This window comes from Caloenas nicobarica, chromosome 14, assembly GCF_036013445.1.
Source record: "Caloenas nicobarica isolate bCalNic1 chromosome 14, bCalNic1.hap1, whole genome shotgun sequence".
NCBI classification, from domain to species: domain Eukaryota; kingdom Metazoa; phylum Chordata; class Aves; order Columbiformes; family Columbidae; genus Caloenas; species Caloenas nicobarica.
Window position 1 is genome coordinate 8,260,825 of NC_088258.1, and position 142,252 is coordinate 8,403,076.

General features: G+C 41.8%; 7 protein-coding genes across 17 annotated transcripts; 3 read left to right on the top strand and 4 right to left on the bottom strand.

The window, feature by feature from the left end:
• Positions 1 to 407: 407 nt before the first annotated feature.
• Positions 408 to 15,844, bottom strand: REXO5 (RNA exonuclease 5). Of its 2 annotated transcripts, XM_065645147.1 has the most exons (19): positions 15,511 to 15,844; positions 13,763 to 13,884; positions 12,740 to 12,866; positions 11,781 to 11,865; positions 10,294 to 10,443; positions 10,054 to 10,142; positions 9,141 to 9,256; positions 8,185 to 8,323; positions 7,564 to 7,658; positions 6,629 to 6,731; positions 5,883 to 6,019; positions 5,453 to 5,561; positions 5,007 to 5,117; positions 4,745 to 4,882; positions 4,105 to 4,197; positions 3,379 to 3,598; positions 2,677 to 2,870; positions 1,986 to 2,095; positions 408 to 605 (listed from the first exon to the last, which is right to left on the bottom strand). In XM_065645147.1, exons 1-19 carry the CDS (start codon positions 15,622 to 15,624, stop codon positions 536 to 538), a joined length of 2,322 nt encoding a protein of 773 aa, XP_065501219.1. In that variant the 5' UTR covers positions 15,625 to 15,844; the 3' UTR covers positions 408 to 535. The 2 variants fall into 2 exon arrangements, with proteins under 2 accessions (XP_065501219.1, XP_065501220.1); XM_065645148.1 differs by lacking the exons at positions 11,781 to 11,865; positions 12,740 to 12,866; positions 13,763 to 13,884; positions 15,511 to 15,844 and adding an exon at positions 11,139 to 11,297.
• Positions 15,845 to 16,031: 187 nt separating this feature from the next.
• Positions 16,032 to 21,253, top strand: ERI2 (ERI1 exoribonuclease family member 2). The gene is made up of 8 exons (XM_065645043.1): positions 16,032 to 16,054; positions 16,202 to 16,341; positions 16,608 to 16,735; positions 17,232 to 17,388; positions 17,922 to 18,022; positions 18,886 to 18,967; positions 19,611 to 19,699; positions 19,910 to 21,253. Exons 1-8 carry the CDS (start codon positions 16,032 to 16,034, stop codon positions 21,251 to 21,253), a joined length of 2,064 nt encoding a protein of 687 aa, XP_065501115.1.
• Positions 21,254 to 21,798: 545 nt separating this feature from the next.
• LOC135994181 (acyl-coenzyme A synthetase ACSM3, mitochondrial-like) lies at positions 21,799 to 33,183 on the bottom strand. 8 transcript variants are annotated; one of them, XM_065644537.1, is made up of 15 exons: positions 33,093 to 33,183; positions 31,225 to 31,432; positions 29,894 to 30,073; positions 29,414 to 29,624; positions 28,492 to 28,699; positions 28,110 to 28,253; positions 27,104 to 27,260; positions 26,085 to 26,164; positions 25,626 to 25,749; positions 25,028 to 25,108; positions 24,244 to 24,345; positions 23,061 to 23,188; positions 22,843 to 22,942; positions 22,263 to 22,382; positions 21,799 to 22,119 (listed from the first exon to the last, which is right to left on the bottom strand). In XM_065644537.1, the coding sequence occupies exons 3-15, from the start codon at positions 30,059 to 30,061 to the stop codon at positions 22,033 to 22,035; spliced, it is 1,710 nt and encodes a 569-aa protein (XP_065500609.1). In that variant the 5' UTR covers positions 30,062 to 30,073; positions 31,225 to 31,432; positions 33,093 to 33,183; the 3' UTR covers positions 21,799 to 22,032. The 8 variants fall into 8 exon arrangements, with proteins under 8 accessions (XP_065500609.1, XP_065500608.1, XP_065500604.1 ...); XM_065644536.1 differs by having other exon boundaries at positions 31,225 to 31,381; positions 32,760 to 33,178; XM_065644532.1 differs by having other exon boundaries at positions 32,760 to 33,178.
• A 117-nt stretch (positions 33,184 to 33,300) lies between these two features.
• On the top strand, positions 33,301 to 36,948 carry THUMPD1 (THUMP domain containing 1). Its single transcript, XM_065644858.1, has 4 exons — positions 33,301 to 33,514; positions 33,880 to 34,060; positions 34,423 to 34,671; positions 35,228 to 36,948. Exons 1-4 carry the CDS (start codon positions 33,302 to 33,304, stop codon positions 35,551 to 35,553), a joined length of 969 nt encoding a protein of 322 aa, XP_065500930.1. The 5' UTR covers position 33,301; the 3' UTR covers positions 35,554 to 36,948.
• A 12,917-nt stretch (positions 36,949 to 49,865) lies between these two features.
• LOC135994204 (acyl-coenzyme A synthetase ACSM4, mitochondrial-like) lies at positions 49,866 to 59,472 on the bottom strand. Its single transcript, XM_065644588.1, has 13 exons — positions 59,239 to 59,472; positions 58,172 to 58,382; positions 57,546 to 57,753; positions 57,022 to 57,165; positions 56,073 to 56,229; positions 55,363 to 55,442; positions 54,490 to 54,613; positions 53,889 to 53,969; positions 53,680 to 53,781; positions 53,192 to 53,319; positions 52,388 to 52,487; positions 51,544 to 51,663; positions 49,866 to 50,708 (listed from the first exon to the last, which is right to left on the bottom strand). Exons 1-13 carry the CDS (start codon positions 59,434 to 59,436, stop codon positions 50,622 to 50,624), a joined length of 1,740 nt encoding a protein of 579 aa, XP_065500660.1. The 5' UTR covers positions 59,437 to 59,472; the 3' UTR covers positions 49,866 to 50,621.
• Positions 59,473 to 61,685: 2,213 nt separating this feature from the next.
• Positions 61,686 to 75,287, bottom strand: LOC135994191 (acyl-coenzyme A synthetase ACSM4, mitochondrial-like). 3 transcript variants are annotated; one of them, XM_065644555.1, is made up of 14 exons: positions 75,222 to 75,287; positions 71,590 to 71,855; positions 71,127 to 71,337; positions 69,612 to 69,819; positions 69,265 to 69,408; positions 68,232 to 68,388; positions 67,266 to 67,345; positions 66,159 to 66,282; positions 65,811 to 65,891; positions 65,571 to 65,672; positions 64,300 to 64,427; positions 64,071 to 64,170; positions 63,314 to 63,433; positions 61,686 to 62,671 (listed from the first exon to the last, which is right to left on the bottom strand). In XM_065644555.1, exons 2-14 carry the CDS (start codon positions 71,800 to 71,802, stop codon positions 62,585 to 62,587), a joined length of 1,755 nt encoding a protein of 584 aa, XP_065500627.1. In that variant the 5' UTR covers positions 71,803 to 71,855; positions 75,222 to 75,287; the 3' UTR covers positions 61,686 to 62,584. The 3 variants fall into 3 exon arrangements, with proteins under 3 accessions (XP_065500627.1, XP_065500628.1, XP_065500629.1); XM_065644556.1 differs by lacking the exon at positions 75,222 to 75,287 and adding an exon at positions 73,332 to 73,417; XM_065644557.1 differs by lacking the exons at positions 61,686 to 62,671; positions 63,314 to 63,433; positions 64,071 to 64,170; positions 64,300 to 64,427 and having other exon boundaries at positions 65,588 to 65,672; positions 66,179 to 66,282.
• A 5,566-nt stretch (positions 75,288 to 80,853) lies between these two features.
• Positions 80,854 to 96,785, top strand: PDILT (protein disulfide isomerase like, testis expressed; the record flags this gene model as incomplete). Its single annotated transcript, XM_065645016.1, is given in 15 exon segments — positions 80,854 to 81,052; positions 83,986 to 84,119; positions 86,304 to 86,441; positions 87,161 to 87,193; positions 87,196 to 87,273; positions 88,116 to 88,236; positions 89,026 to 89,108; positions 89,213 to 89,391; positions 89,393 to 89,414; positions 90,723 to 90,818; positions 90,820 to 90,844; positions 92,229 to 92,402; positions 94,860 to 94,900; positions 94,902 to 94,958; positions 96,714 to 96,785. Coding segments are annotated over 15 exon segments (1,452 nt in total), but the record flags the coding sequence as incomplete, so codon positions are not given.
• Between the last annotated feature and the right edge of the window lie 45,467 nt (positions 96,786 to 142,252).

Sequence of the window (142,252 nt, forward strand, 5' to 3'; positions counted from 1 at the left end):
GTGTGGGGTGTTCAGGGAGGGAAGAGAAGGTGGAGATCGTCCAAGACGTATGAATCACCAATTCCTCTGTTCCATGGACCAAGCACGCTGCTTTCCTGGAAAGGAGGCAGCGACTCTGCTTCAGGAGCTGGCACAGCACATTTCCAGAAATCCACACAATTCCCGAGAAGAGCTGTTAACTGCTGAGCAGCTGCCACAGGTCCTGCATTCACTGGCTGGTTTGTGGTCTGCAGGGTTTCAGTGGGGACACCCCAGCTGGCGTGTCGGTCTCTGGCAAGGAACAACTTGTGGAGCGACACCTGACAGGCCAACACGGGGCCTCCTCACCCACTGCCAGCGAAAACTGCCACAGCACGAAGGGTTAATGGAAAAGGTTTTGTGCTTTAAGATGTTTTGAATAGCTTTTATTTTTAGGCTTTGTAAAAGACACAGAGTGAAAGCCTATTGTTATTATGGTAGGAGATCTTTACAAAGACATCAATATTTAAAGTAATTAAAACTATCTTAACAAAACTTTGCTTAAAAACTTGGCAGTTTAACAAGCACGCCTCCCTCCATCTTCTTTTATTGCCATCAGACCAAGGCCAGGTTCTGCTCCATGCATGCTGCAATATAAACGAGAGGTCTGTTATTTCTGCTCATGGTAGCCTCAATGCTTGTTGGGCTATAAGTGAGAAGCCTGCAACCCTCAGGGTCAGCAGATTAAAAAAAAAAAAACAAAACCAACAAATATTTTTTCCAACCCAATAATTTTTTGGCATTCTTTTTAATCAAGAAGCCTCCTCTGGAGTGCCAGTACTCTGCCAAATGGTAACACAGGAACCCCACTTGGCAAGAACCTCTTCCAAGGCTGGGATGGAGCTCCCAGCCCCCTCAGCAGCCTGCGGGACTCCAGCCCAGGCTCTGTGGGCTCCGTCTGGGTGTGAAGTCCTGAATCTGCAAATGACACGTGGTATGGGCAGTAACTCCACAGCCATGCTCTCCCCAGACCTTCCAGGGGGGCTGACAGGTCAGTGCGCAAAGTAACTGAGGTGATACAGTGGTGTAGAGAAGAGGCAAATGATTTCTCAGAAATACAAAAAAAATGGACTCAGTTATAGCCCAGAAGAAAGCAGCAGATTATAAAAGGATGACATGTACTGCTGAACTGCCTGCAAAGGCAAACGGGGCAGAATTTGACACCAAGCTTGTGGAATAAACCATTTACACATGGCTACATGCAATCAGTACTTCTATGATAAGGTAGGAATTGCTGCTGTCTCATTTTATTTGCTATTATTCTTTGGTGGGGGGGAAAGACAGTTTAATGATCTTTATTTAAGAAGACAAATTATTTTAAAAACCCACAAACTAAAAAAAATTGAACAATTAGAGCAAATCACTCCAAGTACAGCCCTTAGCATGCAACCTTGCTGAAATGGTTTGTCACTGGCATTAAGCCTAAATATACTCTTGGCTTAGGACACATCTCCCTTCTAGGCACACTGGTGCAGAAGATAATACATCATTGCGATTCTTCTCAGGAAGCTCTGGAAGTGAGAGGGGAACCTGGCCGGGCTGCCCAGCCAGGCAGAAGAGCTGCTGCTGAGCTCCCTGCTTCTATTTCAGGGCAGGACTCCTGTCTCCCCAGGAGGGCAGCTGTGCCCTTTATCTGACTGTCTGAACAGCAACAGAGGGAGAGAACAGAAAAAGACCACCTGTATAATCAACACCGTACTTCAGCCTTGCTAATCTGGACCATCAGCTACAGAAATGGTTTCAGCACTTGTGCTTGTTCTGGATCAGGAATGGCTTATGAGCAGAACTTACTGTTCAGGCTTTATTGGCCCAACATGAAAGTCAGACAGAGAAAGTACAACAGCTTCTTCAGAGCTTCTCTTAGGCTTTCACTTCCTTGTGTAGGGTTTTAATTTTTAATAGCTTAAGATAAAAAATATTTGGCTATGCATTTTACTTGGCTCTTTGCAAAATAGGTGGCAAGTTACCTGTTCACTCCAGGAAAGAGAACAATGCACAGGGTGTTATTCTGCAGATTTCTATAAAGCTTTTTGATATGGTGGTCCAACTGCTTCACCTTTTTCCTTAGATCCTGCTCCTGCATAACAGAATGTAAGTATTAAAATCCCCAATTCACTGGCAGATCTGTAACAATCACACTTAAAAGGGTGTGTGGTGAGACTGACCCTTGGGCAGCCTCAGGGACGGAACGGGTGAGGACAGCGGTGATTCTGCTAGAGATGGCGGGCTGTGCGGTGGCTCAGCAGCGGAGAGAACCACACGCTCATCTCAAATGGCTCTGCAGCTTCCACCCATGACAGTGAGAGCTGGAACTAGACCTGTTCTTTCCTGTAGGGCTCCACAACTACTCACTTCTCCCTCTGACCATTTGCTATAGCTCTACACTGCTCTGTCTGCTCCCATGCAGTGGGCTTCAGTTCCTGTCCAGCACCACTCACTGCCCCAAGCAGCTATGCTGTGAGGGTTTTTTTTGAGGTTATACAGTATCTGCAAACATCATGTTATCTCACATGATATTACCTCTCCAAACAGCCGCTCTGCTCCAGCACAAGGAGACCCTTCTGTTACACACAGCTCTGACCTAAGTCTGCTCATAGTTACCACTCCTGGTTCCCAGGGCAGAACCTGCAACAACCATCAGCATAGCCTTAAACTCACAGAGGCAGAGAGTTGCTGCATTTTCTCATATAAGATGTTTCCTCCTTCCTTCCTCTTGCTGTGATTCATTTGCCAAATCCATCTCCAGAGGTGACCTGAAGCAAGAGCGTTCCTACTTCTTAGTTTGCTGCCCTTCACAGTCCATCCATTTATAACTTCAAGGGCATCCGCAGCACTTTGTGATTTCTGGAATTCTGAAACACAAAGAGAAGGGGAATGTGCTTTGGCAGTGATGCTGCTGCCCTGTTCCTTGTCAAATGTAGGGCAGGGCTAAAGATGAGATGAGAAACTGAAATCACTGCAGCAAGCAGATCATTTTGCTACTGGTAACCATCAGACTATAGAAAAGCCAGTTAACTGCAGGAGCACTCATCCAGTTCTCACCTTTTCAGAGGTGATTACTTGTCTGTGTGAAGCTGCACAGTAGCCAAGCCTAACACGGGGTTACTGGAGCCAATGAACTACCCTGGAACTTTTCAAAGTAAAGATTTTTTTTTTTTTAAGCAGTCTTTTTTTCATTTTAAATATTTAGCTGTAAACTGCTCCTCCAAACAATACATGCCTTCACTGTAGTATTTTAAATACCACCACTTCGAGCATGCATGAGTTTCAGTAGCTCTTGGTGTGTCTGTGCAAAGTCCCAAGGGCTGCTGAATGAGCTTATTTGAAGGAAATAAGCAGGCTGTATGTGAAGCTACTTACTGAGGAAACAGCAGTTCCTGTGCTTTCCACTCTGGAGATCCTTTGGCAGGAACAGTGTTTCCAGGTCTTTCAACTGGCTGAATTCTTCTTGCAAATCTGTCTCTGTTAATGACTTCTTTAGACCCGCCACATAAATCACACCTTCATTTTCTACATCCAGTTCTAGTTCCTTTATCAAAACATCACAGTCCAGCATGGCTGCAGTGACAGGTCTCTGGACCTGGGGTGGATTCAGCAGAGCAAACACAGCATGTCAGCCCAAGCAGCTCTGTGTTCTGAGTTTACATTTTAAATTATTTTCTGCCATTACCAAAAGTTGACAAGTTATTTTCCCTCACTTGAAAAAAAAAATATGACTAGTGAAGGCTAACTTAATTAGCCATGAAAATGGAAGAGAGATTGTAATGCAGGAACACTATAAAATAAAGAATCCCCTACTTTACATATGGCATTTTAGCACCCGGTTACTTGGCTCTTCCTTTTAAAGCTGAAGGTGGAGGTCAGAATGCTGTCTAAACCCTTCTGCTGCCAGGCAGAAAGGAAAAAAAGAGGGGTCTGTTTCCTTTCCACCAGTGCCTCTGAATTGTCCAGAGACAGGGAGATGGCAACAGCACAACCGGCCAGCATTTGCCAGACACTGCGCTGTGAGTAGATGTTAAAAGAGACATATCGGATGCTGCTCCTGAGCTCAACATAACTGGGGCTTCTGCTATTTGCGTCGTTTACCTTAATGCAGGATCCTGCTACCTCAGTTCCATTTAGGCTTTCCACAGCAAGCTGGGCACCTTCCAGCACTTCGTACTGGATACAGACATAGGGCTTGAAAGAGAATGATAAGATACTTCAGCCTTATCAATAAGACACATTAGCCATCCTTTTTTAAAAGTAAGGTCTCTCTAAAGCTGTGTTTACTTTAAAAAATATAATATTGCTTTAAAAATATAATATAAAAACATTTGAGGGTAATATATGTAACACTGTATGCTATAGCTGTTAAAAACAACCTTCAGTTAGCTCATCGATTAATAAGAACTTTTTTCTTTTTTTGGCCATTAAAGGCCTCAGCATATCAGTTCTCTCAAGAGGAACAAAAAGCACCTCAGCTTCTCCAATGCTTAATAGTCCTCTAGCTGGAACAGCCCAGTTAAGCCACATGAGCTGTGTTTATTCTTGTAATTGTGTGGAGCAGCTTTTAGATACCTTGAATAGTTGTAGCTGACAACTAAACCATCAGAAAAAAACAAAACAAACAACAACCAAAAACCAGAATAACTAGTATTTCAGTGGTTCTATTTCATATCTTTCCAAGAGATTGCTCGAGCCTTCCATGCCTGTCAGCAAGCTTAATGCTTTGAGTGCTCCTCACCTGGAATGTTTCCGTCACTACTGTGAGAGATTGGATTGGTCCACACCTCCCAAATTCTTTTTTCACAGACTTCAGGCAAAAGCTTTCTTCAAAAGGACCTGCGTAAATTGTCAGCATGTCAGTGAGCTTGCTTCTCACCTGTAGGAACACAGATTAGAGAAGGAACTTCACAAAGCAAAAGAACTAAGCTACTTGTTGCCTCCAGATAAATAACATCTTTTTCCAAGCTTGGCAATGAAGATTATTCTCAAAAAACCAGTACCTTTTCACAAAGCCCAGCAAGAAGGTGAGATGCAATGTACTCTGGACCCAAACTAAACTGGATGATACTGAATGTGGACAGGGGAACATCTTCTAAGGCTCTCTGAAGAATCTGTAGGGAAGAGAGTGTACAAGGCTCAAAGAGGTACAAGACAATTGTACTGCAAAGGATCAGAAACAAAGCTATTGAACTAAATTCCCAACTTTAATTTTCATTATTGTCCAAGGAAGCCCTCAGGCAGAAATTCTTCTTTAGTGAGTCACGAGAGGATGTAGAGGATCAAAGCTTAATTCTGCAATGTTAAAATGGATTTAGCTAACTTGGTATTAACACTAACAGCACTGTCAGTCAGCTTTTTAAAATAGGACTCATCTACCCACCCCCAGAACAAGAACTTTGAACTACTTTGATGCTTGCTTAGACCAACCCACTCTAAGTCCATTCACCTGTTTGTTTGAAGTGCTCAGGTTACTCTGACACAGGCCAGAAGAGTCCAGTTCGTGTCTGCCCAAAAGGAGGGGTTTTTGGCCAGTCACTTGCAAGCAGTCTAAAAAACTACCAGAGAGAAGAAAGCTGTGAATCACAGTACTTATCAATATGGTGAATTAAAAACCTTTCAAGAAATGCTTGTCGGAGAAAAATGACAAAGTTCGTTAAAGAAATTTGAAGCAATATTCTTGTCCTCAACATCAAAAGAAGCCTAGAAAATGCTTTGTGAAATCTAAGACACAACTTCTGCAAGTTTTTCAGTGCTATCCTACAATTATTTGTGTCTCTCTGAAGATCCTGATAGCTTCTGAAAAACACAACATACTTCTTTGCTTTTACTGAGGATTCAACAGAAGAAAACACATGCATATTTGAGAATCTTATTACCATGGTTTGGATAAATGTGGAGCCGCATTCAGCTGTTTCTGGACCCTACATCCTTGTGGCTGTAACGCAGCTTTGTTCCGTGAGACCTCAGCCAGTTTTTCAGCTGTCAGAAGCATTTCCAAGTTTAGTTCTGCTACCTTGGGGAAGGAAGAAGATTAGTAGTTGGCTTTCATCTCAGCTAATTGTAGCTAACTGAAAAGCATGTGCTTTCTCTATGAGTCACCCCGGCACACTCCACAGTAGTGAAGAAACACAGGCATTAATTTCTTGCCTTATTATTTTTTGTTGTCATTTTCAAGCATGCAGAACTCACAGCATCAACCAGCAATCATCTCCAAAAAAGTTCTCTCAGAAATCAACGACAGAAGCAAGAGACTCATAAAACCAGCTGAATCACTACCATAACATACAAGGCGTCTCACTTCTTTTGCCTGGAAAAATGACAGGCATTCTTGTAGGCTGAAGTGTCTCAATCCTTCTTTACCCAATGCCCCTCTTCAAGATCATCAGCAATGCTGATTCATGTCGGTGTCTGAGTGCTGAAGCACTGGTAATGCTCAGGTTATTAAGATACCTGGATATATGCTGAAAGTAACAAGCTGTCAAAATTGAGGCCTCTATCACAGCTCCATTTTCTCTTTTAAATCAACAAGAGGATGGGCAGGAATGTTTTTTTTTTCCTTCATAAGCACAACAACTTGTACATTCTGCAATTAAGGACAGAAATCTTCATTAGATATAGCTACCTTTGCTGGTCCTCGCTCAATAAAGAATTGAGCCAATTCCAATGCAGCTCTAGCATCTTCTGCAGGATCATGCCCAAGCTTCTGTTCACACTGAATCTCCTTCCTAGGGCATCAAAATTAGGTGTACAGGCAGGTTATCTGTTTTTCCACACTGACCAACATCCTGTCTTTTCTAAACTGGGTCCCTTTCGGGCAAAATAGCTTTCCCCTTTCCAAAAGGGATTTCAGTTCTGTGCAGCAGCATTCTTGTGAAATATTCCCAAAAGTTACTGCAAGAAATGTTTTTGCAAAGTTGAGCAAAACACTGTTTACTGGGTTTGACAGAAGCAGTGCTAACACTTGGTACTCTGATGCATGACTATTTTTAATTTTACTTCTTCCTTGACCAATGACCCAACTCACTGTTAGCACAGACAGAGAAGCCATCTCCAACTCAGTGAAGTTTGGTGCTGCAGAGTATTAATATTTGCTGTGTGAATGGTGAGAACTGTATCGCTAAGACATACTATCCAGTGGTAGCTAGTAAACTGAGGAATGCGACTGAGGTCAGTAAATCACACTTTCATACCTTAGCCTTTCTTTCTTGCTAAGTGCAACAAATCTCACTTGTGTGAGCCAGAGTGTCTTTGTTGCTCTACAATTCAATACACCGGTACTGGTGCAGCCCTGCAGAAAAGCTAGTCTTGCAAGGACTCAAATCTGGCTGGGTCACAGCATCCCTGCTTACTCAAAGACAAGCCGGGTTATTATGCTACGTGATGTTCCAAGCAGGCACTAAATTCTTCTTTACTATGTCTCTTTGCACAGCCTGCTCCTTTCCTTTGAATTTTAGTGAAAAAATTAATAACTACAATGCTACTAGTGGAAGAGCAAGACCCTGTGACCCACCATGACAGTTTCTAATATTTCCAATGACAACACAGTAATAATCTTACCCTAAAACAGCTTTGGCTAGAAATTTTAACTTAAATCTTCGACCTTCATTTCTGGCAAAAAGCAATGAAGTATCAATAACACTGGGGTGGATCATCTGGAGAAGACAAAACATCAGCAGTTTAATTCAAGAACAGCAGTCATATAGAATTGGGCAGTAACTCCATTGTTACCTGTGCCTCTGCGTTTTCATTTCAGTTGCCAGTTTCCTACTGGTCCTCGACAAGAAGAGCAAATGGGAATAATGAAACAAGCCCAACTCTCTAAAACTCTATTGGGAGTATCTAGATTGGGTTAGAAAGATTAACTATGATTTGAGCATTTTACATTGGTTAAATTAAATAAAGGAAGGATTTCAGTTCTTCCCACAACAGAGCTATCTGGCTGAAGCAAAGAGGTACATCTATGTCTGGGCAGACTCCTCCCTTTCTTTGGGGTTCTGAAGAGCCCCTTGCAAGTTTTAGAGACATAACGAAAGTCTCTTTTAAATCCTTACAGACATAAGGCTATTGATAATAAAAAGCAAAGCGTTCACTAATCAAAAGAGGAAATGTTTAGATGTTCCAGGTCTGAAATTAGTATCACAGCGTTGAGAAAAATAATACTCTTAAAAGCATACTCACTTCCAAAGCCTGAAGATCAGAATTTAGAGAATGACCCACCAGTACCGCATCATGGGGAAGCATTTGTTTCAGTCTGGTTTGGATGTCTGACAGTTTTGTTTTCACTGGAAGAAGCATTTTCTTTGTGATTCCTGAGAATCTTCAAAAGTTGAATGAGGAAAAAGCAACACATTAGCAACAGCACCTACTGGAGAATATTACAAGCAGGGCATGTAAAATATGAACTCAGTGTAACTGACAGAATGCCATTTACTGCTTTCTGTTCCGACATAAAGAGGATATACTGCAGATATATTCGACTGCTATGAGTGCTACCACATCTGTTTCCAAAGTTTATCTCTCTCAAGTATAACTTAAGTGATGCAGTTCTTAGCATCAGATAGCACAGGTAAGGAAATACTGCAAGGCTGATGGTGGAAGCATCCAAGTGACCCAAGGAGACTGGCATGTCACCTCCTGGATATAGCCAGGCAAAGTTTTGGGAGAAGATAAGGCTTGAGTTTTGCCTGGTTTTGTTACAATACTGAGCCCAGCCCTGGAGATGTGTACAAGCTGACAAGCTGCTTTATTCATTTTTTACAGATGAACAGACTCAGCTATGGAGCAGCGACGCAGACTGCAATCCTGTACTCTTATCCTCCATGTTATTTTATAGCCAGCAGTGTAAAGAGTAACTTGTCCTGTGTATCATCAATTTGTCACAGAACTTTTCCTAGAACACTGCAGAATGGTAATGCTTCCGCATCGTAGCCACACAGGCACTATGTAGCAGAGAGTGTATACGTAATGTTGGTTATTCTAATCACAGAGCAAGAACTGGATCCTTAACACTTGAGTGAAGTGCAGAAGGTACCTGTGCACACCAAAGCCTTCTGAAAGATCTCACGTCACAGGCTTAATTTGAAAGGGTTGCAGCTCTTAAAGATGAAGAGATAAGAAACTTATGTGCAAGTCACCTGGTGCGGTAGTTCACTACTGTGCTTTCAGGTTTGACTAGTTCATTCAAGAGGCATCGACCCTGTGCATCCACCAAAGAGACACGGGTGACTTCATTCCCTTTTGCAGTCAGGCACTGTCCGGAAGAAGCAGAGGCAGTTGTCGAATCAGCACGATGCTGCCACTCAAAAACCTGAGCTAACCTCTGATGTGGCTGAAGCCAGTGTCACTACTAAGGAGCTACTCAACTTAAAGATCTACCACTCATAGCTAGTTGTTTTATACTGCAGCATGCTTCATTTTAATTGTTAAATGGCCACCATAAGCACAGCAAACACACAGACAAGCATAACACAAAGAAAACCATGATAAAGTGCCGATTTCACAGAATCAGTGTGTGCTCCGCACTGCAGAGCTGTCACTGAAAGCATCTTCACCAGAGACAATGTACAATTTAAAAGCAGAGTCCAGGTTGTATCATTAGTTACTCAATGCTGATGCCAAATAGGGATCTCTGCAAAGTAACAAAACTGCACTAAAGGAGGAATTTTCACCACACCACGCTGTCGAAAGATCTGCCATGGCTAAAGATGTGTGACAGGGAAGTATTGTTCCTCTCCCAAACCTTGGGGAGGGCTGGGAGGAGGAATTCCCCAGCATTCTCAGGGCTTACTGCAGCATTGCCGATGGGCCTGGCAGATCCAGCTGCTGCTCCAACAGCCAACGCAGAACTGGGCTCTCTGCTGCTCAAGAGAATATTTCTGTCTTGTCACCAGAACCATTTCCTGAGTCCTTCCCGTGGCTGCATTTAGCCTTGGAACCATCAATGAAGGGACCGGCAGCAGATGTTAATATACCAGAAGTGGTTTAGCAAGTAGGGTGCTTGGCTCGCTTGACTATATTTTGTAAGGCCACACACATTTATTTTTTTACCATTTCACAATCCAGACCAAAGAGGGGGCTGCTGTCCGTCCTCTGCTGATCACACTCTGTATGTACATAGCCCTTACATCTAGGGGAGCCTAGAACGAAAAGATACCTGTGAATAAGGAACCAACCTCTCTCTTCTAAAACTCATCATCTGTCTTATATGACCAGATATATCACTAAGTGTCACAATTAAAAAAACACCCAAGCAACACAACAAAGCAACCAAAGCCCTCAAAAACTGACCTTTTATGGGATAGTCATTTTTTTCCTGCTCTTCTAAAGTTAGAGTATAGCTAGTAAGGCCTTGTTTTTTTTCTCCATACTTCCGAATGATGGGATCACGCTGCAAATCTGAGCTTTTAGGAATACAGTCACTGCTAGGGGAAGGCAAACCTGTAAAACACAGAAGCACGTGTCAAGCTCAGACAGCGCTCCCTGCCTGCAGCCAGTTTTCTGCATCAGTACGCACGCTAAGAGGCTACAGCATGTCAAAGGAAAACATTACCTGGAACAATAAACTGGACAGACAGAAGGATGGATCGACAGCTGTCTGTATATCTATCTGTCCATCTACCTCCAGTTTATTTTTATATATACTCATCTCTCTCTTCAGTTTATTAATCTCTCTGCAGTTCATAGCTCATTTACCATGTGTACATATATCTATACTTTATATATATAATATATACATAATTGTATATACACTAATGTATATACTGTATATATTAAAAATATACTTGAAATTCAAGATACTTGAATCTTACTCCCAGTTCAGCTACTGACAATTCTGGCTGATTCAGAGCAAGTCACATCACAAGCCTGTCTCACGTTCCTTTCAGAAAGAGAACAATCTTGCCTTGCAAGCACGACAGCATAATCACCTGTCACTTTGTGTAAGCTGTAAAATAAGTTATCTTTTCTATCTTCTCTGTGGAGTTCTTTCCTGTAAGTACTATCAGGAGAAAATGTGTTTTAAGTGTGGCTCACAAAGAAGCAAGCACTGAACTGACACCAGAATCCACAGCTGTATAAAGTTAAATTATCCTGTATGTGATTCTCTGCAGATTGCACTTAAAAGAAAAATATACCTGACATCTCAGACCTGTGACTGTGCAGCAGGTTCACAGTCAGGATGGCAGAGGACTTGTCAATACACTGAAAGTAACAGCTGCTCATTCTCCCATTTAGGACTTGGATTCAAGATTCTTTGTTACACTTCTAACAATTTCAGTGAAGTTTGCATTGTAGTCTCTGGCAGGTTTTGTACAAGCCTGTTGGATTACAGTCACCTCTACAAAGAGTATAAAAATAGGACATCTGTTGTCAATACACCTGTTCTTTACCTTGATTTGCTGCTCAGTATAACAAAGAAAAACAAGAAGAAATTAGTAACTACTTAGCTTGAATCTAATTTATATCTCTGTATCTTTTCTTAGATACATCTTAGAATAAAATACCCACAAAACGTGTAACGAAGCATCAGAATTTTGGATTAAACATGTTAAAAACTTTCGCTCTGCTTTTTGCATTTACTTGTGACAATAAGCCCAATAGAGGGTTACTGAACTGGTTAGGGTAACTAGTCTTGTGGTTTAAGCCATTGTATGTTTTCCTTTGTAAACATTTTACCACAGCAACATGCTGGGATTGCACAGGATGCAAAGTCATAAATCACTGTTGAAAGTGAACCACTGTGGTTGACAGAGATGATGCAAAACCAAGCAAGATACCTCGTGCAGTGTTTTGAGGCTCCAGGTTTGCTCCTTCTCCATATAGGCTGGCTAGGAAGTTGGCGGAAGGTGTTAATGTGAATCTCTGAAAAAAAGAGATGTGTTAGAGACTTTGAAACAGGAGCAGAAAAATCAAGCAAGAGAGATGTTTCTTGATCCCCAAACCAGCCCAATTTAGACAGGATGGATAAAGCAGCAGTGGAAATACGCCTGGTGTCTTCCCAAGGAAGAGAAAAAAAACCAAACCAACACAAACCAAACCTGTTTTAACAACACACGATATAGAATTCTTTGTACTAAGGGAGAGATTTGCCTTCCCTGATCTGATCAAGAAGGGAAATCTCGAGACTTTCTTTGACAGAAACTAAAGCAAGTTCCTGACTAGCCAGTTAAGTTGTGATTTGCATTCGCTGCAGTTCAGAGAGAATTCTCTAGAAGTCTGAACTGAGGTGCTTCTTTCTTTCATCCTTCAAAAATGTTGCTTGTAACTCAGAAAATTAAAATAATTATTTTAATAATCTTTTGGGGAATGGGAGAGATTTGACATAAAGTGCAAACAGTAACAGTGAGATTTTTCAATCGGTGGGAATAGTACACCTCTATTAAGAGTCTCCTCACTCAGAGTAAATTCTAAATTAACCAAGATATTTTTAATCTCATTGGCATCCTGATGATGCAGGAAGCATAACAGTCAGAGGACTGGAACATCAATACAAGTTTCACCTGGTAAGGCTTCAAAGACACACATCTTGACAACCTGTTTCTAATATCAAAGCCTTGGCATTTGTTCTGAGCTGACAAAGGCTACAAATAGATCCTCCCATCAGCTTGCATTAAGAGTCAAAGACAGCCACTTCCTACTGTAAAAGGCAATAATATCACTGCAGAGGTTAATCCCTGGGACATGGTTTCAGGACTGGAAGAAGTTTAGAAGACAGCAACGCAGTTTGGGGACTTACATGCTGGAACACTTTTCTGAGGTGTTTGAACTGCAAATAGAATTTGTAGAAATGGAGTTGGCTCATTTCATGTAGAACAATAACCACGACCCCAGCCAGGTGGCTTTGGTGATAAATGCGGCACCAGCTGCAGTTAAAAAAAATATAAAATTAAAAAAAAAAAAATCAAAGCAAACCAATTATCAAGCACTCTTAAAAACAAACTTGGAACCAGCCCAGCTTTTAAGTCAGTGTATGGCAAAGTGCCAAATTACTTCGATGAGGAGAGGCTTTATAGCTTATCTCAAACTGCCACATACTCCTGGAAGCAACATAGTGTAGGAGATAGACAAAGAATGAGTTACAGCAGAATTCTGCTGTGGTGCCATTTCAAGACATTTATTCCTCATTTATATGCATCAGAATGTGAATACATACGAGTAACTTCAGCTGTAGTGATGCAGTGCGGTGAATTAATGCATCAAAAAAAGTTTCACAAAATTTTCTATTTGCTACTAAAAATCTGAAGTGGGATCACTTTTGCCTTGAGTTTCATTTCAAGTTTCATTACATTTCACCATATTTTTGCCATCTGAGGTTATACACCCTCCTCAGCCTTTCCCTTCCATTGCTTAGAGTTGCCCTGAAAAAGGGCAAAGTGATTAATTTTTTTTTTCCCAAAACACTTTAGCACACTGTTTCAATGATATCTGATATAAAACCTGTCTATATTTTTTGTGTTGTGTTGATGTTTTTAACACGGCATTTCGTTTCTCAGTGCATGAAACTTCTTCTGTTCCACAAAATTGTTTCGTTTTTGATAACTGCATGAAACAAAACTACAAAACGGAAGAATTTTTGTCCAAAGAAGAATTCTGGTCTCCGGCCAAGTCTAACAAATGTATCTCCAAAACACCATAATTCCATTATGGTGGCTGCATTGCAAGGATTCCAAAACCAGCACGGCCAATGTGCGTTTAGGAACTTTTTCACAGCAGGTGAGGACACAAGACAGGGTTGATTCTGACCATGGGTGTGTTATACCTGGGCTGCGCTGCATTGTGGCACTTTCCCAAGGCTGCATACTTCAACAGCTCATACAGCTGGTCATGGCTGATTTCGCAGTCCTCACCAAATAAAGCTGCTGACAAGCGAGATGACTTTTCCTGTGAAAAGGGGAATGGCTAGTCAAGAAAGGTTTTATGTAATCACATAAGTTCATGGAAAACGAAGTGAATTATATGGTAAAGTGAAACTATTTACTATTTGGGTACAATCAGCTACATTTAAAATAACTCTTCCGCTCATTATGGGCAACAGTTTCCTTTCAGATCACTCTTCAATATTAAATTTGCTATCAATATTTCAGTAATCCAGATACTCGAACTTCAAATATTTAATAAAGATTAATGTAAGCAGATGTATGTAGTAAGGAGACTTAAAGTTATTTGATTTGCAAACACACGATTCTGATCTCCTCTCTCAACCCACTCACTCCCTTGTTGCTGTAGAGCTGCGGGCATTTATACAAGTGTTATAATATGTATTCACTTTGTATAAGGTCTTACTGAAATCCATTTAACTCATTTACTTTATGTGATCTGTTTTGGCAGACGGGTTTGCTGACCCCTGCAGGAAAAAAAAAAGTTTCAGTAAAATCCAAGGAAACTGCAGGAAGCATCAAATAGATGAGATGGAGCAAAGACTGTACCACAGAGTTCGACACAACAGTTCTCTACGCCTAAATCCACAAATTCTCCTAAAAGCTAATCAGCAAGTAAATGCCTGATTTTGGAGACCTTCACTGACCATATGGCCTCTTCCAACAGAGCTCCTTTGAGCTGTAAACATTTTAAAGATACTCTTTTTCTATGTGACGAAAAGACATCACAGCATACGGGGTCAAGAAAAAAAGCCCACAGAACGCTACAGAATATCAAATCCCACAACTACCAGATAATAATAAACAACTACCAGAAGTTGTGTTTTCCTCACCACACTAACAAGCCTCATGCTCATTAATTCTGACAGAGCCTGCGCACGTGGGACTGAGCTGGTGCGCTTTTAACGCCACCTGTGATTGGTAAGAAAGCTGAACAGAGGTGACAACCTCTGAGGTTCAAGTGGTTAAGAAACATCTGGTAGTAATAACACAGGGCAGTGTAATTGCTAGTCCTTCATCCTTCATGCTAAGTTAGACAAATAAGTAATGACACTGTCATTTTCAATACAGCCTAATTAGAGCTCTGCAAAAAAGCCCCAACCAGCCAGCAGAAGTTTCATTTCACCAAGTGACCTGGCAGCCACAGGAACGTCAGTGTCTAACCAGGTACAAACACCACCAACCTCGCGGGTCGGACACGCCGGCTCCTGTCGGGTGCTGGGTGCTAAACGGCACCCTGGCTGAGGGAGGTGTCACCATGGGCTGAAACTGCGGGTGGACTTGCATCCTTCAGGTGTGAATGTGCTGAGCAGACACAGTGCTGATCTCAAGATGTACTTGGTTTAGGGAAAAATTATATTGGAGAGGGCATTTATTTTGTAACAAAATTCCTTCAGTGCAAACGCCTAACGCTGGGCTCACTGCCGTGTTTCCTGCAGCAGAAACCAGTCCACTATCTGTGGGTGTTATCTTCAGCCAGCCCTCGGGCTGGACTGCCAGTAAAACCCGGGTTTGCTGACTTTCCAGCATCCCAACGCGTGATGAAACAAACCCGCCCACAGCAAAGCGGCTGTGGAACACCCGCAGCCCCGGGCGATCCCCCACAGCCCCGGGGGACCCCTCTGCTCACCTGGGGGCCGCCGCCGTCCGCCTTCCTCCTCTTCCGAGCCGCCCGTCGTGTCCCCGCGTCCTCCCCGTCCCCGGCCGGCCGCTTGAGGCCGTTGAGGCGAACCGGCTCCGCCATGGCCTGGCCGGCAGCACCGCGGGCGATGCGGTCAGTCCGCCCCTGTCCGCCGGGCCAGGCCCGAGCGCCCGCCCAACGCCAGGGCTCCCCCGGGCAGCACCGGCGGGGGGGACCCCCCGCAGCCCTGACGCCGTGGGGCCGGCCCCCGGCCGCTCCCTCCTCCCCGGTTCCCCCCGGTGAGGATCCCACCTCAGCCGCGCCGGGCCCTGCAGCCACCGGCGAGCACGCCGCCTCGGCACGCGGCTACCCGCGCCTGCCTGCGGGCAAGGCCAGAGCAGCCGATCCGCCGAGCGCGCGGATGGGGGCGGCGCCGCTGCCGCCGGCGGGAGGTTTGAAATGGCCGCCGCGGCGCCCAGGCCGCTGCGGGGTGGTGGTCGCTGCCCGCCCGCCCGGGGCTGAGGGCGGAAATGGCCACCAAGCGCTTGGCCAGGTGCGGGGGGATCCCTCCCACTCAGGCCTCTGAAGGGACCGGGGGGGGGCGGTGCCGGTGCCCGGGAGGTGGAGGCCTCGGGGGGGCCGGGGCAGGGGGCCCCTGAGCACGGGGGCCGGTGCTGAGGCGGCGCCGCTGGGTCCGCAGGGAGCTGGGGCTGGCGCGGAGCAGCGCGGGGGCGCGGAGCAGCGCGGGGGCGGCCGCGGGGCAGCGCTTCGGGCACCTGATCGTCCTGGACTTCGAGGCCACGTGCTGGCGGCGCGCGGAGCGGCGCGCGCCCGAGATCAGTGAGTGCGCGGGCGCGGCCCCGAGATCAGTGAGCGCGCGGAGCGGCGCGGCCCCGAGAGCGGCGCGGGGAACAGGGGAGGGGCGGCCCCGCCCGGCGGTGCGGAGGGCGGGGGGGTCTGAGCTTGGGCTGTTGTGTCTGCGCTCCCTTGTGTTCCAACTCGGGACATTTCAACCCCGGTTTAAAGCAAATGGAACCGTTTCCGTGGGGAGCTCTGACCTTGGTGGCACTGCGGGGTTTGTTTTTCTCGTTCTGCTTTTGTCGCAGTTGAATTCCCAGCAGTTCTGCTAAACACTGCAACAGGGGAGATCGAATCTGAATTCCACACCTACGTCCAGCCCCAGGAGCATCCTGTTCTTTCTGATTTTTGTAAAGAATTAACCGGCATAACACAGGTATATTGTTATTTAGTATTATTTTCATAGAACCATTTTGGTTGGAAAAGACCCTTAAGATCATCGAGTCCAACCATAACCGAACTCTGGCACTAAACCATGTCCCCAAGAGCCTCATCTACATGTCTGTTCAACCCCTCCAGGGATGGTGACTCCACCACTGCCCTGGGCAGCCTGTTCCGATGCCTGACAACCCCTTCTGCGAATAAACGTTTACTAATATCCAATCTGAACATCCCTGGTGCAACTTGAGGCTGTTTCCTCTTGTTCTATCAACTTGTTACTTGGGAGAAGAGACCAACACCCACCTCGCTACAACCTCCTTTCAGATAGTTGTAGATAGCGAGAAGGTGTACCAGTACAGGTGTACCGGCACACCAGTAGAATTGCTGTTTACTATTATTTTAAACATGCTTTTAAAGGGCTGAAGAAAAACAATTCTCAAATGAATTTCAGTGCCTATTAACACATACAAACTTCTTGTTCTTTCCTAAAGAACCAGGTTGATGAAGCTGTCCCTCTAAACATTTGTTTGTCACAGTTTTGGAAATGGATTCAAAAGATACAGAGGGAGAAGAAAATTATATTCAGTTCAGATATTCCAAGTCATTCTATTTCAGAAGCAAAACTATGTACCTTTGTTACTTGGACAGGTAAATAAAATTCTAATTTCCTTTTTCTGTGGAATAATACACACAACATGAACACTTGGTGGTGCTAGTGAGATTGCACCATCACTTCTAGGGAGTAAAAATCCCGTTAGTGTGTATCGAGGATGTGCAATGTTGGGATAAGACTGAAAATATTAAATCCATTGAATCCTGATGTGTTCGCTACATCTTTGCCTCCAGGGACCAACATTATATTTTTCTGCTTTACATATAGTGAACAGCGTCACCATTCTTAATGTGTCTAAAAGATTTAATGACGTCTTTGAGCTCTTTACCCATCATGAAGTCGTTGTTTACTAATAGGAGGCATTCACTTATCCTGATGTCCCATTTCTGCAACCCTCGGGCTTTTCATGTACGAAGACTTCGTTAGCTGGTGCTAATGAAGCCCGTTAGCCTGTGCTTCCTGCCCAGCAGCACAGGACTACTCCTATGTTGATACTATGTCCTTTTATGTAGATTTTAGGCCAGTTCTTTAGTGATGGATTATTTGTGTTGGTTTTTTTTCTGTGCAGACTGGGACTTGGGTGTGTGTTTGCAGTACGAGTGTAAAAGGAAGCAGCTGCGAAAACCTGACATTTTAAATTCCTGGATTGATCTTAAAGCAACATATAGGGTGAGAAGATCGATAAACTGTGAAACATTTATACCCATATTATCACCTCAAAAGCTAACTGTATCTGAGGTTACAAGCCAATGTTATGTGTTCCAGTGACTAGAGAAACCCATTTGTCTTCTTTTCATGTTGTTATCACTGAACTGTGTGAATTTTATTAGAAATCTTAAGGCTAAGAAAACAACCTCATGTTATTGTTAGATAAGTTAATGATGAACTATGTATTTTATTACATAGCCCACACTGCAAGGCAGTTCTAAGTTGGGGGCTAACAGCACCTCCGTGTGCCTTTCCCTGTGTAGTGAAGGAAACTTTCCAGGAGTCTGCCTGTCCTGACATGCTGAGCTTAGGCTCTTAACCCAGGTAGCACAATTATGTCTGTAAAGATAAACAGTGTGAATATTGCCCCTTTCTAGAGGTCAAAGGAGATTCCTGGAGTAAGCAGCAATACTCACTTTTTCTCCTTTAAAAAGGATTTACACCTATGCCACATATATTAATGCCCATGCCTTTGCAACAGTTTAAACATCTCGTGATATTATTTGTTCTTCAATGCTGCCCTGTTAAGGCCTTAATCAATGTAAGCCATAAAGTGTTACTGAATGACTTCAGAGCTAAGACAGAAAGGATTAGTTTAAGACTAAGAGAAGGGATTCATGGTTCTTGCCATTCTAATTTGTTACAGGCCAAGTCCCTTACGGTCTTATGCTTATTTATCCCAACTGTAAACTGAAGATACTGGACTTGCACAATTGCTTTGTGAGATGTATTATTCATAAGGTCATAGTTCTGAAATGGTTTTTACTTCACTATGAAGAGGTTTTGAAATGCTTTATGCTAAACAGCTGTATTCTATTCCTTAGACCTTCTATAACAGGAAGCCTAAAGGCCTAAGTGGCGCTTTGCAGGATTTAGGGATAGCTTTTGCAGGACGGGAACATTCTGGTAAGTATGATATGATGGTCCTCATTTTAATATATTTATAAAGCTAAATAGCTACTATTTACCTTTAGCTAGCTAAACCAAAGCAGCTAGAAATAGCTAGTCATTACTCTAAATAGTAACTGTTGTTTCCAGGTTATGCAATATTCTGTCCAACAAAAACATCTAAACAAGAAAGTCTAGATGCTTCAAAGATCAGAGTCTGTCATTTCTAACCTCATGCTTTATTTCTGAAATCTCTCCTAGTGCTGTTGAGTGCATGTTCAACAGGATCAATCTCTGAATTGCTAGGGTGCAAAAGTACAGGAACAATAAAGAAAAGTGATTTTACCTTATAGCTCTGGACAGCATATTAGTGTAAAAGAATATCAGCACAATATGATTTTCTAACATGATTAATAAAACAGAGCAAGGGTTTTAAAAAATGTGGAAATATATTCAGCTCTATGGATTGGTCCTTCAGATATTTCAGCACAGGGAATTTATTACTTCCACTTCCCTATTTTGAACTAGGTAACTATGTGTCCAAGTTCTGTCAATCCCTGTCACTTATGTAAGGCTTGCTCAGATGACACTTTTCCTCTAGTAAGAACTATCCCCAGTAGTAGTTTAAAAAGAAGGCATTAATATAACCATACTTTTGAAGGGCTGGATGATTCTCGGAATACTGCCCGTCTTGCTTGGAGGCTGATTTGTGATGGATGTGTGCTGAAGGTTACTAAATCTTTGGATAAGGTTAGTAGCTATTTTGTATTTTCCCTTCTAGCTGCTTTGTAGCCTGCAATACAGATGAAAGGTGAGCTGTTCAAATAATAAAATTAGCATCTTGACTGTGAATTGAACAGAATGGTCCTAGGCTGGTACACTTATTAATTTTGTGCATTGATTCCTAAAACTTCTGGGTATTCACTTTCTCAAATCTCCTTTTGTTTATTGGCTCCCTAGGCACATCCGAAAAATAATTTATTTTCCAGAACACTGACTATAAACTTCGCTGACAAGACTCCACTGGGAAGTAACAGCAGACTGGAAACATCTAGAGATGGAGCTTGTGAAACAAACTCTCTGGCTGAGAAAAACAACAATGGTATTGCTGGAACTGAGATAAATTCTAATGTACAAACTGAAGAACCACAGAGCGCTCACACCGATCCCTCTGCCCACATCCACGCTGTGCCCAGCAGCGGCTCAAGGACTGAGTTACACGCGCAAGCCCGAAGCTCTTCAAGAGCATCTCCTGCCAGATTTTGTGCTCCCCTGGCGCAGGTAGGGCGGGCTGGCAGTGCTGTGCCCACAGGCACTCAGCAAGGGCTGAGCAGCGGGCAGGCTCTGAGCACGGCCAGGCGCAGCCCCCCAGCGCAGGGACCAGGCCTGGTGCTCGTCTCCACAACCATCTCCTCCGTTAACATCTCCCATGAGGACATCAGCACCAGTTCTGATTGCTTGGCTCTGCTGACTGACTGGGAAGATGTTGCTTTGATACCGGAATCTCAATATGAGCAACATTCAGATTGTGTTCAATTCAACAGTGACTCGAGTACAGATATTTTACCTGTGCTTGAAGAGAAAACTATTTTGGAACAATCAGCTGTGATGAGTTCAGATCATCAAAGTCTGGAAAAAACTGTAGTACCTGTGGAACCTCCAAAAACTATCATTTACAAAAGTCCTGATACTACTATCTATAATGCAGGAACAGCACAAAGACAGACTTCAGATTTTTCCACTTTTAAGTTACCATCTGCAAAGGTAAATGCTATTTCAGCACAATCATCATTAACTAGAAATTATTCTATGCATTCAGAGGGTCCTAAAAGAAAGCCAACTAGTCCAAAAATGTTCCCACCAGCAAAAAAACAGTCTTTTGCTATATATCAAGAGAAAACTGCATCTTTTGATCATTCCTTACCTTTAAGAAGTTCAAATTTGCCCAAAGCGTCTCCGGCCATTCTGAACTCCACAGTCAATTTGAATCAGTCTGTAAGAGCTGTGAAAAATGGAAAACCGACTCCCCCTCTGTGTGATTGTGGTCGAAGAGCTAAAAAACTGTATGTGTCAAACAATGGTCCAAATCACGGGAAAGGATTTTTTTGTTGTCCTGTTGGCAAGCATGAAGGCAGTAAGAAAGGTTGTGGATACTTCAAGTGGGAATATGCAGTTCTAAAAGAGAAATCTAGTGGTCTCACCCTGAATGCAGACCCTTTGACCTCTCTTGGAACTTACACAAGCAATTCAGGGAATTCTCCCAACAAAAAATATTTGTGTCTTAGACCCTCTATGAGAACTTGAAAATTGATATTGGGGTTTTTTGGTCCAAATCTTAAACTCAGTAGGTTGATCACGCTTAATATAATCAGGACGGTCAGATTATGTCAGATATATGTTTGAGAATGGGACAAAACCAACACTGGTGAACACAGATAGAAATGGAAATTGTTCAAGCATAGAAAAATATCAATATATCAGAAAGTATCTTGTTAACGAAGTGTGAGAGAACAGGTAAAACTATAAAGTGCCAACATTGAAGTATGAGCAACTGTTGCTACAAATCTTAAATTTCTGCTTTATCATGTATTTTAAATTCTTTACTAGTCCAGTTCTTAAAGAACATTTTAATGATAGAGATTTTTACTTATACCTTTTTTTCTAAATATATGTGTGATGATTATAACTAGCTTTTAAAAATGTATTTAGAAGTTGTGACATTTCTCAGAAGTGATTCTTGAAGCAATAGTGTTCTCTTAAACTTACTGGGGTTTTTTTATCCTTTAAGTTAAATAACAATAAAGATAAAATGCTGGTTGCACTTCGTCAAATACTTTATTTAACACACATCAGCTATTGTACTCTTGACTACATGAGTTTCCCATTTAATTTCTATCAGTCTGCCTGCTGTACTATTAGCTATTAGTGTAGCACCTGGGACAGCCGAATGCTGGGAATCAGGTAGGAACTTATGCAAACCTAAACTAAGAAGGATACAGTATGATGTCTTTTATTCTACATTACTGTGTAAATCTGCAATATCTTAATTTCTAAAAAATCCTATTAAAAAGCAACAAGTACTTCTAATCTTTTCTCCACTCCTTCTGGCGCAGTTCATTTCTTCTGATCTTCCCACTAATAGTTTTTGGCAGTTGTTGAACGAACTCAATCTATTGGGAAATGGAGAAATTGTAGAACAAAATAAGATACACTTTACCTAAATTTTTATTTAACTTCAGCGGCATAGGTTTATAAGCCACAGAACAGCACCTGTTGGTTTATGGTAGTGAAAACTGAGTATTTGAGCACTCACCTTCCTAGGATACTTGTATGGAGCAGTAACTTTCTTAACGTGGTCTTGTAGCTCTTTCATCATTTTTTCTGGATCATGTGAAGCATAGTCAGATCTTAAAACAACAAAGGCTTTCACTACCTAAAGAAGTTATGGCAACAATGGTTTAAATGCCAATGAAACAGTATTACACAACAGTAAGATCTGAAACTAACTAAACATTTGCTGACAAACTGCAGAGTAATGTATAATGGCAGGTACAGAAAGCTTTGCCAATGTCTGTGGGTGCTCACTGTTGGTCTGGACTGTGCAGGCACTTTATATTCATTTAATAGAGATTAGAAACAGTAAGTATGACAGGGAAAGCTTCAAATGTTTCTTTTGTTATATTTGATTCAGGGCAATTGCCTTGGTCAGTTTACTCCTGTGTGGATTCTCCTGTGTCTGACAGAGTAGAAATACTGATTTGAATTTATTTCATTTCACGTTGAAAAAGAAAAAAAAAATTCCTTGGATAGACCAATCCTTTGGAAGTTGGGCTTGATTAGCACTGGTATACACAAAGCTACTTTAAATATTTAAGTATATTTAAGTTGTTTACCTCTCCTCTGATGGGGTCTGGACTGCTGACAACTGCGGATTCCACCACTGCAGGATGCTCCACCAGGGCACTTTCTACTTCAAATGGTCCAATACGGTATCTATAATATGGAAGAAAGGGCTTTTAATTGTATTTGATAACACACAAACGTAACTTCACACCTTAATCATCTGCATTATTCAAGTTTAATGATTTATTGTTAATCAGGCTTAAATTACCCAGCAGAATTAATGACATCATCAGCTCTTCCAACAAACCAGAAGTATCCATCCTCATCCATAATCCCCCTGTCCCCGGTGACATAAAAGTCTCCACGTATTGTTGCCTCTGTTTTCTCAGGATCATCCTAGGAAATATTAAATTGCATTTTATATGGAAACTACCTGAAAAATACACGAAATTGCATTCTAAATTATTTGGCATATAAGTTATTAAAAATTTAAGCTTTACAGACATGTCCATACTGTGGTCATGTGCATTGGATTCAAGTAGGACATGAATAATAGAGAATTATTAATTCACCATTACTAAGTGACAAAACTAGATATTAATAAATTCATAAAATGCAGTAAATGTGACTGACTTAAAATTTTAATCATATTATATTATGCCCCACGGCTTTAGGAACCACTGAAGGTTACAAAAATATGTAGGCTTATGGAACTGAGAATTTGCTTTTAGGTCATTATCTTTTAATGATTTTTTTTTTCTTTTCTATTTCTAGCATCTCCTATCCTGAGATTTTTTTGTTTTCCACACCCATAACAGTTTTAGCTCAGCATAACACAATTGTTTTTTCTACGGCAAAGGCAACTGATATCTGCAAGAATTTTTCCAGGCAGTATGCATGGTGTTCCTTTCCCGCATGTTCTGTACTGCTCAGAAGACCTGAATGTAGGCTGAGAGTATCCATAAAGTTTAATAAGGTTTCCTGGTGTCAGAACTGAAAACATTATGTGTTTGTTTGACTGGCTGTTGCACTGAAAATTCTAACCAACTCAGAAGAAAACTGAAAAAATTTCCTCTGAGTGAAACACTCCATCAAGCTCAAATCTGGAGGGAAGGGATTTGAACAGTGTCCTGCTTCTCAGATGGGGGCTTTAGTCCTTAGGCCACAGAGTATTTTGGGATTAGGGGGTCTGTCAAACATTTCCCTCTATATTACAGAAATATCAAGCAAAAGAAAGTGGATTTTTAACTCATTAAGCAGGACAATCTAATAGAACACATAACTTTGTATAAGTAGACCAAGCATCTGCAAGAAAAAAAAAGGAAATCCCTCTTTCTTCCCCATAGGTTTTCAGGCCAGGGAGCGGAGCATAAGTAAATGAAATGCGGCATCAGATTCCTTGTGAGAGAGATTTAACAGGATATCTACTTTAACTGTAGAAATATTCTTACAGCATAGCAAGTAAAAAGAAAAAGCGATCTCGTAGGTTTTACTCTGATGGCAATATCTCCTTCATTTCCAGGAGGCAGAATATTACTGTTTTCATCTATAATCTAAAAATAATCAAAACACAGTGTTATTATCTTGGAGCCAAATCAAAAAGCATTACATTAAGACTGTAGAATCTTGGTGCACATTTACAATATATAATCAAAGTCAGTTATTTATTAGGAAATTATTTGGAGCAGTAGAGGGGTCTTACTCTGACAACTGAAGTGTAAGATGATTACTAATTCACTGTACTTTGTGCTGTGTCTTTTACCTGAGGAATGCCAAGTACTATGCAAACATGTAATGAAGTCACTAAGACCCGAAGGAGGATCCTAAGTAACAGGGTGGGAAAATTTAAGAACCGAAAGGAAGCCACTAAAAATCTTAACCCATATCGCAAACGGATCTTGTGCTAGAATCTGCTTCAGCAGTTTTGTTATCACCAGAAACAACATCCACTCCCACTCTTCCTTAACTCAGCAATTTAATTTCTGTCAGTGCCTTGATGTTTGATATCTCACTGCCAGCAGTGGGGTGTCATCTGTGTTGGTGAGGATGGTGCAACAGAGAAGTCCAATTGCTTATTTTCCATGTGCTGGTTAGGGCAGTAACATGTATTTCTTCACTCTTCCATTCACTGCTGAATGATGATACATGGTACAACTCTGTGTTAGAGCTTTCAGTTCTCCTTAACGGAATGTGATTATGCAAGGGAGAGAGACGAAGTCACCAGAGGTGTGATACCTTGACATCGTACCATGGAGACGGTCTTCCCATAGAGCCAGGTTTGATTTTCATTCCCTTAAAATTTCCACAGATCAGCACCTGTAACAAGTGTTGTTGGGTTTGGGTTTTTTTCAATTTAAACTGTGGCTTGTATATTCAATCTTTAGCTTAGGTTTAAAATACTCAGATAATATGGTGTATATCTATAAGAAATACTAATTGTCCTCACTATAATCATATATCCAACGTTTAAACTTCTAGAAATAAACTATGCCCTCAGAATCACGCCAACAGCTCCAAATAATGTGAGTGCTCTAAATGTTGGTTTTAAACCAGAATTTGGAATGCAGTAATGAGGAACATACCCCTTTTGTATTAGTTCCCAATCCAAAGCCCACAGGAATGAAAAACAGGCCTTGGATTTCGGGTGAAGCTGTTATGATTGTTCTATGACTTACAAAATCTACATTTTCCAGTGTTGCTTATTGCAATTGACCTTTCCCCTAAAAGTCATAACTGCATATAATCATTTTAATCACTTTTCTTGGCAACCTGAATAGAATTTATTGCTGCATCTGTAAAGCACACATTTTCACATGTGTAAAGCAGAACATACAGTTTCTGTCTGTCCATAGCCTTCATAAATATCCAGCCCAGTCTGTGCTTTCCATTTTTCCATCACCTCAGAGTTGATTGGCTCCCCAGCACTCACACAGTGCCGCAGGCTTTTGAATGTATAGCTTGGTGGGAAAGAGAAAACAAAGAATTGGCAGTCAGCTCCCTGCTGTTCCCCATTCACTACTCTATTCCTGTTCTTTCTACATAAGAACAAAATGTTTACTGAGCCCTATTCGTTCCATTTGAACTGTATAGTGTTAAATGAAAACAAATCTGAAAAAAAAAGGTTAAGTTACCCCATAATCTTTATTCTGACTTTGTTCCTAAGACTGAAGATTCAAAATGTTGAGAAATACATGATGTGAGTTACTGTTATGCCATTGTAAATTTGGAATAAAATCAAGGTATGATGAGCAATTGATCAAATAGCCAACAAGGATATTCTGTGTTTGCCTACCTGGACAGTTTATGTTGCACAAACATTCGATAGGCAGTTGGAGGAGAACAGAAGACAGTTATGGGAAATCTTGACAGACTCTAGAGAATTTAGAAAAAAAAAAGTAGATTTTGGCAATGTACTGAAACCTGTGAGGTCCCATCTTTATTGTAAGAGATAATGTAACGATCTCTGCATACAGCTTATGAAACACACAAAATATTAAGTGTTTTAAAAGTAGTTACCTCTGTAATTGCCAACACCAACACACAGCAGTTACATTTAATTAGTTTCTTCTTCAAAATAGAATCTACATAATTTAACAATTAGTTCAACACAACAAAGTTTTTTGCTCTTGAAAGCTGCGGAGTTTCTCTTGCAGAATTTATTCAAAATTGCAGTTTAAGTAGAAAACAAGTGAAACCACAAGGCTACTTTTCTAGATAGTCTGTAGGTGTAAAACTGATAGTGTTCTTCAACATATCCTAACATTACCTAGCAATTTCCAGCCATCTAATTAACATGGATATGATGATAATGTCATTCCATGTAAAATGAAACAGAGTAGTCTTTTTCAAATGATGAAGAGTTGTGTGCAGAGGGTATAAGAGAATGTAATGTTGGTGCCTTTCGTTAAAGAAATTCAACCCTGCTGCCTCTTCACTCCTTAACTTTGAATTACATGGTGCAGGCAACTAAAATTCTCATTCATTTGTTACTGTCACTTATTTTAATAACACCACCAAGGTGCTCCACAAATCCCAGAACAACTTCTTGTGTACTTCACTTTTAGGCCTAGCAATGGATGTTTGCAGGTTTGCGCAGTCAAATCCAGAGCAGAGTACACAGTGAGACTCTTTGGATGTCAAACATGCTCTTGTTTTGGGGTACATTTGTGCAGCACTCCCTACTTAACCCATCGGCTGGTTATCGCCTGGTGCAAGTTATAGCTGTGCTGTGTGCTGCAGCCTGTGCAGCGCCAGGGGAATGGTTCAGCTGGAGAGAACAGTGCTGTTTGTTGCTGCGCTCTCCTTGCTTACCTCAAAGACAATGCCTGGGTTGAAGTGTGGCATCTTATGTATAAACACACACGCCCCTTGAATCCAGGGGGAAAAGACGCTGCTCCAAGCTGACTTTGCCCAGCCTGTGTCTGATGTGTTCCAAAATACATCTGAGGAAGTCAAGTCCAGCCAGTACCTGCTAACACAAGGAAATGGTCCACAGTCTCTGTTTGGCAGGAATAAGACAAATATAAAAATATCGACAAGGGATGTCCCATTGAAGCAAATCCACCACTGGCTATCTTGCATAAACAGCAATTAGGAATGCCGGAATTTCTGAGCAGGAGTTAAGTCACAGCACAGTGAGGATGTCATCAGTATACACTGATGTTGCATTTTTCTAAGGGAAAAATTACACTGATGGACAAGCTAACACCACCTCAGAACATGATGTCCTATGAATATGTATGAGATTGCTGGCATTTTGCTGAACTCATTTTTAGGGATGAGTTTTTGTTTACTTACTTCTAGTTTGATATTTTCTGATTTGTTATTCTTTGCCTATTAAGAGTGAAGTACACTGCCACAACAATTTTATAAACAACATTGCTTCCTAAATTTAAAGGTTCTGAACTATAAACATTTTGTTCTTGCAGGAGCTGTGTCTTATCCAGACACACATCAATTCAGAAGCCTAACAGACCCACTTTTTTTCCCTTTTGTGGCACAGGCTTCATAAACTTGTGCTGATGTTCAGTTCAAGGGCATTCTATTAACTATACACAATGAAGAATTTGCCAAAATTTAAAGAAAATGTTAGAAAGAAGTTAGTGACTATATGACTGCTACATTCTCTATATACTAAGGCAGCTGGACTCAAACTGTTTTGTTTTATGGAAAAAAATAACCCACTTTTTGGGATGTAAAACAACTGCTGTTTTTTAAACTATTGAAATAAAAGCTTCTGGTAATAATCTTGTGTTTCTCTTCCTTCTGCTATGTAAATACCTACAGAAATATGTCTGATTCAAAGTGATACCTGTACCTTGCATTTGCTGTCAAGCCAATACCATAGCTGCTGTGGGAATGTTCAGTCATTTTTGGAGATCCTGTAGTTCCACTGGTAAAATAGATGGCCATTGGATCTCGACATTTTGTGTTCACACAGTGGTGATCTGAAGGAGCATTTCTTAAAATAAGCAAAATGATTAATAAAGTGATTTCATAGTGCGACTTTACACATTTTTGAAAATATTTAACCAAAATAACTGTAGCAATCAAAAGCGTCATAAACATTGATATTTTTCCACTGTGCAGTCCTAAAAGGGTGCAAATATATTGGAGTGTGCCAACATTTCCTATTCAAAACAAACAACTGTGATTTTCTTTCATCATTGCTGTAACATTTCACAGTGGTGGTTACTCACTTCAGGAGATCTTTAAAGTTCAGCCATCCCTCTCTGTGGCCCTCTGACACAAGCAACTTGAATTTCAGAGACTGGCATTCAGCCCCAACTGAGTCTACAGCTGGCGCCACAAAATCATCAGTGATGATACACTTTGCCTGGGATTTCTGTAGTCGATGAAGAATGTCCTTGGCTGTCAATTGCTGTGTGCCAGGAATCAGGACAGTTCCTAAAGGGAAGGAAAGCGAATGGATACACGGTCTCAACATTTAAGAAAAACACTTGTACCTACAAGCAGACTTCGGCTCACTTTGTTCTTTCGAGTGGAACAGAGCTGTATTAAAAGTGGGACTTGGACTTATTTTTGTAAATATGCCAATTATTTGATGGATTAAATGCTATGGGAAGACTAGCACAAGTTAGTAAATATTAGGTTGACCGTGGGACACCAAAATAAATCAACAGAATAACTTTCCTTCTTTTGAAAACACTGCCCCTGGAACAAGTCTCTCTGGACTTGCCCTCTTTACTGGTAAACACAGCCGCTGCTTCACAAGGTAGACTGCTTGTGTTTGTGAGGCACCAAGACATTCAGAGTTGTAAATACTGGGAAGCTGAGTATTTAACAGGTCCCACAGGGGAACATGTGAAACACTTCGTTAAGTGTGTGCTAATTGCACTGCGAGTTAGCAAGAGCGTGCATTTGTGATGTGTCACAAGGAGAATGACAGAGGCACAAGGACTCACAGGGTTTCCTTAACAGCTAGAGCATGTGCAAAAGTCCTAAAAGCACCACCAAGGAAAAACTTGGCATGAAGCATGTTTTTGACCAGCCTGAGTTCATCCTCATTAGCATGCTGATAGTTCTGAGCGCACTAAATAGCAAAGACTGCTTTGACTCACAATTTCTGTACCTATGTACCATTTCTGTGCTTCTACCAACCTGTTCGCATGCAGGCCAGATTCACTAGCCACCACTCTGGGATCCGGGGCAGAATCACAATAACTCTGTCTCCCTGTTGCAGACCGCAGGCATCAGAGAGAACATTTGCCGCTTTCCTGGACAGCACACCCAGCTCCTCAAAGCTCCACCTCACCTCTTCTCCGGCACCATCTACCCACCATAATGCGGGGTTTTTAGACTTTTTTCCCTGCTATAGAACAACAAGGTACATTTCAAATGAGGTACCTATTTATCTACACTCAATCTCACTGGAGTTACCAATTAAAGGAAAGAACTATTTGGACGTGTGGACAGGACAGGGTGTAGCTTAAGGGATCTACATGCTCAACCTGCAAGAGATGATCACCAGATTCTAATCAGAACATAACCCCAGGATCTTGGTTATTTGATTTGTCAGATATTCAGCATTAATGACCAGCATTAAATACTTCAGCATCAGAGAAGCCAAGTAACTGTTACCTTTTCCACTTCAGTCCACCTGTCCAGCACATCTCTGGCAAAGTTGAAGTACTCTGGCACCTCTGGTCTGCGCTGTTGTTTTATGGCTTCATAACTCAAAGAGGCATGAACGGGGTAGCACCGGCTACAAAGCTGGAGAGATCTTCTCAGGTGAGCCCGCAGCGACATAGTGCTTGGGATCTGCAGTAACAAAATGCACAGCAGCAAGAGCCACAGTAGTCTCTTCAAGGTTATTCCTTACTGATTACCTTTCCAAGAAATGCTACAGTGATAAAGATACAAACCTGGTATTAGCCATGCAGTTTCAGAACAGTTTTACTAGTATGCAGTGTGTTACACTGGAACACCAATCCCCGCTGCCAACTGGAGTAACTGCTGAGGACAGTTCCAGTTCAGCCATGGCCTGGCCCCTGCTCTCCAGTGACCACCATGCAGCTGAGATCCTGACCCTGCATTCAACCAGCAGCACTCAGCCCTGTCACTGTGGCAGCTTTCCTATAATTCACGTTCCTTCCCTTCCCACAAGTCCCGCTAATCTTGTAGATCACGTTTCAGTTGCCTTATACAGCAGAGAGGCACCGAACGCGACCCAAACACTTCAGCTCTGACTTCTGTACATTAAATGTCTGCTACTGACTGACAATATACAAGTAACAGCATGGACCAAGATGTTGCACAGATAATTCAACAATCGTGCATTAATTACTGTCTGACCACAGTGTCATTTGGTTCAAAGACATTTACAGTTTTTATAGTTTATCAGCACTGGGGATATACTGGTTGACAGGAATAAAATTAATGTAGCAAAGCCCTGAAAAGATTCTATGTACTGATGTTTTAAGTATTATTTTGATGTGTGATCAGCAAAAAGTGTCACTTTATAAGACAGGGAAATTTTAAAAGACTGTCTGAAAAAGGATCCAAAATGAAAAGCCTTATTTCTCAAAAAGAGTCAACTTAGCAGGAGGTCTGAAAACTCTGAAGTCATTATTTTCATGCATTGTCAACTGTCTTTTTAGATATAAAATAATATAAACACTGCCAGTTCCTTACGGAATTAATAGCTATCCAGCTCTATTATAAAATCATGGGATTTTAATCATTCAGTGAAGCAAAGGGACATTTTTTGGAACTGTAACAGTAAGTCTGCGTATGACAAACACAGGAAAGAAACCCAGCCAAAGGAAAGACAGAGCAGGACAGGGAGAAGAGGGAATGTGGACAGACATGGCAAATCAGTACTGCTCCAGTGCCAGAAAACATCCTGCCCAGCAGCTTGCAGGCCCGGGTGGGGGTCAGTTACCTTCAAAAAGGCCTCAATCCCAACTTACTGCCTCTCTGGCTTGCACCGAAGTGGAACCTTCTCAGTGCTGGGATGTGTCACAGCTTTGACTCCGTCCACAGAGCTCAGACTCCTGACCACATGCCTGCTTTTGCACAGTTCCTCTGCCGGTGACCGACTCCTGTGCTCCTCACGTGCACTTTGGACTCAGACAAGGGGCAACAAAGACAGTTGCAGTGAGAAGAGCTGATAGGTTTCTGCAGAGCTCAGAGTGCAAGTAAAAAGTGTGAGTCCCAAATTCCTCCTGTTTCCCTCTCCTCCCCTCTTCCCACCCACCAGCCCGTGGAGGAACACAGTCATAAAACATCGCTACAGCCAAACCACATCTGTTATGCTCTGGCTGGGGCAACACAGGAGTAACAGCCTTACAATTGGCTTCATGACTACACCGCTCAGCAGGTAGCATGGGGGTCCTCAGGTAACCACAGCAGTTCAGCCCTGACAACAATGAGTATCAACTCCTGGGATGCTGCAGCTGCTGCCTGGAGCAGCTTTGTTAAGGTGACTTGTGAGGTGTTGCAGGGGCTCTGCCTCGTGCTCAGAGAGCACACAGTGACGTGGTGCTCTGGCATTGCTGCCTCCTCTGCTCCACTCCTACGGGAGAGGCAGGAGGGAACATGTGCCATCCCCTCTGCCATCCTGGCCACAGCCCAGCACTACGGTGGGCACAGCTGTGTCACTGGTACATGCCTCTACCTTCAGTCTCTCCTGCAAGGATGTCACTCACTAGGGAGCTAGTGACAGCTATAGCTTAAATCGGGGCATCAAGATTTGTAAGAATTTGGCTAAATTTCTCCTGCTGTGTCTCCATGCTCAGTCAGTAGAGAGATTGCTAACACACATTTATGTCTTCGGAGCTGATCAGTGAGGATGACACTGCAGTCTTTCCAGGCACTTAGGTTCTGTACTTTTGCCAGGACTCCCTCCCAGGATTCTATCCATGTCTGTTTGTAAACAGCACTCAGAGATGTTAACCAGCTCCCTGAAATGTTCACTGCAGCAGAAACAAACTGGTTCAAAACAGATTTCCCCAAACAACAAAGCTGGTCTCTGCCTAGGGGTAAAGGGAGACCTACAGCCAGTCTGCAGCAGTGACATTTCAAACAGCTCTTTGAAAGTCATGCAACAAAATCTTCCCAGAGGAAAAGCAAAGGAACAGCCTTAAAGGGATTCCCTACCCAGAAAATCACATCACCCCGGAGGAGGCACGAACGTTTAGAGAAAATTACAACAATGGCTTGCGATAAGAATCAGTGAATGTGCCAAGAATATGTAGGCAAGGTTTCCAGTTTAGGAAGAAAGCCGTAACTTTCACAGTGATCTAACCTGGAATCTATTATTTTGGTACAGCATAAAACTGCACCCATGGGCATTTCTTAGTACTCCAGCACTTTTCTCTAGAAAAGTATCCTAGTTAGGTTTTGAGAGGTTAATTGCATTTCCTCTGCGTCACTCACAGCTGCCTGTAGAAATTCTTCCTCATATTTCAAACATGTCCTGACATGCCCAACTCCAGGGACTTACCACTATAATCCACCAGAACTTCGAGTCCTTCACACAACCCCAGTGCTGCAAAGTGGTGAATAATCCCACCGATGTTTAACGACGATGTCTAACACAAACCCAAACTTTAATCCCAAACCTGAAGTTCAGGGGCAGAAAAAACATCAAGGGCTACGCGTGACAGAGTTTGACCATTTCTGAGTCCAGAGCGCTGTCCCTGGGCCAAGCGCTCACCCCGCCCTGGTGTGTGCCAAGTCTGAGGTGAATTGCGATTTTCAGCGAGGTTTTTGAGCTTCCCGGGCGCTGCACCGCACTGCCTGCAGCAGAGAGGCCTGGAGGCGGCTCGGGGCCTACCTGCGGAGCTGGGGCCCGGCTCCCCGGCGCAGCACGGCACCGCAGGGACCTGAGCCGCTGCCCGGTACCCGCTGCCCGGTACCCGCTGCCCCTCAGCGCTGCCCGGCCGCGACACGAGGACCCGAGCACCGCCGGGCCGCAAGGCGGCGCTGTTCTGCGGCGGTGACGCCATCGCGGCGCGCGGCGGCGGCGGGAGCGGGCGGCGGTCAATGGCCGCGGCGGAGCCGGCGGCGCGGAAGCGGCGGCCCAAGGGGCACTTCGCGGCGGCGGGACGGGCCAAGCGGCCCCGCGGCGGCGGGCGGCAGCTGGAGGCCGGCATGCGCGGCATCCTCATCACCTGCAACATGAACGAGCGCAAGTGCGTGGGGGAGGCCTACAGCCTGCTCGGCGAGTACGGGGACCTGCTCTACGGGCCCGAGCAGGTGCGTACGGGCCGCCCCGCCGGTGGCTCGGGGCTGGCCGGGGGGCGGCCCCGAGGCCGGGGAGAGCGGCCCCCTCAGCTCCTGCCTCCCGCAGCCTGGCAGCGCTAAGGCCGGCGGGGCGGGGAGCGCAGCTCCGCGAGGCCTCCTCTCCCTTTTTGTACATAAAAAAAAAATCGGTGGTCCCCCTGCCACGGAAATACCCGTTTCTGTGAGCAAACCCCAGCGCAACCCTGCGGGTTGGTTCAGAAAAGGCCCCTGCCCGTCCTCTCCAGGCCCCTGCGTGTGGCAGGGCCTCGCTGGTGGATTTTAAGTTGTGGGCCTTGTTGCTTGAGACTCACCAAACAAGAGATGTTCCTTGTGTGAAGTTTTCAGATCACGAGGAGCGGCTGTCCGGAAGCGAGAGGGAGGAGGATGAGGACGATGTTGAAGCTGCCCTGAAGAAGGAGGTCGGCCAGATCCGCACCTCGACGGAGCAGAAGCTGCGGCGGTTCCAGTCGGTGGAGAGCGGCGCCAACAACGTGGTCTTCATCAGGACCCGGGGCATAGGTGGGACATCAGCCAACGCTGCGTAATGCTGCGGGGATAGACTGCTCTGAACAGTGTTAGTAACAGGCTACGGAGTGTGACACCCAAGAAAGTCATGTATACCAAACAAATACAGGGCTCCCCTTCCCTTTGGCATTGCCACTGAATTTTGTCATTAGTGGAGTCGCTAAAGATAGAGGAATCCACTTTGACAATATTTGATTATCCAGTTTTGGTATAGTGAAACAACTCTTTACAGAAAAGGATTTGAGGCTGACAGCAGTGCAGCCAAGCGTGCGTTTCCCCAGCTTATTATTTAGAGTGGGTAAGAAGGGAGAAAATGCCTTCAATTTGTTTCTCATGCCTAGCTGTTTTTCTTGTAGAACCGGAGAACCTGGTGCACCATATACTAAAGGACATGCACGCCACTAAAAAGAAGAAGACAAGAGTCATTCTGCGCATGCTGCCCATTTCTGGAACTTGCAAGGCTTTTATGGAGGATATGAAAAAATATGCGGAGACATTTTTTGAGCCTTGGTTTAAAGCCCCTAATAAGGGTACTTTTCAGATTGTTTACAAAGCTCGTAATAACAGTCACATGAGTAGGGAAGAAGTAATTAAGGAATTGGCAGGTATGTATGGATCTCACACAGAACTAAAACCAAGTATATAAGTAGCCCGTGACTGCACGCATAACATAGGTCAGATCACTACAAGTGGTCTTAATGGGCATATGTATTTGTTGCTTCTCTAAGACTTAAAAAAGCTTGACATCAATATTCCTTGTTGGTGTTGATGTCTTAAGAGGCAACAAGCAGAAGAGAGTACAGTGTTGAATATAATTTGGAATGTTCTAAAATGTGTTTTGAAATGACAGCTATCAGATTTTCTCTCCAGATGTTACATTGAAATAATGCAGTACTATTTCCACTGAATATATGACGCGGAAAATAGCTCCACCTTACTTATTTTGTTTCTTGGTGGGATAATTTTCAATTACTTCAGTACTACTGGTGGTATATGCCAAGAGTCCTGCTGTGCTCTGCTATTTTAAGCAATTACAAAAACGAGTAATTGGTTACAACTAAGGGGGATGCTGCCTCCTCTCTCTTTTCTCCTTTCAGTAGGGGATGCTTCTGCTCTGAAACAGCTTTTCCAGCACGTTTTAAACTACATTTTGTTTTACAGGAATTGTGGGCAGCCTCAATCCAGAAAACAAAGTTGATCTTAACAACCCACAATATACAATTGTGGTGGAAATAATAAAAAACGTCTGTTGCTTGAGTGTGGTGAGGGACTATATTCTGTTCAGAAAATACAATCTCCAGGAGGTGGTGAAGAGCAACAAAGACACACAACAAAACCCATCAGCTCTGACAGAAGACCAGAGCTCGAAGGCAGTAAAACCAGAAACTGAGGAGGATGAGAAGAGCTCAAAAGAAGTAAAACAAGAGAACGAGAATCACAGTGAAACAGAAGCCGAGTCCAAGGGGAATGATGTGCTGACAGTGTAGAAAATGTGGTAGGAGGGAAAGAAAACACAATTGAAACCCATTAAAGTTGCCCTAGAGTTCTGAAAGGGAATTTTAAAGAGGAGAGTGGGTTTTGTTTTGAAATCTCGTTTTTAAAATCCACGTGTAAGAATTTTAATGCTTGTTGCAGGTGGAGCTGACATTACAGCAGATATGAGTGCTCAGGGGTGCGTCACCTTTGTGGTGAAACTTGCTGTTGTTCTTCTAGGGCTCTGTTCTGCATTGCCTTTACCCAGCACAGAAAGCTGTGTGCATGCATGTGTGGCCATCCCGAGGTATATGGACTCTCCTGTGTTAGCTCCGGTGGCTACAGAAATCAGAAGGCAGTGCAGAATCAGCTCTATCAGGAAGTATTGACAGAAGTGAGAGATCTGAAAAAGAGGGTTGCTTGCAAAGAGTTTTTAACGATGCGAACTGACAACTGGTGTGACTGCAGAACTCATACATTCTTCCGTGTCAACAACAGAACGAGCTAAAACTGATCATTTCCTGTATGATGGAGGGTTATTTATATATATATATATACACACACATACACATAGCTCTACAAGGATATGCCAAGTCTTGAAGGGGAAGAACTGCTGTATCAAAATACTTGAATATTATGAGACGATTCAGAGTAATAGATTTGACCATTGTAGAACCATAGAAGTACAATGCAGGCATTGCAGATGGTCTCAGCAAAAACTACATGTGTGTTTACATTAGCTGTGCATACAGCAGTTGTTGGTTTCTAGGAAATGCAGTAGTCACTGAACAGAATCCGTTTCAATAATTTCCTGCAAATAAATAGCCTTTTGCTGCTCTTTTCAAAGGCTTAATCCTTGGAGTGGGGGGTTATAAAGTCTTTTTTTTTTAGGTCTCACAATTTGAATTTAAATACTGTTTGGAAACTTCTTATGAGAAGCTCTCCATTATATGATACTGGATAAGGGGAATTAAGTTTAATTTTTGGTACAACTTTAGCTTTACAGTAATAATTTTGTTTCAGATTGATAGTAATGATAGTGAGTCTTCCTGTTGTCTGTTACAGCAGCTTTTTTAATATCCCAGTGACTTTTAAAAAACAACCAGAACCGGTACAGCTATAACCTGCTTTCCAGTAGTGTTTTGAATATGCTTCCTGTACCACTGATTAGCTTTAGTTACTTCACTTGTAGCATAAAAGCCTGTCGGTTGCTAAAGGGAAAAGACTCATCTTGAAGAACACCACTTGTTACTTGTCTTGGTTTAGTGAAAAGCATGTGTTCAAGTCTCTCAACAGTGTTTGATTTATACTTTCCTCTTCTCTCAAAATTGTTTTAGAATTTGGAAAATTAAGATGACTTTTCCCCCAAGTCCTGTCTCCCTTACCACCCATTTATTAAAACTCTGCTTTCTTACCTCCATCCGTGTTTTCTTTAAATTTTAAAGCTTTTTGTGTGGATTAAAACCAGCAACGTCTACATCACACAGGAAAAACCATTTGAGACCAGACACAAAGGCCAACAGTGAATGTTTACTGGTGGCTGATGTTGGTGATGACAACTCAAGACAGCCTACTTATATTACTAAGGACAGACTCATGGGTAGTTTGTGGGGGTTTTGTGATTTTTTTTTTTCTCTCTCTCACTCATCTGTGTGTCTACAGTACCTACAGGTCTTCAGAAGAAACTGTTGAACAGCTACCATTCGTTTTTCAAGCCTATGTCTGACATTCAGATGCTGCCTATGCTGCAGTCTTCAAGATGTTCACATTTTTACTTCTGATTTTTCATAACTGGCACTTATTGAACATTTGTTGTTAACACATTAATTCCTAAATCTTGAGGCTTTCAAGATTCATACAAGCAGGGCGTTTAATTTGGATGCATGCAAGATCTATGGCCATTTCTGGGAACTTCATTACATACTACCAGGATTTCTTCATTAATAAGCCTCTTGTGAGTTTAGCTTGAACAGACATGGCAGTCACTTATAGCAGACACACGGTACCTGGTGAGGTCATGCTGCACCTACATGCAGTAGGGGTGCTGCATAGAGTGGTTACTGGATATCTGCACAAGTTCTGACAAATTAAAAAAAAAAAAAAGGAGATTAAACAATATTGCTTTTGGAAAATTGCTGCTAACCACTCCTTTCTATTCCATACTAGCACACAAATTACAAGACCTGATTGCAACCTCACTTACATGGTAAGGAAAGTAATTGCCATCACTGTCAGTGTTCAGGAAAGATGTTACCGTGCTGCAGACATCAGCTGAAGAGGTGATACAGTGACTGTGGTACATCAGTGGTGTACCTAATTTGTCCTGATGCTCACTTGAAGCACAAGGACCATCCCTTGGGATGAAACCCCGGCCCACATCTCACCTTAGGACAAAGTCAGGCACTTCAAGATGAAGGCACCTAAAATTAGAGCTTTCTTTTGAACATTTTGCTTGTGTCAGTCTTATTTGGCCCCACACTTTCTGAAATGGACTGTCATAAAGCTTTAGACATGCTGCAATTGCCTCAGCTGTCCTGACAAAGGGCCTGACGTGGTACAGGGCCAAGTCTCCATGAGCTCCAGCTGAGTTGAGGGTAATGCTGTGTTAAAAGGTTGGTCTGGACTGGCAAATTTCTATATCCTCCTTTAGCTGGGACAGAACACACAACATGAATGCCTTGGTTGAAAAACAAAGATCTCAGCTGAACCTGTTTTCTGATACATCTTTATTTCTCACCTATTAATAGCAGCAGATGATTCACAGTCACTCAGAGCTAAGACTTACTGAAAATTTGCTCAGCGAGGGGGACATGTAGCGATAAAGAAAAGCGAGGGGAAGACCTCTCATTCACCAGCCTTGTCTTCAGCCACATCATGCGTAAAGCAGCCTCTACTACCAAACTTTATTTTGTGCAGAGATGTGAAACCTCATGCACGTTGCAAATGGGTATTTCCAAAGCCAAGATATTTACACAAGATAGAAAACCAAACTAGCAACTACCATTTTAGAAAGGAAATGAAATGGGATTAAAATCCTCAAATAACTCCCACGTTAGGAATGTTCACGTTTCCACATAGGTGCTTTGAGCCATTTGGGAACAGTACTCTTCCCTCTGTGTTAGACTAAAACTCAGAATGGCTTGAAAAGCTTGAAAATAATTTCCTTTAAGAACGAGCTAATCTCACAGCTTTAGTGTTTTCCAGTATGGACTTGCCTTTCTTAAGGGTCACACCAGTATAATTAAAATATTAATTTACATGTTATTTAGCTCATTTATCATTTCAATAGTGAAATACAGTAGGGGAGAGGTTTAAGTAATACCAGTAACTCCTACTGATTGTAAGCAGGTGGCAATATCCTGTGCCCAAGAGTCACACAAGAAAAATCCTTCCTGTATTATATTCCTATTCAAAGAACAATCACCTTGTGGTTATGCCGCCTTAAAACAGCTAATCTCATAAACCTGAGAGGCTTAGTTTTGTGGCCTACCTGGAAAACAACATGAAATACGAGTAACTGGTCATTGTGAGCATGGTGTTCTTACATTTAGGATTTCTCTTGGATCAAACTGTGGCATGGCATGTACAAATACACATGTGCCCTGGAACCATGGAACAAAAATGCTCCCAATAGCTGCCTTTACCCAAGCAGGGTCCGACATGTTCCACGTGATGTCTGAGGGAGTCAAATTCACCCAGAACAAAAGTGGCAGATATAAGGGAGTCTGCGAGCAGAGATTAAAAAAATATGTGGGTTTTTCGTGTGTTTGTTTGTTTTCTTAGAAAGGCATGGTAAATTTCTTCCAAAACTCAAGAGTTCAACTAAATGCCTTTTGCCTAGCCTTTATACTGATGGCAAAGGTAAAGAAAATCAAATGGTTTCCTAACTCATTTATTTAAATATGTTATTTAGCCCAGATTAACAGTCAAGTAGTTTCTAAAATGGAGCTGTATACCATATCGAACAAGATCCTTGATTCCTGGGTACAATTCAGCAGAGGGGACAACATAAATGACACGTACAGTATTAGGGGACCCTCATCATCTATCATAATTTTATCACATAGAAAAGCCCTTCTGTTTGCTTCACAATTCAGAGCTGTAAAGGCATAACCATCTGAATACTTTACCTTCCAATCCAAACCAAAGCTTCCATAGGAACATTCAACCATTTTGAGGGAGCCTGTGGTGCCACTGGTGAAACAGATTACCACTGGATCTTAGCTTTTCGTCTTCACACAGTTATGGACAGCCCTTAATAAAAATGAAAGGCTATATGAAACAGTGGCTGGTGTTATTCAGCACACTTTGCTTGGATCTTTTGTGCCCAGCACATGCAGGATTGTTTGTATAGCGAGATGTGAGGGCTAAGAAACTACTGAGATCCCTTCCCTCTTGCACTGCTAGTTCTGTAATAAAGTGTTGCTGATGTGCTCTTCAATTATTCTCCATGTGCACCTTCTCCAGAGTAAAACCACCAACTGGCTGTCTTTTATTTGCCTCCCTTAACAACCACCAAAAGGCCCAGCCTCCTGTGTTTGGCTCCAGAAAGCACATCTTCCAGCCTTAGTGTCATTAGCTGATGGAGGACCCACCACTTCTTTCTGAGGTGGTCCCTCAGACTGATTATCCTTGCCACATTTGGGAAGTGTGGGGAGGCTCAAACTCTTGGTCGTCTGGCGCATGGGAGGAAAATATTTCCCAACTCATACTAGGATAAGAAAGCGAACCTGCTTCTTTTTCTCTGCCAGGACTGATGTTCAAAAACGTTTTGCTTGACACGCAAACATTGCCCATGCTTGCAAGGCTGGGAATGGGAAGTCTGTCCCTTGGCCAGGCCCTCCCTGTGCTGGCTGCCTGGGAGCGCTTGCTCCGCAGCCCTGCAGCCCGTGGCCACTTCGACAGCCAGCTAAGGCAGGCGAGGACGCGAGGCAGCACCCGGGGAAACCAGCCAGCCCACCTGCCCGACTGCCAGCAGCAGCCTCTGCAGGACTGACACAGTTCCAAGACAATATTTAGGTTTTATCAAATCAGTTTTACCCTCTGCCATGGAACTGAGCCACGGAATATTAGCCCAGCATGAAAGAGGATTCATCAAATTGACTTGACAATGTTTTAGTAGCTCTAAGAGGTTTGAGAATGTGGTGTTACTGCTTCCTCCGTCTGCCAGTGTAGTGACACCAAAGTGGGCAATTGTTCAAAGGAGCAGATGGAAATACAGTGCAACTGTACAGCGAGCCGCACAGGTCATGCTAGTTCAGACATCTGTGTTTGTGAGAACACATGGTACATCTTATAAAGCTCTTAAAGTGACTGGAGAGCTTGGATCCCACCTTGAAAGAATGGTTTTAGCTACATAGATGCTTTTAACAAAATACCAGCTGGTAAAATCACACCTAGGGCCTTGAGCAGATTGCAGCAGGGTATTCGCTTCTGTTCCCTACTCTGCTTCTCCTCCCTTTCCACAGTCCCGAGCACTGCAGTGAAGAGTGTTGGCTGCCATTTTAGTAGCTGCTTCTCAGCAGTGAGGCCGGTGGATTCCTAAACACACTAGGTTCATCTGGCAGTGTGCTTTTTCAGCCTTTCAAAGTGAAAAGCTGTTCACATTAGCTTTATCATCAACTTTTAGGAACATGGATTGGAATAATTTGCATAAAATATTTTTCTTTGAGCTTTAGAGGGTAAATAGGCCACAGCTGTCAATAAAAGAGGCTTTCCTATCAATTTTTCCATATTATTTCACAGTCACATGTAACAAACCTAGACATTGTAAGACTACTTATTTTTTAATTAAAAATTTGGCTGTTCCCAAATATTCTCTTTCTTCATAGAAAAGAGACTAAATTGCCTTCTCTCCCACCCCCTCAAAGGTATCTAGTTCATTAATGAGACACGAGTGCCTTTAAACAACATGAGCAATTTTCCACTAGAGAGAACTATGATGGAGCTAAGGTAGAAGGCACTTACTTGAGCAAATCACTGAAGTTCAGTCACTCAGCCCTGCTGCTTTCAGATACAATTAGCTTCATTTTCAGAAGCTGGCATTTGGATGCAACTGAGTCCACTGCAGGAACAAGCACATCAGCTGCAATAACACACTTAGCCTTGGAAGCCAGCAATCCATAGCAAATGTCCTGCGCTGTCAGTTGTATTGTCCCTGGGATGATGATAACACCTGAAAGTACAATAAAATGGGAAATTTTTAAGGTATTTTTCACTTTCAGTCCTGATCACTTCATAGCTTCTCCTGATTTTTCGAATACCGGCATCATTCAATGCAGAAATGAGAAGAACGTAAAACAAGTCCCACACCCGAGCTTGAATACAGATCTGTGGATCTGAAGTACCAAATAGCTTCTGTTGCTACAAGATCCTTTGCTCCAGTCACAATTTAAGTAGAAAGCAGAATCTGGGGGCAGTAAACGCTATCAGCCTGATCTTAAGTCTGTTGAAGGTAAATCAAATTGACTGAGGACAACCATGTTGTTTTAACACGACACAAATCACAGAAAGTGAAAGAAAAATTATGAAGGTAATTCTGTCAGTCATAAGAGACTGGCTCTGTCAGCACCTTTGATTGTCAAATGTTCAAGCTACAAAGTCAAATAAGAAATTTTATTGTTTAATGAATTGTTAACCAACTTTCAGCACAGAAATTAACAGTCTACAGACCATTAGGAATGATACAATTCACCTATTCGCATACCAGCCATGTTCAGCAGCCACCACTCTGAGATTTGGGGGAGCATCACTAAAACTCAGTCTTCTCTTTGCAGACCACACGGGCCAGAGAGCACGTTGGCCACTTTTTGGGACAGGAAGCCCAGCTCTTCGAAGCTCCGTTTTGTTTCATCTCCTTTCCTAATTATCCACCAAAGAGCTGGGTTTGATGGCCCCTTTCATTCCTGTACAGTGAGAGTGTTGTGTATAGGAATGAAAGGGGTCTTTTCCAACCTAAATGATTCTATGATTCTATATAGATGCAATAAGGGTATAATTAAGGATCAGAGCCAGGAACCAGTCAGAGATGCTGCTAGAAACAACAAACAGAGATAGCAGCCATGGCAGTAATGGACTATGGAGAGGCAGAACCAGGCTGTTCGAGCCCATTTGTGGAACCTCTGCAGGCATCAATGGCCAGTCTTCCAGGAAAACCACTGGATTGCTGTGTGTTAGGGGTATCTGAAAGCTTTCAAGTCAATTTTGCAAACTGAAAGTAAGCTCTGAAATTACTCAGAAGTAAACTGTCCAATGTGGAGTCAGTGTCTTTGCACAAGTCGTGTACAACCTCTCCCTGTCTTCTGTGTCTCACTGTGGACTTGGAGCCAGCTCCCCCAACCTACTGCTGTAGAGTTCACTGTGAGGAGATGATCCTCCCCAGCTTGGTAAATCACATATGATATTCTGAAAAAGCAGACACTCAAAGCTGTAGTAATTATAGGCTACCTGTCTCTCATTTTAACACTTTTTAAAAAGGGCACACAGCAACTGTCTGAAGTGACACTGTTTACTGATGTTAAGATGATTTGAAAAGAGAATGACCCCATTTTTCTCATCTGTCTGCCATTGAATTGGTTCTGCTTCTCCTCTTACCATTTTTCAACCAAGATTGGGAGCAAGGACAACTGTCTTAAGGTGCCAGGAAGCCCATGTACTCAGTCAGGGAAATTAAAATAGACAGGGCAGTGATATCCACATGAAATTCCCAGTGAAACCTGGAGAAAAGCACAGTGCAGTGCTCAGTTCTTTGAATTTATACTTCAGGAGCACAGTGAGATTCAGAGCAAGAATGTTTGGGTCGGGGTTTGAGGAACTTCACACCTCTGTAACAGGGCACAATATCTTCCACCTGCTCTCCCCACGTTGCAATAACTTCTCCCATTCTTCACTTCACTGTGGCTGCTAAGGGGCTTTTGAACTGTGTAACATACACACACAGTGACACTGAACACTAGGTATTTCTAACATAGGTACATGAGAGGGCATTAAGCCTGTCTTCAACCCAATGTGGAGAGACTGAAATCAATGAGTGAGTTTGCTCACAAGTTTGCAAGGCAGCCAGTTTGGCCCTTTTTCCCGGGTAAAACAAGGTAAATTCCTCAGAGCACTCGGGTTTACAGCAACAGCTCTAGCGACATCCCGCTGGCTGCCTGTGCCGCGTAAATACATTTTGAGGCAGACAACACAGCTGCTACTGTTTGGAAATATCATTAACCATTATTCAGTGCAATAATGATGGACGATACACACACAGATGGGTCAGACTAATTTGTCCTCTAAGTCCAAGAGCAAACAAATAAGAAGTATGAAAACCCTCAAAAAGTGAGCGTACTGTAGCAGCCTTCCACCAGCACACTTGGAGAAAAACAGCTGACCAGTGATTTTCATGGCAAGAGCAACGAAATCCAGAGAAGTTTCCCATTTGCTCCCCAAATGTTACTACCTGGTCCCAGAAAGCAGAATTCAGAGCAGCTTTTGATGGCAGTGTAACAGAGAACCACCCAAGGCAGATGATGCAGTTCCTCTCTGACAGGTCTGTTGCTCACTTCAAGCACACCACTTTGGACAGGAGGCAGCCTAGAGACTCTCTGTGGAAAGAATCTCCAAAGAATTGATTAATAAAAAAACCAAACCCACCTCCTTTCGGTTGCTTTTGTAATCTCCTTAAAAAGTGTAACACTCTCAGGATGCAAATACTCCAGAGAGTGGGGTTTATTTTTCATTTGAGGTCTAATTCTGCTCCTAAATAAATAAATTTTCACCTCTCCCCTGGTTTCAGTAGTGCAAGCTCAGATTCATTTAAATTGAGGTAATTCTACACAGACGCAGCATTTTGTGTATTTGTTTTCTCGTTGTTTTTGACCTCAGGCAATTACGTGCTTTCTAGCTGGAAAGCAAAGCAATATCCATTTCAGAGCTTTAGGGTATGAAAGAGGCGAGATCTACCTGCAGAACCCTCCTGGCACAGCCTCTCCTGGGACTTGCATTTGTGTGCCAGTTAATAACTCAATTAGTTGTCCTGAAAGGTCACCAACAGCTTCACTACGCAGCACGTTTGCTATTTTCCCAGGCTCTTAATAGAACAGCGGGTGTGCTCATGGGTACGGCATAGTGGGTTTACAGCAGAACCAGGAAATTTTGAGATAAGTAACCCTGGGGTTATTTTGGTTCACTGGTGTTTTTGTGCTCCCAGTAAATACGGCATCAGTCGCAGAGTTCAACTACTACTTATATCTTCTGAAGCAAGAATAAAGAGTACATAGGCTGTGCTGTAGCAGTACTGTGTGAGGTGCAAGCGCTACAGAGGGGTAACAAGAAATGTGAGATGTGACCTAACAGGGATGATCTAAACCTCTGCTGCACCCGTACCCACGTAACTGTGCTTGACTGTTATGGAAATATCTCACAGTCTGAACTGACTACCCAGTCCAGGAAATACTTGATTATGTTTAATCCTGAAACTACATGTAACCCAGCACTGGCAAAAGCCGGAAGTCTGATCATCAACAATTATTAAAAAAAACCCATTGTCACAAAATAACATTTGACACATAGTTGCATACTTTGTGGCTTTCAGTGATAACAACACACATAGAAAAATAAAGGCAAGAGCTAAAGGCAAGTCTGATTTCCCTGCTTTTATCATTATTTTCAAAACAGTTTCTCCCACCTACATTTAAAATTATAGGGAATGTATTGCTTTAGAAACACCCCAAAAGCACCAGAACAATAATTGGTATCTTCTACTCTTCTTCAGAAGGTTGTCCAGCACCTCATAAGACTGACAGGGAACAGGACGAGCGTATTCTGCTCGGGAGCTCAGCAGCAAAGCTGAGCTCTTCCCTACCCTTTGTTCCTTAGCTTATTCCTTTGGATCTTCCCAGAGATCATCTTTGGTAGTTGTCGAACAAACTCCGACTCCTCTGTAAAGAGAAATAACAACAATCCATAGCACTGCAACACAGCTCGATTCCAAGCTGTGCTCCTCTTCTGTGGCAAACCCGTGATTTTAAAAGCTACGGGTTCTTTTGAGGATGCAGCAGGCAGGCAGCACCGCAGTCCCAGTGCCCAACAAAAAGAACATGGTACATTTCAGAGAAACAGAGCTCATCAGTTGCGAGACTCAGTAACTCCTTGAATCAGTAGTGCAGGACAATCACACACCACTGAATCTGAGCACAACTTGGACTTCAAAGGGAGCAGCTAAAGGGCTTTACTTGGTTGCACGAAGCCCGGCCTGATGAGGCAGAGCTGGGACTCCTGCCCACACACCGAACAGAAATGTTTCAGATCACCTGTTTGTTTCTTCATTTGTTTTCTGCTTGAGTTCAGGTTTTGTATTGTTACAAAACTGCACGAGCATGCTGGGGAGTCTGACTGACCCAATGTATAGATCGAGAAGTCTGTGACAGCAGCAGAGAGGAATCTTGAGCGAGACCTTCCCTGCTGTAACGAGCAATTCCCAGCACTAGTACCAGGCTCGGGGAAAATCGAGCCAGGTCTGTTTATAGCCCAACATAGAGCAGTACCCGACCACGATAATCTGTTTCAGGATTCTATTTTTAAGAATTCTTGAAAAACAACTACTTCCCAAGGTCATAATTAGATTATGTTAAAAAATGTATTACTTACACAGAATAAATGGATTACATGAACAATCTGATTACTTCACTTCAGACAACATGGATTACTTTGCTAAAAAGTACTTACATGTGAAATTTGAATGTGCTTTAAAAGAAACAGGATCTGAAATTGTGGCCAGACTACATTTTTCAACATGTTTTTATGGTTGCACTTAAAAATCTAATGTTATTTCTAGTTATTCTACTCCAAAAATGGGATTACATTTCAAATGTCCAACATGTTTTCCCTCTGATCTGAACTGAATCTAGGAGAGAAAAAATTAATCTCCCAGAACAAAGCTGTTGCTCAGGAAAAGGGAAGGGGAATTCAAATCCTGCATCACTGTTGTTGGAACCCTGTGCAGAGACTAAGGAGAGCCAAAGACGGTGATGTCTGTTTTGAAGACTTCTGGTGGGAGCTGGCAGATCATTGCTCAGCCAGGTGGGGCTTATCCTGCTACTCCTGACAAACGTTTCATGTCTAACTCTGAACATGGGTGCCCTGTGGATCTTTTCAATCATTCTAGATACCCTGCAGGGGAGTCTGACTCCTGCCTCACCTGGAAAGGCCGTTCCACATCCCACTGTCACCAGGAACCAGCTGTGAAAATCGCGCTGAGACTCCCCCAAACCTGCCGTACCCTTTGAGCCTGATAATCCGCGACCAGAGCAAACTGCGGTAACTCTGCCGAGGAACTTGACAAGCTATTGATTGCCGCCAGCCGAGGCTTTTGCCCACGCTATAGTATCAAACCCCCTGTTATTGCAACATCCAAACATTATATTTTTCTGTTCAGTTAGTCATTCAGAATGTCTAGAAATAAGTTTAATATTTTATTACTGTATTTAATTTGTAAAATCTGATTCTTTTGTTGAAAATAATTAAGAAAAAATTATGCTAATAGACACAATTTGATTAGGCGAAGGAACATTTCATTTCCCTGTACATAATCACAGTGAAATCTAATATAGGTTCATCTGTAGTTTCAACATAAGACAACAACATCAAATCCTATCAGGATAGGCCTATGCCATTCAGCCAGGCAGTGTTTGCTTATGTAGCTAGGATGGGGTCAGATTTTCAATGTTATGTTTCAAAACCTGATTAAAAGAGGTTCCAGGAGAAAAAAAAAGCAAAATTCTACTATTCCAAAATATAAACCAATTGCATTTTTAATCTGATTATTAGATTTGATTATAAGAGCTTTAATTTTAGGGTGCATTACAAGAAGCTATTTGTATATTCAGAATGCAGTGATACTTGCCTTTCTGGGGTATTTGTAAGGTGCAGTAACTTTTTTTCACATGCTTTTGCAGCTGAAGGACTAATTTTTTAGGATAATGAGATGTAAATTCAGGAGACAGAACAATAAAAGCTTTTAACACCTAAAGGAGAGAGCTAGAATAAGGCAGCACTCAGCAATCACTAACTTGGTGAATAATGTTCAATAGAAAAACTAAGATGAATAATGCAATTTTCTACAATCAAATTTCTTTCAAGCCAGTGGAAATACAAGTTTCTGAGCCAGATGCTGGACAATTTTTTTTTGTAATCGTTTAGTGAGCTCCACGAATGTGCCTTTAAATTACTTATAGTGAGCACAGTGGAGCTCCCAGCAGACAGGAATTCTTCACTGGTGTCTGGACACCCACATCATGTCCTCACAGTGGTCAAGAAGAGAGGTGACTTAGGCCACATTTGCTTAATGGTTGACTTAAGAAGAATAGTTAGGGGACATTGCTTCAAGGTATAGGATCTCATTGGGATTCAGGGAAGCCATTTCCAGATTTTCAAATCTGCCTAGGCACCCTTAATTTTTCTGAAATCAAAAGGAAGTTAGATGCCTCTTTGTCTCCTCAGATGTATTTGAAAACGCTGATCTACATCTTTACAATGTTAACACAAGCAAAGATTCCCCTCACAGGCATAGCTATTTCTCAATATACACATACATTAGATGTTTTAGGCAGCTAAGCACACGTGCTTGGAGGGAGGCACTTCAAAAGTCACCAGTGAACTGAAAATATTCCCCAAAATGTGTTTGATTCCTTACCAAATATCTAGGAAAAAGACTAAAAGGCTTTGCTGGTTTGATTTGGATGGCAAGGTTGCCACCTTCTCCCGGAAGCAGAATGTTACCATTGTCATTTATTACCTAAAATAAAAGAAAGCTCGCTTATGTGGATTTAGATGACATGCTGCTGAACAGAGAACAGTCCTGCCATGACCTCCGAGAATAACATCAAACTGAAGCTGGGCTGTAAGAGGGATGGAGAGGACGTCTCAAAGAGAATGGCTACTCTATTGAAAATTGTATTTTTAAGACAGAATGATACAGTCCAGTCAAGTCTCAAACTTTGTGGCTCCAAAAGAAAGCCATGTGCTTGTAGCTGCAAGTCTGTGTCTCTGAAATCATTCTGCATGGATCAGAGGAAATTTATTGGTGATTCTCTGATCCTGAACAGAGGAAGAGAATTAAACAAACCACCTGTCTTGAACATGAGACACAGAAGTGTAGTGGGTTCTAGAGCACAACAGAAAACCAGTTTCTAAGGTCAGCCGAGCAAGGGATCACTGTAGGTGACAGTTCTAGCACTGAAGCCTGAAGCAAGTTATTCAAATGAGCTACACTAGAATTTAGAAAGTCATGACCTCAATGAAATCAGTGGTAAAACTCCTGTCTTCAGTGTGGTAGCATCATTCAGATTTTTTTTTTTAATGCTCTGAACTTTCCCAACTCTGAATTTGGTTGCTTGATTTTAGGTCCTTAAATTTGGTGAGGGGAAAACCCCCCCAAAATAAACCTCCCAATCCTCATACATTCCTGGAGCTTAAGAATAGTATCCAGGGGCTCTGAATTCCAGTTTGTACACTTATCATTCCACTTTTTGCAGATTTTTTGTTGTTTTTAAACACTTGCTTGTTTGAAACCAGGAAGAAAGATCTAGAAGATCCAGAGTCTCTGGAAGGCCCAGGAGTACAAGGCTTTACAGGAAACTAAACTGGGTACAGGAAAGAGCTTGAGGCAGTGACAAGTGACATGCCCAAACAAGTGCATCCAAGAAACTAATGATTAGTCTTATTATCATGTAATCTAATGCTCCTAGAAACCTTAGGAGTAAAATAGTGAAAAGTGTTCTGAAATCTCTGTGAAATCCTAAGGAGCATTACAAAAATGAAGCTATTGTCAAAATAGAATGAAGCAAACGTGGTATTTATTGACAATTGCTTTCATTTCAGCAGTTGCTAGTACAGAAATTGTTTCACTGACATAAACAAAGTGTTTACTCTCAAGAAACAAAATATTTTACTTTTTCAAAATTAGAATTCTTCAAATCTTACTTTACAGCTGCAGTAGACACAGAACTCCAGGCACTGAGACACAGTTGTAAAAGACCTTCTTTCCTGCCTCAAGATGCTATAGTTCTCCAGCAATTTCTTCTTATTTAATGAACAGAAGAGGTTTTGTCAGCTAATTAAAATTGATGCCAGAAAACAAGATGTTCTTTGAGTACACAAAATTTTAAAAACTGAGGATGAACAGCTAAGAACTGATATAGCCTAAAGTATGGCCCACTATTGCATGTGCAACTCTAAGTAAGGCTGTGTACACTACAGTACCTGCTTCTTCATAAAGCAGAGAGATAAATGTTAAGCAGAGATGTGATCATCCAAAGCAGATGAAGGGAGTTTTTTCACTGGTTTCATCTCTAAGTTGCTGCAGAAATAGACTGGTCCTGTAGCAAGCGTGTACTATGGCAAAGAAGCATAGTCTGTTTTACAAATTGGGTTACCTGCCCAACAGCAAACTTCATTTTAAAGACCACCAGAAGTGGTACAGGAGTTTTGTCTATTGTGTGTGGAGATCAGAACAGAGAGCAAGCAATGAAGCTACTTCTGTATAAGAGTTTTTGTGGATAAAGCATGGGAGAAGCTTGCACTGCTTGTCATCAACACATGTATTAAACAAGAAAGGTTTATGAAGGTCACATGGTGGGATCAATAAAGAGAAGTCTTTCCATCTCCAGTAAAAGACAGGAGGGCTGCATTCAGTTTAAACAAGCTGTATTTAAGGATAGAGCATATGAACCACTCAAATCTACACCCGCTTTTTCTGCAGCTTGGAACTAGACAATTGATATCAGCAATATCTCTTCACTGATTTTGGATGCTGTCCAAAAGAGATGGGTTGCCAGCCAAATCCTGGTGAACTTCTAGACATTCAGGACTAGAATGGAGTTGTATGGTTTGTTCCCCTTCCCAGCAGTGCTTCAGGAACTGAAACCATGATACTGACATTAGAAGCTTTGCACGCAGGCACAAACATCACAACTTGGTGTTCTCTATAGTTTTTGATGCTCAGGCATTTAACAAAAATAGATCAGAAGGAGGGCAGATGTCAGAGAAATTTATATACTGCTAATGGAATGAAAGAAGTTCTGTTAAATTCCAAACAATGCTACATCTGCCCCCACTCTTTTTTTCTTAATTCGTTCCTCTTAATCTTCCCAGTGACTGTCTTTGGCAGCTCTTGGACAAATTCCACCTAAATAAAAAAAGACAGAAAACAATGTAGCATGTTCTACAGAGTTGGTTTTCCAAGACTGGCTCTCAGCATATGTGAAAAACTAAGTGGCCTCTCATCAGTAAAAGCTGCTTGCCTAAAGGATATATTAATAGTCCAAGTCAAATAAAGGCAGCACTTCGTGCTACTAGTGAAAACAATTTCTTTTGCTGCCTAGATGGTCAAACATCTGTGTAGCTGCCTCCCAGCTAACCAAACTGAGTAATGTAACATAAATACTGTTACAGAAGGATTAATACTGAAATGCTATCAGATGTCAGAGATGAATGACAAAAATAAAAGAAAAAAGATGTTATCGGTACAGTGTCTTTAATGGTCCTTAGTTTCTACAAATTCTGCACAAGTGAACTAGAGCACCGCTAGTAGCTTTTTTCCTGCAGCGCTGGGATGACTGAGCTATACCAAAGGTATCCCCCCAGGCTTTCATCTTATTTATTAACTGTGAGGACCAGTAGATAAAAGCTTACCCAGAGTCAGTCCCGCACTACCCTAAAGTCACTGGAGAGTGCTTGGTTGAATATTAAACACAAAATGGAGAACTATGATTGTGAGCCTGACTTACAACATGCAGACTTAACTAGGGTATCATACGAAGTCTAGAAAGATTTAAACAAGCACTTTACTCCAATACATGAAAAACAATGTAAACTAATGTTATTTAGGAAAGATTTTCTGGAGCCAGTGCTCTAGCTGAAACTTTACCACTGTCGGGTGAATCACGAAAATCCAAATAGTAAATCTCCTGAGATTTATGGAAGGGTGTTCTGGTTTAAAGTTTCTCCTCAGAAGCATTTACCTTTCTAGGGTATTTATATGGAGCAGTAGTTTTCTTGACATGCTCCTGCAGGTCACAGGTTAAACTCTCCAGGTCACTGGATGAAAAGGTGGGGGACAGGACCACAAAGGCTTTCACAACCTGCAATAAAATAATAAAAGTGATCTGACACCATCCATTTTTAAGAGCTGATACACAGGTTACCAGTGAGCAGCGCTGCTCAGAGTCATGACACACAAAAGGGGGGAACAGAGAAACCAGTGCAATGTAAGAAATGGTTGTGCCCAGCTTCTGCACATGTATCTGCAAAAGGAAAAGTTGAAAGCACAGTTTTCCTGCCCTCATTACAGAGCAAGAGCATTTGCTCTATCCTCTCAGCAGGGGTCAAGTAAGAAGTGTCTCTGCAGAGCTCTCCCTGAAGCTGAGGGACATTTTGTTTCTCTCCAAAGTTCACAGTGAGGACAGTAGGCCCATATCATCCCAGCACAGGACTGTGCTTTCGCCATATGGGTAGCTCAAGACTAATGCTGGGGCAGCTCCAGTACAACTTTGGCTACACCAAGACAGCCAGAAAAGACAATTTCAACGTATAGACAAGTGCTTAACAACAAGAAGGTCTGATCAGGAGAAGGTAAACATCACTGTACCATTCTCCACAGAGAAAGCCCCCTTGGGATGAAAAGAACTTAAGAAGAGCAAATGCATGTAAATGGGAAGGGATTTTGCCTGTCACCCCCCGTAGGATTATCTATGACGACACGACTACCTAAGAGCTGCAGGTTATTCAGTAAAGTAGGAACTGCTTTATATAGTTATATATTTAGACAAACATATTGCTTCCCCCATCACTGTTCAGCATCATTACCTCTCCTCTGAGAGGATCTGGGCTGCTGATAACTGCTGTTTCTGCTACTGCTGGGTGTTCTATCAAGGCACTCTCTACTTCAAATGGCCCAATGCGGTATCTAGGTACAGAAAGAAAAAGGTAGGATTTGGTTTTATGAGCTGGAAAACGAAAATGAACAAAATGTTTTTTAAAACCACCAAAACCACATGCAAACCAACCAAACACAACACAAAACAAAAACCAAAGAACACAACAACAACAAAAAACAACTACAGAAACTTTAGGCAGAATGGGAAAGTTGGTTGTGTTTGAAGGCAGGAGCATTTCACAGTGGTCCCGTGGCAGAGGGCTGCTGAGGCTGCGGACACCTCTCCATTTCTCCCCTTTCCTGTGGCTCCGTCTCACCCTGACAGCTGGGGTCTGCAGCACCAGCTGATGCCACATCATGGTACCATGTCATACAATATCAAATTGTTTCATTTCAACACGTTAAAAATGAAATGTTTCAATGCTTTTTTTTACTCCAATAGAGACGTCCTTCAATTTTAGTCAAAAACCAAACTAGACCAAAATCCCTCCTCTGCCAATGGAAGTCCTCACTCTTTGTTGAAGCAGATGAGGTGTTGTAGGGGAAATGGATACAGAGGTGCCACTGATATCACCAAGGTGATAATGCAGGTCTGTGAAAAGCTAATAACAGCAGCAAGTATTTCTAAGTCAAGAGGTCAATACATTCATCACAGGACTATCATGTCAGAAGCTCCGAACACAACATGTGAGATTACACAATGGCAGATTTAGAGAGGAAGCATGCAAACTGACCCTGAAGAAATGATGATGTCATCATCTCTTCCAATAAACTGAAAATATCCATCTTCATCCATAATCGCTCTGTCTCCAGTGACATAAAAATCCCCACGTTCAGTTTCTGCAGTTTTCTTGGGGTTATTCTTAAAGTGGTTTACGAACAGTAGGTTAGATTTTGAACATGCATTAGCTGTACATTATGCTATAATGCACATAAAGTGAATGCACCAGAACTTCATTTTTCAGTCAGGGACATTCAGGATTGTACTGACATTGCTATAAAATAAAACAGGTTTAAAAACCAAAAACATTTTGATTCCTTAAAAAATTTAACTCAAGCAAATTCCTCTCTTCCCTTTTCTAACATCCACCAATCCAAACAAACAAATTACTCTGGCAATAAATAAAAAACAGGTGAAAAATATTCAGTCATTTGAACCACTATGCAACTGGAGAGATTTTGGGGAGATTGGTGGTGATGAGGAACAAAATAAAGTCCTTACTACATATTCAGTGAATAAACCAAGTGGTCTTAAAGGTTTGCTTCTGATAGCAATTTCACCCTGTTGTCCTGGAGGCAGAATATTAGCATTTTTGTCTATGATCTAGAATGAAAAACAAGACATATTTTAGTCCAATGGAGAAAAACAAAAACACTAAAACAATCAACCAAAAGTGCCCTATGAAAGAATCTAAAAAGCAGCCAACAAACCTGAACATCATAAAGGGGAACTGCTTTCCCCATTGATCCAGGTTTAATCTTCATTCCTTTAAAAACACAGCAGATTACTCCCTGTAAAAATAAAAATCAAAACAAAGTTTTGCAATAGAATATTGCTACATTCACATTCAATTCATTAAACGTATTTCCTAGAATAATTCCAAAGTCAGGAATTAAGATTCACAGGCTCCTATGTGTCAGTGCTGTATGGTACAGATAAGCAAAATCAAGCAACTGTCTGAAAGAATCCTGTTCCATTTTCTGCAAAGAATTCATGCCCTCTGCTAACCAGTCTTCTTCCTTAGATTCAAACTCCACCCTCTTGCCTGTCACTCTCACTTGGAATTTGCTTAGAGACATCTATAGAAATATTAGAGCACATCTCCTCCCAGCAATCCGTGTTTTGGGCAGGTTCTGTGAGGAGAGCCTTGAAAGGGTGTTCCTTCAGAGGTTATCGGGGAGGAGATTACTGAAACACTCACAGAAACGTGAAGGAAGAAACTGGCTGTGTTCTTTGAAAACAAACATTAAAACATTGTAAAGCAAAAAGGAATTACAAAGTTTTAATGGGATATCGATCCTGCAGATGTACCGTTTCAGTCTGCCCATACACTTCACGGATGTCCAGCCCAGTCTTGCTTTTCCACTGCTCCATGACTTCTGGGTTGAGTGGCTCCCCTCCACTCATGCAGTGCTTCAGGTTCTTGAATTTGTAGCTTCACAGGGAGTTAAAACACAAAAGAAGCAGCACTTAAATGCATGCAGCCATAAATATTACTGGAGAGTTGTTTACTGGGAGACTCAGCCCCATGAAGTGGGGAAATCAGAGGATTCCTGATCTTTCGGCTCCTGATACAGCAAGGATATCAGTCTGTGCTCAACACTAGACATATGAGCAGCAGCAGTCAAACACACATGAAAAATAAAGTAAAAATGTTGCTGAAGTCAGCTGGGATTTAAGGACATGCCTGTAACTAACCACAAAGTGATGTGCTGAGCCAGGGCCCTGATCGCTGTCCCTCTGCAGCAGCCCAAGTGACAAGTGCAAGAGGGGAGGGAGGGGTGGCAGTGAGACTGGAGCCCGGGATGACATACAACTGCCACAGGTCACTCCCTCACACTTATGTTGCACTGAGCTTCCAGGATGACAGTCCTTCCCAAAACATGGACAATTAATGTGGCAACTGAAAATTACGATAGAGAAACTAACATAATTTCATACCCTCAGGGATTTGCTCACAAGTTCAGTAGTGAAGGTCTCAAATTTCTGAGGGAAAACAGCAAATTTCTCTGTGTTTGATCACAAAACTCAGCAAAAGTCACAAATTTTGTATGACAGTCTTTTCATGAAGGATGTTTTAAAATAAATTACTACCTTATTTTGGGTCAAGCAGCTAGATCTGGGAGATCATTAAAGTTTAGTTAGGGTAAATTAAACAGTAGTAAAAATAATTTCTTGACATACCTGGAGAGATCATTTTGCACCAGCATGCGGAACAACGTTGGAGCACCAACCAGCATGTCAATGGGGAATTCACAGAGCGTCTAGTTAAACAAGATGGACATATGACGCTCAGACAAAAAACTGCTTTGTGGATGTACAGTAAACAGGTGATACAGGGAGCAAATGTACCTCTCCTTCCCATGTAAAAGTACCACGTGTTCTCTACTGAGTAAGAAACCCTCCTACATTTGGTGTAATATACAGAGATTCACACTACATTTGATCGGACAAAATCCCATCCTAATGTGTCTACATGACACGCAGACCACACAGCTTGGAGCACGGGCAGGATGAGCCCATCCCTGTCAGCATTATAGGGAGGTTTTCACTCTCATCTTGGCCGGTGTGGGCAGGGGAACACTTCAGTTTCAGTCTGCAGTAATACCAGCTGATATCACTTTCACAGTCACTAGAATAAAAGGCAAGCAATTGGTGGTGCTTCTGGATTATTTTCATTCACATGCTTACCAGCCACGAGCAAAATGTACGAATGAACCACAGGCTTGGTCCCTTCTGTGTACATTAAAAATGCAAACAGGGGCTTTATGCAACAGATACACCATCTTGAACATAACCATGGACACAACTCTCATGAAATCTATGGATGCTGTTAAGAATTATTTTTTGTGCTCTTTCTGCAGATTAACATATCTCCATGAGTTTTTCCTTACATTTAGGATGGCTGCTGATTCAATCTTTGGGAGCATATGTATAAAGATGCATGATCCAAAAACCCAGGGATCAACAAGAGATCCCAGTGAAGCCAGTATCCATCCTGTGTCTGCTGTGCACCATATCATGTCTGAGGGCGTCGAATCCAACCAATACCTGACAGAGGAGGAAAAAAATGAAAGAAAAGATAATGAAATTGTTTTGCTTAAAAAACCCACAACCCACACACAGAAAAACAAACAAAAAACCAACACTACACACAACCCAAACCAACCAAACAAACCAACCCCAAACCACAAAGAAAACAAAAACCCCACAACTAGCCCAAGATTTCTAACAAGATACATGGGCACTGGGCGGTCTGAATAAATTTATTTTATGAATTAGCTCTAGGATAAAAGGGCACCTAACTATACATTTGTTTAAATATATATATACACACATGTATATCAGAGATATATGACATCAGTCATAACATAAGATAAAGTAAGGGAAAGAGAGGAGTCTGAATTTCATAAAGAGACTTTCCACTAGGTGGGAATATAGGGCGTACTGCGTCGGACACCAGTTATTTCAGTTCTGAGGCTGCTGAGGAACCAGGGTGATCTGTGCAACCAACATAAACTTCTGCCTCTGCTCATCTACACACGCCACAAAGCATTTTGCAGCCCAAACAGCACGGTATCTCTCAGTTCTTTGTGCTGAAGTACTCCCAGCTGATGGCTGTCCTTTGAACCATTCTAAAGACAGGGCAAGAGACATTCATTGAAAAATGGAAATACTGGGCATCATCCTATTCCTCTAGAAATCTGGTGGAGTTTCTAGTCTGATTTCAGAGGGAGAAAAACTGGGGCTGTACATTGGTATTTCTTATTCAGTAATTTTTTTATCAGTTCTACTACACAGCTTCGATTATCTCATGTTGACCCAGGCTCAAAGCTTTCATACCTTTCACTTAAAAGGGGTCTGAAACCAAGACTACCCTGGGAATGTTCAGTCATCTTTGGAGAACCTGTGGTTCCACTGGTAAAGAAGATACTCATTGGGTCTTGCATCCTTGTTTTGACACAGGAATGGTCAGCAGATTGGTTTCTTTAAAACAGAGAATGCAATCAAGACTTCAATGGTTACTTTACAGAGGCTTCAGAATGTAAAGAAGTATTGCATATTGCAGAACTCCTACCCCAAATAAGCTTCGCAGAAGCTTTTAACCAAGTTAGACTATTATAATGTGGAGTTACACCTTCCTCAAAGACAGACTTCCCCTAAAGAACACGATAGAAACTCCCCACAACCAGACCACTGTTAGGTAAACAACTCTGATGTGGACCAGCAATGAAACAGTCATGATTAACACCTTAATGTTGGCACTGGATGAGTATTTGTAGACAATGAATAGTTGTAAATGAGCACTTGTGAGCAACAGGTCTGCTTTCTGCATCATGACTGCAGTGTTACTAACTCATACTCACTTGTACAGGTCAGTGAGGTTCAGCCATCCCTCCCTTCTGCCTTTGGACACAATTAACTTGGTTTTCAGAAAGTGACACTCAGACACCACTGAGTCCACGGCAGGAGCCAGCGTGTCACTGGTAATGATGCACGTGGCCTTTGACGCCTGGAGTCGATATAACATGTCTTTGGCTGACAACTGGGATGTTCCCGGAATTAAGACAATTCCTGGAAGAGCAATACAGTTAGTTTGGGATGGCATTTTTTACATCTAAGTATTTTCTAATAACCTAAACTATTAACTATTCCCAAACTGACCTCTGAGATGAATTTGCCCTGGCACTCCCAAGCCGAACAGTTATAAGGGGGTATGGTGGCTGCTAATGGTCTTCTGTAAGGAATGAAACGTGCACCTGCCTGGTGACTTCCATGGTTCTTCCCTATCTTCTGTCATCTCCACGCCTGCTGCACAGGCCACCTCTCCCACCGCACCTTGTGTAAATCCTTCAGGACTGCCTGCATAATTGATAGCCAGGCCACTCGCTAGATTATTACATTACTTTTCTGTTTTAAATAACATAAATTCTTGATCCTCCCCACCAGTTTGCATTAACCAGCTTTTTGAGTCTCAGACATACTCACTGACCTGTGCGCATGCAAGCCACATACACCAGCCACCATTCGGGGATTCGTGGCAGGATCACAATAATTCTGTCTCCCTTTTGCAGTCCACATACTTTAGTCAGCACATTGGCCACTTTCCGAGACAGGAATCCCAGCTCCTCAAAGCTCCACTTCACTTCATCTCCTTTTCCATTTATCCACCAAAACGCAGGGTTTGGAGGTCTTTTTCCAGCCTACAAAACATAGGGATTCAAACCCCACATTTTTTCTTCTGAAGGACCACGAAATCACAATGCAGAAGTATCTGCAAATTATGGAAGATCCAAGTATTTCACAACAGGCACATAAGCTACTATTTTTCCATTGCCCTTAATAGATCAAGATTTGCCATAGATCAAGCTCAGATATTCCCCAATAAATTCTCTTTTTCTGAACCTGAAGTCTTTACCAGCCCAGTTGTATCCAGACTCAAGTCCTACTCTGGATCCTATTTCAGTTTAAGCCTTATGCTGAGCATTAATGCCTCTACAAAACAACAGATAATGTGAAATACTTCACATAATACTGATATTCTGGATTGAGTTGTGGAATACTGTTAAACAGAGGCAGCACAGGTAGAGGACAAAATAAAACAGTAGGACAACACGGTGTCCCAGGACTCTTCCCAGTCTGATTGCTCAGGAAGAGGGGAGTTAAGTGGTCTCTAACTACAGGGCACCTGGACAAATGCAGAATCCTCTTTGGAGCAAGGCGATTAAACATTTGTGGGAGAATTTTCCCTTGCATGCAATGTTATTGTTATCTGTATTTTTATGATGTGAATATCTAATATTATAGTATTCAGAAGGAATAATCACAGCCATTCTGACATTAAATCAAAGTCAAAAGGGACTTACCATTGGTTTTTCTACCTACACAGGGAGCACCAAGGGTCAGAAACACTTTTGAACTAAAGCAAGAAAGAATGAGATTTTGTTCAATTTCCTAATACAAATTGGTTTTGGCAACTGATTTTTTTGATAAAGAGAAAAACCTAACTTCCTTCAAATGAAATTTCAAAGTGTCTCATTTGCACAAAAGATCATCTACCTTTTCAATCTCAGACCATTTGTCCAGTACATCACTTGCGAAGTTAAAGTACTTTGGTATTTCCTGTTTGCCCCGCCTGATGGACTCATACTGTGAATATACATCAGAGACAAGCAGCCTGGCGTGCCCATGGAAAGCCCTCTCAGGAGGCTTCAGAGTCCACAAGGATTTCAGAGTCTGTAATTTAAACAACTTCATGGCAGAAGATGTACGTAGATGCTGTAGAAAATTAGCAGAATTGTTGTTATTAATCCTGCAACAAACAAAACAAATACAAATTAAAATACACAAAATGATCTTGAGATCATCCGAAGAAAGTTCAGTTATGAATTGATGAGCTATTAATTGAAGTCACTTAGGCTAGTCACAGTCAAACTGAATTTTTAACAGTTCAATTAAATGTGAAGTTCCCCACCCTCCTTTCTTACATTTTTTACCACCAGCTTTTGAAGGACATAATATACTGTACTGATCTGGCATCTTGACCATAGCTCAGCTGATGGTTACAGATTCTTGATGTGCTCTTTGGGGCTGCTAACTGCCCCCAACTCTCTTCAGGCAAACAAAACATCAGATGTTATTGTTTGCATTAGAAGGAGGTTACTGGTTCTTGCACTAAAGCATTCAGTAGCTGATTCACGATTCATTTTCCTTCACATGGAGCTGAAGGATGTTTCCAGACTGCTTCTGCATCCTAAAAGCCCTCTAGTCCAATTACTTTCTTCCTTTCCATTGCTACTCTTCTTTTTTCCTTTCTCTCTTTTTATATTACTATTATCAGCAGTCTAGAAGATTGCCGTAGAACTGTGCCCAACTCTAAAAATTTTAATTCTATTTAGAGGCTTCTCGTAAGTGCACAGGAAGATGATTTAACGTGGAACAAAATCTGGCTCGTGTCTGGAAGAGCCCGCAGTCAGAGCAGGAGCCGACAGAGTCCTGGAGGCCTATGGTGATTCTAAAACCTGGGTCCATCAGATTTTCTTTTTTCGACCTCTAAACCCAAGTTACTAAACTCAATACAAGGTTAGATAAGTGACTGTTGGAATACAGGTTAATTTTCTTTTCTGTTCTTACAAAGGATGAAGCTATTCACAATTTAGTACAAAATTATAGGTAAACTCTTGATTAAATTATTTTCCATGTGGAATTTCTGTGGCCTGAGCAAAGCTGCAAAGTTTTGCCCTTTGTCCCAGGTTTTAAGGTTTGTTTTGTATTCATGTACCTCTTGTCCCGTGTCTTCAGCTGTAACTGTTTATCCTTACATGTCTGATGCATGGATCTCAGTTTTGGTCAAATTTCCTTCTCCAAGAAAAAGTAACTTGTTTAACAGTGGAATTGTTTACTTATTACTTAACAGGAGGTTTTATAGTAATATTTAAACTGCTTATCAGGTGAATGAACTCAACCTAGAACTTGTACAACTTAATCTTTTCAGAGACATCTGACAGCACAAAAAAACTGGATGGAGATCTTCCCCCCAGAACAGATACTTTGTCAAAACCAACAGTAATTCACGGTGTTCCCCATGCTACATGACATTGTGGTAGAGAAATACTGACCAGCTGTAAATAATCCTATAGGATATCATTTGCTCCTAAGAAAGAAACATAGGACATGGATATAAAATTGTTATTATGTCCCTAAGTGCCACCCACTTTGGGAATCAGGATTACAGAGCAGAAACTTATTTATGTGGTACTTCCATTTTAAATGAAAACTCTATTTAAAAGGACCTGGTGGAAAGAATCTAAAAAGGTTTTACTGGTAAAAAATGGTCTTTTAAATATTCTCTAAAATGGATGTTAATAAAGGGGGTTTATGTGATATTCTGGGATATACATTCATTTTTATTGTTTTTTTCTTACTTAAGGAAACAACTGTCAGTAAAAATATCAAGATTTTCATTAAATGTAACCTTTGAGGTTGTGACCTCTACTGTTAATGCTGAAAACCAACAGATCACCTTTCATTCCTTTAACAGAAAAGCCTAATCTTTTTGAGTATTTTTTTTAATCACAAAATAAGATATTTCTCATTTTTTAGTCTGCTCTAATTCTATGATTTAGTTCTAATCTACAGATTTCAGAGTATTGCAATTACAAAATCTGCACGATAGCCTGTAAAGAAAAAAGGAGAGAAAGAACATTCAGGCACAGTATTCCAAGACTGGCAATGGCCTTCAAGACTGGCAAGATGAAAAACATTTTAAATCCAGGATTCCTTTGTGGTTTACAAAAATATGTGCAAAGTTTTGCTGTGAGAGCCTTCGACAGTTTTTAGCACTTTTTCACCTGAAAACTTAGAGGTGAAAATGAAGTAAGAAACTGAGGAAAAGACATAGTAATGGCAAAGTCCTCTGAACTGCTACAGGAATCAGAATTTTTTTTTTTCCCGATTTAGTACCATCTGCTTCTGCTCAATGACCAGCAAGACTAGGAATTCAGACAAATAACGTTTTCCTGACCTGTTTGCTGTGGATAGTATAGATTGAGAGCTGGCTGGGGTAGATCCTCTTCATTCGGCTTTCAGGGCATGTGGTTCCCAAACCAGGCACTGTAAAGACTGAGCTTTATCTGGAGACGTGAAACCCAGATGCTCTGTCAAAAAGGATTTGGAGCAAAACCCTTTCTGCTTTATCATTTACTTATTTTGAAGTAATGAGAACAGAACATAGCACAAAACAGACCAGGCAGCACAATTCTTTCTGCGGAGTAACATTTTTCTTATAATCATTTACACCATCATTAACTGTGCGTAATTTGCACCTTAACCTAAAGCACTTTGTATCTTCTCTTTTCCCCCACTTTAACCATTTAAGCAGAACACAAGTTCATCGAGATGAAGAGAAATAGTTAAAGAACATGTCTTTCTCCTTCCAGTCAGGAAGAATCTGGCAACGTTACAGTGATAGTTTTTGAAGAGAGAATATTACTTCACTGCTGATACCCACTACAGGACAAAGATTATTTTAATAAATTTCTTTTTTTTTTGTAATTATCAAAATGTTGTAGTTACACTTTTTTTTTTTTTTTTAAGGAAGCTGTTTCTACTAATTCCAGTAAAAAAATTAAACCTTTGTAAGCTCCCAGGTCTGTCTCTGCTCTCTCCCATTCATCGTTCTTAATTTCTTACACCTTCTCCCTTCCAAAAATTTGTAGATTGATGGCAGAGGTGGTTCTAATACCACACGTCCTCAAGCCATGTGAGCATTATCTCCTTCCTCCCACCAATATCTTGTTTTTCCATATGTTCTCCAAGTTCTCTGGGTCATGACCATATGGCAAGTGTGATGTGCTATGGCTGGTACGGATGATGGAAATTTTCTCTCCCTAGTTTCCAGGTCATGTTATACTCTTCCCCACTCTTTGTTCCTTAGAACCTTTCTCTGGATTTTCCCAGTAGCCGTCTTTGGCAGATCCTGAACAAACTCCACCTGAAAGGCAAAAAAGTTCACTTGTAGCCAAATATATTCTGATTAATCCCCAAGGTGCAAAGAAAGACACATCTGTATTATGGCTGGGGTAGAAAGATGGGAAGCTGCACAGCTTGGAGCTGGGATGGTGAAATTCCTCACTACACATCTGAGCTGACTGCACAGGCAATACCCATAGGGATAAGTATCACAATGCTGACGAAGTGAGTGTTACAATGGTCAGGATGGGGAGTTACTGGCATCTTTCCTGGCTGTAAGGGATGGATTCCAAGCCCTCTACTGCCAGCAGGAATTTCCCCTTTGCTTTGGCTGAGAGCTCTGTCTAGAACAGAGCTCAAGGGAGGAATTGGTAAGAGCTGGATGCCTTGTCCATCTGAGTCACTGTGAAACCCTAGGATTTCATGAAAGGAAGACCGGACCTTGATAAAGATAAGTTACATTATCATTTCTACTCTTTGGGTCCTTTCCAGCACATACAGTGAGGCCAAGGCTACAGCTGTAACAGACTCTGTAATTTATTTTATTTTATTTAGCTATGGTTGGAGCGTTTGTCAGAATGCAGTTAAAAAGAAGCCAAGGCAGGACAAAAACTCTTCAGTTTTTGGTATAATTAGAAGACCTGTCTTTTTGTGCTGCACTCACCTTCCTTGGATACTTGTAAGGTGCAGTCACCTTCTTGACATGTTGCTGAAGCTCATGAGTTAACTTTTCTGGATCATGTGATACAAAAGCAGGAGCCAAAACAACGAAGGCTTTGACTACCTGTGCCACAAAAGTCAAGGGACTCCATTAACTTCCAGACATGGGAATAACAGGATGCATTTGTTTCCAAAACTGAGTATCGAAATTGAGAAACGCAAAAATTTGAGTTTTTTTCTTTAATTTCCCTTTTCATTGTCCCTTTTTACAGAACGCCAAGTTATGAACAACATAATCTACAGGATAGGACTTTTTGCTATTTTTCTGTGGTTTTTTCTTCTTAACTTTACACACTACTAAACTTTCAAAAAGTTGTAGAACAGAAAAAAAAGAGAGCTGAAAATCTCACCCCAGGGCTCAAAGAAGTGTTGCAAATATAAAAAGAAAAATTAAACACTCTGGATATCATTGCCACCATGTGCTTAGTGACAAAAAGGGAAATAAACCAAATCCTATTTCTTAGACAAAAGATGCCACAACAAATCTGAAGAGACAAACTTTTTCCCACATCAAACCCTGCAAACAGGGCAATAATTCTGAAATTCTAAGGTCTGTCAAGGTATGGTTTTAAAATTTTTTTAACCCATTTTAATTTCAAAAATTGCAACATATTTAATTCCAATGAAGCCTAGTACATACAGGGAACTTCATGCTTAGAATAAGGTGCATTGCTTTCTGTATCTTTTTGTTTTCTTTTTACCTCTCCTCGAATTGGATCAGGACTGCTGACAACAGCTGACTCTGAGACGGCCGGGTGTTGTATTAATGCACTTTCGACTTCAAATGGGCCAATACGATACCTAGCAGAAAATGCAGATACGACAGCTGTAGCAAGTTAGCCATTCACCTGAACTTTCCAGACTGAATTTTGCGATAAAACAGAGCATCATTAACAGGCAAATGAGCAAATCTAAAAGCAACTGACTTACCCAGAAGAATTAATTATATCGTCAGCTCTTCCAACAAACCAGACATACCCTTCTTCATCCATAATCCCTCTGTCTCCAGTGACATAAAAATTCCCACACACAGAGGCAGCAGTTTTCTCTGGATTATCCTGACAACAATCAGACATTTTTAAAAAATGTAAGGCATTTACTTTGCAGTGGTGCTAAAATTAATCAAGACAATTATTTTAAGTCTTTCTCAAAACTAGTATGTTCAGTACTATTTTATGCCTTCGATTAAAAAAAAACAGAGTTGCATGAATTAGCAGTTTTGTGGTAGAAATATTTGAGAGGTGAAAAAGAGCATTTGTGTATATATGGATTCATGTTCTAGAGAAAAAAGGGTGTGATCTATCAAAATGCTCATCCATCACAGCAAAAGTACTGAAATGTATAACCCGTTTTCTTCAGAGAAACGATTTATCATTGCAGGTGGTTGCCACAATAACCTCCTGTCAATGGAAACTTTTCACCCCTAACCTTCAAACCAAAACACAAATGAGATGACCCTCAGGAAAAACTCCATTATCTACATTGATTTATCAGGTCTAGATTACAGAGGAAAACCACCTTGACAACAGAAGACATAATGAAAAATTGAAGTAATAGTAATGAACCAAAAGAAGATTTTTTTATCACATAGCAAGCAATTATTTCATGCAAATCGTTGTTTGAGGATGCTACAAATATCCAAATATCATGGAGATTCAGAAAAGAATTAAACAGACAGACAGGTTCCCCAAAGCTTTTTCAATATAATAGTTCAAAGGCAGTGGAGAATATATGTGCCTGACTGTAGTGTTTTCTTAAGTATGCACTACAACTCAGCACCACCACAGACCGACTACTAGCTTAGATGGACCCTTGACCTGAACCATGGCCATTCTCCTGACATGTTTTTTCAAGCCTGTTCTGCTTTCAGTGAGCAGAGCCTTCCCATTCGAATACTGATGTCAGACTACATATGTCACTTCCACAAAGCCATATGATCCTCTGCACTTGAGGGTTTTGTGCTGTAGCTTGATTTTGTGCTGTTGATCTTGTGCACATCATCTGTGTGACAGACCACTGTACAAAGCGCTTCTCTGACATGGGTGATAGGTGCAGGCTGCAGATACACGCATGCTGCAGTGGGTAACTAGAGACCTTGTGAAGATGCTGGATGAAATTATGCACCTCAGTAAGTCAACAGTACCTCGCCCTGGGTCTCTCTTGAGCTCCTCAGCAGCACAGACAGGCCAACTCCAACTTACCAAGTACTCGGAGAACATACAGAATGGTCGCCTAGGCTGAACTCGGACGGCAATGTTGCCTTCTTCTCCTGCAGGCAGGATAGCCCCACGGTCATCTATGATCTGCAGAATGGACATAGTGCCACTGCTTTGATTAGCTCAATCAAATATCCACGTTATAGCCCAGTGAAGGCAGAGAGAGACTGACTTACTCTTGTACCCACAACTGCAGCTGAGCTCAGATGTAACATATCAACGTACCTGCACATCATAAGGGGGAACAGCTTTTCCCAAAGAGCCAGGTTTAATTTCCATTCCTTTCATATTGGCACATATTGTTACCTGCATAATAGGGGTTTTTTTAATTTGTGCAACATCTTCTAGACTTCATTATTGGTTAGCTTTTATTATTGTCATAGTATTTTCTATAAACATTAAAATATGCAGCTAGCTGATTTTGGAATTATATAATCATAATTATATATAGCCTTTTTTTAAAAAAAGTTCATTTATATGATTCTCACCTTTTCCATTGATTCATCAAGCACATTGTGCCTCTGGTATTGTTACCTTTGGAAGGGTATACTGCAAGAATTAATGCAAGCGTACTGTTTCAGTCTGGCCATAACCTTCATAGATATCCAGCCCTGTCTGGATTTTCCACTTTGCCATCACTTCAGGATTGAGCGCTTCCCCTCCAGATATACAGTGTCTCAGACTCGTGAACTTGTAGCTTGAGAGGAATAGCAAATCAAATAATATTCTTAACTTCTGAAAAGAACAGTGAATGCTATGAACTGGGCAACCTCCCTCAACTTTCAAAGTACGTACACCTAAAACTTCACAAGCTACTTTGGAAATGACAATAATCAGCCTGTTACACAGTCCGGGACTGGACTCCTACATTGCTCGTGTTACCACCAAGGATAACGTGCTTTATCTCTGTGTCACTGGAAGTAGGTTTTTTTGCTAGAAAAAGAGTGAGCAAAGGTGTTTTCTTGGAAGAGCTGACAAGAAGGGAGAAATCTGAACAAGTGCATCAGCTATTCATGGAAAGCTGAGGTATGTGCCAACATCCAAGATCAAATAAGACACTGAGAATTTTCTAAAGCAAAAGGAAGGTTGAATAGGAACACAAAGTCTGAGCTCTCTGCTAAACCAGGTTTGGCTTTTGTCAGAATAAAAGACCTATGTGAGAAGAATAAGTACCCTATGGAAGGGGTGAAAACTCCTTACAAATCACCCTGACTACTTCTCATAAGCTGAATATTTCACAGTGTAACAAACTGGTGGGAACAGCTGTGCCAAATAACTCTCAGCATGTAGAAGTCCCCTAACCGCTCACTTCATTCTCAAGTATCTGACAACAGTTCCACTGTACTCCAGTAATTCCCTGATCCAGTGCTGACTGAAACCCTGACTTAAATTTAACTGTAAACCACAAGTTCAAAGGAAGTGAGAACTTAAAAAAATCTCACTTGTTTCCTCTGTGCTGTCTTTTCAAAGATCCACTCCTGAAGCCTGAATGGCCTAAAGTTTGGCTAGTTATTCTCATATTTCAGAACTTAGCTTTCTTTTCCGAGAGCAAATTTTGCTAATTAGATTTCCTTTAGTTGAAACAAATGAAGCAACATAAGGAACTAAACAGCCAGAGCTATCATGGCATTATATCCCAACCTCTCTCTGCTACCCCTGCAACAGATGTGCGTGCAGTACCTGCTCAAATCATGTTGGACGAGCATGCGGTAGGCAGTGGGAGCCGTGCAAAAGACAGTAATGGGGTATCTTGAGAGAGTCTAGAAAAACAGAAAGTTTTGTTGAAAGGAAAATATAACGGTGGGTCTGACCTTGTAAATGTGCAGGTGGTTAACACAACCTACGTGCTCAAATGTCCGCAAAACGAAAACCATAAAATGCAACCAACATACATTCAACACAGAGGATAACTACAGATTAGTGACTATGAATCCTGACTGCAGAACAGCCGTACCAGTCCATCCCACTGCTGCAGAAAATACAGCACTTTCCGTCCAACAAAAAAATCACTCATTTAACTGAATGACCACTAAGAGTAGCAGTTCCAATTAAGATTGTTTTCTGCTTCCCAAGGCAATTGTGTCCCACGCTCAAGGCTAAGTGACAACAGTGAATTAGACCAAAGCTTTTCCAGTTTTATTCTTGGGGAAGTCTGGGTCTCCTCTCCACGGAAGAGGCTAACTTTGAGGAGAACAGGTCTCTGACTGCTTTTGTGAAATGGCACAGAGGAAGAACAGGTTTTGTGGCAACTATTGAGAATTCAGGATAACAGGGCCCTGATTCAGGTCTATGCCGTACTCTGAATACTGGCTCATGCTCACCCTGAGCCCAAAGTATCTGGAAGTCCATACCTGAAGTAGATCTTTAGGCCAAGTGTGGGACAAAATAGCAGTGATCTTGACTTCTTTCTATCCTGCATCTTTCACCACACCTCCCCTATACTGCAGCCATGTCACATGGCCTAACCAGGAGGGAAAGGCTTGTTCCTCCAGCAAGCGGCACAAAGGGAGGGATAACTGCTTGGTATGTGGAAAGTACTGTCCCTGCTGCTACAGAGCACTGGGAACCCATGCACTGGAGCCCAGCTTGTTTGCCTCATTTGTGCAAAATGGAAATAAAACTCCCAGTGTAAAATATTACGCTTACCTCTGCAATAACTGCTGGTTTAAACTGTGGCATATTGTGTACAAAGACACATGATCCACAGATCCATGGTGCAAAAACACTGCTCCAAGCTGATTTTACCCAGCCAGTATCAGAGGTATTCCACATTATATCTGAAGGAGTCAAGTTCATCCAGTGCCTGGTGATAAAGCAGAAACCAAAAAAATGCTTCACAGACTGTGAGAGACTCAGGCACAGGTCATAGCATAATTAAAGGAAAGGGTGGGAAGCTTCCATTAGAAGATGCAGTGTCAGCAAGTGGGGCTCTTTAGAAACTTTGTAAGAGTTGAAGAGAATCTTAACCATTCTCTTATTTCCCTTCATTTGCTCCTGTTTAACATTTCCATTGTTTACTTTTCTGTTTGACAGTGCAAAACATCCTTGGCTTAAGTTGCAGAATCTGGATCTAGATCAAAAACTGAACAGATCATTTGGTGTAGGCTTTCCCCATCTTGTGGATTACAGACATCAGCTAAATCACATCTTATTTCCCTGGGAAACTAACCAAATTACTTCTATGGCCTCTATACCACCAACTTCCAACTCAGAATGCCTTGGGAAATGGATCCTTTGATTTTCATGAAATTTCTCACTCTTTGGGAAGCTTAAATAAAAGATGTTCAACGAAAGCAAATAAGTAGCAAGCCACAGATTCATACTGAACTGTAACTTTTAAGGTATAATGCTATGGTCCAAGGTTGCTCTGGCTCTCAAGGAAGGTTTACACAATACTAAAGCACTCAACTTTATCTGGTTTTGCTATAAGGAGACTATCCCTACGGCTACTCCGCAGTCAGCCCTCTGAGTGACAGAACACTGTGTGTGATGATCTCAGCTGAGTCTTCAAGAAGCTTTTAATAATGAGGGTTTCACTATGAGAGGAAAAATGAGAGGAATAAGCAAGATCCTACACTCATTAAATGCCTACATTTACTGGAGGTTTTACAGTCACATTTTCAATTTAATTGTGATCACGTCACTTAATCAGGACACTGGGCGCAACTGCAAGGCACACCTGCCACTGGTTGCAAATCCGATACCATAACTGCTGTGGGACTGTACCACCATTTTTGGAGAGCCTGTACTTCCACTAGTAAAATAGATCAGCATTGGGTCTTGACTCCTTGTCTTGACACATTTGTGGTCAGCAGATGTCACTCTGCAGAAGAAATAGTATACAATGATTACTACATGTAGGGGTTTTTTTGTACTTAATGCAGTGATTACAGAGAGCTGGCAGAGGGATGTAAAAATCTAACTCAATAGTGTTTTGGAAATTAATCCCAAAACTCAGCAATGTCACCTGACTGATACAGGTTCCTTCACCTCACAGGGATGATGGTAAAACAGCTGGATACTCACGCAAAGAGTTCTTTGATGTTCAGCCACCCATCTCTGCTCCCTTTGGCTACAATTAGTTTGCTTTTCAGAAACTGGCAGTCAGGCATGACAGATTCCACTGCAGGTGCCAGCGTGTCATTGGTAATAATGCACTTGGCCTTTGAAGCCTGGAGTCGGTATAATATGTCTTTGGCTGTTAATTGGGATGTTCCTGGAATAAAGACAATTCCTGGAAAAAAGCAACAAGCAATTTAGAAAACGGACCATTTCTCTTTATTATGTTCACAGGAGAAGACCCCAGCGAGAGAAAGGCTGAGCTACTTGTCAAAAACTTCTTATTTGAGAAACAGGAGTCAAGTATAACTTGTACTTGAACGCAGAGCTTGGGCAAATTTGTGGCCTAGAAATGACCTGGGATCATCTGGTGCTGAAAGGCCTCCAAACCCTGCAACACTGATGCTGAGTTTTGTGCCATCCATATTACTCTGGATCATGAGTAAGATCCAGATTTAAAGATTTTTGAGCACTTCCTTGATGCTTCATAACTCAGGAAGGAAGTGTTGGGATTATCATCCTCTTAAGTATATGTGTAAGACCAGCATTTGGATTATATTTGCATCTGCAATAAAGCAATTGTTTATTTCAATAAGGAATTAATACCTTTGATATGGGATAAATAGACTGAGATCAGGTAGTTTACACACATTGCTCAGTCAACATATCCCTCAAGCTTGGATTCATTTTGTAATGTGAACACAGGTTAGTTTGGATACTGAGTGCGATGTGACTGAAATCGCATTTTCAGGGGGAAAAAGGGGACAGGAATCAATTTAGTGCATTTCTATAGCTCCTGTTCCCAAGGATTTCAATAAACTTGACCTACACATTTACTTCAGTCTTCTGGCACTTTCAGAGGTGTCCACCAAATTTTACAATTGGGAAACTGAGACACTGAGATACTGACTGATATTCCCACTTCATAGCCCAGAAAATCTTGGATACAATAGAACTGGATTCCCTGAGTCTTAGCCCCATTTACAACCTGCAAGAATCATAGAGCTTAAGTGGAAGAAAAATACTTGATCATGTCCCTGTTGATGCTGAACTGTTTCATCATGGATCTTTAGCACTCTAAAAATGCAATGGGTCAAATTCTTCCTAGGAATTTGTAAACCTGTAACAGCAGAGTAAGAAAACACTGTATTGAATTATTAACCGGTCTAGCCGTATAACTTACTGCAGTAAAACTCTCCACACTGATAATGTATCTGGTCAAACCTGGCCTTAGATTGTAACCATTCAACCTTCTCTAGCTTCAGCTGAGTGTGCCATTTAACCAGATCATGCCTGTTCGGCACCTGCTACAGTAGCACTTTGGTTCCTGTGTGGGTGCTGCCAATTCTCTTTCTATGCAAAAGCATAGGCAGGGCACAGCAGCTTATTCCTGTTTACATTTTTTTCAAATGAATTTCGCATATTTTTCGTATTGTCTATTTATTTTCTTTCTGCATCCAAGAGATGAGTGAGGTTACTCACCTGTTCGCATACAGGCTACATTCAGTAGCCACCACTCAGGAACACGAGGCAGAACTGCTACAACTCTGTCTCCTCTCTGCAAACCACATGCCTCAGAAAGTATATTAGCTGCTTTCCTAGAGAGAAATCCCAGCTCTTCAAAGCTCCACTTCACCTCCTCTCCCTCATCATTTACCCACCAAAAAGCTGGATTTGCTGGTCGTCTTCCATCCTAGAACACACAATAGAAGATTTAAAATAAGACGACAATCCTTTAAAGGTTTAATTTCAATCCAAAATAACTCCAGACCAAGCAAATAATCTCTGGCAACTGGTCTCTTAAAGTGATACCTGTATTTCTGACAAAGAAAATAAAATTGTATATTCTATTCTGCAGCTAATATTATCCGGTATCTATCAGGAAAACCGGTTTGTATCATCTGAGATTTGTTCCAATGCCTATGAAGTAAAAGAAAAATATTACCTTTTCCAGCTGCGACCACTCATCTAAGACATCACTTGCGAAGTTGAAATATTCTGGCAGTTCCTTTTTACACTGGTTTACAGTGTCATAATACGAAATAATCTGAGATGTAAGAAGCCTGTTGCATCCATGGAATAATCTGCAAGGCGACTTGAGAATCCGCAGACACTGAGGAATCCATGATTTAATAAATGTTCTCATGATAAATGACATTTTATCAGACAGCGGGGAAAAAAATCAGATACACACCTACAGGAATCAGTCATCTGAAATGAAAGAAAATACATTTAAAACCAGCCAGGTATCGGATGCTGTCTAGTTTGTGATGTTGGATAAACTAATACAAACCAGCCTGAATAACTAGGTTGCTGCTGGGCTTCCCTGTTTTTCTCCATTATTTTATGCAATTCTTAAAGTAAGCGTTCCTCTTTTTCTGGCAAAGAGACTGTGCATTATTCTTTCATCATAATCTTTGTCCTCTACTTTGCCAGCTGATGAATGAATCTCATTTCTCATCTCTAAGCTTTCACTTCACAGTCCTTTTCTAAATATCCATATCTTGATTCCTGTACATTTTATATCTTATTTTGCCCGCTTTCAGAAATAAAATGCCACTAGTTAGGGAGTGTTTTGAGGACACTCTGTTTATCCCCTTGATTTAAAAGTCTCTGTAATTATGCTATGTCTTAAACATACACCAGATGGCGATTCACACTGAATTTACACAGCAATAAAACTGATGAATCTCCAATTTATTTCTTTGTGAGTTCTGTTTTCACTGGGGCCATAGAATAAATGCAAAATAAACACTAGGCAAGGAAAGGTGAAATGCCAAAGACTTCCATTTGCTTTGCACTTCAGCTGAAGTGTACAACTTTGAAGAAGATACATGTTGTAAAACAAACTAGCAAAGAAAATGCCAGCACTTCCAGTTTCTTCTAGTCTTCCCTATACAACATAGAGGCACATGTGGAAGAGACAGAATGGATGATACTGTAGTTATTTAAAGCTCAGCCTTGGAAGCAAAGAGAACTGAATCTTTACTGATTGATGCAGAGTCTTCTGATAACCTTGTTTTGAGTGTAATCAAGTCCTTAAGAATCCACCCACCACATTAAATCTAAGGGAAATGTTCCCTCAATTCAGGGACCCAGTTTTGCCTTTAAATCTTCCTGTGCCACAACCTTCTCCTTGTTTAACAGCCAACAGTACATACCCATCTCACGGGGATAATACACAGTTACTTTCACCTTTCCATTAGGTATTGCAAGTGTAGCTGTAGTGACAGCTCCAAGCATTTGATGGGACATGCACATACACCTGAACTGAGAAACCATAAAGCCTTAATATTTTATGTACTACTCCTTAAAACGGGCTCTCTAAATAAACAATCTATGTGAACATGGAACTATTCGGGGAACTTACATAATGAGAGACCAAGCAATATTCCCCAGATTACAAAGGAAATCTGTGGGGCTGTCAGAAATCAGCTTCAGAAATCCAGAACAAATGCAAGAACTGAAAAATTTCTCTTCTCAACCCGTTCTCAACGACAGAGACACAGTCAGAGAATGGGACGGAATCCCATGCTTCCCAGAAAGTGGGATTTGTTCTGGCCCTGTACCAACATGGGGAAAAGGTTGAGCTCTAGCCTTTGATTCAACACTCTAGGATCTGCCTTAGGCCTACCTATTGTGAGAAAACCCCAACGCTTACCTTGTTGCACACCATTAACTACTTACCAGTCCCACAATATTTATCAGGAGAGGCCTGCCTTGACGTCTTCTGCCCAGCGACTCCAAGTCCTCCTAATGCCCTTCAGTTCCACCCTCACAGTGGCCCAGGTCTGCCTTCTTTCAGGTAAGGTTTAATATAAAAACATATGCTGACTTCCTGCCAAGCACTGGCAGGCCACTGTCACGAGCTGAGCAAAGTACGCAGGGCAAGTACCCAAAGGAAGTAATGACCCGGAAACCCGTCGCTCTGCTGCCTCATCCCAACTGCGTTGTGCAACAAGAAAGTAGATGAAGGGGCAGGATAAAGAGGGTGAGGAAGGACACAAGAACAGACGTTCAAGATTCTCTTTGGTTTTTGGGAAGGCACAGAGAACAATGTCTGAAAACAATGCAAACAGCGCACAAGCAACATGCCTACTACTCTGCTGTGGACACAAGCCCTGCTGCCTGCCCAGCTAAGAGCACCCGATCTCAACGCTCAGTTGAAACTGCTCTTCTGCTCCAGTCTGTGGCATCTCCCCATTGTCACACCAATGCCTCTTGGCACAAGGAATGTATAGCACTTGCCACCAGCAGACAGTAGATCTCACATTGGTGTTGCCTGCATAGGAAAGTTTTACTGTTTACACTATGCATTAGCTGAACATAAGCCCCTGTGTTGACTTCCACTGCAGAATATTGTTGCTTAAAAAAAAAAAGTCTCAAGCACTCTAACAAATATTGTCATCACAGGGAGAGTAAACTTTGTACACTTATAAACACTAAAAGCCCTGTGGCACACCACTGCAAACTGCTGCCAGTTGAAGCCATGTATTAGCTTGCTCTAGTTTTCCCAGACACAGCAAATGTTTGAACAAAGTAAAGCGCATCTCTTGTTTCATTTCTCTTCAAAAGCCTTTCATAAGTCTTTCCAATTTTCTGTCATCAGAATGGTTTTCACAGGCTGCCCAGAGAGGCTGTGGAGTCTCCTTCTCTGGAGACATTCAAGACCCGCCTGGACACATTCCTGTGCCCTCTGCTCTGGTGAACCTGCTTTAGCAGGTGGGTTGGACTAGATGATCTCCAGCGGTCCCTTCCAAGCCCAACCATTCTGTGATTCTGTGACTTTGCAACTGTCCCATATCGCTCCATGGAAGAATAGTCCTCAGATCCCCCAAACAGTCCAGTGAAGAGCATTCATGTTCAAGGCTTTCCTAGGCCAGAGAGGCAGAAACAGCCTCCAATATGCTCCAGCCCAGGGGGAAAATACAGCGCATCAGCCCACATCAGCAACTGACCGTACTGTGACTCGGAGGAGACATGTTAAATGTACCCAAATACACTGTTTTTGCAAAGAAGTGGGTATTAAATGGTTCTTCATTTTCACTGGAGTATAACAGGTTGAAGCGCAGCAGGCGGCATAGGCAGGGATAAAGATGACCATTTATCTGGAAGGTGAATGATGCATTGGAGGATCATGGGCTAGGGTGGCTTTGGTATCTCCATTCACGGCAATATTTAAAACTACATTAGTCAAATAGCTACCAAGACTGGTTTAGATATGGTTTAACTTGCCTTAGGCCGGAGCAATGACCTCTCCAAGTACCTTACAGCCCTAGTGCTGTGAGCCTTTAACTTGGCCAGTGGCATGTTTTGGGAAGCACAAAATGGCCATAGAGCCCATGCTAATGCCACTTTCTCCTGCCTCTCCGAAGAATTCAGGAAAAGGCCCAGCCCCAGTCAATATTTGACTCTCCAGATCTCTGAGAATACCTGCTCCTGTCCTTTCCAGCAAAAAGTTTTCAGTTCCCAGATAAATATGAGGATAACCTGAGGATAAGCACACAAGCAGTGCAGACCTTGAGCTGCTTCTTTGTGTGCCAAGTGCACTCTCCTTTATGAAAAAGTGATGTTTACCTTTTCTAGCAGAACATTCGTATATCCAGCGAGGCACCGAGTCAGCCATAGGATTCCTGCTGCCCGTGACTGACAATCTATGCCGAGACAATGACATTTAATAGGCAAGATGGGGGTAACTCTTAAAGACAAATGTCTCCTTTTTGAGGCACGAAAGCTGAAGGTGATATTATCGGAAAAAACAAAACCAAAACAACCAAACAATCAAAAACAAACAAACAGAAGAAATAGCTGCCTATGTATATATACAGTTCACAAAAAGGGGGATTTCTAGAAAGCAGGGGGGCATGACTTATCTTAAATCAATTATATAGATCAGATGGTCAGCTCACTTATAAAGCCAACACCTAAAGCATACTCACTCCTGTGCTAATACTGATTTCAGCAAACAGCAGTCTCCTCAGCACAGGAGGTAAAGGCAAACAGTTCAAAACCACCCAGAATAGGTATTTCTTACTACTAAGCTTCCTATAGGAACCTAATGCAGTGTGAAAGACAGTGGAACGTGGGTGCCTCATTCCTGTAGGCTTCATCAGAAATCTGTGTCGGTCAGTTTAGAAGGAAATAATCTGAAGAGAGTCACTTAGATTGTTTGTGAACTATGCATATAAAAATGAGTAGGACAGTGGAAACACGTGTCCGTCCAGGTACAAGAGTCACTAAATGATGTTCTGATTGTCTGCTGCACAGACTTACTGATGAGCATGTGTCCCTTATGTAGGTGTCTCTTACACACGCTTTTTTTATTGAATGATTTAAATAAGGATCCAAACCGTAGAATAATCCTTGATGTTTGCATAGCAGAAGATCTCAAGTGAACTGCAAACACCAGTTTAAAAGTACAGAGGTCTGCACAAGAGATTATGGGCTGTGTCTCACTGTAGAAGAGAATGGGAGAATTCAAGGTCACACAAGAAAGTCTGGAACTGCAGCAAGATTAACATCCTTCTACTCTGATATGTTAAACATGAATCCATCCTTCATCTCAAGAGTCTTCTACAGAGAAAACTCTCTATCTCTAGCAAAACTGTAAAAAGAGCCTATGCAGAAAATGAAAAGTGGAACTGCTAAAATGACTTTTACCATGCCAGAAACTAATAGCTAGGAAATCAGTATCTAGCATGACAAGAGGCATATTTACAATGACTGCAGCAATCACTACACCATCAATAGAGATATAGAATGAAATTGGAGGCCACCAGCAATTAGCTAAAGAAGGAGGAACTCATCATGCTTTCATGTATACTCCAAGAATGCTCTAGGGCCATAAAACACATTTATGTATCAGCAAAATTTTTCTCTGTCAACATTTCTATATAATTTAATTCAGTAGGTTGCACTATGGAAAAAAAAACCTAGCAGCTTACTCAGGTTACTGATGTGCTGAGTCTCTCAAAATACGAGATTTCTGGTTCTCTTCCCACTTTTGCTGTATCCATTTGGTGTGGTTTCAGGCAAAATATACTCTGATTTTCTCTAAGATAGAGATGACGACGCATAATGATACCCACCTTGTTCTTGATCCTTACGCAGTCACACTGTGAATTCCTCAGAGAGGTGAAACTGATTTCTCACAAATTATTTTACGTTGCCTAGAACAAGGCTGCTAGTGGCTTGAGCTGTAAAAAAATCGGCATTTTTGACAGTCTGATTTAAAATCTGTATTCCCTTTCAGTTTTTCAGGCTTCGCTTTCAAAGTACATGTGATTTCATGTTAACCTAGTTCACTGGTTGTCCCTGGAAAACAAAAATAGCAAAATTTGAGTTGCTGACATACAAGACAGATAAAATACAAAAATGCATTTAAATCCCCAAATATGTAGACTTTATTATAGCTTATGAAATGAAAAATGTGGCAATCCACCCACATCCACCACTCTTCTTTTGGGGCACGAAGGTGTGCGTAAGATTTGCTCTACATGACCTTTAGCGGGAAGCATTCTTAGAGCAGTTCCTAAAACAAGGGAAACTCTAGTTGTCAGAGAAGGTGCTGAAAAATGCAATGCTGTTCCCCGGTGTGGGGCCTTCTTCTCACAAAGGCAACATGCAAATATTGTCTGAGCAAAGTGGCTGCAGAAATGGTGCTACAGTCCCCCCTCTGCAAGTGATTTAAAAAAGTGACTGGCTGCACCTCAATTCCTATCAGAAACAAAAAGAGAGAGTAGAAATTCAAGAGGACACTGCATGGGTGCTTTCAGCTCTCCTAGTTCTGTGACCCTTTTTATTTCTTCCCATATCCAAGCCAAAGAGCTTGAGTTGTTCTCAGATGCTGGATAATTTATTTTCAGGATTTTCTGTACCCATGATCAAGTGGTGGCAATCTGTTATCTGTTAAGATGTTCCTTTGGAGGTTCACATCTGTTTTGAAAAGGACACTTCACAAAACAGCAGTGACAGAGTGTGAGAGGGAATTCAATGATGCTTCGGTAAGACAGGTCAAAAACACTACCTAGGAAAATAATTTTAAAATCTCAAACACTTAAATTACCCTTCTTTTTATTTATGACACAAACAAAACTACTGATAATGACGACATTCTCCCATTTTTAATACAATGGTGTTTCCCAAGCTGACAGCCTGCGAGGAGCCTCTCGCTTCTGGCAGCTGTGGCATCGCACGCTGGTTTATACAGGTGTCCCACCACCCACCCATGTCCTCCCTGGTGACCGTGCCACCAACTCCGTTACCTCTCACCTGTCTGACCTTGTACTCCACTGGTACCAGCTCTCCTCGAGTCTGGAGCCTGAGACGCTGTGTTAGCCTCAGCAGCTGCTTTCTCTCCCAAATGCCCAAAGTGATTGATGTCAATAAAAATCTAAAACAAAACTCAAGAAAAGGCTCCAAATAAGAGGAGTGATGATTTCCTGCAACACTAAAGCAACTTGAAAAATAAAGCACCTGGGAGGCAAACAGAGAATGAGGGGAATGAAAAGGAATTGATGGAAAGCTGAAGAGCAGTCTAATCACTCAGTAAAGCAGGGGAAAGGTGCGTGATGGATGTTTCCACACTATTTCTGGGTAGTCAGGGAAACAGTTTTTATCTGTCTGATGAAGAAGGCTGTTCACTCACTGAACTTCCGTCTCACAGTTATCAGGTGAATGGGACTTGGATTTTCACTGGTCTCTGAGTGCAATGACTGCTTTTTATGGGATGGAGTCATAAACTTCTGCCGGCTCCAGCCAGGAACTACTAACTCTACCAATCCTCATTATCTAAGCATGCCAGTTACATTACTACTTCCACTACTAGTTACCTGCAACTCTGCCTATTCAGGTCACTCAGTGGTAAGAGATTATTCGTAAAATAACTGTTTGGAACAGAAATATTTCAGAGAAAAATGGATCCTAAACCCCCCAGACAATCTACATACCTATCTAATGTCCATACACCTTCTTAGTATTCCCTGTATATTTGGGAAGCCTCTAAGAGGCTTCAGCTTCTGTGTCTGGACTTCATCAACAATTTCTTCTGCCCCTTCCCAAGAGAGTCCCGCTTCACTCTGCAATAAGCATTTCATCTTCCAAATTCCCAGTGGTGGTAAAACAGCTGTACAACCTTAGGTTATTAGGAAAAAAATCATTATATTGACATTGCCTCTGGTGTAAAACATTGCCTTGGAATTAGCTAGAAGGTACTGGATCCTGCTCCTCTTTCCACAGCACCTCCCAGGAGCCACGCAGCCTCCTCTTGGCCAGCCCAGGAACTCGCTCTGGCTGCTCTGGGATAAGCTGCCACACGCAGCCAGTGGGTACCAGCACTCTTCAACTGCAGAGCAGGTACCTCCTGTTTTATTGAAAAGTCCACATATCTTTGCAATCATTTTAAGCGAAGATATTTCATAAAGGCTCAACACAGTGTCCCTAGAAGCAGCAGTATTTCTATAGGACAGTCAATCTCTTTCTTATGTTGACAGCTTAGAATTTCCAATAGGTATCATGGTTTTCTGCACTCACCTCTAGAACATATCAAGAGACAATTAGGGATACTGCCCTTTTTTTTTTTTTTTGGTGCTAGGAGATAACACATTACAAACTTGTTGGGGAAAAGGTTTGTAAAATCATTTTTATAATACGAAAAAAGAAAAAGAAAATGTCTCTGTAAAATCAAAATAAATGTATTTGATGAAACAGTAATTTGACATGCAATTAGAACACAATTGCTTTGGACTGATACTTTAAGGCCTATTTACTTTATTTAGGGAAGTACCTTCTATTCATCATCACAGTATCCGAGGGCCCCCTGAACAGACACAGTTTTGTTCTAATAACAAGACCCCATGTGAGCAGCTGTTCCAGTGCTGGGGTTTCCATGAGCCTAAGCCAAGATGGGTTTACATGTGGAAGAATTTGGAAGAGCCTGTCAGGTTAATACTTTGAGAAAATAACTTTATTTAATGCTACTCTTCACACTCCTTGCTGTAGCAGTTAGATGGAAGAAAATGATTGATGGCAGGGATTCGGAGCAAGGATAATGATGAATAATGCAAGAAATGTAACCCAGCACCGGGTTAGATTAGTAGTTTTATCTTTCATTTATTAGAACTCATATAGAAATGTTCATTCATTTTTTGGTTCAAATTATGTTGGGCAATGTCTTCACCAGGCTTTAGAGAAGTGCATTTGTAATTTTGTGAAGGAACAAAAGACAGTTACTTTGTTAGATATGTGCTTTGGTGCATATGTGTGCGTGCTTGTGTAAGCATATATCTGAATATGTGTACATACACACACATATATACATACACAAGAACACACATAATTGTATGAAACCAAGATTAACTGGATGTTTTTCAGTTGTTCGTGTTTGAAAAGTATATTGATGAAACGAAAAATTTTCTATGCAGCATATGAATAAAAAGATTTTGCTCTTTATAATCAAACAAATTTAACAAGATATGTCATCTCGACTTTATCAAAAGAAAGTCAAATTTGTTTTCTTTTCAACTCAAGTTACAAAACTGTAAAGCTCCAGGCCTTCACCTCTTATTTGACTTTGAATACAGAGCAGCCAACGTGTGATGAGTTTCTTTCTCTTGTTCTTTTTTCATGTTAACGTAACTTATAACTCCAGGGCCCAGACTTGGATGGCCCTTCTTCCTCCAAACACACAATGGCTATTTGAGCTAGAGAAGGGCTGGCACACAGCAGGGCATGCAGAAATACACCACTCGCCTCTAAAAGCCCATATTCTGTATGCTATATTATCTGGAAGAAAAAGCAGTTTCTGCATTACAAAGGTTCGCCTCAGTGAAATGCTTACAAAAACGGTATATTATAAAAGAGTCATAATGTGAGCAATATCTAACTACCCTTGACCTCTCTTTAACTCATACCCAGCATAGTCAGTCAGTCAAACTGCTTCTGAATTCCACGTCCCTTCTTCCCAACAGAAGACTACTGCAATTCTCCTAGTTGTTCACTGGGACCGGTCCAAGGACACGTGGAGTGGTGAAGAATCGGCACCAACACAAAGAAGCTAAAAGTAAAGATAATTCGCTGTTTATTTCTGAGTTATAAAAGACCTTGTTCAACTCCTCCACCTACTACTCAATACAAAAACCTCTACTAGAAAGCTTCACGCTGTGGCCTATGTAACCTATTCTCTTTTGCTTGATCCTTTCCACATGTTTCTTTATCTCAGTCATCTCAGAATTTGTCTGAAGAATTTGCTGAGGCTGCATAACTGCTCAAAAAAGAAGCTCCAATAATCCAATTTGGCAAAATCAATGTCACACACAAACATGATTTTGGAAAATAATTTAATGTTTGAGAATTTCCTACAGTGAAATTTTTTGTGGATGGCAGCAGGGAAGATCCCATAGACTGCAAAGGTAAACTGTCTTGTGCATTGATAAGATAATGGTATGTAATGACAGGATGTACCGATCTATTATGCTGCTGAGAAGAAAAATACAGATGCTCAGATAAAGAATACACCAAGATAGCAAGCTCGTTTTACCCCTGGTTTTAAACATGCAATTACCTCTGTACCAATATAAGAACTTGGATTTGAATTCATCTTCCAAGCATATAACTGAATATGCTTCTCTACATTTAGTTCACACAGCCAAAATCATTGCTGCTGTAATTCCACCAAGTACAGAGAATCACCCCAACAAGATGACTTACTCCCATTTACTACAATAAACATTAAAAAATGAGTTACACCAAACAAGAGTTTGGTCCTGAACCTGCTCCATTTGCACTTCTAGTTCACTGCAATTCCCCCGGGTAGCACAGCGACAGAAACAGGCTGGAGCAAAACCCTGTGCATCTAACAACACACTGTGAATTCACTAGGTTCTGTAATATACAGGTATACTTCCTAAACCAAGGAAAATAATTTTGCCATTTAGCCATAAGAGGGAGCTCATATGTGGCTCAGAAAAACCATGGAATAATTTGAAATCTTTACGGAAAGTTATTAAGCAAAGACAAGAATACTGGAATAGGACTGACTTGAGCAATCCTGGGAAATCTGGGCCTTATTAGAGGTTTTTCTTTCATGGAACATATATAAAAGAAAGATTTTTTTTTTCTTAAAATGATGAAGTTGACAAAAATTGCATGACTTCACCAAGCTTCTCTTGGTATACTCGGAGTAGATACAGTTGAGTCGTAAGTTTAATACACCAAACAAACAAACAAATAAATGACACTGAAGTTTGCCTCCTGAGCCTGTACAAAACCAAGTGCTCTGATTTCTTTAACTGCTGAGCCCCCTGTGGCTGCTGCTGCTGAAACCTGATCTTCAGTATTTTTAGTAACTTGCTCCTCCTTGCTATTGAATTTCTTCCCAAGTTCCCATCATCTAGACTTGTGCAAACAGCAGCTTCTGCACAAATGCCACCGAAAGCGTGATTCGCCATACTGCACTTTTATTAGAGGTGCTGATATGGGAGAGTGAAATCACCTACCTTCAGCTTCTCGTTAAATCTATAGCATTGACAAGAAAACCTCCTTTAAACTGGTAAACCTATCTGACAGGTATGCTTGTGAGAACTGGGAATAGAGTATGGTAACCCAGCACGCACACCCTTCAGCAGAGAGCGGCTATTTCAGACACACTCACTAGCAAGACACACGAAGTCAGGAAACCGGCTTCTGCTTTATGATTTGTACAAGATAGCATGAACCGTTTGGAGCACAGGTACCACCAATAATGACTTAAATCACATTTTGACTGGTAAGTATTTATGTACAACAACTAGTAAAATCTCACCTATCACAAGTGACTTTCAAACTACTGAAAACTGGCAACTGAAAATGCCCAGTGACCACCTAACGACTCCTCATACACAACCTGGTATACTCCATAGCACAAAAGAAACTGCAGACCTTGCTTAAATCAAGAAATTCACTCAGATATTGTATGGAAGAGAGAAATTTTGAATGGCTGTCCTGGCAAGGGACATAGCACGAAAGCCAAATCTTATGCTTTGTAAAATCACAATTTACAACTCCAAGGCCAGAATTTGGCCAGCACTAACAGGCTACACAGGCTGTTTAAAGCAACCCAATAGAAAGATTAACCACATGAGAAATATGCTGAGGTTTACATCACTGACATAAGCTGCAACAGCTCCATTCTGCACTTAGACAGCAGAAGTCAAGCACTATGCGGCCACTAGATACTGCTCTGTGCTTTGCTCTGCAGCCTGCACACTCCAGAGCAGATGCTTGCCTGCTTCACCTTAAAATAAATAGAATTTTAAACCAGTTGCAGTGCGGCCTGCTGCAAAATGACTTGATGGCAGTAAAATAGTCTGAGTCAATTTTGATCTTGTCATATTGCTAAAATGCACAGTACCAGGACTTGCATCTTTGATAATCCACTTGTACTGTACATCTTGACTCTAGCACTTCCCACCATATGGACTTTTTCCTATACAATTTTCATTAACCCTTTGCTGGACTCTTGCTCTGGTCTGAGCAGGATGTCATGCAGAGGTCAAAGGGTTACTTTATGGCTGAGATTTTCATGCCCTGAGCCTCAACTTGGGGCTCCAATTCTTCTGAAAACATGATAGTTAGAAAACATATTTTTTAAAGACTCAAGATTCCTAAAACTCTTGAAAGCTTGAAGAGAATTTACTAAATAAACTGACTGTAATCTCAGTAAAACTGGTGGTGGTAATTTGGAACCAAAAAGATGGAACAATCCAGAATTAAAGGACAACTGTGACATTTGAGCTTTGTTTCTTATGTCTAAACTGAAAAGTGAAGCTGCAGCACCACGGAGGAATTTTATCACGTCCCTGTGCCTATCAGATCCCTTCTGCAGCACTGAAGGAACAATTTTGACACCTAATTTAATTGAACAGACAATCCAATAAAATCTGCAACTGGTTTGAAGTCATTTTGGATTACACCTCAGGTCGATAGCTCTTCATAGCTTACTGTGATTTTGTGACACATGGAATCTTGCAGAACAGGTTTCCTACTTGTCTGAATTTCCTCATCTCTATTCTCCATCTGTGATTAAGCAGTTAATTGGACATACAGTCATTTGCAGAGGCCCCAGAAAACACAGTACTGTTCCATCACTGATCCTAAGTCAGCGATAGTTTAAACGGTGACTAGAAGCTGAGGTTGAATTTGGATGCCCCAAGCTCACTTTGAATCAGCTTTGAGCTCAGCCCTAAGGAGCCCAAGTCCATTTGTATTCAGCAACCTACTGCACCTCCACTGCCTCTATATTGATTGCATAGAAATTTCCGTCATTCATTTTGATGGCCATTTCAACTCTTTTTTCCTTCCACAGGGGTCAGACAGGCCTCAGCCTTTATTACATGGGTGAAAAGAAGAACAGGACCTAGCACTGTTTTAATCAGCTCTACTGATCAGGCTGAAGCCATCATACATGCTGACGATTTGGCAGTGATTGGCTTTTTTAAAGTAATTCACTGTTAAACTCAAAAGGCTGTTTTCTCTTCCAACTTTGGGATATATTGCTTGCGATGACCACCAAATCCCACACATTCAGAAGACCCAGAACCAACCTGAAAAACTCAGGCCCACAGTTTTCTCTTCATTTTTTTAAAATGTAATTGTTTCTACTTACATTTTCACAGTTCTAGATGAGCAGCCCAGGCAGAGATAAGACCATTTCATATCCACAGCACTTTTCTGAACAGGTACCCAGGCACAGAGACCTTCCACTGTTACGGCAGTGTTTGCACAGCCCTGGTCACAACAGACTTTCCTGTATCCTCAGAGAAAGAGTTTCTGCCAAACCGTCCCAAATTTGGTGGTTGCTAGGAAGTGGGTAGAACTGTTGGCCTACCCATCCTTACTTAACTCCAGCCTTTTCTTTGGAGAGACTTATCTCATTGCTGGTGTGGGTGATACTGCTACGGGAGTCTCCAAATGCAAAAAGTTGTAAACCCTGCCCAGAGTTGTAACCGATCTAAAAATCCAGGGTTACCTGATAGCTGCATTTCTATTCAAACATGGTGTAAAATCATAGACATGAATAGTTGCAGGCTGTTCTGGTGAAAGAATGTTCCTTTCCTGCCTAATTCAATCAAAAAAGCAGTAAATATTGTCTAATATACTGAAGTGCCTTTCTGCATCTTTCCATCTGATGATTTAAACAACTTCAACGAAACGCGGTGTGGGGGGCAGAGCACAGCTCCATGAACATCACACTAACTGTGGTTTTTAGATCCTGCCAGCTAAGAAATCTGCATGGGTAGGAAGTCATAAAATATTATGCTGTATACGATCCAACTCATGTTGTCCTTTCTCCAGAAAATTCCTACGAGTTTCGAGATCTGAGAAAAGTTCTTAGGATTTGGGGCTGAATGATACAGAACAATAGTTAAATAGCGCAAAATAAATTTCAGCTGTCAAGTCATGCAGTCAGAAGTCAGTGAGATAGGAATAGTTTTTCCTGCTTTTTCAACGTGTCCTTGAAATCTTTAATATCTGAAACACTCAATTAAGAGTTTTCTCTAACTAAAGAGACTTTTATTCTGGTACCTCTCTGCCCAGTTCGAAGCACAATGTCTGGACTCATACCTGAACTGATAAGATCCAAAATGTGCTGGCTACAGTGCATAGTCCAAGTTTTCTGGATGTGGAAAACGGATTCATTACCAGAATGCCCCACGGTAACAGAGCTGGCAAACACATACGGTGTAATAGGACAAACTGTGAAAATGCTCAAGGTGCCCAGAATTTTGCTTTGCAGCCATTGATGAAGGAAGGCAGATTTCCAGTGCTGGGCCAGATTGAGAAGTCATTGCCGTGGCAGTGATGTCGGAGAGCTCCTGACCCCACTGACAGCGGATGCTGCCTGCACGTGTTTGACTGGACTCTGATTTCACTCAGGGGCTGAAATGACAATACATGAGCATGAGTTATGGCATGTCAGAAATTTAATGGGTGGAAGCCAACAAAATAGTGCCCAAGCAAATAAAGAGCTGTATTTGGCCTTCCATTAGTCACAGATTGCTCACAAATGTGAGTGCCAGGATGTGCTGGGAGGTCTCAGCATATAAATTACTATTCATCTAGCATGAAATAATTGTCTGATTAAATCAAATCTGGAGGTGCTGTTGCCTTTCATCATGCTTATTTACTATTAGTTTGAGGGTGGACAGCACAGTGACTATTTGACAGATGTAGGAGTCAAGGTCCCTGCCTTGAAGAGCACTCAAAGCACCAAACACATCTGTCAGGTCCTCTTGCAAGCCGAGAGCCCTCCTCTCTAATCCATCTCATCCTGCCGGCTGTGCAGAGCTGTTGGCACCATCCTTTGCCATCTGCAGAGCACGGAAATGCCGGGGGGTGCAGGGCAGAAGAGAGGAGCACAGGAAGGACACTGGGGACCATGCGCCATCCATATTGAAGCAGGTCAGCCAACACCAGCTGGACAGGTGAATGCACCAGCGATGTCACAGCACTCCTAGGATCTCCCCATGGAGGTAATCATGACAAGCCAAACACACTTTACAATGACACTGTTCTTCTCTACCTCACAAGCTTTCAGGGTCCTGCCTCACCTGTAGCTCTCACTCCCACACATCCTAGCAGGATGCAGGACACGGTGGTAATAAATACTCTTTTGGGGACTAGGAACGTCACAAAGACAGCGTGGAGGTTTTCTGTGACATGGCAAGAGATGTGCGGGAGAGGCCTTTCAGGATAACAGCCAGCGAGGACGTCCGTGCTAACTGTGGCATCCAGAAGAACAGTCGTGTTGTGTTTAGGAAGGCAGGAGCACAAAAGCCTAGCAGGCAAGGTGCAGCAAGCTGCTGTGGCAGCTTCGAGCTATGGAAAGGCAGTTTGGGAATTTTTCAGGCTAAATAATTTCCTAGTTGAAACTCAAACAACTTAACACAAAAAATATCGCATTTACAGACAGGAGAGGCAAGTAAGAGGCAAATAGCAACCTTTGGACAACTGATATTTTCAGTCTGGATGCCTACATTCAAGCTCCTAATTTATACTTAAGGATCTGGATAAAATAACTTTATTTTCCAACCCACATTCTAAACAACATGTACTGCCAGGTTCAGTGAGTTTTGCAGATGTTTACCTCTTTTCCCTTGCATCGTTTTTGGCCATCTTCAACAACAAAAGTGGCCAACAAGAACAAAACCACACATAAGTTGCACCAACATTTAGGCTATAAAGTGGTCAGACCAAGGGCATTCTGAGTGTATGTCACAGATAGTGTGTACAGAAATAGAAAAGGTCTTTCAGTATATTAAGATTACTGAGCAAATTAAAACTGTCAGATGTACCTTGAATTTTAGCCATAATCTTGTTCTGTAATCTAGCTGTGACATTTATTGTACAAGTTATGGAATTTCAGTTACTGAGGATCATAAAACAGCAAAGGTGAGAACAACATTTCAGAGTAAAGACAGTCTCTTTGTTCCTATAGTTGATACAGCAAACAAACCCGCAAACTTCACTATTTGTCCAAGGGAAAAACTATGCATAATGAAGTGCTTGAAGATGGGAGAGACAGAACAAACTGGATCTAATGAGGCTAATAAAAACCTTTACCTTGGATTTGGTCACTGAAGATAATCCTGAGGTGTGCGTATTTCTCTGTATTAACAAAAGCCACAGTAGAAAGACAGGAACCCATGCAGAAAAGAGGCCTGGGGATGCTGTTTCTTAGAGCAGATGGGCAACTGCTGGCCGGTGAACTTGCCTGAGCATGCAAACACCTCCCTCCTGGGGACCCAACACCACGGCCCAGGCTGCTTCTGCAGCAGCAAAGTGGGGCGGGAGGCGGGAACATCAGTCCCTAATCCTGGCTCCAACCTTTCCACTACCACGCAGCAACCGACCGGGTCCTCCGGGCCAAGACAAGGAAGAAAGGAACCAGCAATAACTGTTGCTAGTGCAGGTAGGAAGGGAAAGACATGGAAATATCTGCCTGCGTGGGGGGTACTCCATTGCCTCTGGTCATGGGGTGGCATGAGAACAAGGGCAGCTCCGTGCAGGGATGGAGAGGGGAGCTGCTGATGCCACCCAGACGTGACGGCAGGACCCAGCCAGGTCCAGCTCCTCCGGCTGCTGCAGTTGGGCCTCCTTGCCTTCTGCTTTCAGCACATCTTTAGCACTAATTCTTCAATGTGTGTTATACAGGTCAGACTAGAAGATCGTAACAGTCCCTTTTGGCTGTAAAAATCTATGAATAACAATGAGGTTTTTCCTGGAACAGAGAAAACAGGTGGCAGCTGCTGATTCTTCTCACTATCTTCTTTAAAACAATGAAAAAAAAATCCAATGGCTATGGAAATCATTGGGAACTGAGTCTTAAAAGTAAAATTTGCAATAGCAGAACTGAATGGAACTGACACTGTGAGCTTCTGATTCACTGTTCTGCTTACAGAGAGTGGAACAGATGTTGAGTCTTTTGTTTCCCAGACATCTGTGAAGATTTTTGATGCCCCTGTTGAAAAACACATCCTGCTGTTCACCCCAATGAACTCAGAGACTTTCAATAGGCTTTATGAAAACTACAAGTCTGCTGCTGTGGAATTGAAAGGTTTGTAATGCTGAATCCTGCTTTGCAAATACGAATGCTGAAAGATCAATGGAAAAACACTCACCAATGTTACTGGTAAAAGTACACTGCTGTCAGTCCATCTTCTATTTCTACCAAACCATTTAAAACCAGTTTACCTAACTATTATTTTAATTCGTTAGGGACACAAGCTGAAAAGTAAAACTTCACTTGAAAATTATTCTTTTAAATGCAAAGATCACACAAACCAACACAAATTCCACCTGCTCTCAATAAACCTGTTTCTGATTTTACAAATATGACTTTCTAGGAGCAACTTTCAACCAAAGATAGTTCTAGCAAGGTTCTAGCAATTTCTGCCACCACCAGGAAATGCCATGAGGATCTCAGGGTATTGACTGAACCGAGAGCTTGAACCAGCTACGAAACCTGAGAAATATTGCAATCTGCATAGCCTTGCTCACAGGACACCTGTTTGTGTGTATATAAACAGGTGTAGGAGGTCACACACAGAAGTATTTCAGTTTTTCATTGTCAGTCACTGTGGTGCTACTCCTGCTCCAAGTTTGTGAGACACTGAAGAATGGTATGTCATCTAGGAATAAAATATCATACATTAGTATCTGTAAGGACATGTGGATTACAGGTGATTCAGCTCCTTTTTCCTGTTAAGACTTATTAGAAAGAGAAATAAGAGTTTTGAAGGGTAATTTAGAAGTGTTACTAAAATAGGTGATAGCAAACCACTGTGAAAGGACAGAGGGAAAAGCTTCATTCCTCTTGGCTACTTAAGCACCTGTTATTAAGTAGGTTCAAGGAATGAAAAAGTCCACAGAGCTGCTGGTTGTTCGACTGAGACCAAAACGTCGTTCTACACAATTCATTCTTTTCAGGTTAGGTCCTAACCCACTGCCAAGCCCCATGGTCCATTTCTCTAAAATGGCTAAACCAAAGCTGGAAGACTCAACCAGAGGCATGACTCTCTCTTTATTATCAGATAATATTTGCCTTGGTGGATACCAATGAAACAAGGAATGGACAAGTTTTGGAGTATTTTCGCATCAGGGAGGTTGACCACATCATGGAGGTTTCCGCCATGAGAATCCTAAATCCTGCAAGCGATGCAAAGTACGAAATGCCTGCAGACAAGGTGACTGTGGAGAACCTGAAAGAATTTCGTCCTAAATGGAAAAGCGAAGGTATGTTCGTTACTAATGAAATGCCCCTCTACTACACTAGCTAAAACACTAACCAATTTGCAAAAAATCGTTTTTCTGCTTAGAACAATGTGCTGTTCCGATCATCAGTTTATTAATTTACTCTCACTCTAATGCATTCATCTACAGTTGTTGACAGAGCATTCCTCTGTATTTAACAACTGAAGTGGACTACGAAGTTCTCCAGTCCTCCTATGTAAAAATCATTTATGGCCCAATATTTTAGTTTATTTCAGCTGACATATTTTAGTGGTTTAAAAACTCCCTAGGTCTCAATCTTTCTAATACAGTAATGGAGAAACTTCACTTCCTTAGTTAGGAGGGATGCAAACAATGACTGGAACAGCTTTTGAGGTTACAGATAAGTCCAGTAAATAGAAAATGGACAGTTTCAAAGTGCAGTCAGGTTTGGTATTTGTTGTGAGCAAGTTTAGCAGAGTGAATTTTCATGGGGGATCATTCCTAATGGTAAATACAGAATTTGTTGTCATAATGAGGCAGCATCCTCTACACTCGCATGAAAAATACATTAAAATGCTTTGCTTATTCAGTGCTCTTCAGGGTGATTTACTTTTGTTCCCATCACAAAGAGAAAAGATTAAGTAGTCAGCCTGACAGCAGGCAGAATTTAAGAGATTTGAGTAGCAGATCCTGATTTCAATGTTGGAGGGGGCAGAAGGACAGAAGAGGAGCAGATGTCTTCTCAACCAGGATCTGCTTGGGTAGCACAGTCGCACCAGGGAACAGCTTCCACGGGCAATGTGTCCCTTTCTACTACTGTGCTGTGGTGTAAAAGGAAAGAAATTGCCACCTAGTATATAAATAGTATGAGTCGTGGGGACTGTGACTGGTGGTGAAGGCAGGGATTGAAGCAGCAATGTGCACTTTCTGGTGTGTTTTACATCACTTCTGAGAGCCCACAACAGGTAAGATTTTCAGTAGTCTAGCTTCTGAACACTAGGCAGCAGGAATTCAGGTCAACGAACGCAGCTGTGTTCCAAAGGGTCATTTTCAGACAACCTACTATGGAGCCTGTATTGAAGAAAGGGACAAGTATTATAATTCTGACCACCAATTATTCAGGGGTCCGAGAAGCCAGCTCCCTGCTGAAGAGATAGAAGGTGATAGCACATGAAGGCTCGCTAGGATGTAGAGATATAAAAAAATAACATACAGTAATAGTGCACATTAGTTAGAGAAACATCCCATCAGTCTCACATTAACTTGAGCTGGAGTGCAGTTTCTTGATGCTCCCTGCACTTTCACAGCCGTGTTTCTGTTTCTGCTCAGCTACACCTCTCTAGAGAAGAAATTCTAGAGGTCTGGGAAAAGACGCCTGTCAATGTGCTTGTTGGGAAGAATTTCAACAGGATCGTCTTTAATAAGGACCACGACTGTGTTTGTTACGTTTTGTAAGTGTCAATGCATTCAGATTAAGTTGCTTCAACATGATCAATTGGAAGTGAAAAATGAAAGCTATTATACATACACACTGAACTCATCTTTGCACTGTACAGAAGCCCAGCTTAATGAATTTTTGTCATCTGATGAAAGCATTGAAGAAAAAAATTGTCATATCTATGGAAACATTGTGATACCTTTGCAGACTTAGGGTTGTACTCAGTAAAACTGCATCCTTTAAGTAAATATTTGTCAAGGCCACATCAAATCTCAGTGTTGAAAGACAAAATGACACTAGAATGTCATGTTGTACAACGGAACATTACAACATGCTGTTCTGTAAGAGTCAGGCTGTCTTCCAAGGACAAAAGGAAAGTTAAAGTGAAGCTGTCTGGTTATAATGCTCTAGGATTAAATCCCAGAGATTAAATCGTAATTGTGGTTTAGCAAATTATAACTATTCTTTTCCTTTTCTGTCTGAAAGGGAAGCAGCTTTCCTGCTTGACCCTTCCCAGCAAGAAACTCTTGCCCCATCCCTGCAACGGCCAGCAGGGATTAGTTTGTGCCTTAGTTACTTCAGTAGAACAAACACACAGCATTCACGTAAATATAGACAATTATATTGCCAAATTCCAAAAGTTCTTAACGGTGTATGTGCCTGCAATCCTCCCTGTTGGCTGCAGCCATCTAATTCATGCAACTCATTTTTACATTTCATTATCACGAACAAACCATTCTAAGTAGGAACTGAACTGTCCTCTGAAAATGAAAAGCTGGTAAATGGGATGCAGCATATTCAGGGAAGTGCCCCAGCAATGTTAATTCCAGTGTGAGCACTGTTCTCAGGACTGACGGACTGTGACTGTGTTGTATGCTATATAACGGGATACCGGGTTCTCAGCAGTTTGCCTTCTTGCTAACCTGCATGAGTGCGGTGCTCAGAGACAAAACACCACCACACCTCAAACTCCTCCTTTTAGTGTCAATATAGTATAGTATAGTTTATGAACACAGTTAATTTTAGTATGCAGAAAGCATTTTGTGCTTCTGGCAAGTATTTCAGCACAGGAATGATGCAGGCCTTACTTGGGTTGCGCTGGTTATCTGGCACACATCTCCAGCAAAGCCATATGACAAGTGTGTGTTTGTTATAGTCATAAAAGGCTAAAGAGAGCTAAAGCAGCACTGCTGTCAGAAATGTGTTAGTGAATAACTAGTTATCACTACATGAAAACTCATGAAATTCATGAAGGGTGAATGGTTTCAAGTAGAGACTGATCACAACTGAAATCCAAACCCTTGTTAACATTAAGGGCTAAATGGGTTCCAGTGATTGCACCAGCACATGCTCTTCTGCCAGACTGTAGCCTTCTACCTTCATCTTTAAATTTGCAGATGCCCCTTAGTCCTATGACTGCAGAAAACTCCTGCCAATCTGGGATAAGCTAGGAGAGCAATATGAAAGTCGCAAAGACATAATCATTGCAAAGACAGATGTCACAGCAAACGACATCCTGTCCCTCAGATCAGATCTCTATCTGCTCTTCAGACTCTTCATTTCCAGGTGAGAAGCTGTCAGGGAAGAATGTGGACACATAGCTGCACACGGGGGTGAGGGGTGTGCATGTGTGCATGTCACAGTGAGAAAGAAGTCCTTTAAGCAAGAAAGCTTTGGTCCTTATCTACTCCACACTGGATTCATTGCTGTCAAGAACCCAAATCAGAGGAGAAACCTTGCTATATTGTCTTCTATGTGTGAGGCTGTGGCAAGAGCACATGTACCTTTTACTGACTTGGACCTACAGCTCATTACAGGCTCACATTCTGCTGTTTAACAGCCTCCAATCTGCCTGTTGGGTTCTAGCAACAGTCTCAACTCAGAGTGAACTTGCAGATACCTCCTAATCACTGCAGTGTCTTTTTACTTCAAACCATGACAAGAGATGTGGAGTCACAGAACTACCCTCTGTGCCAGTTGTTTCTGGAGCAGGTACGACTACAGCCTCTCAAACGCTGGTACTGCTCTTGTTATATCCTCTACATTCTCACAAAACTCAGATCCCAAAACCTTCTTCTTTACACTTATGCCAGTAATTTTACTCCATCGGCGCATCATGGTCTCAATTGGGAACATTTGTTGTCAAGACCAATGATCTTTAGAAAATGCTACCTAATGCATCAACGATGTTACGCAATAAAGCAAAAATGCTGCTGAAAGAGAAGGCAAAGAAAAATATTAAGTAGTTACATTTCTCCATCTACATAGATAATCTAATTAAAAAGAAAATATCTCTGAAGCAAAAAAAAAAAATCTAAGACACTGTTCTAATTAAAACATTAGTAAGCTTTTCATTTTTCATCTTGGTCCCAAACTTAAATTAAATTCTAAGGCATTTGCCCATGCCCTCGTTTAATCTTTTAGGGAGAGATTTTCCTCTCTGCTGTGCATGCACGGCTTCTAATGTATTGAACTGCAGTCCTGCACGCTCGCACCATGTTTAGTCTTCATGCGGAAAAGCAGAAACCCACTAAATGCTCATAATAAATGTCAGTTTGTCAAAAAGTACCAGTAACAGCTTTCATTAACTATTAAAGGATTGTTTCATACTTACAAATACCCTGAAATTAAACAGTATTTGAAATCTCAAGTTCTTCTTTGTGCACCACGTTTTTATACCAGTTCCATCTACTTCAGAGATTTTAACTTTATTTGGCGCCCAGCGCAGGTGTCCTGTGGGTGTCTGCAGCGGCCGACCCAAGCGTTCTGGCCTCTTTCTCACAGCACTATATCCAGAGCTGGCCACAGACAGATTTACGCACTACAGACCATCATAAATGACCTGAGACACACTCAAGCCACTAATGCACAGTCACTGCAACAGCTCTCAGTCGTTTCCTACCCGACCAGCAGTTACACCAGGAATTCTCCCATGTATACTTTTCCTTTTCTAGAAGTTAATGAAAGTGAGAGCACAGGATACAAATGTCATACCACAATGTGACAAGGCTCAGATTATCTACTGTGTTTTTCACTGTACAGGCACTGCCCCAAAATTACAATCCCTACTCTCTAATTCTGGCCATGAAAAGAGCAATAGAAGTGATTTGGAGCTGAAGAGAAACTGGTATGTTCAGAACGAAGAAAAAGAGGAACACGAAACATACACAGTTAACACCACCACCTGATGCAACCTTGATTTCACATCTTTTCTAGCCTGCAGTATTTTGCTTGTGTTAGAAACATAAACACAGGAGCCTTCCAGTTACCTCTACTGAACCTTCGCATTGTTTAAGAACCAAGGATGAAGTGAACACTTAATGCAGAAGCAGGAGGAACTTTGAAGATGAAATAACTACAGAAGACTCTAGAAAGCACATCAAAATGCACATAAAGGAATCTGAACCCGCTCCTGATAAAGTATGGTGCCAAGACCTACTCGGAGAATTTTAAAGCTCTAAACTGAAACTGCTTCTTCCATTAAACTTCCTCAGAAGAAAATCCTCAGCAAACCCCCAACTTAAGGTGAAGTATAAGAAAATTAGTGTCACTGTTCATCATCCTCCTGTTCTTATGGCACATTCAAGCAGTGCGACAGCTGGTACTTCTGGACTGTGTATTTCAAAACTTTCTCAGAATTTGAATTTCCATCAAAATCTTTAGACAGCTTTGAATACCATGCCTAGACACTTAAGAGACTCTGCTCTGCAAAATATCTTGCAAATGTTTATTGTTAAACACAGAAAAGACACTGATGTCAGTAGTTGGCAGGATCCCAGACTGGTATTATACAATAATGGTCATGATTTTTATACAAATCCATTTCTTCTTAGGGATATACATCGATTTCTTCCTTACATTTACTTGAGTTTCAGGTGACATTGGAACCTACTATGCCTCTGCTCTCACTTTCTAAACTGAGCACAAAGGCTAGAGTTTGGTCAGTCTAAAGAACTGAAGTCCTCCTGCTAATCATGCTGTTATTTCCAACATTTCGCATACAGAGTTAAATACTTAACATTAACATTATTTTCAGGAGGTGGCCTATGCCAGGGAGCATGTTCTTGGAGGCATGTTCTGAATTCTTAGAAGAACAACATAAGACAAAAGCAGAGCCAGGAGAGAAGGTAGGCACTGGATCCAAACACTGACTGATGTGCTGTGCAACCCAAGGTATGTTCACACCTTGTGCAGGAATACCTGAACTGCTACAGCACAGCCAAGCGTACGGGCTTCAGCCACCGCTCACAACCCTGCTGGGGTGGTTCTTACCAGCTCTTAGCTGGTTTTACACTGACTGGCCTGGCACGGCCACGCTAACTGCAGTCATACAGCACTGCCTGGCAGGCACGCACCCACTCACATCCTTGTTTTCATCACACAAGAGCCTCTTCTCTCACTGCTCATGTTACCACTGAGTCACTACGTTAACACCCTGGTAGTACTGCGTGGCAGAAAGGAACCTGCACCTTGGCAGGTGTAAGCAAAACTGTCAGGATTTTAGCTGGAAAAAAGGATACCCCAGCTAAGTTACTTTAAGCTGTAACTGGGGAGTGGTTCAAATATCCACTGCCCACCTCATCCTGCTGCCTTCAGTGCAGCTTCTCTGTAAAGCAAGGGCACAACTGAGAGCAAACGTTGTCCCCTCTCTTGGCAATCTGGTTATGATTAGTGGCCAATTCCCAAACCCTTTCTGTAAATCAGACCAGATAAGCATCTGTCGTCCCAGATCAGCCTTTTATCTAATCCCAGACACTTCACTGCAAAGAGACATACTGTAAGTGAACAATGTGATCAAGTTCCACACAGACAGGTACGAGCAACAGAAAAAACCTGACATATAGATGGGGACACAGTGTTCAACCTGTATAACAATCATGGGCCCATTCTACCTGAAAGTGAAGAAGTAGATCCACAGGGTAGCAGTCATTATCATTAACACTCTTTTCAATTAGCAGGGAAACTGTCTGTGGGCAGAGAAACAAGGTTGAGTTTTCAGACATTTCCACCAGAGGCTTTGATTTGCTCCTGAATTCACTGCTCAAATAGGTGGTTACAGATGGAGACAGATGACTAAATTAAAACTGAGACTAAGTAGTCTGCAATGATGGATCAGACATCCAGCTCTGCCCAGACATTGACGCTTCTGTTTTCCAATACCGAAAGCCTCTGTTTGGTGTCTGCCTCTGTCACACATCCTTTAGTGATGTGTTTGAAACACGTTATGTTGAGTCCTATGTACAGTCTTTTACATACAATGTTAGAGCAGTGCATATTCTGTCAACTCATCTTCATGATTTATTTCCCATTAAAGAAGAAGTAAAAAAGCCAGCTCAGGAAACACCATTCAAAAAAATGTTCTATGTAGCAAAAGGGGTGAGTAATTAGTGTTTGCTCATCTATTCATGTTCTCCATCCTTACCTGACACCCAGGAAATCTTCCCAGCAGACTGTGGTATTAGACCATTTGCAGTACAGTGCTTGATATCAAGTCCTCTGTCGGAGGAACTCCTCATCCTCACCTCAGGGCATTCACAAACAAGAGAAATAGAAGGTAGTTTCTTTTGAGATTGCCTAGGAAAGACTGTCTTATGCCTGTCAGCTTACAAAACACGGTTTTCCAAGTTCTTATTAAACCTTCACACAAAGCCTCATTTAAGCTTTGCCATAACCAGTGTAAAGGTTTGAAAACATAACACATTTTAGCAACAGCTGCGCTACTTCTGACCTCATTAACGTCCTCAGGTTCCTTGGTTGAAAAGATTAATATGTGCATTTCATATAATCTTAAATTTTTTTTTGAAGTAAAGAACTACTAGAGCAATTCTCTTTGTGAATATCAGTAATAAGCAGCTTTGCTCCTGCATTTGCTTTTTTAAAAGGATCCTTCAGGAGAAATCAAAGAGCATCTCGGCTAAAAAGAAACTGTAATAACAGAGAAAGAACTTCAATAGTACAGAGAAAGAGCAAAACTCTGAGGATTGTGGGGAATCCTTCCTGGAATGAACTCACTGGAAGAACGAATCATCTCAAGGCAACAAAGATCAAAAAATAAAAGTAAAGAATTCAATATCAATGGCTCATTATGTGTAATCTTTCTTCTGAATCCAATTTAACTCCTAGTTTTATCAGGACCAGTTGTCATGGGTTCATAAAATATTGTCAATTTTGCTTACATAATGTCTCTATTATCAATAAAACTGCTCGCATCTAGAAAGGTGTGTGTGCCTTGGCAAATGGATCAAAATATAAAACTATTCTTTCTAAACAAAATCTGCAACAGGTTTGCAATGAGTTGCTCTCCAATTTACCCTAAGACAGCCCTATTGTTTCCAAGGGAAATTAACTGCTCCCAGAAGGATGGGAGTAACACTGCAAAGAGCATTTCTATAGTGTTCTTCAAAAGAAGTAACTAAAGCTAAGGGCTATGCCCAAAGGGGCATCAAGAGGCAGTTCCTGATTTATTATCAAGCAGGAAAAAACACAGAAATCAAGATATAATTTAATTCCAATAAGAAACATACCACACCTAATACACAAGACACAGGTATGATTCCCATTTTAGTTACGTTAAGTCCCATAACCACTCCACATGTATGATAAAAGTGCAGCTGGTGAAACTGCTCGACAATAATAACTTCTTCTTGTAAGAGCCAGATAAAGCAGAAATAAATCCAAAAATCTGAAACTTTTTCTTACAGAATAAATAAAAATATCAGTTATTAATATTTCATTTCAAAAGCAGATTTCCAGAGTCTTTGTTCCCAACTTGTTAATGCTAATAAGTTACTTTCCTACGTAAGGGAGGAAAAAAAGTGAAAACTTACAAAATGAAGGAAAACCCATTCGAATGGAAGGAGGATTAGTCTCTGCAATGAAAGAAAAGTGAAGATGTCTTAACTCTCACCTCTCACACAAGTCAACAAGAGATGGACAATTTTAAAGTATTGGACATCTTACATTTTACAACTATTTGCTATAAAGTACAGTTCATGACAGATGGCTTGTTTGTTATCCAGGCTGCAACATGTAATTAAATACCTGCACTTAGAGATTTAAGATGAAATATTAACTTCTCTACTTCACAGTTCTTGCAGATAAATGGCACTCAACATGCAACACACTGACCTCACGAGGCTGTCAGTCAGCCTTCATTGATGAGGGGTTAACGAGACGACACAGAAAGCAAACCAGTTTATGTCAATACTTGACAAGTACAGTTTAATCTCTGCTGGGGCAAACGTTCATTGAGACTGCAATTAAACCCTCTTAATGGAAAAGGATTCTTGTGGAAGCACGTTCTGTGCTAGATCACCATTTCTAATATGGTCCACCTGGGTTTTGTTAAGTCTTGGACCTAGTTTTCTGAGCAGTTTACTTAGACTATCTGAAATTGGTGAAGACCACTGATCAGATGCTCCCCATACATTCAGGTTTCTGCCGGCTGCAGCTCCCTCTGTCCCAGCAACATCACCTACAAGGGGAAAAGTAGTTTAAAGCTACAAAGGGAAACTAGCTCAAAAGTCAGAAAAGTAGATCAGAGAGATGCACCCTGCTCCTTCACTTGTAATTGTGAACCACAGCTGACTTCTTATTATTTAAAGCCAAATTTTTCTTTGAAAATGCCAAGTGAAACTTAATTCTTATGTTTTTAGTATAGAGTAAATTTGTGATAGAACTGCAATACAGTGCAAATCAAATCAAAGTCTCACTTAGCAGCAAGAGGAAAACATGGGATCCCAGACACCAGGGTGCTGGTTTTAACTGGATCAACCTACGTTAGCTGTGGGATGAAACTCCCACTCCAGCTGGACGGCGTGGGATGCATTTAACAGTAAGTGCTTCTCAGCACCCATTAACGGGACTTTATTTAAAAATATCGCACAGAAAAAGTGACTTGCCAATTCAAGCACCAAAGTATGCCAGAACTGTTTCTGTTATACCCAACTAAAGACGACAATTCTCCTTTGGACATCAGACACGAGTTCTCTGGAGATTGTCAGAAGGGCCTTGCACAAAGTAAACTGGATCACTGTAGGATGCTGGGTTTCATTTAACTTTCATTTAACATTAGGCATTTATTAACAACCAGAAGCACTCATTTGATATCCTGGGAGATCAGATTAGAAAGCGAATGAGATGAACTGAATCCCAAAGAGAGGAAAGTGTCGGCAGGCTTTGCCTTTGCTGCTTGCAACATGATGAAATTTGAATGGCAAGCAGTGTCACCAATATATTTTGAACAACTATTCAACACAGAAGCTATAATCTTTTAATTAGTTTCCCCACAGAAAAACAGAGCAAGCCATGTTCGGCAGCACTCTGTATCTGGCAGATGGGTTTACCATTCAAGATAATGAAAAAAAAAAAATTTTCACTGCGCCTACCCACTGTACATGAGGCTCAATCCTGAAACTGTTATCTATCTTATTATAAGCTGCAAGTTTACATATTAATGAAAACATGCTCTATCTCAGCAAATGATGTTCTCATTTCTATTCCAGCCACTCTCAGATGTTGTGTCAAGACAAGGGGCCAAGCACAGACTCACAGGCCGTGCCTTGACACATGACAGGAGTTGAAATCTACTTTATAATGCATTTGGAAAAAGCCTCCCTGAAAGGCAAGTCTTCCTGTGGTGGGACATCTGCCTCGTCACTGCCTGGGCTGGGCTCCCATTTTCACCTCTGACCCAAGTCAGTTCCAGAATATTTTCCTGGAAGAAAAATTTAAAACCCACCACCAACTCACTTCCCCTGTTGTGCCAACTTCTGTCAGTTTAATAAACAAACCTGGTAACACTCCGCAGTGCATTGTAGCTCCTCAACTGTCTCAAGCAGAATCGAGCCCTAAATGTCTGAAACAGAATCACTTCCTCAAGCGTTGCTAAGTCAAACACTACTTATTTTAGTCTAAACATGAAGTGAATCCATTTAAAGAGTATACCATTGTAACTGCTCAGACATTCTAAAAATTATGTAAATCCATGAAAAAAGTAAAATCAATGCTTATAAGTCAAATTTGTCCCTGTAAATGAATACCAATATTCCGAATGCACCAATATTACTTGGTTTTAATCATATGAAAAATCTCCCCATGCACATAAATAAGCCCTATCAATTAAGACTGACAGGATTAAGTAAAGAGATATCAATGTGCACCAACTGCAGAGCTTGTTTAATCTGTAGTGTCAGATGGTTTCGTTATCGATATGAAGTAGTGGAAGAAACACACCCAGCTAGCAATCTTATTTATAAAAAATCTCATAAATAAAACGTGAAGCATAGCAAGGTTTAATATAAAAAAGCAGGGTAAACCCGAACCTCCCCCAAGAAATGCTGACTTGTTTTTTTACTAAATGTCAGCCAATTCTACCTTAAAATCTAAGCTTTGAGCACTTTGCAGATAGCAATTCATCTCATTAAGTTATTTTCTTAAATCCTGGGGAAGAAAAATGTGGTTCAGAATTGACAATCATTCATAAACTCTACGATACACAGGAAAAAGAATCAATCCTAAAGAGAAATGCAATCATTCTTTTCGTCTTTAAAACAGCTTCATCCTTAAGTGCTTAACTCCCCTGGAATTACTCTCAGTTGGCATCAGCATAATAACAGAAACAGAACACAATACATTAAAAGAGATTAATACAGATGCACAACAAATCCATTGACTGTTCAAAAAAACCTTGATGTGTGAAATGGTATAATTGGTATAGATCAAAATGTCTGGCTTGGAGGTCAGAAGTTTGGTTTTAGTAGATAACATATTTATGTGCTCTATGCCTGAAGACTGATGGAATGGCCAGAGGGAGGTGTCGAAATCCAGCAATTCAGGCATTTAATTCAAAGACTTGGATTGTCAAACTTCACATATTTGGAAGCCATTAACTCTGTCTTGCCTTTTTGTCTCACCCCTGACAGCAAAGAAAGGGGAGTTTGCTCCAAGGCCACAATGACTTTACAGAGAAATATTAACAAAAAGGGACAACTCACACTTTAATAAAAACATGCTATTGTGTAACTCAAGCGGAGTTTGGCTGATGGAAATTACTCAGCTCAGATGTTTGAAAACCATGCTTGGTATAACCAAATGTGACAGGGGGAAGGAGGCTGTGTCCATTTCAAACCTTCATTTGGGAAATGCTTTAAGCCCATCTGTCCCCTGGACTTGCGGCCACACTATTGCATCTGCGCAGCAGGAGTCCCACACACGCCATCATTCACTCCAGTTTGTGCCCAATCCAGAGGGCTTCCAGGTAGATGTCACTGCTCGCATTTCATTCTTGATTCATTACATTTGGGAACTACTGTGACTGAAAGGGCGAGACAAATTCAGCTTTTCCTTTCCTCTCAGAGGAGGCGGCTGTTTCTCATGGCACGGTACTTGACCAAGAGGAATATACACTGCCCAATGTGCCCTCAGTTTCTAGTCTCTGAGAATCACTTTTGGCAACATTTGCTTTATGTAAAACATAGACAGAACTAAAGCGGTGCTAGCCCTGCTGCTCACCCGTCTCGCTGCTGCACAAACATGCAGTGGTTGCCTTTTGCCAGAGCCCGCCAGCCACGCTCCACCGGTCCTGCACAGGGAATTCACTGAACGGGACCCTCACCATCCGCATGTTGGATCCATATCAGCACTTACACACCATGCAGTGAGTGCAAACAACTGGAGAATCGTTTCCCTCCCGCGCCCCAGCACATAACACCTTGCTGCATTTCATTTGAGCTCTGCTGGGTGAATACACGTTACCAACAAATGCAATCAGTGAACAATAAATATTAATAAGGCATTTAATTGGAATCTTATTGGAAAGCATTTTCACCAGCACATCTGGCAAGAGGGCCTTGAATAAATGCTGTCTGCTTGCCAAGTACAACTGAGGTAGAATCGTAATTAGTCAGAGGTTCAGGACCGTACATCTGCAAACATCACTGTTCAAGTCTATGCTTTTGAAAACATGTATTTAATAGATTTAAATAATTTGGGAATTCTGCCGACTTTCCCTTCTCTGACCTTGTAATTCTGGATCAGGTGCTGGTTATTTCGTAGCGGGTGTACCACATGCCAACAGACTCAGACACTGCTCCTGAGATAAACCAGCAGCCAGGGAGAGCTTTCCCTCCAGCCTCTACATCCCAGGTCACATCATCTATGGTTGTCAGAAAAATAGCTCTTTTAGACCAGTAATGGACGAAAGGGTTCATAAATATTGGTTAACTGTCATTTCCCTTCATGTAGTTTGACACTGATGGGTCTCTGCCTGCCTTTCTCTCTTTTCCTCCAAAGCATGATGATTTGCTGAGTCAGGAAAAAAATCCATCCTCTTCCACCATGCCCTGATCCTTTTCTTAAATACCAATTTGCCAGAGTCTAGTAACTTCAACGGACCAAGACATTTACCCAGAAATGACATATGCTTGGAAGACTCTAAGAACACAGCAAAAATCTGTATCCTTGCTTTACGCTGGCCGCACAGCATGAGATGCCTCTAGGAACACTTGGTTTCTGGGTGGCAATTACAGCCATTGTAAGAGCCAAGTGTGGGATTTAACAACCTTCCCTCTGGCATTAAATACATGTCTCTAGTCTAAACTATTTTTGTTCTAGTCCTTAGTAATTTCCCATGCAATCCTTCATTAAGACACATTGAAAGAAGAGACTGGACACTTTTTAGTATGCACTTAAGCAACAATCTTTGCTGTAAATTCGTCTGTGTATTTTTCCCAGTTGAAATCCTTGCAGCAAGATGCTGGTTGGCATAAGAATTCTTTGGACAGTTTCCTCAGAGAACACATTGATATGGAAATGTGAAGGATATGCTCCCCCAGCAACCAGAGGACTTCATCCAGAACAAGGACGATGGATTTCTATTGAACAGTCATTGGTGAAAGTGAACCAGAATTTTTGATACATGAAAAGAACATCCATTTGGATATACAAACGTCTTCATTTTAAATTGATATCATTTTGCAACACAAAATCTTCTCTTTCAACTGATGGCCACTGTGGTTTTGAAGTGAACAAATTCTCATTTATACTGAGAGCACCCAAAATACTTTTCAAATATGTTTATTCTTTTACAACCTTGTTTCTAGTAATTCATCCAAGCCTAGTAAAACAACAACATATTTCAATCATACAGAGATGCAAAATAAGGCCATATGACTTAGGAAAAATCACACTAAGTGGTAAATAAAAGAAACTTAAGGCAATCACTCTGTACAAGATTTGAAAGTGTTAGAAAAGCTACCCAGGCACAGTCTAAGGGGAGGAGCTGGCAAGTAAAGGCAAAGAGGGTAAGCCAGGCTTCCCAGGAAGCCAGTCCTGCTGATCTCCTCATTAGCAATGTCCACGGCACATCCCTGTCTGCTCCCTTAATGCCACCTGCTGGCAAATCGAAAGATCTTATCCTCTGTGTTGGCTCCTTGGGGGATTTACTGACCTCGGGGACAGGACACAAAGCACCACAGGGCCAAAGAACATGATATTTGGGAAAGAAAAGACCTCATGGGCAATGCCTATGGGGACCCCAAGGGTCACAGATCCATCCACATATCCTCATGAAAGAGAACGGTTGACTGAAGATCTCCCAGATCCTTCATACCTGTATGTAACACACTCACCAAGCTCTAGGGATGCTAGAAACATCAGCCAAGTGCCAGGGGATTTTCAAATAAGTGCAATCAACAAAGAACTTCAATTAACGCTGACATCAAGCTACTCAGAACAAGAGTAACTTTGGCCTGTTGGAATGGCCTGACAGATCAGACTTAGTTTTTTGCAAAACAAAACATCAAGCCAAAAAAAAGTACAAAATTCCTGAAACAAAGATAAATGCTCAACCTTAGAAAGTTAAAATGAAAGTATCTCAACCTCCCCTCAAACGCCCCCTATGTCAAAGTTATCACTGTATGTTAATGCATAAAATCACAGCAATGTCTTTTTCAAGAGTATCAAAATATTTTGCCCGGTTCTATAAATTTGAAACAACTGACTGAAACAGAACCCATCAGAATGTGTTAAATGGAACATGTCAACTGATCCTAACATTGGTTGAACTGAACTCCCCACGTGTAAACTTGTCACTACAACAGAGCTACCACATTAATATGGATTGAGAAGCTGCAAACACAGCACTACTATGTCTATCATGAGACCAGACTGCAATTTAAAGAACATCTCCCTGGAAATACAATGGAGTGGGTTAGTGATGTTTACAGAAGAGAGTTCAGTCACCTATACTGAACCACAGTCCCAATAAAACAAATTCACAGCAAGGGTAATATCCCAAGATAGCTTCCTGATCTGAATAAACTAGCCATTACGCATGGTCCTGATTTTTGCTCTTTTTAATATCCCACTGGATTATTCCTCCAAGATGCTCCTGTTTTGGATGACTTCCAAGATCCGGCCAGTTCTTTTTTACTGTATCTTCACTGCTGTTATTCTCTCTAATACTTTAGCATCCTGGCTCTAGTTTCTTCAGTTCTCTTAAGACTTTATACTCTCCTTTCTTTCTGGGGTTAAAGCTGTTGATTCTGAAGGACTATACACCAGTGCTTAAAGAAAGGTGATCTTCAGAGACAGTGATGCACTCACACAGTGTAGAGTATATTACAGGTGACCAAAGGTCACCGCTGTACAAACCACCTCTTTGTAGGTAAGTCCAGGCAGAAAAGTAACAGCTGATTTTGATCTGTCTGCACTTTTCAAAGCTAGGTCTAAAATGTAAGAATTTGTTCCCAATCGATGAACTGATTGACTGCCAGCATTGAAATACCATCTGCACTCAATATCAGGTTGGGGACTTGCCATCATCATTTTAACGTTTCCCCTCAATGGCCGACACACAGCCATTCTACCGCCAACAGAACTCAACAAGTATTGAATTCACACTTGCTTGAACTGATTAAAAATAAAACCTTTACAAGTTTACATGAACATTTTTACCCCTGTTGTACCTTCACTGTTTGTGTTTTCCTTAGCTTGCACTGTGACAGCTTCGCTTTCTGGCCACAACTGCTGCACCACAGCTATAGAATTGCAGGGAAATTCCCATCCCAAGCCAATTCCAAAAGAATTTTAAAGCATGGAAATGTGTCTTCACAGTCTTGTGCTTTACAAGATCTGCATTTTGTAACTAAAAGAAATGGAGACAGTTTTTTAAGCAGTAATTTCAAAATCCTCTAAAAATACAGTAGAATGAAAAGTGACATATAGTAAAATATGAACTACGACAAATAATGACTTAAAGTATAAGGAAAATGTCATGCATTCAAAATGCTGTCTATTCCTTCTCATGTCTGTATTTTCAATGACATACCATTTCAGTGACCCTCTGGGCAGAGGCAGGACTTTCTATCAAGCTCAGACAACTAACGCTTCTTACTTGGAGGGTCTGCACTCTGCAGCCTAGCAATATTAGCTTTGTTATTTATGAGCAACTTTTTGCACACAGCTAACATTGCTAGGGAAGCTCCAAGAATTAAACAGGGTTTCTTTACAAGACAGCTATTTTCCCAGTGGATCTCAACCCACCTTTGACAAAGAATTCCTCCAGAGTTCCTCATTGCCTCAAAGTTGGAAACAAAGTTTGAAGCTGGTGGACAGTGAAGCATGGCATAGCCCACAGCACAGTAATCACTCCAAACTGCCCAGCTTTTCATGGCTGCACTTACATTTTTGCCCCTTCCCACACCACCAAGCCTCAAGACATACCTGCAATGCCCACACCTGATCAGAGGGTTCTTTCCCATCACAGTCAACAGACCTGAGATGGATTCCCCTCACGATGAAAGACATTTTTGTATGTACTTGGTACCTTTATGTACTTTCAGGCACTGACTTGTAAGCTCTCCATACGTTACCAGATCATTCATTCACTTATTTCAGAGCTACCTCTGTTATAGAAATAAGGATGCACAACTGGATAAGACTTTTTGGAGCTTTCAGGAGCAGCATGGGTTCCTGCTGCCGGCTCTTTTCCATCTTATCGATTTGTTGATTTTAATGTTCCCATTGTAGAAGAGCTTTGATGACAACAGCAACAGAGTTGGACACATGCTCTTCAATAAATGGAGCTAAGTTGACTGATACACATTAACTCTAAATCATGATGAGTTAATTTGACTGATACTGTCCTAATTCTAATTTTCATTTGCTCATGAGCATGACCAGTTACTAAACATACTCAACTAAAAGTTGCTCAAGTTGCTGCATTGGATCAACTCTTCCAGTTTCTCTGAATATATTTTTGCCTAAAGCAGCCAGTTTTCTCCTTTTCCCTCTCTCTGACGAGGCAAGAGGGAAAAAGGGTATGTTACAGTTTTACATTCGCTCACTTTCGTGGAAATGTGGGAGGCAGACTTTGTGTTTTCCCTGCACAAATCAGCTTTTTCTGTACACAAACACCACTAATTACCTTCTCTTCATGTCTGAATATCAGAAAAATTAGCTATATTTAGCAGGCTGAATATAACATTAGGAGTAAGATAAGGCTTCAAAGCTTCAAGATAAGGCTTCAAGAGAATCCAGCATTTCTCAAAGTGTAATGCTATCAATCCATTTGCTTATAGAGAGAAGAGAATGAATTTGATTTAAATTTCTGCCATACTTTCAGTCTTATGGCTTCTCAGCAGGAATCTTTCAGAGGACAACACGAAAGACTTGTATTCTGTGCATATTATTCCTTCTGCAGATACTACTTTTCTACATATACTACACCATACTCAAGCAGATAACAAATGACATAATCTGTTACGTTATCTTCATCATGTCGTATCCCTCCTTCCCTCCCCTGTTGTTCTAGTGTCAAAAATATACAGAGGGAAGGGCAGAGCGCAAGAAAGGCTAGACAGATTTGTGAAATTAAGAGATACCATGGGACTGGTGGGAGAGCAATCCGTTGACTAAATATGAGAGTCTCAAAGGAAGAAAGCCTTAAAATGCTAAGTAGGACAGAAAAGATCATGAGAAGAGATACATATAAGCATGAAAAACTAAAGACGAAAATAAATAACTCAGTTTATAAGAGGAGAGGAGGTCTGCTGCTGACTACTCCTGCATCCAGTCCTAAATACACCACCATATCGTACCTAAGACACCTCACACACAAAAGACCAACTGTCACTGCAAGTCTCCCTGTCCCATTTCTGCGGAGAGCCTTTGGACTCCAGTACAGAATTATTCGAGTTTCATTTACAAAGCCTCTACTTTAGGGAAACACTTTTAGTGCAGTTTTGTTAAACCCCAGAAGAGTGCCAGACAGTGGAAAACATTCCAACTAAAGTGAAAACTGTCAATATAATATAAAGCTAGTTCCCTGATTTTTTTTCTGATTATGAGGTTTCCATTAGAATTGTGCAGTACATGCTGTGGATATGTTACACCAGGCTGTGCTGGGTTATTTTTCCAAGTACATCAGTTACCACACCATCAGAAAAAAAGACCAAGTACAGCTGGGAGATTAGAACATCCCATGATGGCACTCACCTCAAGCCATGACAGGCAAAATGTACATTTCAGGAGTGGGAGAACAGCCCTCATTCACATTCTAGAAGACACCAATGAGTGAATTTTAGTTAGAAGTACTGTAATTATCCACTTCGCAATAGATAATTATCAGTGCTAATTAAAAATAGGTAATTGTACAGGACTTTGTAATTACGTGAGATAACCTTTGCATCAAAATAAGACATGGCCCACACCTCTGTATTTGTGTTGTATAGCCACGTAGGTTCAGAGCATACCAAAAACCTTTCACCTCTAGCCTGCTATACCAAAAGCGGAGGTACAGACCTGTATGAAGAGGATCATATTCCTTGTAAAATTTATTTCACGCAGGGAACTAGCACACATGCATTAACTTGGGTGACACAAATAGTATCTACAAGGAGAGTTTGCCAGGCTGGTTGCCATGAAGCATTTTCTAGTAGAAAGATCTAGATACTCTATAGAGATGACCAGCTACACAACTGAAGCTTCAACCACCTGGGTCAAGCCTATTTCAACAAATTCATCTGGCATCACTTTGAAGAATAGAGCCTCTGGGAACTGGCACTGCAGGTATTTCATTTAACCCCCTTCACAACAGTTTCTGTGGTCTCAAGCCAGCCTGCTTTCTGTGACAAACTCTTCACCCAGATGCCCTTTAGCTTGGCCAGGTGGCCAACCATAACCCACACAGAGAAATCCCAGACAATCACTTTCCTAAATCATCCCAGATTTCAGAGGTTTGAGTGAAAGCAGCTGTGCCAGGGAACGATCTGTGCGACTGTCAACATAAAAGTTATGCAGTGAATTACTTGATGAGAACCAGAGCTGCATTTTCCAGTCAACAATTTGTTCTTCATTCTCTGACTAGCCTGTCCTCAGGGCTAATCACTTTGGTGGTTTCATACCCAGAATGAACCTGCCCTTGTGTGCTTATGGCCGTTCCTTCGGTTTCTACGTAATTTGTCTCCTTGCTTCAGCACAGCGATAGGAAAAGATAATGATTGCTTCAAGACAGTGGCAGAGCAAGGTGATGAAGGAATGTGGATGGGAGGTGTTACCATGGCAACAGGGGGACAGCGAGCTTTCCAGGTTTGGGAAAGCAAGTGAATTTTTCATCACACTCAAAATGCCCAGCTTTGCTTCTACCCGAGCTCTGAGCAGCTCTTGAGATTTTGAGGTGGGATCCAAGAGTTAAAACAGCATTTGGCCCCAGGGAGCTGTTACATTATGGCAAAGGTAAAGGATAAGGAGCAGCTGAGCAAATAACAAAGAAATTCTGGTATTCAGGTCAACATCTTCAGCATAAACTCACGCTACTGAATTTTGCAGTGGATCCATTATGTTTCAAAATAACTTATAAAAACCTCGTTCCTGTCTTCTTCTGAAACAAAATATCACTGTTTAATATCACTTTCCCAAGCACTGGCTACATTTGCAATACGTATGCCATGTAGGCACCCTATGGTCAGTATTTCCTTGCCAAAACCAACTCCAAGAAGTAAGAGCCATACATGACAACAGCCATGGAAGTATCACATTAAAAGCAAGGAATACAATAGGTCTGTGACTAATTAAGAGCATCTCCTTTAACAGTATTAGCTTTGCCCCTTCTGGTTGGTACAGGTTTTTCAGATGAACAGTACAGGGTATGGGATGCACGGACAAGCTACACACATGATTATGGCGCAGCACAGTTTGACTCTAACAGACAGAACAGTGATGATATATATTACTCACTCCAGCTATCATTTATATTAACTGCTGTTCCTGAAGAGCCCAGCATAAGCACAGAGAAGGCCAAAACCAGAACTCCAGTTTCCTCACTAAAGTTACCAGAAGATCAGATACAATGGCTGACCAGCTAATGTGGCTATACTGTAAAAGGGAGCATCAATTTTCATTTAAATGTATAATGAACCAGAAAGAAGGCAACGACGCTTTTCTGAGTTACTATGAAAAACTCACTGTGAGGGTGAGTGTATGTGTGTGCTTAAATATAAAGAAGCTGTTAAAGAATGAACCACATGAACTCTGCAAGTTGGCAGAAGATTTACAGAAAGGCAAAGCTGCCAATTTCCAGAGATCACCTCCTGGGGCAGGCAGTCTACGGCAGTTATAATTTCTGAAAGACACTGTGGGAGTGCTATTAGAGGGAAGTGTCATTTGGAGTAAAGGAACAAAATGCAAGAAATTGTATTTTAGTATGTAGGTCTGCTGTCTCTTCTGGTCAATACAAATACATTTTTGAGGAAATAATAGTAGTTCTAACGTCAAAGTAAAGGCTGATAATAACAGCAAGACGATGCAAATCTTCCACCTTCTGAGGGTCACGATACAACTGACAGTGACATATGATATAATCCCTCCCCCTGCTTCTCAGGGAAGCTGAGCATGACAGATAATCTCACACTGGTTTTTGGAGGAGTAGATAAATTCACCTGGTGAGCCATGAAGACCCTTGTTGAGGTCACAACAGTCTGCAGAACATCACATCACAGCTGCAGTCATTTGCACTTTCCAGTTTGTTTTTGGCTCCCTCCACAACCAGACCTCAGCAGCACACAGAAAACAGACCAAATCGCTTTTAAAATACAAAACAATAGTTTAGGAGCAGGAGGCTCATGGTATCAACCCACCACCAGCAGCACCCAGGGAGGCACGCAGGCTGCTGGTCGCATCCAACAGAAGCCTAGAGATACACTGTGCTATTCCAACCCAAACACAGCCTGCCTCTGGCCCACAGCTCACCTAGGGCAGGAAAAAACAAACCCCTCCAAACCTATAGCCATATAGTACTTTGCACTTGTGGGATGAGGAGCATTAAAGTACTGAATTGATCCCTTCACCCACTGACAGTGAACACAGCTGTGATCTCCAAGTTTTCCAGAAGCAAAGGATGCTTCCTCCAAGCCATTCCTTAAACAGTTAGAGCAAAGGCTCCCCACCCCATTTTGTTTGCCTCCTCAGGTGCTCTCAACTGTGTGAATCCTGTGATAGAGTCTCTACACGCTTTTGCTGCAAACTCTACGGATGCAAGTCGCTACGAACATCACATACTCAGAGAAGCTGTTATCAGAGGCACACAGTACATTCCCAGGCACCTTATACATCCGACTACTGCGGCCTCTGGGAGAACAGATTTATGTTTAACCTCTCATTTCCCGTATCTGGCCTTTGATACATTCCACTTGCTGGTAAATGTGTAATACAGCCAGGGGAATGGCCACTGTCAGCTTCAGTCAAATACGCAGGAAAGAGAGTTTGTCTCCTGAGAGGACACAACTTCATCCACTGATCTAAGGTGGGGTAAAATCTGGAACAATAGACTTGTCTCAGTCAGATGACAGGGCGACATTTCTTCTACGTGAGCCCTAATGTGCCGCTGGGAAAATGAGAGGGCACAGGTGGAGCAGTTGTAGGCAAACGGATATCATCACTAGCTCTGTATCTCCCACTTAAACCCCAGAGAGCTGTTTTCTAGCTCTGTATTAACTCCCACGAAGACTGAAATTACACGGATTGAACTGTTATAAGCAAGCTTATCAGAAATAACTCCCATCATACCTGAAATGATGACTTTCTTAGACAAGCAGAGGGCTCCTCTCCCCTTCCTGTATCACCTCAAATGGTAATCCTACAATTTAACAGACGATAGCACTTGTGGAAGCAACTGTTTTCACTTATAAAATGCTCCCTGACAGTTTCTGCACTCTCATTAAGAGCATGTTTATATTCACAGTGGGACAGGTACCTCCTAAAATGGCAGGTTAATACACTAGCAGACCTTTCTAAATCAAGATTTCACTTTTCCTTATTCAAATCTCAGTCCCAAAGGGGATTTTTTTGTTAACAGGGGTCTGGATCATAATAACGTGGTGACTGCAGCCGGATGGTCTGGCAGGAGGATTTCAATCGGCATACTCAGCAGTTTCTTCACTTACACATTGCAGTCACAGGAGGGAATGTTACTGTGCTGTCAAATGTATGCGTTTCATGGTTAGGTAACATAAACCAAAACTAAACACTATAGATCAGTGTTGGCCAGCAGCAGTATTAGCATCGGTTTATCTCCAGTTCTATTACACTTCAGGCACATCTACACCTCAAACTAAGGACGCTGCAGGGATGGCTGAACAAGTAGCCACCAACCACAGTCCAAAACCAGAAGCCAAATAATGGCATTAGCATGGTGCTGGGCCTGGAATCATTAAGCCCTGCTGACTGCAGCTAATTTTAACCAAAGGGGCACCACAATCCACCCTGACTCCCACATGTTTCAAGCCACTGTCAGTCTGCTTAGCAAGGTGAGGGGCACTGATGGGTGGGTTCCTCACTTCTCCAAGCCAGGCCACTTGGTAGCACTGCACTGGTCACCAGGCTTGCCAGGATGCAAGGATCATTCCTGCCAAAGACTTCCCTGCAGCAAGACCATGCCAAGGATGAATGCTTGCTAGACTTTATCCCTACAGCTTAGAGCTGCTGTCTCCAGGATACACCACTGGCTATTGCTGATGGTGTGGCTTTCCTCCCACTCAGGATCACTGGACCAAAGATGCCCTTGTAATGGCATCTACAGAAGAAGCCCTACAACTGTCCTCAGCATGATGAGCTGGGGAAGGAGCCCCTCTACAGTTTAGAAAATGTCCAAGAAGAAAACTCCTAGGGAGCCCTTGGAGACTATGAGGTATTACAGTGGCAAAATGCAAGGAGAATGATGAAGTTTTGGTAAGGACAGAGGACGGGCAAAGAGGTCCAGAAAGCACTTTCTGGAGACTGGTCTGCAGAACAAAGAGGATGGACAGATGAATGGAGCTGGGGAAAAGTTTATCAGCTCCAGTTTTGAACCTGATCTCCATTCCTAACCTCTATCCATGTGGCGATTATCAACATTGGCTGCAAGGCACCAGGAGACTCCACCCTCCCGGCAGGAACCTGACCAAGCCGTTGCCTAAGGTGGTTTGGAGGTGTGAATACCTTCAACCTGAACAAATAGCTGGTCCCCAGGTGCTTCAATAGCACTTCGGCTGGGATGAAAAGGAGAACTCAGCCAGACTAGCACTGAGTCACATTCACAAACAAAACTAGTGATACTGAATACATTTCTTAAATGCCTCACTAGCTGTTCCAGATGATACCATGACAGCAAATCAAAGTAAAATAGAAACTACCACTACTCAGCTCTTCCATGCAACTATCATGCTCTGTCTTGCTACAGAAAAAGAAACAAACACCAGCATTTCTGTTTGGGGGAAAAACACAAAAAAGTGAAAGGAACCGAACAGAACAGATACAGGCAAACTCTGCCATACACTCTTCAAGACTTTTGGAGCTTAACGTGGAATGACTAGCTTACTGAAAGCAGAACCACAAATCGTAAATTTTCTTTTTTCTGCATTTTCTTTCAATTTATGTTAAAATCCTACCAATCACCCTGGCAGACAAACACACTGCTAGCAGCTTCACTTTACTATAGGGATCATCTCCACCCTGAGCCGACAGAGGCAAGCAAATGTTTTGCTTTTACAGTTCTTCAGAAAATCCTGTAGATCTACCTGAAAAGGAAAATTCCAAGCCGAGGGTTCCCTCAAGACATAAGCCAGCAGAAAAGCCTCAGCAGAAGAGGCTCACTCCAAACTGTTCCCACCAAGTGCTGTGGCAACACTTTCAGGGCTGCAGAACAGAAGTTTGGGTCGAGCACCCAAATGCCCGATAGTCCAGACTCCAGCTTGTTCAGTGAACACAGAGGTCAGGCCAGCAGAGAGATGTGCTTTCCATCTCATGGCCTTCAACCCACTCTAATATTCTGGGAACTCTAGGCCTCAGGAAAAAAGGAGAAATTATTCCATTTAAGAGCCTGATGTCCAATCTTTGCCGGCCCACGGGCAGTAGCATTGAGCTAGTAACTGATGAACTGTTGCTGCCTATAACAACTTGCTTTCTCTCCCTTTTAACCCAGGCAGCAGCAGCGGCAGCAGCTGCCGACAGCCACAGGCAGGGGCTGACACCAGGAGACTGGGAGGACACTTGGGTGGGAGCTGGAAGAAGACTGGGGCTGTGTTTGGTGCAAGCCTATTGACACGTCTTCTCCTCAGGGGTCAATCCAACAACAAAAACATGCACCTAACTTGTTTTGGTTCGTATCTGGGAATCAAGGGCAGGAAAATCAAAGTTAGGATTTGCTCTGGACCACAGCTGCACCCTGTTACTTCTGCAGAATACATTTACAGAGTAATCCTGAGGAGGCTGCAAGTTCTTTTTTACAGCACTAAGTTAAGGAGGAGGATGATCTGTAAAGGAGTCAGCCAGGGACAGAATAATTTTCACAAAGCAGTTATGAAAAATGCACTATAGCTTGGGAGGAAAAAAAACCCTCCAGAAGCATGAAACTATCTCCCAGTTCCTCCTGCCTTTCCTGCATGATTCCCAAGGCACACGCCGGCCAGCTGGCGGCCCTTCCCCTTCCAGTACGAAATCCACCTCCAGGTCAGACGACACAAGGGTGCACCAGAGCTGCTCGCTGAGTGAATTGATTCCTCCCGGCCTTCGAGCTGACTTCTTGCCTTTGCTTTATTCAGTTAGTGCCTGTGACTATTAGAGCACAGTTACTATGTGTATTCTCTTTCGATCTAAACGTCTCGATGTAATGGTGAATTTAGGCTACGTGATAGGGGAAGAAAAAAAGAAAAACAGCAAATAATTTTATTCTTAGAGAAGAATTTATTTGCAGGAGAAGAGAGCTGGTAAATCGCTGCCATTTAACTGTTTCGTTTGAATAATTTTCTGTAGGCGAATTTCTAATGACTTGTGTATCAGGAGGGGCAGCTGCTCCTTTTTCCCAATGGGTATTACGGTACAAGGCACTGATACAATTTGGGAGATGGACTATTGACTGTTGTGAAATGATGCTGAAAATGATGCAATCAATTTAATACTCTAATGGCCTAAGGAAAGGAGGGGAAACTTTCTGGGCATTGTTTGACCTGCCTTATGAGAGGCTGAAAATCCTGTTCTGAGTAATCAGAAGATGGATCTCATTTTATACAACTTTTTTTTTTATTCAGTAGCTGCAGGAGGAAGAACTGAATCTCAATTTATAATTCTAGTTCATTCCACTATTATTCAAAATGAATGAAGATGACAGCTTTCGTTCCAAAACCCAAAGTGCTTCAAGCCTTTAGATGACCTTCAAGAGAACTGCAAGATAGTCTGACTATAGTCAAAGCTTTTCTGGCTTAATTGGATCTTGTAGAAATGTGCTATTTTATAAAATATTTTATGGCAATGAAATAATTTGAACTTTTCTTTTTTAAAAAAATAAATACAAAATGAGATGGCTGTATGGTAGAATAAAGGGAGACATCAATTCAGTTCCCCGTTCTGACCAAGTCAGAGATATCTGGGATGAGAAAATGACCTAAGCACAAGAACCTCTATTTGCGAGAAGAGGAGAGAGCGAGCGTGCACATGCATCTTGGTGTCCCCCATAAAACTGGACTTTCATCCTGAAAGTACAAATTATGGCTATTCCACATTTACATAAAAAGGGTTCATATTGCTCCACAGCAGAATTAACATGCATTTCAAAACCTGCAAAGCTGCTGAAATTGGAATTGCTGCCCTTCCATCAATGAAATCCTGACACCAGAAAAGAGGGAAATTGTCACAACCTCTTGATCAATACAGGTTGCTTCAGAGAGTCTGCTGCAGAAACAATCATTTTTGTTGCATCATTCCGTACAATTGATGCCGAAGATCATGTTCCTCTTTAACAACAACAACAAAAAGAAATCTAATAGGAAAACTACAAAACCTAAGTTTTACCTCATACCTGGTGAACAGACATTCCATGGACACATTCAAAATAGGTATCATCTAAACGAACCAGCCCTAAGTTCAGAATATTGTTGGATGCTCCACAGCTGAAGAGCTCCTGAGCAGCTGCAAGGCCCCTCCTGAACCCCAGCCCCAGCAACACTACTGGGATGGCAATGGCATTTCTCTAGTTATTGTATCATGAATTATACCTTTGTAACGGGTTTCTGACCCCAGACACATTAACCTGAGCTGCTCTCAACCACAGCAAGGTTCAGGGAGCAATTCTAATCTGAAGCTTGTTTGCCTGCATTAGCTTGGTGCTGTCTGTAACAGACAGCTCAGCTATAAAGGTACGGGACTAGGATTCACGAGTTTTCAACTCTCAGTTCCACCACAAGTTTCCTGAGCAGGCAATTTAATTTTAATTAGAGCTTTCACCTACTCTAAGCCTAACTGCTTAAACTGTAAATTACCAAAGAGCAGGACCATTTTACACTGTGTACCCCAACAGCTGGCAGAGGGGCTAGACAGCAGTGCAATATTGCATTACGAACATTAAGATACCGAGCAAGTTCCCCCCGACCAGGCATTTCTCCCACTGTTTCACTGGCAGTCACAGCCTGAGCACGCAGTGAGATGCTCTGAACAAGAAGACAGGCTCACAGCTTTAGGAACCTGCTCGTCGCATGAGGACATGCAAGGGCAATGTCCAGGACCGGATGGAAATTTGCTGGTTCAGCCTCCCTCCCCTGTATCCACCATATAATCCCTTTGTAAGGAGCCTTCAGGATAAACAATGCCTCGACATTTTTGATTAAATGCTTTTCAAGCTCTTAAAGTCCCTAGCAAGCGAGTTAGTTTGGTCTGTGATATTGCATTATACAACAAAAATGACTGATTGAAACAAACCTTTTCCCCTTTCACTCCACAGCTATTTCCACGAGTATTTTGATTCTGGCAAGAAGTATGACATTATTGATTTGCTCTGCACTGTTTGGTCTGGAGCCTCATCTGCAAAAGCATTATTCTTTATTGCTTCAATAATTTCACTGAGTGCACAAAACTCCATTGTATTTTTTTTTTACTTAGTGTTTAGTGATTCTTTAAATTTTTTATGTGCTCTGAAACTGAATATCAGCCATTTGCAGAAATGCACTGGAAAGTAACCAGAAATTCAGATGTCTCCATAGATATGGGACAACTACTTCTGCTGAACCAAAGCTCCCCACAGAGGTTTTGCTTGGACAAGGACACTGATAGCACACTGCATTAATGCTAGAATTAAAGTGATAAGGAGGACTGGACAGGGAATGGAAATTGGTTCTGAACTCAGGACAGCACCAAATTCTGCGCTGAAATGGCTCCTGGTCAGTAGAAGCAAAAGTTTTGTTTGATGACTGAGCCAGACCCACAGCAGATCCCAACAACAGGTCTTTGAAAGCACCCTCATTTGACCCCTTTTCAACCCCAAGCCCTCTGTGTTCATGGTGATGGATGCACAGCAAATTCCAGACCACTGAAAGATCCAAGGGTGCCTTGATTGTACATCTTTGGCAGACTTCCAGCTGTGGATTCCCTGTGTGGAAACTCTCTGAATGCAGAATTTGCACTTTGACACAACACGGAGTCTGGTTTTCTGCTGTCCCCTTTGGTCTTCACATCAAGACAAAAGTCTCATGAGAAGTCAAGACTACAGCTGATGCACTGATAGCAAATGGTGCCACTTGCTTGCTCAGATAGAGGAGTTTAGGATAACACCTTAAAAACCCTGCATGATTTGAGCATCTTCTGCTCTCTGAGAGGTGAATTGCAAACCAAACTGGACTGGAAAATGGGTGCTGGGAGAAGGAGCATCTACAAAACTGGGTTAAGAGGCATTTGTCCCAGGAGTCACTTCCACGTGGAGGAGGTAACAGACTGACTCTGGGCACAGAAACCTGCTGAGGGCTGCAGGGAAAGGCAGCGCTGCAGCCCACTCAGACTAAGGGAAGCCCAACAAAACACACAAAATGTGACACGACTTGAAGGAGCTTTGGTCCAGTGGTTTTATAACAGGCCAAGACCTACCAGGAGAACCACTGATCACTGCTTATTGTCACAGGCTGTTTCCTTGTGTTTCAGGTACATGCCATAACCCAGCCTGCAGGCTGAGGACTAAAGCAATTACAGTAAGACAGAAAACCTCCCACTCTCATTAGAGATGTGAATGAGCTGTGATCTTCACATTAAGTAGCATTTTAAAGTTTCCAGGATACCGCAACATAGAGAATTATTTAGCAGCCTGAAAAGGTCACATCTACTCTGCCTCCCACCACTGTTTACAGAGCACAGTGGGCATCAAAAACAATAGGTCATGTATTTCCATGCTATAGATTTTAGGGAAACAGGAGTTGGAAAAAATAATGTGTTTGCAAAATAAGAAAACTCTGAATGGGTCAAGCAGACAGCCAACGCATCCTCCATCATGTGAAAGTTCCCTTTCAATGGTCTTAAGAAGAACACTGAACATTTTCCACATCTGAGAAATTATACTCAAGCCTTGAATATTTAGCCAAGAATGAAACCCTAAACTAAGATTTCATTATATACAACATCTGCCCAGAAGCCATTTTGCACTTCAGTCTTTGCTTTATGACCAAAGAAGTTATCAGCTTCATGTGAGGTGTCATGCAGCAAGTTTGTAAAACTGAAATCCCAAAGCTTCTCTTTGTCAAGATGCTAACTTGTGTATTTTGGATAGCAAAGGGTGTTCCAAAGAAAAAGACAATATTATACCCAAAGATATTACACCATGACACTTTAAAAGCCTTATAAGAGATTTTGTGATACTTTTCCCATGTAGAAGATCAATATCTTTAGAGGAAGGAGAACACTATAAAATGTGCAATTCTGCAAGCATATACTGAAACTCAATATATAAAACCCTTCCACTTTTTCTCTCTCTCCAAGCAGCTGGATGATCTGATGCAACATAACTGATTCATTCCCATAGCCACTACCCCAGACTGTATTTCCATGCAAAGTGGAAGCAGAACATCATCCTAATAACCAAACTTATTCACTTCTAGAAGTGCTTCACTAACCACCCCCTCCTCTATTTCAAAAGTAAGAGATCTCTCTTCAGAGCAATGGAAATTCTGCCCCAAATCCTCAAATGAGCAACCCTGCCATAAAGGCACACAGACCTGATCCTGCTTGAATGTAGAGAGCCTGGACTGCCAGCGTAACGCTGGTCCCCCAGCACGGTTCTGTCACACCCCTCACTTCAAAGGCACACAGAGACGTGCTATGGAAAGGTTCAGAGCAAAGCTACATTAAAACACCAAGTTCTCGTTTTGTATGAGTGAAAACTGGGTTAGCTCCACTCTTTACACCAGTGAAGAATTAGGCTCAAAACTAATTTTGTCATTTTTTAAAGACCGTCCCAGTGGTTTAAAACCTGTCTCTTTGGTTGTGCATTTATTGACCTTATTTAAGAGACTTTTCAGTATTTCTAATCTGCACATCTGTTCAGTGCAACAACAGGGCAATTACGAAAGCAATTTCAAAAGATACCTGTAGTATTTAGGACTGACAGATTCTTGCAGGTGACAGCTGTTTTGTCACATTGCCAAGTCTGCAGCAAGGTTTGTATCACACTCAGAACAACTCTGGGAAACAATACACAAGCCACCAGTCACTGTAGAGGAGATTTGGTCAGTGAATAAACCATCACACGGTCCTGCCAGGGTGGAGGGACGTTCCTCTCACCTCACCTCCAGCACCACAAGCTCTGTGGCACCATCTTCCTCACGTGCCAGCACCTCCACGCTTTCTGGACACACAAAACATGTCCTCTCTTCCAGATGCATTTGCCACATGCAGCATCCTTCCAGACACCACTGGGAGAAATTAAAAGGAGGGGTGCAAAGGGGGAGGACATTATTTTTGTCTTGTTCGTAGCTTTATGTATTTAGCCTAATCCTTTAGCTTAAGGGCTACTCTTCTTCTGATTTCAAGGAAATTTGGGCCAACTTAAATAGCGGTGGTTTTGTGGTTTTTTGTTTTGTTTTTAATTAACACCTACATTTCTTTTCCAGCATTTAATGCAAACCTTCCTGATAACAGCTGGATATTAAATGTCATCCTGCAGGTCATCAGCCAGCATTGAACTAGGTGGGCTTCTCTGTCCCCAACCTTGCTTATACTGTATTGAAATATGAACTTTAAGAACTTCTCTCCGATTGACTGATCAAACTTTTCTTTGCTGGGTGAGCTCAGGCTTTTAATTTTGTATCAGAAACAGGTTAAGTCCTCAACTTGTTATGAATAAACTGTTTACTGAAATATTGTAAGAGGGTCTTTTTGAAAGAGTCAGAGCAAATCACTTTCTCTGTAAGTAAACAGGCAGACTTCCTATGAAATACTGAACATTTACCGCCTTCATTATTTCAGTACAAAAAGCGTGATTTAAGCAAGCTTTCGAAGCTAACAGGTCAGTTTGAAGGTCCACACGAAGCTCAGATGTTGTAATGTTCCCATGCCTAATTTAATAGTTATCACTACTGCAAATATTGTTCACAGGTTATTTTTGATTTTGGATTTGTAAGTCAAAGGAACTAATCTTTTCATTGTTTGCAAAGCATAACCCCTCCACAAGGGCAGGACTGGTACCTAATATATTTAGCAAAGACTGAAATACAGAGTGAAGTTAGGTGGGAATTTTGCTCCCTCTTTGTTGCCATTTTCCTAATGGCATTTCCCCCCCCATCCTAACCCGTACCAGCTGTAGGTAACTACCTGTCAGACTCATTCCTAGAGGCCTCACTGCTGCCAGTCACAGAAAGCTGGCTTCATTTGTTCACTGCTAGGTGCTGTAAAAAAGCACAGCTCCACAGCCAGCGGTAGCATCCCTTCAGAATACAACTACCAATACAGTGGCTTTTAAAAGCTCTCAACTGACTTATTTTACATGGTTCAGAATACACGCTTTCCTGGCTATTTCAATCTGCTTTTAAAATGAAGAAAGAAGATAAATAAATGACTAATGGTGGACTATATAGGGGACCTGTTTTACAGGAACACAGAAAATCACCGCATAGCACTGCAGAATAATACAGCCATTCTCCCCTCTCACGCCAGCATGTCAGTTGACTGAATCCACCATTTATTATTCCACTTGCATCATCTGAAATGAAGCAGTGTATTAATGTGCTTTGTCAAATAAGAAATGGTGGAGATCTGCTTAGCACCTCAATAAAAAGATGAGGCATGTGTTGACTTAATTGCGTATGCAGGTAGCATTCAGTATTTCTGCCTGCTCTGCAGCAGGAGGGCAGGCTGGGGACTCTCCTCTCTATTCCCTGTCAAAAAATCTTCTCTGGCAGTTGCTCATTTCTTATAGAAGCTCATTACCTTTAATAAGACAGAAACAACATCATTAGACCACAGTGAGCAGATTTGTCACCCTCTTTGCCAGCCCATCCTTGTTTTGTTGGTTTTCCCCCAACAAAGGATAGCAAATTGACAGCAGCCCTTGGATTTCTTTTTTTTTTGACCCTTAGAATACTATTTTTAAGAGGGTCTACTTTCACAAGTTCAGTTCATTCCCACCACACTTGTGCTTTTATTCACAAGTATAGCACAAGCCCCTTCCGCCTTCACATTTTAATCCTACTTCATGTGTCCTTTAGTTAGGTACGGGCGCCAAGTGTTACATTTTCCATGGCTAAATATTTTATAAAGTCTGTATTCCACCTAGCCAGGCCACACTGATCAATCCAAACCAGAACCTCACTCTTTTGAATGGTCTCTGTTAAGTAAACAGGAGCCAGAGACCTCAAAACTAGACTAACGTGGCACCGAGGACTTCGAGCGCAGAGTGCTCGGGGGCTTGGACAGCCTGTTCTGCTTGGACTTCAAATTCAGGAAGGGGACCTGTGCCCTTGATCAAAACTCTTTACAGTCATTTATACTGAGCTGATCTCAGAAGAGTAACAGCTAAGGCACAGCTATGCTGGATGATAGATACGGTGAGATACTCCAGGATGTTTTCTTTATTAATTTTCTTCAATAAGTTTGCCTGTTAGTTTGAAGCAACTGAGCCATTTTTTTAATGTGAGGTCAAACCAGAAGATTACCATGTTTTCTGTAAACAGTTTGTGTGTGTTTAGTGCATCTCTAAGCCCTTACTATATTTAGGTAGTGTTACAGCCATCTACCAATGTCTGACCTTCTGTCTGGATTTGTGAAGGAACATAAATCGGGTGAATGACCCCAGACCCATTTTTCTAGAAAAAACATCTAATTTTATTTCCAGAGATTAGTGCTGATTCACACAGCAACTGAATTTTTAAAAGCACATTTTCAGATGTTTCTATCTTACAAGTGTTTTTAAATTCAAGAGCTTCATCCACACTGGAAAAACATTCAAAGAATACATACAAAAAAGGGAATATGAATTAACGAGAGTTCAGTTCGTGACAGAAGCTGAGCATCTGCTGAGCACACAGATCCAGTTTCCACTGTGAAATAAATAAAAACCAAACCCTAAATTAAATCAATTTGTATTACAGGCACTCAGAACCATTCAGGCCTGGGAATCTGTGATCTAACTTTAACATAAAGATAATATTAAAGGTGTTCAGAGTTAACTGCTGTAAGCAGCTTTTTTGCATGAGTCTTAACATCACTGTGGCATTAGCACTAAGGATGCTGGCACCGCTTCAGAGAAAGCAGGAGCTGCCTGTTAGCGGTAACCTGCCTCATGCCCAGTTTTGATAAAGGACTCAGGATATTTCACAGTATCCCATACCACAAATAGATAAAAGTACTACTATTAAATGCAGCTGTTTTCATAACAGAATTTACTTCCTTGTCAAGGCAGAAATTAAGTTATTGTGATACATTTTTTTGTACAATTCTCAGTGATTTAGCTCTGTGACCCATTAGAAATCACTGTCTTTAAAGCCCTCTGTGTTTACTGTGAAATTTTCATTGTTGCTTGAGACTTCTGTCATCTCTCCAGTTTGTATCAACTGATCCCTTGCAAAATCATCTTTGTGCTTTTGTGCTGTGCATTCAGGACACCCTCCCACCTGGGCCACCCACGGCATTAAGGGGACTCTGACACTGCATGTATTATTCTCTTCCTCTCACTTAACTCCACAGGCGTACCCTGACATGCTTTACAAAAGACGGTAGCACAAATCCATGCATAAATGGGACTTAGAAGATCATGTAAGTAAACAGAGTGTTTTAGTATAGATAATGCATTGCTAACTAGACCTTTACGGCAATACGTATTTTATACATATGCAACCCACAATACTCCATGCAACAACTGTTCTTTGTAAAGACCGGTTTCCCAAAGACAAGTCAGTTATCCGAAATGTGCAAATATGCAAGCTTTAATTTCAGGAGGTCATTAGCTCTTAAAAGCACTAAGGAACACATATAATCATTAAGAGTGATCAACTCTGCAATGCACAGGTGACCCTGCATACATGCTGGTGCTCGCCATCACCGTGCTAATTGTGCTGCTAGAGTGCTGCTAATACCGAAGTATATTGATAATTTAGTGTCATTATTGCTCACTAGGTTCTTGTTGACCTAAACTACTTAAGACATATTCAATATGATAATTGAGTCTACTTGTGCTATGCTGGCAGTGCAGATCTTGGTTTGTGTGCAGAGCTTGGAAAATAATTATTTTCCCAAATACTGGTCCTTCAAAATTTTGTCCTGGACAGACAGCCTTTCCTTGTAACACGGAGGTCCTGTCTCAGAAGAGAGAAGCGTGAATAAATTACATAGTTTTTATTGCTTTAGGATGCTACTGCTGCTCATGCATCCTTTCCCCCGGGTGTTTTTTTGGGTTTTGTTTGGTTTTGGGTTCTTTTGTGTGTTTGTTTGGTTTTTTGGGGTTTTTTAAAGACAAAAATCTCTCAATAAGCAGCCTGTTGACAACCTTCTGGCATATTCCAATATGGGATCAGAAAACAATAGGGAAATATACACCATCACTAATTGATAATCAAAACCATGAGTGGTTAAAGTCTAAACCGAAATCTATCACATGACTGAAACAGCACAGGAGAGTAACTAATAGCAAACTGCAACTACAGCAGTAACACAGCGCAATCCTATGGGAATACTGAAACCCCTAGAATGTGAGGACAATTTAAAAGCCAGCTGATATGACTGTAAATCACCACTGTAAGTGGGGCTGCAGGTATGAATTGTGCTGAAGAACTGGGGAGTGGCAAAACCCCATCATTCAGTCTATTATCTTCTTTCCCCTTCCATCTATTCCCCTTCCCAATTTGATTTTCTATTTAGAGTAATTTTTATTAGCCATCCTTAGTTAATCAACCATGACTACCAATTAACATGTAAAAGATCCAAGAGCTCTACAAAGGTATACTACTTTAATCTGGATTTGATCAGAAGAAAGAAGCTGAATCAAGTCACTGTTTTGTGAAGGTTAGAAAAATCTCACCTGGGCCACAAAACAAAGATAAAGTACAGAAATGTCAGCTGGACTGGGAGACGCTGTTCTTTGCAAAATTAAATAACTGCAGGCTTCAATGAATTTTTAAGTGACTAAATTGGGCCTACTTCAGTACAGTTCTCCCTTTCCAGTCTGCACTCCTGTACTTAGCTGTTCCTCCTCCTAGTTTGGAGGTGTTTTATGGCCTTCTGGAAACAGCTATCTAGGAAGTCAGTGCTTGCAAAAAGTAACCTAGAATTCTGAAAAGTCTTCTCTGGAAAAGCAAATACGTAAATAAAAGTTCCTATGCAACCAATCCACTCCTACTGTACACCAAATTATTTCCACACCCTCTTCTATCCTGCCCAAATGAAAGCTTTCATTTCAGAGGGTTATCGGCTCTCAGGAGCAGGAAGGATGCTCTTGCACTTACATCGGAGTTGCCGACTAAGAAGCTGGTGATGGTCGGTCAGACCTGGTATCCGTGCTCACCTGTACCCAAGGAATGTGCAGCTGGCAGCCCACAGCATGGCAATGACTGGGGGCCCTGGAGACAGGTTTTGATCTCCACTGCTACCCAAAATCTCCCCATTTGTCAAGACCAGCTTCTTACACGTAAAAATTCTTCATTCCACTAACTGGCAAGCTCTGTGCCAGCCCTTTGCTCTCTGTCCAGGCCATCCCTTGCCCACTACAGCTAAAAGAGCATTTTCTCCTTTGTTTCAGGAGCATAATAAACATGAGGCAGGAATCAAATAATCATCTACACAATAAATATGAGAGGAAGTATTTTCTCAACATGAGGCCATAGCTGTATAATTTACCTAGAGATAACCAACACCCTGAGAGGTTACTAACTATAAGCCAAAGAAAAACATCACTTTTCAGAAGTCAGGTTTTGCCAGAAGTGCCATCCATGGCAAGGTTTTGCACAGGTACTTGCAGTCAGTGAATAATGTTCTGCACACATACAAGCTTTTGTGAAATGAGGACCTAAATAACTTCAGAAATACAGATTGAAATATCCACTGAACTACTGATATATGACACAGTGCTGAGTACATTTTAAGATGCTCTTATTTTCTACCAGCATTGTATGAAAATACATGCACTATTCATAAAACGAACCATGAGTTTATTCAGAAGTTTAGTGGTATTGCAGTATATTACCAAATTCGTGTTCCCCAGAGATCAAATATACCACACTTTAGATTGGCATTTAATACCAATATTTGTAGCCTGCAAGAATAATAAATGAAACTAATTAAGTTTAATAATTCAAGAGAACCTGGCATGCCTGATTGCTACATAAATGCTAATTATTTTTCTCCTTCACTTCCAATTCTCTCCCTCCTCCCCCCCCCAGTAAAAATTATTCTGGAAACTTCATAAAATGTAAATACATTAAGAAAATGACAATGGCAAAATGACAAGAAAAATGACAATGGCACCCCCCTTTCAACACACAGAAAACACCCTGGGACAATTTACAGCTGATGCAGACTTGACTAAAATCCTGTAGACTTTAAAAGAGTAATGCCTGTTTTCACAAAGAGTCAGCTTAGTCATAACGGAGATTGATTTTCTTTTATGTCCTCTCACCACAGAAACAGGACCCAAAAAGCTACCTTAGACAGGTTTTACTAAATCCAAGTCATCAGCTACACTGCAGCAAAGACTTCAAATATTGCAATATCTGTACCATTTGCTTAATGAGTGTTGACACACAGTAACTTTTAATGAAGATCTACTTTATTCAGCAGAGGAATGTTCAAAAGCATGAATATTTCTAGAAAACTACTGCTCTCTTCTTTCCACACATTTCCCAGTCAGGGCTTTTATCAAAACAAAAGCATAAATTAACTATTTAAAACCTGTAACAGTATCTCAGACTGACAGAAAAGCAATTCATTAGTTAAGAGAAGATAAAATTGAGAGAAGTCTTTATCAGAAGCACTGGGCTCATGAGGGCAAGTTTACATGTGAAGTTTGCCCTGGATACAAGTTACTCAGCGTGAAGCACTCCAGACTAGCAGGTACCCACACAGGATGCAATGTGCAGGGTGCTTCTTGCTCATAAAGAATATAATAAAACAATCTCAGCTGCACCTATTCTTTTTTTTTTACAAAATCCACTTCAAACCAAACAAAATCCACTTTTGCTAAGGTGAAGAGTTAAAGAAAATACTCTTTAACAGGTGATTAATTTCCTTTGCAGCACACTAAAAATCTTTAGAGCCAGAGGTTGAGTTAGATTACCTTGTGAAGTAATAAACAGAACAGGTTTTTAATTAGGCTGCCTAAAGCTCATTGCTCCTTCGTTATTTATGATTCTTTTGCACAGTCTAATTACTACCACTAATATATATATATATATATAACAAAAAAAGCTACGCACCCATATATATAGGTAGACAGAGAGAACACGATATCAATGAGAAGCAGAGACATCTCCTCCTCCTGCACAGGTATTCCTACCTAACTGTAACTGTGCAAAAAAAGACTTGGCACATGGAAACATCAGCTTTGCACTTCTTCAGATCCCTCTTTTCCTGAGACATCTACAAAATACATTTAATAGACAGGCTGCTGGGGCACCCAGTGTCACTATTACCATAGCATTTCTTCTCATTGCCTAACCCATTTGGCATCCCCAGTTTGACTGAAAGCTCCTCCAGCAAGCCTGTTTGCTCTTGCGCAGTGCCCAGCACACTGGGCCCTGATCAGCAGTGATGGATTCTCAGCAGCACCCTTAAAACCACCATTTTTTGTTCGTAAAATACATAAAACATTCGCCTGATAGAATAATACCGAACAAGGTTGGCTCCAATATTCACAAATGAAATTACCAGAGGTGGCAGGTGTCACAGGTACATAGCATGGGATATGCAGAGAGCTGCATAAAGGCTGTGAATTATTTACACATTTACCAATATTCATTTCAGAGGAGTTGCCTTTGCTCACTAAGTCCCATGTCTGCTCATTTACTATGAGCATCACCGAGACCGTGTTAAGCCAGCAAACTTCAACCCAAAGCACATGTTAGACCTGCATTTCACAGAGGGCTGGACAGACGAGTGCCGAGGAGCAGCTGGGGGGAAACTGCTGTGACACACAAGACAGGGATCGCAGCCAAGCAGCTCATCTTGAATTTCGAGCTGCCATTATTTTCAGGCAGAGGTGGCTACTGAATACAGGCAAGTAGAATATAAGCTTGTATGCTAAGTATTCAATTGTTGCAACCATTACTTATCCCAAAACATGCAAAGCCTCCACAGCTTCCACAATATTTGGTTTGGGGAGAGTCTTTGGGACTGGCTTTGCTGTTTTCTGTATTTCACCTCACTGTAGTTATGTTGTACAGGTTTCTTCCTTTTCATCAGCTGTGCCTAGAGAGAGCATTTAAGGCCAATAATTACATATGCACAGCATATCCTCCTTTTATTGTATACTACACTTTTTCAAAATTTAATAAGCCTCTGAAAAAAAAATGAGCATTCCTGTTCAGTTGCATCTGGGTGTAACAAAGTTGATTTTCTTTTGTTTCTTTGGTTTTGTTTGTTGATGTTGTTTGGGGTCTTTTTTGTTTGGTTGGGGTTTTTGTTTGATTTTTGTTTGTTGGGTTGTTTTTCCTAAGGGTTGAATTATTTCACTCTAGCACCCTGCCTATGCAGATATACTGCTACCTCTATTTGGGCACAGGGGGGAAAAAAAAAGTCTGTGGCACTGCTTATTTGCATTGTAGCAGGCCTAAAAGCTCTGTCATTGATGAAGCAATGCCTTTGTACCCAAACAGATCAAGAAAAGCATCTCCAATCAGTGAGCTCATAATCTATTCTCACAGGGAAGTTGTTAGGGTTTTTTTTTTCAATTCGCTTTGGGAAAAAAGCTTATTAGGTTCCGGAATTACTTTCCTTCATGTACTCCGCATGCACAAATCAAAAAACCAAAGCTGGTCCATAGAAAAAGAACATGGGGTGGGAGGGGAGAACAAAACCACATTTGCTTTTTGCTTTAAAGTACATAAAGGGGGGGAGTAGAAGGCAGGCAAGCAATCTGTGTAGCTTACACACATATGGCACAACTGCTTCCCAGCAGGAACGCACGGGTTCTGTGTTCCGCTCAGATACATGGGCGCACACGGTCCCTGCTGCAGGCAAGATGCCACTAAGGGCCATTTCTTTGCAGCGTGGATGCAGAGAAGCAATTGAGGATAATCAACCCCACAAAACAGGCAGCTTCATAGCTATAGTGAAAAATGGGCTTAGTGGCTTTTCTGCCACAAACCCACCAAAAATCCACACTCAGGATCCCTCATAACGTTCTCACAGCCCTGGCTATCTGCACCTGAAGTCAAGACCTCTGAGGCCACAGGTACAGAACAAGTTAGTACAGAGCTGTGCCTGCTTTGATGCAGGGCCCTCTCTTCTGCTCAATTCAGCATATTTAGGTTAATTGTGGCTAAAACTGAACAACAGAGATGGCTGGTAACAGGACAGACATACCGTTTTGTTTCCAGGAAATGCAGAGAATTGCTAGAGAAGCCCCTGGTTTTCTCCAGAGATCTTTCTCCCCACTGGGTTTATAAGATCTAAATTACCCAATTCCCAAATGATTCCTGTTAATGGTCTGGTTACTTGCCTTTTGTGAAACTCTAATATAAGGCTTTCACTGCTTGAAGTGGGTCAGATCTTCACACAAAAGCTTTTATGTTTCTATAGGGAATTATTCAGCAGAAGTTTGGATTCTCAACAGAATTATGATACACTCAGATTTTCCCTTGCTGATTTTACAATAACAGAAGCCCTTGCCCTTCTCTTGGCAGCTTGCCTCATCTGTTTAGTGACTCCTCAAACATTTAAATTTTGTATTCCTAGAAATCCAGTATTCGAGTCTTCGAAATATGCCATCATCCCAGAAAATGGAATGTATTTGTGAGACTGCAGCAATGGTCTTCCCTACTTAAGCCCGAACGCTAGGATATAAATTCTTGTTACAGACAGAACCAGGTGTTGCAAGCACACTTTAAAAGAAGGGACACGAGGACAGTTAACACAGAATTGTATGGCCTGCTAAAATGAGATACTTTCTATTTTGCTCATTAGGGGCCTTGATACAGAGCTTGTGATGACCAGCGAGGCTTGCTTTCCTCACTGAGCAGTGAGAACTAATAAAGAAATTTGCACATGTACACGCATGGCTTTAAAGCAAGAAAGACGCACCTGCACTAGTGAACTCCATGGACATTTGATGCACAGTATGTTCTTGCCTACAAGCATTCAGTCATGTGCTTGCACTGCTCCTGGCAATGCCTGTAATTGCCCTTAGTTGATTTACATGTCGCATTTTAAGCACTAGAGATGAGCGCAGAAGTTGCCTGCAGGTTTGAATCTTTTTGAAAACATTGTATATCATGGCAGGGGAGGTAGATGAAACAGTTCTCTGACAATATAACAGCAGGAAGAAAGATCCCTCCAGTAGTTCTGCAGCTTCTATTCCATACATCAATGACTAATTTGGACTGCTATAACTTCACTTAGGCCAATAGAGGTGCATTGGGAAGAAAAATTATGTCATTGTGTCTGTACAAAGGCCTATTCCCTGCTTGTTGCAAAAACAAGTGTCTTTGAAATATATATATAGGTGAATTCAGATTAGGCATGAGGAATATTGATATTCTCAGCTAGCCAACAATAAAAACAGATACCAATAGTGTTACCGATATGTTTTTGATAGTCTATTACTTCAGTATGAAGTGTGTACTTCTCACTACAAGTAAGGCTACGCAGAACCTAACTCTGTATTGGTTATTCACCTATTAAATTTTGTGAAGTCATCCTTTAAACTGCCAAAGGTATATTCAAAAGTAAACACATATGCAGAGTTATGGGTATTATCCTGCCAAATAGTGGCACACAGGTTTCACTCCCTAATCAGCATATATCATTTGTAATATCTGCTTAACTTAAAACACATGCTTAAGTCTCAAAGAAATTAGTGAGAACTAAATAACACCCTTCAGCTAAATGCTTCTGTCCCATAAGTCCACTGGATCAGAGCTCTAACATTTACCAAAATACATGTTATTACGTATCGACTCACCAGAAAAAAATTAATTCCTCCAGTACCTCTTCATGTAAATTTTAATCACTTTTCCAGTGTCAAACCTTTAACTAGGCCATTCCTAGGAAGCAGGGTGAACAGGCCATTAGCAATGCAGTCATCAAACAAAACTCTACTAGGAAAATGACATCTTCACTTCAGTAGACTCAGACATATACCAATGTAGTTAATCTGTTGCTTATATTCTAAGGATAAACAAGAAGATACTGCAACAGCACTGAGTGCTGAATGCCCTCAATGATTGCTCATCAGAGCTGTAATTTGTACATGTATGGTACACTGAAATTGTACAGAACCGTCACGGAGAAAGTCTAAGTCTGCTGCAAAGAAGATGTGACACTATTTCATTTTTGTTACTGTTATGAAATTTCTGTCAGAAGATGCACTTTTTTCATTTGCATCCACTTTAGGGAAAAAGATGTTTCTTCATTTTATTTAGGAGAGCACTGGGGCAACTTGTGAAACAATGAACCTGCAGTACTGAAAAACTGAACAAACAGATGAACCATGGTAGCAATTGCTTACATTAATTACAAAGTTGATAGGGAAGGAACTGGACTCATTCAATACATACGCTCGTTTGTAGTACCTAGCAATAAATCTAACCAATATTACAAAAAATGCTGTCCTCTTGGGAACTGCTATCCTCTTACGTTTTTCTTCAAACACACTTGCGCAGTCTCCAGGCTTCAAGTTGAACTGCAGAGAACTCAAGCAATATACACCATCATAAGGGTATGGCGAAGCAAGAAAGATAAGCAAGGAGAACAATGATGAAAAGAGGAAAAATACCATTACATTCAAATAATAACAGAACACAGATTTTAAATGGTAAGTGGAAAAAGTTATAGCTAGAGATTAAAAGACTACAGTGCCTAGACCTTGATGACTTGAAGAGAGTTTACTTGAAGAGCTTGAATTGAAACAAAATCTCCTCCATTTATATTAGTAATGGAACCATAATCTAGCCTCTGGGCAAAATATGAGAGCATGGCACATCAGAGCTGAAGTGCAAGATGTGAAAATGTTATGCTCAGTCTTAGAAGTGAAATGTTTTTATCTGAGGAGGGTATTGTAAACAGTTTTATTTTAGGAGTTGTCCTTTGAGAAGCCACTACACAAAAATGCACACAGAAGAAAGCAGGATGCTTTTCTCTATTTGAACTTTGCCTTAACAGAAAAAATGCCGTGTGCATTTATAAAACAAAAGTCAGAGAGCAAATAACTCTTAAAGCAAGCCCAGGCATTTCAATGCTTTTATACTTTTAAAAACTCAAAATAATCAACCAATGCTCCTACGAAACTTATGAAGAGCTGATGAGTGTCTTATTGTAGAGCTTTAAGTACAACCCATGAGAGCTCATCTTTGCTTTATACATTCAGAAATATGGATGTGTTTGATTCCAATTTTAATACCCATAGTCAAAGAAGTCTGTGAATCAATCATCCACAAGAAGAAATAGTCTCCATGAATCTTCCGTCTCTTCAACAAGCAATAAAATGCACCTTCATTGTTTTGGACATTGATAACACTTACTATTTAGAATGGCAATATGGAAATTGTCAAGTGGCAGAAGCGCAGAGATAATAAACAACAGGGTGCAGTGAATGCTATGGGCAATGGTGACTCTCATTTTTAGGAATATTAAATTTCACAAGGATCAGTGCTCTGCTGTGACTTTGGGGCTGGCTGGAACAATGAACCAATTCTTGCTAAAGATGACAATACACAAGGTTAACCCAAGTTCATCTTAGCTGTTTATGTGACTCCAGTGCATAAGTTGCTCAAACTCAGCTATGATACTCAGCAATCACCCTGAACCTGAAGCACTCATAGAAGAAGATAAAACTCCCCTTATTTAATGGCCATTTAAAATTCACAAGCCAGACCTCTGAAGTCCAACTCCCCTTTGCTTCCCATCTCTGACAGCAACTCAGCCAATGTGATGTTGGGACCTGCAACAGGCCCAGGGACACACTATCTCTAAGGCATGTTTCTCCTTTTCAGCAGGTTATTTGACCAACCCAAATTGCATCACAGCAGATATATTGTTCATAGATTTTTTTTCCCCACAGTATTTAATAATTAATTCATTTTTTCTGCCATACAGACTGGCAAAAATGCTCCACCAGCAACCCCCTCCTTCCCCACAAGCTGCCCTAACACTGGCTTCTTGGATTAGTCCAGTTAAGTCCAGAAAATAAAACAGGAGCTAAATAACACTACCCTCAAACATTAACATCCTGAAAATGCACATGAGAACACGGTAAAGTTTCAGACTCCTTCCTTCCACCTGGCACTGGAAGCGGACACACCACCAGACGCAGCCAAGCCCAGTGCCATGGCTGCTCAACCCCTGGCACCCACCACAGCCGCCACCCAGGGCTGCGCCAGGGAGAGCCGTGACAACAGGGCTGTCCCCAGCAAGCACTCCGCGATGTCACAGCAAGGATCACACCACCGACAGAAATCCTCTGGGGAGCTTATGCCAGGGGAGACTTGTTAATGTTGTGCAAACTGCACTTGGCTTTTCCCCTCATAGGAGATCAACAGCCAAAGGTGAAAATTACTTGCGCAGAATGGCAGCTTCAGGGTGTCTGCTGCTCATGTAACAGCATTTGCCTTTCAGTGGTGCCCAAAGATTGGATGAGGGGCAACAGGCACAGCCTGAAGCACAGGAGGTTCCATCTGAACATGAGGAGAAATGTCTTTACTTTGAGGGTGCCAGAGCCTGGAACAGGCTGCCCAGAGAGTTTGTGGAGTCTCCTTCTCTGGAGACATTCAAACCTGCCTGGACGTGACCCGGCGTGATCTGCTCTAGTGAACCTGCTTTAGCAGGTGGGTTGGACTAGATGATCTCCAGAGGTGCCTTCCAACCCCACCTATTCTGTGATCCTGTGAGGCAGCACCTGGTACACGATGGTACCACCAATGCCCAGAGATGCGAGCAAGGCCGCCTTACCTCCATGCCGACAAGCCCTCGGTTCAGCAGCTGAAGCCGGCTAATGCCTCCACACAAGGCCTCACACCTGTTCCTCGCTGGGCAGAAGCCCCCACCACAGTCCCTGCTCCACCACCGCCAAACCGGCCTCCTTCACCTTGGCTGCACCTTTATGGCCGCGCCCTTCCCACCATGCACCCCGCCCGGCCCCTCGGCCCGCCCAGCCCCGCTGAGCCGCTGCCCGGGGCCTGCAAGTGCAGCTCCTGTCTCCGCCCAGCATTTCCTTTATATCCCCCTTTCCGCCCCTAACGGGCTCTGCTGCCCTCCTCTTAGCACATTCCCTTCACTCCGTTGACAGCATTTCTGGTTTCAAGCAGTCCAGAAAAAAAAATCAACAAGCTGAAGGGAATGCAGAAAAAGGGCAAGCAAACAAAGAGCCTGGCCAGACTGTCCTAAAGGTAAAAACAAAACCAAACAAAACCAAACCACAAACACCAAATATAGTGATATACAGCAGTTTCCTCTTACCACCCAGAGCTCTGGCTGCTTTTCCTCACATCTGTGTTCTGACTTTACACTGTCCCCGAAGCAGCGCTGCTGACAGGTGCCACCAGCTGCCGCCAGCAGCCCCGACCTGGGCCTGCCATGGAGGGAACAGCCCTGCCCCCAAACCTGACCCAAAAGGGCACAGAAGCAGGGACAGGTTGTTTTAAACTCTGGGCCCCAAAGCACTTGTCATTTTCTCAAATGGATGAGAAGATCCAGCAACTACAGCCCTGCTTGGAGAGGTGTCCTCTGCTTACCTCACCTGCTGCTTATGGACTCGCACCCTGCAGAGTGTTTGCTGACCCCAAACACTGACGGAGGTTTATTGACACCCTCCAGCCAACCTTTCCTGTGCACCTGAGGGGATGCTGGTGTTCTGCCCTTGACAGTTCTCACAAAAACATCTCGGTTGCTCTATAGGAGACAGCAATAAATTCAGTGACGTACTCAGCGTGTACAGATCCTGGACCAAGTGTAATTTTACTGACATGCATGAAGTTACATCAGAATTGATTCGCCCTAGTAAGTCAGACTTTAGCTCACTGTCTGCACCCTTGTTGCCCTTCAAAAGGGTGTGCAGTCAGCCCACAAGGACGGATTCGGTCCTTGCTCAAACTCAAGCCCCAGGATGAGCTCCCATGGTCAGGCAGGGCACACTCACATGCCCAAGTTCATCTGGTGCCTTGGGGAGCTGTGAATGGCATGTTGAGGGGCTCAATACACCACCACTGCCTGTCCAGAGAGGCTGTGCAAAGCCTCCAGCACATCAGGGAAAGGCAGAAAGTGTGTTTCAGCTACTCCCAAGTATGAACTGTAAAGAAATAGCCTCCCAATCTGGAGCTCTTAACGTCACATAGAGTAGGAATTAGTGAGCCAAAGGATCTACATAATTTTGGTGGGTATGCTCCTGAGAATCACTGATGTAAAAACAAAACAAAACAAAACCACAAAGAAGAAAAAATAGAGGAAGGAGACTGACTTTCCAGAAACTCTTTTCTTGTTGGTGGTGAGGCAGTGTGCCCTTGGCTTCTTGTGATCAGTGAGACATTCAGCAGTAAGCACTCTCCTTGAGTTTCATTGATATTTTCAAGGGTAGGAGAGAACTTCACTCCTTTCGAGTACCACTCAGACAAAGATGAAAAGCTTGTGAGGGTGCCAATTATATAACCTGACTGAGTTGCCTTGTCAGTCAAGAGCTTTGCAGGATGCATTCTGGCTTCACAGGGTGGAAATTCAGCTTTTATTCAAGTAGTTTGATTTGGCGACTTCACTGTTTAATCCATGTAGCAGCTGTGATCAGTCAGAGGCAACAACTGAAGGGCAAGTTGCTCAAATTAATTCTACCAGGATTTTACTGTGTTGCCTATTCTGTATCTCTCAGGTAGGATGGCAGCAAGACTGTTTAAAGACAAGAGTCGATGCATGCTGCACTGGAGACAACATATGTTTACGCTGCTTGACAAAGCCTAAAGCTGAGATATTGGACAGGCCCCAAGTAGGTTCCTGCACTGCAGTAGGCACGCCAGACCTGGCCTGGGTATTGCGTAGCCACATTAGTGCTGAATTACCTCCAGATCAGTAAAACCTGTCTCCTAGCTTATTATTGTGGGCCCTGTACCAAGTCATACATAGCCATTCTCTTTCCTGGCCTAAAATGACTTGTGTGCAGCGGACTGTGTCACTCAGAGACAGCATTTCTCCTCTGTCTGGTCTGTGGATATGTGGACTGTATTAGAGCGCCTTAGCTTGCAAAGTCTGTGGGACAGGGACAGACCTTTACTTATGGGTCAGGGTGGTACCTTCCATCTTGTGACCTCGCTCTTGAACACGAATGCACAAGTGCTGTTGCAGTTTGAGTAAGGACAGCTCTTCCTTCTGTAGCAGGACAGAGCAATAAAGCTGCTGCTATTACAGAAAAAGGAGAAAAACTATCAGCAAAATGTATCCGAAGGAAAACCAGTGCTGAGCTGATTAGCCAAGTTACATGTAAGCCTAAAAATACATCCGTCTAGACCTGGAAATTTATGTTCAAAGCCACAAATTCAGAGTTAATTTATTATATTATGCAGTAGATTTCCAGCCCCACTGAGCTTAATGGGATTTGTTATTTTGTTAAATGGGCTTTCCCTCAGAGCACTGTGTTTCATTAGACCATTTAACAGAGGTTTGGGTGAATGAGGTGTGTAAACATAACACAGCCACACCAGCTGCCCCTTTGTTTTGCACACTGAAGTGCTAATTCCTCTTACAGACTGTGGGTGCACATGTGCTGCACTCCATGCATGAGGGCACGCATGTACCGTGGTTGTAGAGGCGAAGGGAGGTAGTGGGATTCCTCTCTGCTGAAAGCCAAAGAGAAACTCCAGAGAATTTCATAGATCCCTTGAGAGAACATTTTGACTTGCTAATGGTCTCCAGTGTATTTAGAGTCTGAAATTGAAACTATCTTCCATGCCCTAACAGTGTTGATAACAGGTTTTCTAAGAGCCAACTAGCACTTTGGGGCATGACAGGGGTATACAGAACTGTCTACAATTAATAACACTTTGATTCATAGCAGGACGAAGTGGACCTGACAAAATCAAGGCCCCGAGACTCTCTCTCTTTCCTCTGAAGTGTATAACACCTAAGTGCCAACACAGCAAAAATCCACAACAAAGGCAATCAAACTCCATTTAATGGAAGTGAAACCAAGCCATGGAAGCAGCATATGGCCCTGAAGACAAAGCTAGGAGTGAACCAACATCCTGCTTGTTCATTCAACACCTGAATGAAATGGACAGTCCTCATGGGGTCCTACCCCAGTGTGCCCAAACTACGTGCTGTTCTTCTCAATGTCCATCTCTTTGATGAGGAAAGAGATCCTTCCACTCCAGGGCTAATCAGAACATTAATTTTCTATTAACTTAATTTTTTTTAAAATGAGAGTTCTTTGCCATTCTGATCAGCAAGTTGAGGGTAAATTCTATAACCCTTAGTCAAGCACTGCATCCATTAGGGAGATATTTTGCACCTTTTTGTGATACAATCTTATGCTACACACCTGACTGACCTCCATATTCCCACTGTTTACAATCATTTCTTTTTCAGATATAATATTATGATGTTTCCCAATGAAAACTTAACAGCAATTTCAGCACTTATTAGGCATTGTCAGTGAAACTTCATTTATGGTGGAGAACAGAATGAACCCCAGAAAACTGTCACGTAAAACAAGGAAGTCAATGTCTAAATTTCTGACAGCATCAGTAACAACAAATCTAGTATGAAATGGCATGAGTTTTCCCCAGCTACCCATTTTGTAACTTGTATAGAATAGAGATCTTGTTGAAAATAAAATTAATGTACAGAACAAGGACTGAACAAATTAATAAAAGCTGCGGGACTTGAAAAGAAATGGTTTCTTTCTCTGTCACTTTCATTTGTGTGTGTATTCATGACTGTGTATAAATCTAAATACATTCTCAAGCCTGAGGGCAATGTTGATTCAGAAACACAGAAAAAAAATCAAAGAATCAATGACCTGTTGAAATAAATGGCAAAACTCCCTTGACTTCAGCAGAGACAGAATTTTACCCCAGATATTTGGGCCAAACTTATCAACAGCCAGAGGGCAGTAAATTTGACCTTTGAAATCCAGTGAACAGAAGGAGGAAAATGGTCTTTGAATTGTCCATCTGTTCTGTAAAATTTTCCTGAAAATGTATGACAGTGCCCAAAACTTGCTTCCCTACCTCCTCTTTGTCATAATCTGGTGACACCTCTTTCTTCACTACCTCAGGGGTAGTGTAAGCTCCTAAAGCAGATGTGTCAGTCTAGAGTTAGGTAGAGTAATTACATAGGTTCCTGTGAGATAGGCCAGACTGGAATTTACTTTCAAGATGTGACAGATGACCTCACGCTTACTTTGTGTTAGGAGTGTGCAGTCGGGGATCAGTGCAGACTAGCTCCTGTGGTATATACCTCCATGGCACCATATACTGCTTACTCACTTCCATATGGAGACAAGCCTTTGCTGGCTTCTGTGACTCCATCTCATCTTCTCACACTGACCCTTGCAGCTGCCATGCTGAGATATAGACAAGAACCATGGTCTTTCGTTTCCAGATGGAGGCACTGAGAGAAACTGAGACCATAGTTCAGCCTCCTTAATGTATTTAAACTGGTTTCTGAGCCAGAGTTGCAGAGAATGTAGATGTCATGAAGCGTGCAATGAAGCCTGATGAGATGTCTGTTGATCTCCCTTGGTCGCCCACCAATGTCTGCATGACCATGATGTCCTTGCAATTTATGTCACTGTAGCTGCTCTGGACCATGCACTGAAAAACAATCTGGATGTCATCAGCAGCTCCCTCAGAGACCAAGAATCCTGGACAATTTCATTGATGTTGCCTGTGCATGTTGTTAAAGGACCATCTTTGGAAGACAGCCTCAGAGGTCTCAGTCACTGCCTTGACTTGATCCTACAAATGAACTTTCTATTGGCATGAGCCCAGCTCTTCTCTCTCCTTGTTACTGTGGTACAGAGCAGCAGTAACATCCAACAGCCACCAGACAGGTAGGATTTAACACCGCCATTATAATAACAATTACAGTCTTCGGGCAGAGTGAAAGTCAGAACAAAGCGATTCTGTGATTCTGTGAATGATGCCTGCCTGGGACAACCCCTACTGCTCTAATTTTTCTGGTACTTATGTTTCATTAGCTAGTGGTTCAGATGGCTCTGGGAGTAAATCCCTCCTGGATGACTCCCAAGGTCACTTCCATAGCTGCAGGATGGAGAAATGCACTGAAGCCTGGCCAGCTGATAATCTTTTGCCTTGTTCATGCCAACTGAATCCTTTCTTCTCTTGGACGAACTTATCCTGGAGCTAGCTAGACTGTGGGCCTCTGTTAAATAATGATGATTATGTTCTTTTTGCTCACTGCCGACAAAGAATTATAGCCCCTCATTTAGAGCTCATTTCAAAACCATGAGATTCTGTAATTGAAAGTGGCTGAAGCTAATTTGATAACCCAGTTCTGAACACAGCCGATTAACTACTTTCCCTTTGTCCTTTCAGCAGTAATAGCCTTGTCAGGAAAGTCTTCTGTGCTACTTTTAAGAGGACAATTTTGACAGAAGTTGAAAACTATTGTTCTGTGACAGGCTGCAATTTCAGTGTCGCCTTCAGGTTCCCAGGAGGGCCAGGGGCAGGGCAGCTGGTTCATCTGCCCTGGGAAACACTCGCCCAGTGCTCACTCTCTTGGGCGACCAACTCTGTTGCACTCACCAAGATGCAGAGCTCCATGCAGGAGAGCAGCCAACACTTCTCCGGACAACGTGGATATTCTGCGTTCTATACATGCTGGTTTTCCCCAGAATGGAAGGGAGAGGAGAGTCTCACTGCCAATATCCTGCCTGGCAGCTCCCTCAGGCACACCAAACCACCCACCTTTGCTGTAATAACTAAAGTCCCTCAGCAAGGAACACACGCAGGTGCGCAGGACACTCTGGCAATGCTTCCTGCGCTTGGAAAGGTCAAAGCAGCCTAAACAGGCCATACAACAACAGATAGAAAACAAAGCCTAAATGTGGTGCTGCCTAGTGCTCTATCTCCCAAACTGCCATCTCTCAGACCACTTTGCTCTTGTAATTAACAGCCCTGGTCCCCGAACACGTTTACTGGGGTACAAGCAGCAGTGCAAGAAGCCCCTTTTACCTCCAGTTCCTGGCTGTCTCTGTTTCACATCAGCGCCGGGGAGGGCAGCACGTTCCGGAGATGAGAGCAGCTTTCCTTAAGGCTCCTTTGCAGTGGTCATAGAGAGAAACCTGCCAATTGCAAAATGCATACCTTTGGTATCTAAGTAAATTCTTCCTGATGTATTTTGGATTCTGGGCATTCCCCATACTAAATGAAGGAAATGTAAATAACATGGCAAACATTTCTCTAGCCATAGCCCAGAGCTGTGCTCAGAACTGCTCCGGCTGTTGTAGTAATTAGCATAAGCAAATTGCTAAATTGTATGCTGTGATAAAATGATGGATTACAGCATGGAAGAAATCATTAACACATTGATTAGCAGCACATGCCTTCAAAATCACCGTCTAAGCAAATTCTGAGGACTGTGGGAGCTTTGTAAATGTTACAAGTGCTGCCTTCCATAACCAAGAATCAGGTAATATTAAAAACACCAAAGTACCAAAATTAAATTTTAACTATTAAAGTTGGTTCTCAAATGGTTTCTATACTTACTGCAGCTGTTCATGTGGGGTTCCTGTTCTGTGTGTCCCTGTGCTCACAGGGGAAGGGGCTGTGACAGTGTCTGCTGGAGGCAGGATCTGACACTCTGGGAGCCGCCTTCAGGTCTCCCGGTGCACGTTCCCTTTCTTTTGTATCTCTAACTCTGCTGTACATATTTTAAGCATTACACAGCGGTGGATGGAGCTATGGTGAGTTCACACTATGCAATGTATGCAGAAAAAAAAAGGATAATTTAATTAGTTAGAGCACGGATGGTAACACTTTTTGCAGCACAGTTTTGCTTTGAATGTAGTGGGAATTTGGTTTTCTTCTTTTTTATTAAAGGAAACGTTTCCCTGGACTTACATATCAAAAGGATCTCCTGCCCAAAGTCTATGTGGTTCACTGGCAGCTTCTGCTGCTAGGTATTCCCTCACAGTGGCTGTAATAATCAAAGCAGCCTGTTATTGCCAAAGCTAATAGCAGTAGGCTTCGCTTCTTATTCAGCACAATTGCTCAGTAGTTTATAAAATTACTCATTTGAACAGGTTTCCTTTCATAAGGATTATCTGGCCAATCTCATCCCTCCTCCTCACATCAACCTCCCTGCTTGTTTTAAATAAGATAAGACACACATATTGAATTTTAATACATCATTGTAACAAAAATGTATGTGTCAATAGTGGCTAGCTGCTGTGAGAAAGGAACACAGGAGCCTACCCCACGGCTCTGTGTCAGCATGTTTACCTAATCCCAGAGGATTCCCAAATTCATTATCAGCAGAACATAAAATCAATACCAAGCTGAGATTTTACTTACTGACTTGGGTACTGCCATGATAGAGAAAATTATACCGATAGGCCTTGCTGTGGGTTTACTGCCAGAAAGCCTGAACACTCGGAACCATGGTGGTGGGAGGACAGACCCACGAGCAGAGCCTCAAGGTGCAGGGACACGAGAGGCTCCGTCTGGGTTGCAGGAAGGCTCAGCTCCGTCCCTGCCCAGCACAGACCACACTCAGCTCTCCCAACCAGTGCGGTCCAGAGAACAACCTCCCCCGGAAAAGGTCTGGTTATCACATCTTGGACCTGGGGAGGGCTCCGTGTGCTCCCTGCAGACTTCTGCCTGCATCTTCTGGCATTTCTAACACTTCCCTCCCAGTGCATGCAGAACGCTCTGTGCCAGCTCTTGCCTGTGCTTTTTTCTTTATTTCTGACAACATTCTGTCTTCTAAAAGGTGTTGGTCCCTCCTGTCAGCTGTTAGCCCAGTGGGACCGAAGGTTTAGCTATTCTGATTATTTTACAGACCCCACAGCACATGGCCAGGTCATTAAATATGTTCCTGTGTCCTACAGTGGACCGGATGGGAAGAAGAGAGAGAGATCTGAAAAATGTTTGCATTTGTTTTGCCAGAGATGAATATCAGGGATTCCCTGTTTCACTGTCAGATTAAATCACGGACATGGAAACTAGTGACCAGCGATTTCAGGGTCTGCATCTGCAAATGAAAGAGAGTTTCAATAAGAGGGTAATTTATTTCATTTAATTAACCCACTGATTTGCGGTATGAATCCATTCAGTAAAATGCCCTTTTAATAAGTAAAATAATACCTTTGAAAATTGAAAGATTTGCAGATACGATCTTCAGTTCCTACCTCAGTTCCTGCTGCAAGGCAGTTCTCAGAAATCAGGGACAAAGCGTTCTTCTCCAAGGACAGTCCATTTTATCAGTGCCTGGTGGCATACCTAACTGCTCACTGCTTCTCTCCCAAAATCAAGCACCTCATTGGATTTTTTTTTTAGACTAATTAGGCAATTTTATACATAGTTCCAAGAGTACCTCTCAGGACAGCATTAATTTTAATAGCATCTTAAAATTACAAATTCAAGATATGCCACTAACAGTGAATATATGTAGCTAATGGATTTTCTTCTTACTGCACTTGCTTGGCACTACATTTGTCATAGCAGTGGTCCTGTTTTGGCACCATTCTCATCCATTCTTCTTCTGCTGATTTTTATATCATAACATATCTTTCACTAGCAGTATCATTTCTGCATTGCCATACAGGCAATGTTACATACTTAACAAACTCTTCATAAACATTTACATCAGCAGCTGTGTGCGTTACACATCAAATGTTCTTTTCTAGAGGAGTCTGTGGTTTCACCTAGTATTACATTAAATCATCTCCCAGAAACAGTCTCAGAAATATCCCTCACAAATTTAAGTGTCATAACTTCTGCAAACAGCCTTCACCTAACCAGATGTAGGAAACTGTCTCGGTTCTTTGTCAGCCATAAGGAATGTGCAGGCTGCAGGCAATGCTGATGAAAAAGGCAGCAGCCAGCCTCTCTCAGACCAGCCACACTAACGGTCCAATAGCACAAGTTCCTGTTTTCCTATTTTTAGCAGGATCTTCCTGCTTTTGTCTTTCTTCAGGGAGTCTGGGCCACCTGACACTGTGGCTGTTTGAAGACACCTGCTGCTTCACAGTGACACAAAGCAGTACAGTACATCTTTAATTTGTCTTCCATCCCCTTTGAATTAGGAAAGCTGGTTTGATAAGACTAGACTTTTGTGTACTTATTTAAATAGAGTTTGCACCTAAAAGCTATGCAACAGCAGAAACAAATTTTGCTGCTATTAGTCCCAGAATAATGTAGACATTGAAAATTTAAACCAAAGAAGAATAGTTATATGGTCCAGTTACATTTGGGTGGTTTCCTTTGAGTACTTACACACTTTTTTTGGTATTATACTTTGTGCTGGCAGTAGCCAAGAACAGCACAAGACTGTG

What these genes read in the sequence shown, in the direction of transcription:
- REXO5 (XM_065645147.1), bottom strand. Translation starts at nt 15,624, where the DNA reads ATGGCGGAGCCGGTTCGCCTCAACGGCCTCAAGCGGCCGGCCGGGGAC. An exon ending in TTGGTCTGGATTGTGAAATG is followed by an intron (nt 9,257 to 10,053) that starts GTAAAAAAATAA and finishes TCTTCCGGACAG; the next exon opens with TGCCTGACTGCAAAAGGGAA. An exon ending in CAGGAACTGCTGTTTCCTCA is followed by an intron (nt 2,871 to 3,378) that starts GTAAGTAGCTTC and finishes TTTGTGTTTCAG; the next exon opens with AATTCCAGAAATCACAAAGT.
- ERI2 (XM_065645043.1), top strand. Translation starts at nt 16,032, where the DNA reads ATGGCCACCAAGCGCTTGGCCAG. An exon ending in GCCACCAAGCGCTTGGCCAG is followed by an intron (nt 16,055 to 16,201) that starts GTGCGGGGGGAT and finishes CTGGGTCCGCAG; the next exon opens with GGAGCTGGGGCTGGCGCGGA. An exon ending in AATTAACCGGCATAACACAG is followed by an intron (nt 16,736 to 17,231) that starts GTATATTGTTAT and finishes TCTTTCCTAAAG; the next exon opens with AACCAGGTTGATGAAGCTGT.
- LOC135994181 (XM_065644537.1), bottom strand. Translation starts at nt 30,061, where the DNA reads ATGTCGCTGCGGGCTCACCTGAGAAGATCTCTCCAGCTTTGTAGCCGG. An exon ending in CTCCATGGTACGATGTCAAG is followed by an intron (nt 24,346 to 25,027) that starts GTATCACACCTC and finishes GATTATTTTTAG; the next exon opens with ATTATAGATGAAAACAGTAA. An exon ending in TTCTTTTTACTTGCTATGCT is followed by an intron (nt 23,189 to 24,243) that starts GTAAGAATATTT and finishes AATATTTCCTAG; the next exon opens with GATGATCCTGAGAAAACAGA.
- THUMPD1 (XM_065644858.1), top strand. Translation starts at nt 33,302, where the DNA reads ATGGCCGCGGCGGAGCCGGCGGCGCGGAAGCGGCGGCCCAAGGGGCAC. An exon ending in CATCAGGACCCGGGGCATAG is followed by an intron (nt 34,061 to 34,422) that starts GTGGGACATCAG and finishes TTTTTCTTGTAG; the next exon opens with AACCGGAGAACCTGGTGCAC. An exon ending in AGTAATTAAGGAATTGGCAG is followed by an intron (nt 34,672 to 35,227) that starts GTATGTATGGAT and finishes TTTGTTTTACAG; the next exon opens with GAATTGTGGGCAGCCTCAAT.
- LOC135994204 (XM_065644588.1), bottom strand. Translation starts at nt 59,436, where the DNA reads ATGAAGTTGTTTAAATTACAGACTCTGAAATCCTTGTGGACTCTGAAG. An exon ending in GACATCATCATTTCTTCAGG is followed by an intron (nt 52,488 to 53,191) that starts GTCAGTTTGCAT and finishes TTCTGTACCTAG; the next exon opens with ATACCGCATTGGGCCATTTG. An exon ending in CATATAAATACCCTAGAAAG is followed by an intron (nt 50,709 to 51,543) that starts GTAAATGCTTCT and finishes TTTTTTATTTAG; the next exon opens with GTGGAATTTGTCCAAGAGCT.
- LOC135994191 (XM_065644555.1), bottom strand. Translation starts at nt 71,802, where the DNA reads ATGTCATTTATCATGAGAACATTTATTAAATCATGGATTCCTCAGTGT. An exon ending in TGTAGCCTGTATGCGAACAG is followed by an intron (nt 69,820 to 71,126) that starts GTGAGTAACCTC and finishes GCTTTTTTCCAG; the next exon opens with GAATTGTCTTTATTCCAGGA. An exon ending in TTCCCCCTTATGATGTGCAG is followed by an intron (nt 65,673 to 65,810) that starts GTACGTTGATAT and finishes TCCATTCTGCAG; the next exon opens with ATCATAGATGACCGTGGGGC.